The 144,179-nt window shown below is 42.4% G+C and overlaps 1 protein-coding gene across 1 annotated transcript in view; it reads right to left on the reverse strand.

Moving 5' to 3' along the window:
• Window positions 1-1,380, reverse strand: part of LOC139367560 (transcription factor HES-4-B-like) — a 2,321-nt gene extending 941 nt beyond the window's left edge. The window contains exons 1-4 of the mRNA XM_071105812.1: window positions 938-1,380; window positions 651-746; window positions 445-532; window positions 1-329 (exon numbers count right to left, since the gene is read on the reverse strand). The exon at window positions 1-329 is cut by the window's left edge and continues 941 nt beyond it. Of these exons, the coding sequence (XP_070961913.1) occupies window positions 1-329; window positions 445-532; window positions 651-746; window positions 938-1,045 (621 nt within the window). The 5' untranslated portion in view covers window positions 1,046-1,380. The remainder of the gene's footprint in view (window positions 330-444; window positions 533-650; window positions 747-937) is intronic.
• Window positions 1,381-144,179: the final 142,799 nt, after the last annotated feature.

Raw genomic sequence — 144,179 nt, forward strand, 5'->3', positions numbered from 1 at the left:
GGTGGCGGGCACAAGCTGGAACCCGCTGAAGACTTTAGGTGACATTGCCTCGGTGGGGCTGAGTTTGGAGCCCATAGAGGCACTGTTGGGCAAGGTAGAGGGTAGCTGTACGTGAAGGGGCTGCGCGAGGTGAGCCTGTTGATTTGGGTTTGGCTGGGGGTAGTTCATGGCGATCAACTGCCCTAGGCAGCCAGACAGGTGGTTGAGAAGCCGCGACCGCACCTCCGTGTTCACCCCTTCGCTGGTTGATAAGAAGCGAGTGACCTCGTTCATGCATTCGTTGAATCCCGCCCGGTATTTACTGAGGACGGTAGTGTCTGCTGACAGCGCTGCCGAGACAAGAGAGAACATTAGAAATCGTGTATAATCGATGGAAATATGAAACTCTTATAAATAAAGTGTAGGGCAGATGTTGTCAAATTAGATATTTGCAATTTAACTTACCAGTCATCTGCACACGCTGTAAATTTCGTAAGTGCTTCACTGTCATCTCCAGAATATCGGCTTTCTCCAATTTTGAATGTCTGGAACTCTGTGGATAACAGCATAGCAAAAGGTAAAGGCTGTGCATTGACACAAAATTAAATGGCAGGAAAAATGAACACACAGTGATTTTAAATTGTTAAATCCTTTCAATTATTTAGACTTACATCTTTTTTAAGTGCATCGAGAATAAGTGTCTTGAGTTGGCCAAGGCTTTCGTTTATCCGCGCTCTCCGACGTTTCTCCATGATGGGCTTTGAGGACTGCAAAATAAATGTTTCATATTAATTGCATGTTCATGGATAAGTCCGAATGTACGCATTTATTTTATCTCACACGTACAATTTGGTTAGCCTACTAGGGTAAAGTTTAATTAGCAACAACGTTAGCCTAGGAGGCATATCAGATTCATTTTAAATCCATCGGCAGTTATAGACTTTTAGCCTAACGTTACCTTTCTATGCTCGCTGGCATTCTTAGGTTTGTCTGGAGTATGGGATCCATTTGCAGGGGCACCAGCAATAGGGGATGCCGTTTGCTTCTCCATGGTGTCGGCTGGCATTTTGGATTAAATTATAGAAAAGGTATATCCTTTTGGAGAAGTTGGAAAAGGTGGAAAAAAGTTGCAATATCACTGCGCCTCTATGCTTAGATCAAATCGTAACCCGTGCGAAGGATATCCTACGATAGTCACGCAGACGTGAGCAAGTCCCACTGATCAGCTATATCACTTGTTATCACCGAACTGTCATTGGAGTATAAGAACGTGCTTGGGTTCAGGCTCTGTCGGGCAGGTTGCGTCTGCTCTACCGCCGACACACGCCGGCGGTACTTATAGGTGGTTCGCATGCTCCCAGTTCGTGTGAAACCCTCTCTGCATTCTTTCCCACACTCGTCTCAGCCAATGGGCGTGCGGACTCACCCATTGGGCGCGGGGCAGACCGCTGATTGGACAACACCCCCGCGGGCTGTCAGTCACGCGCTGCTCAATCAGCCCTGGAGGGACAGGCAACAAAGCGGCGAGTGCAGTCGGTCTGGCTGTGAAGTGATAAGGGGAACTGGGGAAATGCGCTGGCGGTTTGCTTCCAACTTTTTCATACCCTTCAAGAATGTATGCTTTTTGTGTTCGCAAAGATTCTCGATGCTTTGAGATACTATCTAACTACAAAACCTCACCATGCTTGTAATATTATGTTGCTATAAATAGCGTGTGTTTTATTCATGTCATTCCGAGTTTTGAATATTTCATTTCAATTATTTTTTTAAATAGTCTATAACGTTTTTTTCTTAGGTGGTTGAAGGTAAGAATATTGCCTACGTTCAAAAAAGTGTGTGTGGGCTTTATTCTAAAGTACCTAATAAATACATGTTTTGCCTACTATTTTAATGTTCAAGTAACTTTTACGCAAATATGCGTAAAATGCCTTTTGTATTTTGATAAATGTAAGGGGAAATTGTAATAACTATACCTTAATACTTCAATGATATAGTTTAACATTTCAGTATGTGCCTCTAAGGAGAAAAACAGCTGTAAATGACACGCGAGACGGTTTGGAGCAGCACGCAGTAAACCAATGGCAGGCGGCCACTTTATGCAAATCTAACTGAGCTAGGTCTTATTGGCTGTGTGAACATCCATGTGTCAATAATTCCTGCGCGGGAGCTGTGAACGGGCGGGGGATGAGCGATGCGACATCTGTCCGCGTGCCAGTCGCACTGTGTGCGCCTGCTCCATGCACTTCAGCATCCACTGAGCACGTGCCGAAACTGGCTTCCCCGAGGGACTTTTCTCTAGAACTCGTTAATTTCTCTCGAGAATGGAAGCATTTTATCCCAGTCTTCTGGCACGTAGATTATAATAACTATGGTATGTCTTATTCTCATATCTATCCATATAAACCAACAGGTCATTAGTTAGTCAAAGATAATGCAACAGAAAACATATTTGTATGGAAACATTTCAAATTAACAGGATGATAAGGCCATGTGTTATATAGTGTTATCTTCCAAAATATAGCATACTCTTAAAAGATAGGCCTATAGGCTACAAGTCCTTGGAAAATGTTTTTCACATTACAAAATGTTGCAAGTTGCAGCACTTGCAACTTGCAACATTATCGCTTGTAGCAACAATGACAGCCACAGCTGTAAAATGTTGGTAATCCGTTGAAGTGTAAATTAGTTTTGTGCCAAGGCCTGGAAGATCCTATATGAAAACTGATGAGTTGTCTGATAATTTAATTTCAGACATGTATACCTAATGTAGGTTACAACAGTAGCCTAGCCTATATTATTGCAATTTCAGTATGCCATTAGGCTACAATACAATGCAGGGCACACAACACATTGAAAGCAGAAATATAATCACGTAAAATAACGTAATGTAATAGCCTTGTTAGGTATTATTATAATAGCATAAATAATATAACTTTTGAGATTGACTAAGAGAATGGCATGAGAGAGCCTGAGTTTAGGAAAAGGACGCCATCTATTGGAAAAATTATTCTCACTTCTCACATTCAGAATGGTAAGCTATGTGCTTTGTACCAAAGGTGTTCAGCGGTTTACCTCTCAAAAGTAGTGTACTGAAATATCAATGCCTAATCATGAATGATTGTTAAAAAAATAACACATCATTCTCATGCCAAACGTTTCATAGCTGGGGAGGACAACATCTTTGAGTGCATTCGATGCATTGTGAATTCATCGAGAAGTGAAGGCAAGATGGGGGGGAAAAAAACTATTTGATGTGGACAAGTAAGCCTATCACTTGTCTCCAGTGCATGCATTTAACGCTGTATTTCTGACCATCTATACACATGATCAGAGAGGATGTATATCTGCATAAATTGGCCACAAGGTGGCACAGTGTAGCCCACCTCACTAATTGAATCATTGAAATTAAATGGTTTAAAGTTAAGAACTTTGTCTTCTGCTGCACTGGAATAGTTTTATACATGTTTTTGTTCAAAGTCAATATGACATGAATTAACATTTGAATAAAGGAAAAAGTCATGTATGCTTAATCAATGGCAGAATGAAAGCTCCACATTCAGTACAGAAACAGCCATTTATCCCCCAAAAATGTAACAATCATTGAATTTTCTCAACTATCACTTAAAATAGAAACACACACTTCAATCAAATGAAGAAACAGTTTCATATATAACAGATAATAGACCTAGATTTATGTGTGGTTTTAACATTATTTAGTTCCAGGATAGTACCTTTAGGAACATAAAAATACATGCAACAGAAAAAAAGGAAATATCTATCTATCTATCTATCTATCTATCTATCTATCTATCGAGATAGATATATCTATATATATATATATATATATATATACTATTTGGACAAAAGTATGTGGACACTTGCTCGTCGAACATCTTATTCTAAAATCATGGGCATTAATTTGGAATTGGTCCCCCTTTGCTGCTATAACAGCCTCCACTCTTCTGGGAAGGCTTTCCACTAGATGTTGGACTATTGCTGCGGGGACTTGCTTCCATTCAGCCACAAGAGCATTAGTGAGGTCAGGCACTGATGTTGGGCGATTAGGCCTGGCTCGTAGTCGGCGTTCCAATTCATCCCAAAGGTGTTTGATGGGGTTGAGATCAGGACTCTGTGCAGACCAGTCAAGTTCTTCCACATCGATCTCAACAAACCATTTCTGTATGGACCTCGCTTTGTGCACAAGGACATTGTCATGGTGAAACAGGAAAGGGCCTTCCCCAAACTGTTGCCACAAAGTTGGAAGCACAGAAGCGTCTTGAATGTCATTATATGCTGTAGCATTAAAATTTCCCTTCACTGGTACTAAGGGAGCTAGTCCAAACCATAAAAAAACAGCCACAGACCACTATTCCTCCTCCACCAAACCAAACTTTACAGTTGGCACTATGCTTTCAGGCAGTTAGTGTTCTCCTGGCATCTGCCAAACCCTGATTCGGACTGCCAGATGGTGAAGCGTGATTCATCACTCCAGAGAACACGTTTTCACTGCTCCAGAGTCCAATGGCGGCGAATTTTACACCACTCCAGCCGATGCTTGGCATTGTGTATAGTGATCATCTTATGCTTGTGTGCAGCTTGTCGGCCATGGAAACCCATTTCATGACGCTCCTGACGATCAGTTCTTGTGCCGATGTTGCTTTCAGAGGCAGTTTGCTTTTTAGTGAGTGTTGCAACCGAGGACTGACAATCTTTTTGCGCTACGCACTTCAGCACTCTGCTGTCCCGTTCTGTGAGCTTGTGTGGCATACCACTTCACGGCTGAGCCATTGTTGCTCCTAGATGTCCACTTCACAATATCAGCACTTACAGTTGACTGGGGCAGCTCTAGCAGGGCAGAAATTTGACAGTGTCACTTTGAAAGTCACTGAGCTCTTCAGTACGGGCCATTCTACTACCAATGTTTGTCTATGGAGATTGCATGTTGCATTTATATTTTTGTTCAGTATATACAAAAGAGTAATCTTAAAACCCCTGTCTGAGTTCATGGTCCAGAGTTCACCACAATGCTGTTGACAAGCACCAAATGTAATACGAGTTTGTTAAGCTTTACTCCTGCCTAGAACCTGGTGGCATATCAGTCATTATTGGCAGACCACTGCCCACTAGGCCTACTTGCATTGGCATGTTTAGGGATTTTACTGTTTGAATGTTGTTGGATGACAACCCATGTGGCTAGTCTGGATTCTGTCTCCAATCTTTTTTTTTGACTTTCTGACCATTGAAATGACCAAATGATTCAAAGGCTTTTCAATTGACTCAGGAAGGCCAACTTGAAACAAATTAACATCCGTTATTCCGTCTACATTCCAGAATTTCAAATGTGGACGTCTTTGTGGTACACAAGAAAGAAAACAGGAATCCCCCTCCAACTGGTTGAAACATTCCAAATGCCACCCATCATTATTACATCCCTGAAACACTTGTCGACACTGACAATACCAGCCGGCGGAATGCAGAGTACAGGAATCACTGTTGAGAACGGATCTAGCCTACATTCATCAAACAAGTTGAGCCAAAAGTACTTGCTGTTTGACTTAAGTTTATGAGGGGGTTAAGAGAACCGGGGAGATGAAAAGACCAACGAGTATTGGGCTGTGTTTTCAGATTAAACACAGTCCAGTAGACTGTTGTCCGAGTTTGGAGCGTGCTCAACAGCTCTTTTTCACTGGCGCCTGGTTAGTTTGTCTTTGGGTAATGAGCCACCCTCTGCTCTCCCCCATATCTGTGTGCAGAATACAGAAAATGTAGTAAATGATATCTGTATTAGCTGATGTTGATCAGCCAAGCCGCTCGCACACTCTTTAATTGCAGTGCTCGTACTTGTGTTAACAAACCTCAAGGTAATGAGCTACACCTGCACTCTCAAAGCCGATGAGTCAGCATTTCCAGCAGCAAGTACTCACTCTGTCAATCATATTCTAGAAACACAAGGGAACAGTTCATCATGTCTTTTTTCTAAAAGCGGAGAAATTGGCCCGGGAAGTTATCTAACATTAGACACCTGGAAGGTAATAATCTTAGTTTTTGTCGTTTTATAAAGTTCAGGTGCATTTTTTTTTCTCTCTCGTTCTGCCTTGTTTGGACTCTGTAAAGTAGCCACAGTAGGCAATCTGGAGGAATAACATACACAAGTCCCCTTTGCATGCATTGTTACTACAATAGTTTGAGGATTAACCTCTACGGGATTGGTGTCCCTAAACCGGGACAGTTGTTGCTCAATATGCGATAATGTGACTAGAATGACGTTGTAAACAACAGCCAATTCCGGGACATAGACATGTCTTATATGGGCAGAAAGCTTCAATTCTTGTTAATCTAACTGAACTGTCCAATTTACAGTAGCTATGATTACAAAAAAATACCATTCTATTGTTTGAGGATAGTGCACAACAACAAAACACTTTTATCACGGCAAGTGGTTTGATACATTCACCTCTGAAGGTTATAATGTTCTTACATTCAGTAATCTTGCTCTGATTTGTCGTCCTGAGGGCCCCAGAGATAAAATGTAGTGTAGTTTTGTTTGAAAAAAATCTATTTTTATATTCAAATGTAGGAACTGGGTTCTACGGTTTGACCCCACTGCTGTCTATGGCAGATTCATTTTAAGCGGAAATTGAAAAAAACTGTCCGAATGAAATAGGACTTTTTTTTAAACCGTTTTTTAAAAAATCCATAGAAAGTAAAGACAGCAGTATCTTGGTAAGTGTTTTATGCTGTGGTTAATAGGTGAGGAAATGTGCCAAAATTGGGTGCAGACAAAAGTGTCCTTTCAACAAAGCTTTGAACCATCAACAAAACAGTTCAAGACAGTAGGCTTAATTTCTTTCAACTACTAACAGAATTCTTAAACTAATATCCAAATGAACTTTTACTTTGAGTGATTATATTTTCGGTTTTAGAACCAGACAGGGGAATAACAAATGACAGCATTACTCATATACAAAGGACTTGAACCAGCCAAACTTAGCCCACTACTGCAGTGCAGCAACACATTTCTTGAGTTGGATCCTTTTCTCCAACCAGACACAGCTGAAAAAGAACTCCTGTGGTTGCTGCATTCACCCCTGAATTAAGTATTGGATTATGCAGAATATCAAAATATGCACGTCTGGAATCCTTACGAATCAAATTCAATTGAGTAAACATTTAAGAGTAAACATATTGACTGATTTGTTTTTAAAAGAAAGCCTCAGCTATTTCTCACTTAAGATATTGGCTAAAGATGTAAAGAGATTTTCTCTTGGCAGGGTAAGATATCTAATATGTATTGTTGCTAGGGATTTCTTAAGACTAGGCATAACTTGATGTATTAAAGTAGTTTTTTTTTACATCCCTCTTTGTATTGGTATTAAAAACATATTATTTCCCTGGTCTAGCTGTTCTTGTTTGATGTATTACCAGCTCTGTTGGGTGTTTTATAAGATGTAAAAATTTGAATTCATTAATAAAAAGTGGGTGATATTTCTCATAGCGTGACGGGGGGTGACTGCATTCAAAGACTTCAAAGCTGAATGTTAGCACCACAAACGTGCGAGAGAGTGGTATTTTCCGTGGACTTTCACTTTATTCTTTCTTAATCTCATTACTCCTTGTATTGTTCTCATACCTGAAAAAAAAAACTTGCCTCAATTATATTTGCTTCGCTTTTCAAGCAGTTTGTTGTCATTCTGCCATCTGCAGACCAGCATGTCCCAGAACAATGTGATGCATTCACATAGCTTCCTTGGTTTTCTGAGCAGAGAGCGACTCCTTTCTCTCGCTTCTCAGCCCAATTCATGGCTTTCTTCTCCCTTTTAAGTGGGCTGTTGATGAGGTTAGCCTAATCAGATTAAGTCAACTCACATTGGTCGCCGCAGTTTGTTTTCCTTCCAAAGGCGTCCTGACATCTCCTATACGTTTTCTTTATCCTCCATCCTGCTTTTTTTTGTGCACTTTTCATCAAGGCTTCCAACCAATTCCACCAAATCTTTTGAGCGCAGCTTCCAATGGACTCCTTTATAAACCTCAGTATCCCAATGATATAGGTTATTTAGAATGGGTCACTACACTGCAATACTTTGGGGGGAGCGCTTTAAAGTTGTGCAATGACGGATTTGGACATTTCCACTGGTGTCTGTGTAAAGAGTCTGAACAGCACACATTAGGAATATACAAAACACCAAATTCAATTCTGGAAATCGCTGGAACCTTTAATTTGATTCCCAAATAAATGTTTGAAGGATGTTGTATTAACAACAAGACTTAACACAATTTTCCCTGATTTCAAGACACAGAGATAGGGCCAACGTTTTCAATGCTGGTTGTTAACTAGTCTATTAGTGCAGTAAGCATCCATTGATTAGAGTGCATTAATAGATGTAAAAACTACACCAACTGAATTTAAACGGCTACAATTATCCACTTCATCATTTATGATTTTTTGTTGAACATTTTAAATCCTTTAGGAACTTGATGTAAGTTGTAAACTTTCACCCGGAAGAAAATAGAAAAGTATTCCTGTCAACACTTGCCAATTCTACTAATGTGAAAGAGTAAAATGAGATGCACATGTTTTTTTGTTCTTTATTCTGCAAGGAAAGGAGGATAACCAAGTTTTTTTACACAACATGGTATGTACTATATTTGTTTCTGTTCATCGAAGTCATGTTACCATTACAGTAAACTTTCTTCAATATGTTTTTACAATATTTTGTTATAGGCCTACATGACAAAGATATACCACTTAAATAGGCACGTAGGCTATTGTTGTGGACTGGACAACCTGGACACTAAACAAGTATCTTGATTAAGGTCAGCAAAATGCAATAATGTGTGTTAAAATAAAACAAAATAATGTACTTGTTATCTATTATTTTCCCTTATTACACCCTTTATTACACCAATGTCAATTTTATAAATAAAACAATTCTTGGCAAAAGCAGTGTGAATCTCCTCAGTCCAATATGCCTCTAAAATCTGAATCTTTCTTTAGGAGAATACATTGCAATATATGTATTTTCAACAATTTAACTCAACGTTGATAATTATTCGAAGAGGTATTCCTGGTATTTGAACCCTGAGCAGAGATGCCCGTTTGTACCTATAACTGAACAATCTCTGCAGTTCTCATCGGTGGTGTGCCGTAACTTGATTCTCCCCCTAATAACAGGCTTACAAAGACAATGAGCACAATGAGTACAGAAGAGGCCTTTTCATGTGACTTAAGAGGCCTCCTTTGAGAAAAGACATGGCAGCACACTGACTGAATGGGGGCTGTCGAACCATTTAAAGTTAATGGATCTGAGAGTCTGTCGCCATAATTGCATTATAGGGTTTCAGCAGGCCTTTGAGTTCCACACTTACAACTTGGGCACACTAGTGCCCTTCATTCATATCAGCGCTCGGCACTGGAATTCACTATGACAGATATGGCCCTCTCAAGCACTGTTGAACAAGGTCCCCCTCTCCCTCCCACCTGCAAATTCCTAGGCTTAAAACAGAGTGTAGGCACGGCACAGACAATGTATCAAAATCAGAGGGAAAAGCACATCTGAAATTGAATCATTATAAAGGCCAGCTACAGTACATGGACTGCCTTTACACAATGCTGTTTCTACACATGTTACTGGGCAATACGTTTCAGGATACTATTGTTAAAATGTTTATTTTGATGATAAAGTTTACTACTGCCATTACAATGTCTATCAAAACCATATGTGCAGTGGTCTATACGATAATATGTGTACAGTACCTTCAGAAAGGTTTCATACCTGGACATATTCCACATTTTCTTGTGTTAGAGCCTGAATTCAAAATGGATGACATTTATTTTTCCCCTCACCCATCTACACACAATACCCCATAACGACAAAATGAAAACATGTTTTTTTGATTTTTTTGAAGATTTATTGAAAATGAAATACACAAAATCTCACATTTACATAACTATTCATTCCCCTTTGCTCTGACACTCTAAATTGAGCTCAGGTGCATCCAATTTCCTTAGATCATCCTTGAGACGATCCACCTGTGGCCAATTCAATTGTTTGGACATGATTTGGAAAGAAACAACTGTCTATATAAGGTCAATGTCAGAGCAGAAACTATACCAGGAACTGGTATACTTTGAACTGTCTATAGATCTCCGAGTCAAAATTGTGAGGAGGCATATATAGTGCACTCAGTAATTATTGGGACAGTGAAGCATTTTTTCTTCTTTTGGCTCTATACTCCCAAAGTTTGGATTTAAAATCAAACAAAGACTATGAAGCTAAAGTGAAGATTGTCAGCTTTAATCTGAGTGTATTTTCATCCATTCCAGGTGAACCGTTTAGAAATTACAGCACTTTTTGTACATAGTACCACCCATTTTAGGGGAGCAAAATATTGGCTACAAATTCGCTTATATGTGTATTAAAGTAGTACAAAGTGTAGTATTTGGTTCCATATTCCTAGCACACAATGACTACGTAAAGCTTGTGAGGTTACACATTTGTTGGATGCATTTCCAGTCTGTTTTGGTTGTGTTTCAGATTATTTTGTGCCAAGTACAAATGAATGGTAAATAACGTATTGTGTCACTTTGGAGTCACTTTAATTGTAAATAACAATATACACTGTAGTATGTTTCTAAACATGTCTACATTCATGTGGATACTACTATTACAGAGTGAGAAAGTAACAGATGCACAAATATCATACCCCCAAGACATGCTAACCTCTCACCATTACAATAACAGTTGAGGTTAGCATTTTTGGGGGGGTATGATATTTGTGCAACTTTCTCACTCATCATTATTCATGCTTCATTCAGGATTGTCCATTAAAAACATCTTTACCGTTATTTAACTAGGCAAGTCAGTTAAGAACAAATTCTTATTGACAATGATGGCCTATCAAAAGGCAAAATGTCTTCTGTAATTTCTAATCATGGTAGTATCCACATTAATGTAGAAGTGTTTATATTGTTGGGGCCTCCTGAGTGTCGCAGCGGTCTAAAGTACTAGAGGCGTCACTACACATCTGGGTTCGATCCCGGGCAGTATCGCAGCCTGCTGTGACCGGGAGACCCATGAGGCGGCGCACAATTGGCCTAGTGTCGTCCGGGTTAGGAAAGGGTTTATTTATATCTTTCTTCCCTTTAGTGAAGAGATGGCCTCTGACGTAATTTCCAGAAATGCAGATTACACCAATTGTATTTAAGCAGGTCTCATTTGTTTATTTTAACATGCTTTCTCCATTCCTTTAGTGAAAAAGTTCATTCATTTCAAACTTGTAATGAAATGGTTGTGAATGAAATATCGGGGAAAAAAACAAGGCAGAAAATGCAAATGTTTCATAATTTGGCTTGAGTTGACCTCGTGTCGAATCCATTTGGCCAAACCAAACAGATGTAATAGACAAAACAGGACTTTTCACAGGCTGTGGCTAATAGTGTTGGTTAAGTCAGACAAATGAACACAGAGCAGAAAAAGGACATTTCTCACTGCTTTACCTGGCTGAATACCATTCCAATGCGTTTGATTTATTTAAAAAGAACTTGAGAACTTTACAAGCCAAATTATTCAAATTTAGATTGATGTTCCTCGTCTAGTTATTTTTTTTGGGGGGGGCGGGGGGGGGGGGGGGGGGGGGGGGGGGGGTGACTCCTTTTGTCAAGAGGCAAAATCAATGCAAGTGAATCCTTTATGCATTTCCCTGTGAATAATTTGAAAGTCTTTGCACTTTTTATTGGCTCCCGCCTCTAGCTAAACAAAATCATAAGAAAAGGTGGAGAATGCAAGCATTTATCGACCAGTGGAGGAGAGAGAAGACCCTGCTCTTGGGTTGACAAAGGGTCCTTTATGGCGGCCAAGGGTTTCTATGAAGCATGGGTATTCCACCCTGACTGACCAACACCACAGGAGACCCCAACACGTGCGGATGGTGCCCTCAGCAGAATCAGTTCTATTTACTCACATAAAGGGAAAGGGAAACCAACCAACCACATCTATGGCCAATATTCTCAGGGACAATCAGACAATCTGACAGGCCAGAACTAGAAGGACAGAGGACAGGATGCAGATTTGCTGGCAGACATTACTGTAATGTTGAGTGCATTCATAAAAATGGCAGCCATGAGAGATGGCTCACTAAAGGAATCGCTGTTGACAATGAGGTTAACTGAAAATGTCAAGTTTACCAAGGGACTACAGAAATAACAATCCCTGAATCCCTCTCTTCGATCTTGGTCTCTATGCTATCCCACTGAGGTAAAATATTGGCCTCTATGCTCTCCCACTGAGGTAAAACCAAGGCCATACTAACTAACAGTACAAGTTCAGGTTTTACTGCATATTTTGATAAAAATAAATATATATATATATATATATATATATATATATATGCAGCATGCAACAATTTCAAATATGTTACAGTTCATATAAGGAAATCAGTCCATTTAAATACATTAATTAGGCCCTAATCTATGGATTTCACATGACTGGGAATACAGATATGCTTCTTTTGGTTCAGAGAAACCTTATAAAATGGTAGGGAGGTATACAGGAGATAGCCTTATCTGGTGTGACCACCATTTGCCTCATGCAGTGCAACACATTTCTTTGCATAGAGTTGATCAGGCTGTTGCTTGTGGCCTGTGGAATTGTTGTCCCACTCCTCTTCAATGGCTGTGTGAAGTTGCTGGATATTGGCGGGAACAGGAACATGCTGTCGATCCAGAATGCACACCATGGAAGAACTGGGACATTTTCAGCTTCCAGGAATTGTGTACAGATCCTTGCGACATAGGGCCGTGCATTATCATTCTGAAACATGAGGTGATGGTGGTGGATGAATGACATGACAATGGGCCTCAGGATCTCGCCACAGTATCTCTGTGCATTCAAATTGCCATTGATAAAATGCAATTGTGTTCGTTGTCCGTAGCTTATGCCATCCCATACCATAACCCCACAGCCACCATGGGGCACTCGCCCACATGACATACTGACAAATTCTCTAAAACAACATTGGAGTCAGCTTATGGTAGAGAAATTAACGTTACATTATCTGGCAACAGCTCTGGTGGACATTGCTGCAGTCTACCAATTGTACACTCCCTCAAAAATTGAGACAGCTGTGGCATTGTGTTGTGAGACAAAACTGGCCATCCATTGTCCCCAGCACAAGGTGCACCTGTGTAATAATCATGCTGTTTAATCTGCTTCTTGATATGCCACACCTGTCAGGTGGATGGATTATTTTAGCAAAGGAGAAATGTTCCCTTACAGGAATGTAAACAGATTTGTGCACAATGGGAGATATTAGCTTTTTGTGCATATGGAACATTTCTGAGATCTTTTATTTCAGCTCATGAAACATGGGACCAACACTTTACACGTTGCATTTATATTTTTGTTAGTTGACAACCCAATCAGAGGCAGTCAGTAGAAGTCACCCTGGTCTGTCTCAGCTCTTCATGTATTTTAGTGTTTGCAGTCAATTCTGCGATCATATGGTCACCAAAGACACCCTCAAATAAAACGTCCCCTCCCTTACTTCCTCACTCAATCCCTCTGAAGTGAAGGTTCACACACTTCCCAGTCTGTACTGTACGTTTAATTTTGGGCCAAACACTGGAGAGGAGACGATTTGTGTCCCTACAAACACTATGTATCAATCGGATCAAAAGCCTAAGAAACAAAAGCAGAGGCTGGCAGAGTCCAACAAACGCTCTCATTAGTCACCTCTTCCCGTATACGCAAATTACAGCCCTGTTTATATGCACGGATGTTTACACTGGAAATAATGGGCCTGATTCAGCAATTGTGAGCAACACAAATGTGCGTAAATCGTTAGTCCAAAAAAACATTTATCCTTCTATGAATTCAGATTCCCAGAAGATTTAGTAGCTTGAACCAGTAAATATACAATTTTAAGAGGTATAGAAATGTTCAGAAAATCTCCCATGGGGTTTGTTTATGCCTTTTTCATAATTACAAATATGCTAATTATACATAAGAACCAGTCAAAAGATTTGGACACACCTACACATTACACAGTTTTTCTTACATTTTCTTATTTTCTACATTGTAGAATAATAGGGAAGACATCCAAACTATGAAATAACACATTTGGAATCATGTAGTAACCAAAAAAGTGTTAAACAAATCAAAATATATTTTATATATGATGTTCTTCAAAGTAGCCAACCTTTGCCTTGATGTCATCTTTGCACACTCTTGGCATTCTCTCAACCAGCTTCATGAGGTAGTCACCTGGAATGCATTTAAATTAACAGGTGTGCCTTGTTAAAAGTTAATTTGTGGAATTTCTGTCCTTCTTATTGTGTTTGAGCCAGACAGTTGGGTTGTGACAAGGTATGGTAGTATACAGAAGATAGCCTTATTTTGGCCAAAAAAAAAAAAGTCCTTATTATGGCAAGAACTCAAATAAATAAAGAACTCAAATAAGCAAAGAGAAACAACAGTCCATCATTACTTTAAGACATGAAGGTCAGTCAATCCGGAATATTTCAAGAACTTTGAAAGTTTCTTCAAGTGCAGATGCAAAAAAAGAGTTACCTCTGCTGCAGAGGATACGTTCATTAGAGTTAACTGCACCTCAGATTGCAGACAAAATAAATGCTTCACAGAGTTCAAGTAACAGACACATCTCAACATCAACTGTTCATTGGAGACCGCGTGAATCAGGCCTTCATGGTAAAATTGCTGCAAAGAAACACACCAATAAGAAGAAAAGATCTGTCCTTTGGTCTGATGAGTCCAAATTTGAGATTGTTGGTTCCAACTGTCATGTCCTTGTGAGACGCATAGTAGGTGAATGGATGATCTCCATATTTATGGTTCCCACCGTGAAGCATGGAGGAGGAGGTGTGATGGTGCTTTGTTGGTGACACTATCAGTGGTTTATTTGGAATTCAAGGCACACTTAAACAGTATGGCTTCCACAGCGTTCTGCAGCGATACACGTATGACTGTGTGAATCAGTCCTACTAAAGGACACCAATAATAAGAAGAGACTTGCTTGGGCCAAGAAACATAAGCAATGGACCGGTGAAAATGGACCGGTGAAAATGTGTCCTTTGGTCTGGAGTCCAAATTGGCGAGTTTTGGTTCCAATCACTGTGTCTTTGTGAGACGATGTGGGTGAACGGATGATCTCTGTCTATTTGTGTATTTCCCACCGTAAAGCATGGAGGACGTGGTGTTATGGTGTGGAGGTGCTTTGCTGGTGACACTGTCTGTCATTTATTTAGAATTCAAGGCACACTTAACCAGCATGGCTACCACAGCATTCTGCTGTGATACGCCATCCCTTCTTGTTTGGGCTTAGTGGGACTATCAATTATTTTTCAACAGGACAATGACCCAAAACACACCTCCAGGCTGTGTAAGGGATATTTGACCAAAAATGAGAGTGATGGAGTGCTGCATCAGATGACCTGGTGTAACAGTATAACTTTAGACCGTCCCCTCGCCCATACCCGGGCGCAAACCAGGGACCCTCTGCACACAGACAACAGTCACCCACGAAGCATCGTTACCCATCGCTCCACAAAAGCCGCGGCCCTTGCAGAGCAAGGGGAACCACTACTTCAAGGTCTCAGAGCAAGTGACGTCACCGATTAAAACGCTATTTAGCGCGCACCACCGCTAACTAGCTAGCCGTTTCACATCCGTTACACTGGCCTCCACAATCACCCGACCTCAGCCCAATTGAGTTGGTTTGGGATGAGTTGGACCATAGAGTGAAGGAAAAGCAGCCAACAAGTGCTCAGCATATGTGGGTACTCCTTCAAGACTGTTGAAATAGCATTCTTCATGAAGTTGGTTGAGAGAATGCCAAGAGTGTGCAAAGCTGTCATCAAGGGTGGCTACTTTGAAGACTCTAAAATATTAAATATATTTAGATTTGTTTAACACTTTTTTGGTTACTACATGATTCCATATGTGTTATTTCATAGTTTTGATGTCTTCGCTATTATTCTACAATGCTGAAAATAGTAAAAGGTGTGTCCAAACTTTTGACTGGTAGTGTATATGATGATAAATTAGGCCCACTGTAGACTGTAAGTGAACAAGGAATGGGAGTTTTGGTCATTCAAAAAATAGGCAAAAATAACTAGTAGGCTATAGTCACTGTAAAATAATAGGTATCCATAGACCCAAAATGTACTTCTTTTTTAATCTTGTAATAAAGCAACTCCCCCTCTCCCAGCTCCACTTTCCCACACATGCACACACTCCTACCAAAGTTCAGACTCAAATGTGTGATCCTCAATAAGCAGCGTCACAGCCATCCTCCTCTCCCTGTGATCCCTGCCTCTCCCATCTCCAGCCCCCTGCCTGCGGCTGACCCTGTGTGTACCCGGCCGTCGGGCCCCCTGTGGGTCCTCTCCCAGGCCAGGGAGGCCCACGTTGGAGTTGCGATTTGGGCTCATTAGCGTGGCCCACCTGGAGGCTTGCCGGGGGCCGGCAGAGTGCCCGGGCCCTTGATCTGTGGTCTATGAGCAGCGGTGTGACATACTGGGGCTGGCCTACCGGGCTAACATCATAGCCCAACCCAACACAGCACACATCCTGTGGAATAAAGAGCCCCCTCCAGCCTTCAGCCAACAGCGGCCAAATCACTTTAATTGTCCCTACACCCAAAACAAGCCACCCTACTCGCTCTCTCTTTTTACTCCACCCAGAGCTCCCTTTCACCCACCTCAAACACAAACTGTTAAGAGGAAATACAGGACATGAATTTTGCGTTTGTTTTTAACTGTTGTTGTTAGTGATCTCATTGTTACAGATTTGCATGACATACTGGTGAAAATTGTTGTGTTTTGTGTAATTCCTTTTCATGTTTTGGCAGCTTAGGAATGCTTATTCGGCTTTTCGGCTATACACTTTCTGTCCTCATTGACAAACGTTTTCCAAACATTGTGTTTGCTATGTGTTAGTGGAGCTCTGACTCCATGGGTAAATCTTAAATCTCTTTCCTTGATTCCTTACATCACTGATTCCTTTTTCGTTATCACATCCTTGAGTCAAATCTGTCAATCAGAGTGGGAGAGCACTTTCCATCCACAATCGGCTATAGTCTAGGAGGCAGTGTGTTTTAGTGAATATTTTAATTCTTTAAAAAAAAGATTGCAGCAGACAACCCAGTCAGTGGCAGTCAGTAGAAGTCTCCCTGGTCTGTCTGAGATCTTATGTTAGTGTAAGCAGGCAATTCTGGGACCATACTGTCACCAAAAATGCCCTCAAACCAACCCTCCCATCCCTTACTTCCTCTCTCCCTCAGAAGTGAAGGTTCACATACCTTCCAGCTGGCCGGGGGCCAGGAGAGGGTTCAGCACTTGATCTGTGGTCTATGAGCAGCGGTGTGCCATACTGTCTGGCTGGGGTTGGCCCGCTGGGCTAACACCATAGCCCAACCCAGCCCAGCAGCACCCAGCCTGTGGAATAAAGAGCCCCCTCCAGCCTTCAGCCAAATCACTTGAATTGTGCCAACAAGCCACTCTTCTCTCTCTCTCTCTCTCTCTCTCTCTCTCTCTCTCTCTCTTTACTCCACCCTCCACTCCCTTTCATCCACCCTCCACTCCATCCTCTTCGACAAACATTGTTTACTATGTGTTTGCTGTGTGTTAGTGGTGTTCTGACTCCCTGGGTGAATCTTAAGTATCTTTCCTTGATTCCTCACATCCCTGATTCCTTGGAAACAACCCTTAGCCTCTAGGGCTAGCCGCTTATGGAGATCTAAGAGGATTGGACAGTAGTAAGCAATATGGCAATAATTCCACCCAGCCTATCAGAGGGCAAAGTGGAGCTATTACCAATTACCATATTGCTTAAATCTATTAAATTCTCTCTAATCCCCTCAAGTGTTTAGGGGGTAGGTTCCTTTGCTGGACAGGGCCATCGATTCCTCATCTCATCTCAACAAGAGTGTATATTTCCTGAAGTATACTACAGGCTAATACTGATATAACCAGAAACGTATACTATTAGGTTACTGACAGCACATCACTTCTTTCACTTGGATTTTCAAAATTAGTTCACCTATCTAGGTTCCTGAAAAGAGGATAATTCCCTTTAAAATTTAAACCACCCTTTAAACCCCACAGGTGCCCTCTGGCACAGTGTTTGCAACCTAATGACAGATTTGAGTTTAAAGTAACAGCAGGGAGGACATTATGGTTTAGTCAGTTAGCAAACACAGCAGCTATGCTCCCCAGGCATCCGGTGCCCCCCAGGCTCAATGTCCTACCATGTCACAGCCTCAGGTGAGAGCCTCTGAAGTTCCACTAGACCATGTCAATACACTAGCTAAGAATGATCAGGGCAGGACAAATCTACTGTAGCTGAATGGTAAAACGTTCATGACTGACTTAAACAAAGAAAAGGTTGAATTTTGTCAACAAAATAGTTAACTGCAGTCGAGAGCAGGTTAACTTCATTAAATAGCACAATATAATATAATGACACCACTGAAGATCTCAATGACAACCAAACAAAATAGGTTTGGATTGGTTCCTGCCTAGGCCTATATATTGCAGTTCCATGTGGATATAATCATCACATCGTTCCCATCATTAATTCTAGACAAAGTCTAGGCAACACTGACGTTAAAGCAGTAGATCACATAAAACACCAAAAAGGGGGTTAGAAATCAAAATATATATATGCACAGTGAAAAAGTGTACACAAACATCCCAGTCCAGGGCTAGCATATCAATGGCTCTTTGCATTAGCATGACTCCCCAGGCTTTCTCCTTCAATAAGACCCTTCTGAAAGGCTGACTAAGCACATTCCACCTGCTGTTGAAAGGGCTCCCATGATCTCCCTCTGCTGCACCTCAGCAGTGCCCCGCAGCCGGCTGGCCATGCACCACCACCACCAGCCCTGGGGCGAACCTGGCTACAGCTAACCCATTTTCACACCGCAGGGGCCATCCTCCCCTCCACAGCCTCCACTGTCACTCCCACACACTCCCTCATACATTCAAACAATACATACACACACATGTTCGCATACCGACACAACACAAACATACACGCACACTTTTACACTCATCATTTGCTACTACTCTGCTCTTTATTTTACTCTTATTATTATCTAACTTGATGCCTGTTCACTTCACCCTGCCTTGATGTGCATATCTACCTCAAGTACCTCCTACTTCTGCACATTGTTCTGGTACTGGTACTCCCTATATTTACTGTCTGTATACTGTAACTTAGAAAGTAATACTAAGTGTATGTTGTGGGGTAAGCTGTTAGTAGCCCATGTGTCTCACCCTAAGAATTTGGTCCCTCTCCCCCACAGAACTTAGCCTATACTGTTCTGACATGGTGGTACACATGTAGCCTATAGCTAGTTTTAGAGAAATGTCATCATCGAATATTGTAAAAGCTTTCATTGTCTGCTTATATGCCCACTTTATTAATCCTACGCTTCTGACTTGGTGTACAGGGAGAATACTGTAAGAACGGCCCTTGCTCTCAATTATGTCGCTGTCCAGTTCAAAAGTTCTGAACAAATAGGTATATTGTCCGTCCGAGCTCGCTCATTAATGTCTTAATCGAAATTACAGCTTGCCTCTTATCCACCCATCGTTCCCTTAAGCCATAGTTTGTACATCTAAATTGTTTTATTGCTTATATAGGTCTCTCTCATTAGTATCTTATTCATCATTTTAGGCAATGTTGGAATGATCCATTTCTTTGTTTTGCTTACTGTGTGTGTTATAATTAGCTCATGTGCTTTTCTCCATGAGGAGAGGATACTATAATGTTGGGTCTGTAAACATGTTTGCCAGTGAAAGTTCAGTAATAGACCCGTGTAATTCCAGTTGATATTACGAGGGTTGTTTTGTTTTCTTAATGCGTTGTCTGTGAGTCTGTATAGGCCTGTTGTCTAAAAAAGTGGATCCTCGTGATTGTATTTTCCTTCCTTTTTAGACTAAGTAGGCAAAATAAAATACTTCAAATGGTCTCTCTCTCAAAAAGAGTAAAGTTAACGCCTCAACATATTGCTGAATTTATCTGAAATAACACCTATCTTAATTTCTGTCTGTATCCATTTTAAAAGTGCTGAACAAAAAGTCCTACCTCGTCGCATCTCGTTTGCTAGCACTTGCTTATACTTAGAACATAGCGCTCTGATATCAGAACAAACGTTATGAATCTACTGAACAGAAATGTAATAATGTTTCTGTATGGTTCAAAAGTCAAAACTCATCTTGGTGTTTGTTATTATTGAAGGAGAATTAATTTTTTATCGAGTTACACAAATCCACAAGGAGTCAGCAGAAACCATATTTATTTAAGTCAGCCATATCAGCTCTGGTTTTTAAAAAGGCAGTGAATGAGACTGAATGAACTTTTTCGCTGCCAGATGAGGCTCCGCTGATGGCCAGGTGTAGCGATGGTAAGGATTCACTTCAAGGTGCTGCAAAGAAAGCTCCTCTGTCGGGACAGCTTTATGTAGGCGCTAACAGTTTGTGGGCACCGTTTGGCACCGTTATAGTGCAATGAATGTACTGTTAGTGCTTTGTTGTGTAGTGGCTTTGCTGGCATGCATCTAAAAAAAATTGTTGAGTTTGCCTCACCAAGATTTATATGCTAAAATAGCCACAGGCCTTAGGTAATATTCAAATGGCCGTCACCTTAGCATTCGCATTAGCCACAGCTGGCATGCATCTAAAAAAAATTGTTGAGTTTGCCTCACCAAGATTTATATGCTAAAATAGCCACTGGCCTTAGGTAATATTCAAATGGCCGTCACCTTAGCATTCGCATTAGCCACAGCTCTGGCCTCTGACAGAGAGCACGAGGGGAGCAGTAGCATATGGTCAGCTCTGCATCAATCCCCCTACTGTTTGAAGACTCCCCAAGGCCTGGAGGGAGATTGAGATGTCACGCTCCCTCTTTACTAGATTAGAGCTAATAATCTCTAAATAACGAGACTTTACAACAGGAGTGTAAAACAGGCAGTCATCGGGGGTTGGTTCCACTGTGTTTTGGCATGCCTTTTTGTCTTGCTGACTTATTTTATGACAGCAAGTAACAGTCAATGTTCCTCCCCCAACTTTCCCCTAATCATTTGTCAGCAAATGGGTACTTTTTAAGTATATGACACATCTGTACTTGGAAGTCACTAGCTGGATTTAACAATTAATGCACAAATTAAAGAAGATATTGATTATTAGTACATTTTCAGATATACAGTCATTGATTGATGAGTGGGAATATCTCAGAGAGTCTATCCGGTATGAGTGGAGAAGAGATATTTTGGAGGTGTGTTTGTCTGCAATGCTCATCTGGTACAGTAGTTTGTTACACAACACTGTGTTGGACAGCACCAGCAGGACCCCTAGCTCCTAGCAAATCCACTTCTAATTACACTAAATGAAAGTCCTGACAAAGACTAAATTACCCAGCTAAAGGTCACCAGACGAAGGCTCAGCTCTCTGCTAGTTTGTGTCTCTCTCTCTCTTGCTTACATACAAATACAGACAGACAGACACACAGACACTTAGGGATTAGCCACAAAGTGCAGGCTAACACACATACGCAATATCCCTTTCATCTCTCCACTCATTGAGCCCTTCTGTCTCTGCTGTTTTGCCTCTATTTTGCCTCTTACACACGCACCCGAAGTAGCCAGTGAAGGAACCCAGTGACTAGCCACAAAGCGCAAGCTAACACATACAATATCTCTCTCCACTCATAGAGCCAATGGCTGTGACCTCTTTCACAGAATATAATTCTGAGCTAATGTCCCATGTCAAAGACCCACCCAGCCAACTGACTAATTTCAACCAAAAGCAGTTCAGAATTACAACAGATACATTCCTAAACAGTGATGAATCAGTACAGACTACAGTGATCTGCTTGTTAATACATTTTTACTATGTATTCAAACCAAACAGCCACTGAACTACATAAAACATAGTTAGCTAACTGTAACCAGGATACCATCTCTCTCAGCATGGGCACGTTTTGATTAAAACCAGGAAAAATGACACCATTGTTGAAGGTTGCATTTCCCCCCAACAGCATATTGTGGAGGATGCCCCTGGTTACCTTCCTGGGAAAGTAGTGCCAGGCTCATAATGAAGCAGGGACTCCTGCTGGAGCGGTGATTAGGACGAGATGCCTTGGCTATGAGACTGCTAGACCACACGTCAGCACAGTTTTCGTCCCTGCAGGGCTGAAGTCATTCACTGTAACACAACACTGACCCCGGAAAGGCTGAGATCTTGCACACTCTCCTCTCATTTATGTGGAGCTCTAGCAGCAGAAGCAGGAAGGAACCCCAGAGATGAAAGATATTACATGGTGAAGGGTGGGGGGGGGACTTTGAAGGCAGATTTTTAAGGCTAGACAGGGTTTTACCACACTGCTCTACCATTGCATGCAGCTAGCAGCATAAAAAGAAAGGAGAGTACTAACGCGTTCAGAGATGTGTTGGAAAGTGAATTTGTTGTCAGTCAGGCAGGTTTTATGTGATTGAGAAAGATGGCAATAGGCTTATATAGGCTATTGCTAGTGTTCTGCACACACTCAAATGACAAAACAGCAGCCAAAAGATTATTACCGGATCATGATTAAGCCAGAAAAGTGCCGCAATCAAGAAACACACCATACATTTCCTCAGATAGAGAAGTGAATAATACTAATATATATGTACTTATGTCAGAATTATGTAGCAACTCTGACAGTTTCTATATGCAGATAAATATTAGTTTGTTTGGGTCCTGTCCTGACCATCACACTGGGGCAACATGTTTGGGAGACAATGACATTCCAACCAGGAGACAACCACAGTCTCCATACCTGGTTAAAGGACCAAAACAACGTTCCACGGCTTGACCATGTCTCTGCCGACCTTATGCCAGACAGCCGACTGGAAATGCCAGGAATGCTAGACTGCAGCTCGATAGGATACCATGTTCCCCTGATTGGCTACTGGTGGGCAGAGCCACAGAGACAATGTACACGATGAGTTCCCACACAATAGGGACAAGACATTTATGACTCTTTGGCCATGGAAAAAATGAGAGTGGTTCACACTCGGGACACACCGGTGCTGTAACCCCGCCGACACCCCTGGAATGAGGCTGCTCTGCTTGATACCCTGACGTTTTTGAGCAGAGGAGATGAGTTTACAGGGATGGAGAAAGGGTCTCCCCACAGTGCCCAACGAGCCTGTCCCATTTGGGGTGATTTAAGTGGCCGGTTATTACCTTTCCCAGCCATTGTCTCTGCTCTTATAGGCCACTGCCTTTAATCATTAGCCTCAACACTCATTAGGTTGCAGTCAGCAGAATTTCTGTATGGCATTATTCTACTGGCATGTGGCATGTGAAAACGACAAACCGGAAACTAGGCAACCCAAATTAAAATGTCTAGGATATTCCCCTTCAAATGAATTGATAACCCCATAAAACTTTCCCACAAACATATTTCAGACTGTCTCCCTTATTGTACCCCATATGCGGCATTACTACAAACCTCGTAGGCATAGGCTTCAGGCCTACATTTCAGTAGAGCCTATGGGAAATTTACATTGTAGGACTATTTGTTCTTTGCAAGTCGTCTGCGAGAGAAAAGCAACACAGTAATTTGATGGCAAATGCAGACAAATGATAACTGTGGGTAACAATGCAGGTCATTTTGTTTACTTTGTTCGTTCTCAAAACAACAACATAACAAGAGTGCTTCTGGTTTGTCGCAATTGTAAATAGTTTATGGTGAGTGAGCATTGAGAACCATTGATTGAGTAGCCTACAATGCAACATGCACTGCTGTCTTACAACAGAAAGTATTCAGTCACTAGTAGCGATCCGTCATTCAGGGCCTTTTGCATGTTATTTTGGCAATAATACGTGTCACATATCAGTTTGCAATCAAGCAATCAATGTAAAAAAAAAATCTGTGAGTTAATAAAGCTGGATACAACTTGGTCTCTTTTTTGCTTTCTTGAGTAAGGCAGCTCCAAAATACAGGTGTTTCAGCCTTGCTCAGTGCTTTCTGTAGTGGTGGGGAAGCCAATGAAAAATACGGAGCAGAGGGGTTAGTAATGTTCTCTAGTTGCAGTTGCACCGTGATTGAGTAATGTTCTCTAGTTGCGCCGGGATTGGCTCATTGTTCTGTCACTCATTGGGACACTACCTCACCGCCTAATCTAAGGGTAGAGCTCGAAAATTCAAGCCCCTTGGGTGCTGCCATGGAGTTACATTAGAAGTGCCCATCCAAGAAGCCTCAAGGTTATTGGCCACAGATAAAATTACGTTAAATCACATTATCTACAGTAGCTTTGATTGGACTGATCATGTCAACATCATACTTTCAAAACCTTAGCTAGCAAGCTAACAGTCATCATCATGAGTCAAGTCGACAATCTATGGGCAAATGCGTTTTAATCCTTGTCATAGAAATAATGAATATAAATTATAGACAAAAAGTATTGGTGGTCATCGGCCATTGGACAAACATTATACAACCAGTTGGAAATCGCAAATTCAACAATGAGTGGTTTGGAAGGAATTAGTGGCTAACTGCAAGCATTGCAAAGCAATCACCAGCCTGCTATTCAGTGGCGTGGGCGTGTAATCCCACGTCTGGGTTAAAGGGTCTCTTTTCCAAGCTTAAAATGATAAACATTCACCATTGGCCATGCTGTTAATCCAGCATGATGTCTGCCGCAATCAAAACAACTGTTTACTCCGAAGAAAACTGTGAACTCTGGGAAAAAACTAACTACGACTGGGAAAATACGTTTTGAATGGTCATCCAACTTGGAATTGTAAGGAACTGGGGCCTCTTTCTAGACCTACGACCTGAAGATCACTGACGTTTTCATGATTAAACCTTGTTTTTTTTCAGAATTCCTAGTTGTCTTGAAAGCACCATAAATCCAGAGAATGCCAGACTTTGATGACAAAACTTGTCCACGAAGGACCACTGCGCCACCTTCCTGTTCAAGTGAGCACAGCACAACAAGGTGAGTCCAAAAATGTATTGTATGCTGCTGCATAAATATTGTTATATGCCAGGGAGATATGTATACTGTAGCTAAGAAAGTAATATGAAGTGTATGTTGTGTAGTAAGCTGTTAGTAGGCTGTGCCTCTCCCTAATAATTTGGTCCTTTTTCCCCCTCTTCATTTTGCCTACTGTTCTGACTTGGTGGTGAACATGTAGCCTATAGCCTGTTTTAGAGAAATGTAATCAACAAATATTGTAAGAGTTTTCATTGTCTGCTTAAATGCCCCCTTCATTTAACCTACGTTTCTGACTTTGTGTAGAGTCGTGGCCAAAGGATTTGAGAATGACACAAATATAAATTTTCACAAAGTCTGCTGCCTCAGTTTGTATGATGGCAATATGCATATAATGCAAATGTTATGAAGAGTGATCAGATGAATTGCAATTAATTGCAAAGTCCCTCTTCGCTATGCAAATGAACTGAACCCCCCCAAAAAACATTTCCACTGCATTTCAGCCCTGCCACAAAAGGACCAGCTGACATCATGTCAGTGATTCTCTCGTTAACACAGGTGTGAGTGTTGACGAGGACAAGGCTGTAGATCACTCTGTCATGCTGAATGTTCAAATAACAGACTGGAATAACAGACTGGAAGCTCCAAAGGAGGGTGGTGCTTGGAATCATTGTTCTTCCTCTATCAAATATGGTTACCTGCAAGGAAACACGTGCCGTCATCATTGTTTCGCACAAAAAGGGCTTCACAGGCAAGGATATTGCTGCCAGTAAGATTGCACCTAAATCAACCATTTATCAGATCATCAAGAACTTCAAGGAGAGCGGTTCAATTGTTGTGAAGAAGGCTTCAGGGTGCCCAAGAAAGTCCAGCAAGGACCAGGACCGTTTCCTAAAGTTGATTCAGCTGCGGGATCGGGGCACCACCAGTACAGAGCTTGCTCAGGAACGGCAGCAGGCAGGTGTGAGTGCATCTGCACGCACAATGGGGTGAAGACTTTTGGAGGATGGCCTGGTGTCAAGAAGGGCAGCAAAGAAGCCACTTCTCTCCAGGAAAAACATCAGGGACATACTGATATTCTGCAAAAGGTACAGGGATTGGACTGCTGAGGACTGGGGTAAAGTCATTTTCTCTGATGAATCCACTTTCCGATTGTTTGGGGCATCCGTTAAACCACATGTCCGGAGAAGACAAGGTGAGCGCTACCATCAGTCCTGTGTCATGCCAACAGTAAAGCATCCTGAGACCATTCATGTGTGGGGTTGCTTCTCAGCCAAGGCAGTGGGCTCACTCACAATGTTGCCTAAGAACACAGCCATGAATAAAGAATGGTACCAACACATCCTCCGAGAGCAACTTCTCCCAACCATCCAGTAACAGTTTGGTGACGAACAATGTGTTTTCCAGCATAATGGAGCACCTTGCAATAAGGCAAAAGTGATAACTAAGTGGCTCGGGGAACAAAACATCGATATATTGTGTCCATGGCCAGGAAACTCCCCAGACCTTAATCCCAATGAGAACTTGTGGTCAATCCTCAAGAGGCGGGTGGACAAACAAAAACCCACAAATTCTGACAAACGCCAAGCATTGATTATGCAAGAATAGGCAGCCATCAGGCCCAGAAGTTAATTGACACCATGCCAAGGTGGATTGCAGAGGACTTGAAAAAGAAGGGTCAACACAGCAAATATTGTATCAACTTCATGTAATTGCCAATAAAAGCCTTTGACACTTATGAAGTGCTTGTAGTTATACTTCAGTATTCCATAGTAACATCTGACAAAAACATCTAAAGACACTGAGGCAGCAGACTTTGTGAAATTAATATTTGTGTCATTCTCAAAACGTTTGGCCACGACTGTACAGGTAGAACATTGTAAGAACGGCCCATGTTCTGAATTCTGTCGCTGTACATTTCAAAAGTCCTGAACAAATGGTTATATTGACTACGTCCATCCAATCTCGCTCATTAGTGTCTTAATAGAAATTACCAATTGCCTCTTATCCGCTTATCGTCCCCTTATGCCATAGTTTGTACATCTCAATTGTCAGTAGAAACCACATTTGTTTATGCAACCAGCCATATTAACTACATTTTTTTTAAAGGCAGTAAATGAGGCTGAATGAACTGTTTCGCTGCCAGACAAGGCTCCCCGATAGCCAGGTGTAGCAGTGGTAAGGATTCACTTCACGGTGCTGCAAAGAAAGCTCCTCTGGGACTGCTGTTGGGACTCTGCTGTTGGGACAGCTTTATGTAACAGTTTGTGGGCACTGTTTGTCACCGTTATAGTGCAATGAATGTATTGTTTAGTGTTGGGTTGTAGCTTTGCTGGCACGCATCCCCCAATTCGCTACAAATTCGTCGCCAAACCCACTGGCTCCAGGTCCTCTATAAGTCTTTGCTAGGTAAAGCCCCGTTTTATCTCAGCTCACTGGTCTCCATAGCAACATCCACCCGGTATTTTTCACAGGTCATCCCCAAAGCCAACACCTCCTTTGGCCGCCTTTCTTTCCAGTTCTCTGCTGCCAATGATTAGAACGAATTACAAAAATCACTGAAGCTGGAGACTTATATCTCCCTCACCAACTTTAAGCATCAGCTGTCAGAGCAGCTTACCGATCACTGTACCTGTACACAGCCCATCTGTAAATAGCCCACCCAACTGCCTCATCCCCATATTGTTATTTTTTTTGTTACTCTTTTGCACCCCAGTATCTCTACTTGCACATCATCATCTGCACATTAACACACCAGTGTTATTTCAAAATTGTAATTATTCGCCACTATGGCCTATTTATTGCCTTACCTCCCAACCTTACTACATTTGCACACACTGTACATACATTTTTCTATTGTGTTATTGACTGTACGTGTGTTTATCCCATTTGTTGTTGTTTTTGTTGCACTGCTTTGCTTTATCTTGGCCAGGCCGCAGTTGTAAATGAGAACTTGTTCTCAACTGGCCTACCTGGTTAAATAAAGGTGAAAAAAAAAGAAAAGAAAAATGTGTTTTTGCTTGCCCCACCAATATTTACATGCTAAAATAGCCACTGTGTATAAGGTTTGTGTAAGTGATAATGTTCTGTCATATCTAGTAGGCTAAGTCGGAATGTCTGCAGCCACCGTTAATGTCTCTGTAATAGGTTAAGCCTACTCTAAAAATACATTTAACATTTTTCACCAATGAGAAGGCGGAAATTAGGTTGATTATTACATGAAATGCTAGCTAGTTATTAATCCTAGGAATAACCCTAACCCTCGTTCTATCAATTTAGTATTTTCTTAATATGTACACCTATCCCAATTAAATTGGTGTGCAGTGATGTTTCCGAGGGCTTCTTTTGATACCTAAGACACATTCATCTCCCAATTAGGACCATGCCCGAACAAGCACCTTTCATCCACTGAGTCTCCCGCTCTTCTACTGATAGCCATTGTGTGCTTCAGCTGGTCTGCTGCTATTTGAACCGCACATTCTAACCTTTCCCCAATTAGAACCATCTTCCACTTGGGGTTTACCTACTCAAAAGCCAGGGAGAAAACTGACGCTCTTTTAACAAGTGTGCTCCATTCTCTAGTTCACTGGAAGTTTACCCACATCTGCCCCAGCCCCTAACCCCTGGAAGAGAACAGGTCGCTACAAAGGTCAGGGGTCAGTACTTGTCCTATTGTGGCCTAGAGCCAACATGAACCTCAATCCAATGCTGCCGTAGGCAGGGAAGAGCACCCGGGTTGTTTCAGGTCCATCGGGATGAAAACTTAACAGGGGTTGTTGCTTTGACATGGTCTGCCGAATGGAAGGAGTTGAAAGGGATCGCTCAGATTTCCTAATTAAGGGAAGAACAAATAGTTGTGCGGCTTTGTCGTTCCTTTATGCACCGTCAATGCCGCAGCACCAAATAGAGAGGGAGGAAAAGCGGTGGCTGAGAATTTGCAGGTGTGCATAGATGCGTGTGAAGCAGCTCGGTGAGAAAGCGCTGCCATGCGAAAACCTAAAGTTTGCGTGGCTCCTGAGGGGGAGGTCTGTGTGAGAACGGATCTTGTTAGGAGCATCACAACAGGCTGGACAAAACCAGGCAGCCAGGTCAAGCTCCACTCTGTCTGTAGGTTGACCCGGAGGTATTCTAACTGTTTATTATAAACCAGCAGACTCCCTCTCTTTCCCTCCCTGTCTCTCTCTCACTTCCTTTCTTTCTTATCAGCAAGCCATCATCTATAATTGACCTGATTCTCAGGTTCCTAGTTGCCTCTGTGACCACCCTCGCTGCAACATAAAAATGGGCAGCATAGGTGACAGACTGCCTTAGCAGAAAGGAACATAAAATAATGTATTATTCTAGTGGCATTGAAAAGAAAACAGGAAAATCAACATAATGACAAACTCCTCCTCTCTCACTCACACACTCACACACACACACACACACACACACACACACACACACACACACACACACACACACACACACACACACACACACACACACACACACACACACACACACACACACACACACACACACACACACTTTCCTCCACCTCCTCCTCTATTCTCTCTTCCTCATCCAAATACTGATTAACCTCCTCTCATACACCCCCTTTCCCTCCCACACACATTCACACACACACACACACACACAATGTGCCTTGGGGGCCCCCTGACAGATGGGGAGAGAGGGGGTTCTTGGGGGGTTTCTTGGGACAAATGGCAGCCTGGTTTAGTGTGGTGTTGTCAGGATTTGAATTGATCCCTGGGACCACAGAGGCTTCTCCCTGCCAGTGTGTCACAATGGCAACAAGTGTGTGGAGCTGGGAGCAAGCTTGTGCAGGCATGGGACCCTAGCTCATGAATGATAGCTTAGCAAATGTCCCTCCTTTCATTGGCTTTCATTGGGAGCCATCACTCGTTTTTCTTTCACACTCCCAAAACATAGCAAAGCATTGTGTTATTTTATTGGATTTGATTGGTTAGAGATTCTGAAATGTTACTTTTTGTCTGATTTTTCAGCTTTTTTGTGTGGTAAATTTCTGTGTGTTAAGTGGGTGAGCTCAGTATTCTCACGGTAGGGTCTGTGGGATGGTGTAAAGCTATCTGTCATCGACTAAGGGACTGAATGTGATGGGGTTCCATCTGAGAGGGCCTTCCTGGGAGGTCTTGATGTTTTTCATCCCAGTGAGATAAATACCATGTGTGACATTCCATAAATTCTACCAGATGCTGCAATAACAACCTCACCAACCATAAAATAGGTTTGATGTGGCTGCTATGTTCATGGCAATATGTTAGACCTGGGTTCAAATAGTATTGTTTTCTTCCAAATATGTAAGTTGTGTTTGATTGGGCTTACCTGGCACAATGGAACCAATGGAATAGTGACAAAGGTTTAAGCCCCGCCCCTTCACCCCTCAAGACAGGCCCAATCACGTGCTCAAATGAGTTGAAAGAAAGACCAGCACTAAACTCAGCAAAAAAAGAAACGTTCCTTTTTCAGGACCCTGTCTTTCAAAGATAATTCGTAAAAATCTAAATAACTCCACAAATCTTCACTGTAAAGGGTTTAAACACTGTTTCTCATGCTTGTTCAATGAACCACAAACAATTAATGCACATGCACCTGCGGAACGGTCGTTAGACACTAACAGCTTACAGACGGTAGGCAATTAAGGTCACAGTTATGAAAACTTAGAACACTAAAGAGGCCTTTCTACTGACTCTGAAAAACACCAAAAGAAAGATGCCCAGGGTCCCTGCTCATCTGTGTGAACGTGCGTTAGGCATGCTGCAAGGAAGCATGAGGACTGCAGATGTGGCCAGGGCAATAAATTGCAATGTCCTTACTGTGAGACGCCTAAGACAGCGCTACAGGGAGACAGGACAGACAGCTGATCGTCCTCGCAGTGGCAGAGCACGTGTAACAACACCTGCACAGGATCGGTACATCTGAACATCACACCTGCGGGACAGATACAAGATGGCAACAACAACTGCCTGAGTTACACCAGGAACGCACAATCCCTCCATCAGTGCTCAGACTGTCCGCAATAGGCTGAGAGAGGCTGGACTGAGGGCTTGTAGGCCTGTTGTAAGGCATTCGTGTTTATCGTCGAAGCAATAAGCGTTACACTGAGGCCTGTACTTTGGAGTGGGATCGATTTGGAGGTGGAGGGTCCGTCATGGTCTGGGGCGGTGTGTCACAGCATCATGGGACTGAGCTTGTTGTCATTGCAGGCAATCTCAACACTGTGCATTACAGGGAAGACATCCTCCTCCCTCATGTGGTACCCTTCCTGCAGGCTCATTCTGACATGACCCTCCAGCAGGAGCTATAGGAGAATGGGCTCATTGTAATGGCTGGTATGGAATTAATGGAATAGTATCAAACAGATCAATATATGGAAACCACATTTACTACGTTCCATTTATTCCATTCCAGCCATTACAATGAGCCCATCCTCCAATAGCTACTCACACCAGCCCCCTCTGTCTTAGACACTTTTTTGTGCAGGCCCGGCAAAATATCTCTATAATATGGTCTCATAAATGTGAGTAATGCCCCCCACATCTATCCCTGGATGCCCACTCTGATCCTCACAGTGACTTGCCAGAGCAGTTACAGTGACAGGAACAATCGTCCCATTGGCATCACCCTCTAGCCTCACTACATCAGCGTCACCTGAGCCCAGCCCTCCATTTTGGGGGGAGAAGAAAAGGAGGAGTGGTTTGGTTTTCACGAGAAAAAAAAATAGAAAATGAAAGGTGTTGGATTGATTTGTAAACAAACAGGATGGACAATACGGCAGAGCAGAAGGGACTGGAGGGAAGAGTTGGGGAGTTGAGAGGGGAGGTTGTACTTCTGCTCTAGTACCTGAGACACAACAATTGGTCACAGCTCATTGCTCTAGTCCAGGGATGGGCCCTTCTGAAGGTCCTTGGATCAATATCCACAACAACAACAAAAATATGTATTTTTGGAGGGGGGGGGGGGGGGCTCTCAGTCGGGGTCTCAACTTACTGTTGCAAGTTAGAGTAATAGAATACTCAGGGTTCAAATTTCGGAATTTGGTTGTGCATCAGCAGTTTTTCTTTTTGTTATGTGAGTCACTCATAGTCAGTCAATTGGCCCATGTCAGCTAACATGTTTTTAATATAGTTTAGCAGCTAGCTATCTAAACTTGTTTTCATGGTCGAATTACCAACCGGGGGCCCGCATTGATTCTGTTAGTCAATCTCACTCAGATATCATATTAAAGACTGAAAACAAACTATTTGTTATATCATTGCAAAATCTTTCTCTACACCCGATGGCAAAGTGTGTAGAATTGCACAATATTCATTCTAAAACATAGGTTTTTGTCTTCACTGTCAAGAGGGCAGCTACACATATGTGTGTATGTGTGTGTGTGTGTGTAGGGGGGGGGGGGGGGGGGGGGGGGGCAACTGCGGTCCCTCATGAGCAACTGCGGTCCCTCATGAGGAGTTCAGATTTTGGCCCCCACCCTCATATCAAAGTTGCCCATCTCTGTATTACAGTGTAATGAATGGTTCTCAGAATGGAATTTGGCTCCTTAGGCTTTGATCAACATTTGGGCCAATATCTAGGTTATTTTTATTATGTGCAATAATTTAATTAGTCAATATGATTTATACATAGAGAAAGGTGACTGCATGTCTGCATGATTAATGGTCTAGAGATCTGCATCATCGGAAGTCTACACCTGTGAAGGGTCAAAGAGTCAATGTACAGTACCGGTCAAATAAATAATAGTGAAGACATCAAAACTATGAAATAACACATATGGAATCATGTAGTAATCAAAAAAGTGTTAAACAAATCCAGATATATTTTATATTTGAGATTTTTCAAAGTAGCCACCCTTTGCCTTGATGACATCTTTGCACACTCTTGGCATTCTCTCAACCTGCTTCATGAGCAATTATTATCCAACAGTCTTGAAGGAGTTCCCACATATCCTGAGCACTTGTAGGCTGCTCTGCTCTGCGGTCCGACTCATCCCGAACCATCTCAATTGGGTTGAGGTCAGGTGATTGTGGAGGCCAGTTCATCTGATGCAGCACTCCATCACTCTCCTTCTTGATCAAATAGCCCTTACACAGCCTGGAAGTGTGTTGGGCCATTGTCCTGTTGAAAAACAAATGATAGTCCCACTAAGCGCAAACCAGATGGGATGGCGTATCGATGCAGAATACTGTGGTAGCCATGCTGGTTAAGTGTGCCTTGGATTCTAAATAAATGACAGACAGTGTCACCAGCAAAGCACCCCATACCATCACACCTCCTCCTCCATGTTTCAAGGTGGGAGCCACATATCCGGAGATCATCCGTTCACCTACTGTACGTCTCACAAAGACACGGCGGTTAGAACCAAAAATCACAAAATTGCACTCCAGACCAAAGGACAGATTTCCACCGGTCTAATGTTCATTGCTCGTGTTTCTCGTGTTTCTCGGCCCAAGCAAGTCTCTTCTTCCTATTGGTGTCCATTAGTAGTGGTTTGCAGAAATTTGATCATGAAGGCCTGATTCACACAGTCTCCTCTTGACAGTTGATGTTGAGATGTGTCTGTTACTTGAACTCTGTGAAGCATTTATTTGGGCTGCATTTTCTGAAGCTGGTAACTTGAATGAACTTATCCTCTGCAGCAGAGGTAACTCTGGGTCTTCCATTCCAGTGGCGGTCCTCATGAGAGCCAGTTTTATCATTGCGCTTGATGTTTATTATTTGAGCTGGTCTTGCCATAATATGGACTTGGTCTTTTACCAAATAGGGCTATCTTCTGTATACCAACCCTACCTTGTCACAACCCAACTGATTGGCTAAAACAGATTAAGAAGGAAAGAAATTGCACAAGTTAACTTTTAACAAGGCATACCTATTAATTGAAATGCATTCCATGTGACCACCTCATGAAGCTAGTTGAGATAATGCCAAGGCAAAGGGTGGCTACTTTGAAGAATCTCAAATATAAAATATATTTGTTTAACACTTTTTTGGTTACTACATGATTCCATATATGTTATTTCATAGTTTTGATGTATTTTCTATTATTCTACAATGTAGCAAATAGTACAAATAAAGAAAAACCCTGGAATGAGTAGGTATGTCCAAACTCTTGACTGGTACTGTACATACATCTCATACATACCTAGGTGTCAAGACGCTACATTCTCTCTCTCTCTTTTGTGCCATTCAGCCCGCCTAGCAATGGCAAGTACATTTCCACGTGTTTTAATTGGGGAGGTGTTAGCGCCAGTGGCTGCTGAGGGGAGGACGGCTCATAATAATGGCTTGAACAGAGCAAATGGAATGACATCAAACACATAGAAACCATGTGTTTAAAACCATTCCACTCCAGCCATTACCACGACCCCGTCCTCCCCAATTAAGGTGCCACCAACCTCCTGTGGTTAGCACTTATCGTTCAACAGCCAAGGTTTGCATATTAATAAAACACATGGGCAGAGAACAGCAAACTGACAATGAGCCTGAATCAATTAATTTGCATTCACCACCATTATCACAGGGCTTCAGATTTGTATTTGTATACCTCATACCAAATTGGCAGAGGCCTTTAAGTGGGGAGAGAGGAGTACACATTAAGATAATGATGGTGGGAGAGAGGGAGACAAAAGAGAGGGAATGGTCTGGCTGTCCTCTCCTCTCATTAGTACCATAGTGCCCTCCCTTTGCTAGCTAGCGTCACACACCTCACTGGCTAATGATTAACCACCACTATCAGTGGTGTGCTAAAGGCTGAGGCAGGACGCTAATGACTGCTAATGGGCAAAAGGCTCATCCTAAAACCGAATTGGCTCATGCCAAAGAGTTCAGACCCAATCTGGACTGTAGCCTTTTTCCACACTACTGAGACAAGTTCAGCCGATCAGCCTGGTGTGATGGTGTATCCACCTAAGTAGCTGGAACCATGCTGGAAAGGACGATGTGAAGAAAAAACTTCTAAGCTATCAGAGTACGGTTCGGGTCGGCATTATTAGACAGAGTGACAAAGGTATATGAGCAAACACTCATTGGTATTACTACTCTACCCTACATTCATAGCACATTGTCACCATCTATAGCCATCTAGTATTTAGAGCTTGTTCTTTTGTGGCCATCTGGGAATGGTATCCCTCCAAGTATAACCTTGGACCTGCTGCAACAGTGGATTGTCTGCGGGGCAACTGCATATCAAAATGATGCTTATGCAAATGTTGTTAGAAATGTTGATTACAGTTTGCTGGCAGCATTAGCAGCCAACTTAGGTTTGCACTAGTGAACAAAGCTATAGGTAGTAAGTGAGCAAGTACTCTGTACTAAGTGACGAAAAAGAGAAGACTGTAAACCTACATGAGAGAAAAGAAGGCAGGTCAGTGGAGTAAAACTAACAGTTACATAACCCTCTCTCTCTGTATCTCTCTGTATCTCTTTCTCACTCTCTCTCTCTCTCTGCAACTCTCTCTCTCTCTGCAACTCTCTCTCTCTGTATCTCTTTCTCACTCTCTCCCTCTCTCTCTCTCTCTCTCTGTATCTCTCTCTCTCTGTCTCTCTCTCTGTATCTCTTTCTCACTCTCTCTCTCTGCATCTCTCTTTCTCACTCTCTCTCTGCATCTCTCTCTCTCTCTCTCTCTCTCTCTGCATCTCTCTCTCTCTCTCTGTGTGTGTGTCTCTCTCTCTCTCTGTGTGTGTGTATCTCTCTCTCTCTGTGTGTGTGTATCTCTCTCTCTCTCTCTGTGTGTGTATCTCTCTCTCTCTCTCTCTCTGTGTGTGTGTATCTCTCTCTCTCTCTCTCTCTCTCTCTCTCTCTCTTTGTGAAAAAGAAGCCAAATTAAAACAGGATTAGATGCGAGGAGCTGGGGGGTGCTTTATCGCCCAAGGTCGGGGGTGGGAGCAGGATGCTGTTCCTAGAGTCCACCATGTGTAGACCGGGATCCAGACAGTATGAAATGGGGCGGAAGGTATGGGCAAACTAAAGAGGATGAAAGCCCAAATGAGGGTAGGGTCCAGACAGGGTCACAGCTGTGACATTACCAAGACAATAGGGGAGACTGGGTAAAAGTGTGTAGACAACCCATCTTGGCCAAAGCTGTCTCCCAGCTGGTTTGATCACCTGTCTATTAAAGGGGAACGTATTTCTCTGCGCACACAGAAGGAGAGACAGCTTTATAGGGCCGACAAGGGAGATGGGCCTTTAAGTGATTGGATTATAACACTTTTTCCTTTCGATTTGGATGCCCGGACTGGACAAGCTTGTTAGACCTGGAGATAGGGATAGATATCTACAATATTGATTGGACGGTTTTGTGAAAACTGGAAGCATACATGTGTCACAAATACAGTACATATGACATATGCACAGTGCATAGGAGAGACACAGATAACTGCCAAAATAAAGGAACCACCAACATGAAGCGTCTTAATAGGGCGTGGGGCCACCACGAGCCGCCAAAACAGCTTCTATAGTGTCTGGAACTCTATTGGAGGGATGCGACACCATTAAAAAAATATATATATTGTACCTTTATTTAACTAGGCAAGTCAGTTGAGAACAAATTCTTATTTGCAATGACAGCCTACCACGGACGAATCCAATAATAAGGAAAATGTCTTTCTTCAACCTCATGCAGGAAAGAAAATGTATATCAGGGGTAAAATGTATTGTAATTGAAATTTGCTGTCTATTTCCATAAGTGTCAATGTCATTATTATTATGTTGGAAAGTCTAAGAGAGTCATATTACAGAACTAAATATGGGTGGGTGTCTATTGTTCTCCAAACGCTGGCGAAGGCTGCTAACAAAAGCGTTCATTTGTTCTGACCACTGCTAAAAGAAAATACATTCAAATGTACAGAATATCTCAGTGAGGGATTTTCCTTTCTTGAAGTAGTAGAACTCCAGAATCTCCCTTAAAAAGTGTTCAATTGGGTTGAGATCTGGTGACTGACACACACACACACACACACACACACACACACACACACACACACACACACACACACACACACACACACACACACACACATACAAAATGTAAACATATCACTAAGAGGACAGAGGATTCTAGCATTTCTCTTTAAGCGGACCATGAGCCCCACGAGCTGTGCATGATTTAAGGCCCCTAGACAGATCCCACTGGAAACGTCAGACGTCAGTCAGTTCAACGTCTAGTTTCGATTAACATTTTGTTGAGTTGTCAACTAACGTGAATTCAACATGAAATCAACAAACAAATGTCACCGTGTCACTGGATTTATGAAAAGAAAAATCAAAAATAAAATGCCCTTACGTTGATGATTTTTTACAAATCCAGTCAGTTTTCCATGTTGACTCAATGTCATAACATTTATTTTGGGGGTTGACATGACATGAAAACAACATTGATTCAACCAGTTTTTGCCCAGTGGGATATTGGACTGACCTCAAGTCTTTTCCTGTACTCGAGTGACAACACCCTAACGGGGGGAGGAATCAGATGGCTTAGTTGTTCTCTCACAATTAGCCCATCGCTCAAGAGGCACATTAAGCAATCTAGCGAAAAGTAGCAAAGCGAGGCATCGGAAGAAGAAAGAGATGAAAGAGGACGGGGCACTAAAACACCTACTGAGCTAGAGGGAAAAAGACAAGGAACAGTTGACAATACTGTACAATTATGTTCTGCACCATTAAGTGGCATGGAGGACAGGACAGGGACAATGAGGCTTATGTCCCCAGAGAGAGGGGGACAGCAGCTCCAGAGAATCTGTCCCTTTCAGCCCATATGCTTTCTGGCCGCCTTCCAGGACGCTCCTGCCGCCACGGCCGCATGTTTGGCATCTGGACACATAAGGTCTGCGGTCACCTCGGTGACAAGGGAGAGAGGAAGTGGGGCAGGGGGGCTCTCCAGTAATGGCACAGCGATACACTAGGATTCTGTTGATCAACACTCAGAGAGATTAAGGAGAGGATGCACTTCAGGAACACAATAAAGGCTAATCTACTGTAATTTTCAGATTAGATCAACTGATTTTTTGTAATTATGGTTTAGATACTTTCCCTGAAACATGAGTAAAGTGGCTGCACAAACTTCTAATGTATGACCCCTTGTAAGTGTAAGGCGATATCATGAGTATATTCAGTATATTTTATACTTACACTATATATACAAAAGTATGTCAGTACATTTTTTTGGAGTCATGCACTAAATATACAAAAGTATGTGGACACCCTTTCAAATTAGTGGATTTGCCAATTTCAGCCACACCTATGCAATCTCCATAGACAAATATTGGCAGTAGAATGGCCATACTGAAGAGCTCAGTGACTTTCAACGTTATAGGATGCCACCTTTCCAATAAGTCAGTTAGTCAAATTACTGCCCTGCTAAAAATGCCCCGGTCAACTGTAAGTGCTGTTATTGTGAAGTGGAAACGTCAAGAAGCAACAACGCCTAAGCCACGAAGTGGTTGGCCACACAAGCTCACAGAACCTGACTGCCGAAGAGCATAGTGCGTTGAAATCGTCTGTCCTCGGTTCCAACACTCAGTGTGGAAGAACTTGACTGGCTTGTACAGAGCCCAGACCTCAACCCCATCCCCATCCCCTCAACCCCTTAGTGATGAATTGGAACACTGACTGCGAGCCAGGCCCAATTGCCCAACATCAGTGCCCAACCTCACTAATGCTCATGGCTGAATGGAAGCAAGTCCCCGCAGCAATGTTCCAACATCTAGTGGAAAGCCTTCCCAGAAGAGTGGAGGCTGTAATAGCAGCAAAGGGGGGACCAACTCCATATTAAAGTCCATGATTTTGGAAGGAGATGTGTCGACAAGCAGGTGTCCACATACTTTTGATGATGTAGTGTAGTTATTCACTTTCATTAAAGAGTGATTCCACGCCAGCGGCAGCTGAAAATACTTTTTGGTATCTCAGATTGGTCTGCCAAGTCCCACATATAAACTTCACTGGAAGGAAAGATGCTTGTTATGCTTTTTAAATTTGTATTAATTCATGATGAAAGTTTAAATGTTAGGTACTTTTTAGACCTATACAGTGAGGGAAAAAAGTATTTGATCCCCTGCTGATTTTGTACATTTGCCCACGGACAAAGAAATTATCAGTCTATAATTTTAATAGTAGGTTTATTTGAAAAGTGAGAGACAGAATAACAACAAAAAAATCCTGAAAAACGCATGTCAAAAATGTTATAAATAGATTTGCATTTTAATGAGGGAAATAAGTATTTGACCCCCTCTCAATCAGAAATATTTCTGGCTCCCAGGTGTCTTTTATACAGGTAACGAGCTGAGATTAGGAGCACACTCTTAAAACTTCTTTGGGGTACCCCCCCCTTCTTCTCAATTTCCGCATAAAGACATACCCTAATCTAACTGCCTGTAGCTCAGGCCCAGAGGCAAGGATATGCATATTCTTGGTATCATTTGAAAGGAAACACTCTGAGTCCTTTAAAAACCTCTTACTTCTACCCCCTCCTTTTTTGAAAATTCTGTTAAAAATCGCGCAACTTTTCAGCGTCCTGCTACTCATGCCAGGAATATAGTATATGCATATGATTAGTATGTGTGGATAGAAAACACTCTGAAGTTTATAAAACTGGTTAAATCACGGCTGTGACTATAACAGATCGTGTGTTTCATTGAAAAACGCAAGAAAAACTGCTCTCTGAAAGCAAAAAATAATTTCCATAAGTCACTTCCACCAGTTGTTAAAAGAGAACAGAATTTAATGGGAATCTGCCTGCAATTCATACAAATTCCGCACGATGGCGCCATTGTCCTAATTTTCAATTGAATTAATTGTTGGAAAATCCTTCTGTCTGACCTCCATTTTCCCAGTCTTCACCCGGATGCAGTTGAGGGAGAGATCAGACGGCATTGTTTTTGAAGTGAATACCTATTGAAGAGACATCGCCCTGTAATCATTTTGATAGATTATAAACGTTTACTAATACCTAAAGTTGGATTACAAAAGGATTTCGAAGTGTTTTGTGAAAGTTTATCGTCGACTTTTTTAATTTTAAAAAATTACGCAGCGTTTAAAAACGATGATTTTTTCTGAATGACACAACTTCCATACAAAGCTATTTTGGGTATATATGGACCGATTTAAACGAAAAAAAGACCCAATAGTGATGTTTATGGGGCATATAGGAGTGCCAAGAAAGAAGCTCGTCTAAGGTAATGAATGTTTTATATTTTATTTCTGCGTTTTGGGTAGCGCCGGCTATCGCAAAATCTGTTGTTTACGTGTCGAGCTGGCATTTTGGGGGGTGCATGCTATCAGATAATAGCTTCTGATGCTTTCGCCGAAAAGCATTTTAAAAATCTGACTTGCTGGCTAGGTTCACAACGAGTGTAGCTTTAATTCAATACCCTGCTTGTGAATTTTGATCAAAGATTGAGTTGTAACGAGTACATTTAGCATTTAGCGTAGCGCATTTGCATTTCCAGGGGCATACTTGGGACGTCTGCGTGTCAAGTATTCTCAAGAAGTTAATGTCAGATGTATATAATGGCAAAATAGACAACCCGCAGAGAGGGCGACAAATGAATCATAGTCCTTCTGATATTTACAGAAGAGTCCCCCTTCTTAGCAGCAGAGGAGAATAGCTGGGTTAGAGTCCCCTTCTTAGCAGCAGAGGAGAATAGCTGGGTCAGCGGCGACAGACTGCTGGTCTCTCTAGGTAGGCGCGGGTCGTAGAGGACAGAGGTACCTGATCACACGTAGCATCAGATAAACAGGCAGATTCCGACAGGACGGGACAAGGGTGAAGCAAACGAGACGATAGTTTGGTTCTGGCATGAGAAACTCAAACGAGAATCTTACAAAGACAGAAGCAGGAACAGAGAGAGAAATAGAGACCTAATCAGAGGGAAAAAAGGAACAGGTGGGAAAAGGGTGAACGAGGTAGTTAGAGAAGATGAGGAACAGCTGGGGGAAGGAGAGGAAGAGAAGGTAACCTAATACGACCAGCAGAGGGAGACGGAGTGAAGAGAAAGAACAGGAACAAGACATAATATGACAATACATGACAAGGTGTCCCACACAAATGTACCCAAGTGGCCGAATTGGTACAGTGATACATTTTGAAGGAAAGAACTATATACAAAATACATAAATGCTATTCTAACACCCCCCCCCCCCCAAAAAAAAATATATATATACAAAAAATATATATAAAAAAATAAAACATAAAATAATATTAAAACAAACATATTAACAAGGGTAACTACATATTTTACATATTTTCTTTTTACAATATTGTGAAGACCCTCAGTCCTCTACACAATATTGTGCTGCTGGTGCCATGGCCCATAGCAGTCTCTTTCTGCCGTAAAGCAAAGGCTTACTGAACAGGTGGTGAAGGTGATGGGGCATTTCCTGTGACAAAGGGCACAACGACATCTCCCTACTGTGCCCTTTTTGCCCTGAGGCACATTCATGCCTGCAGAGATTAATCTGGGCAGGTGAACACCACTGGTTGGAACAGAAGGGACAGAAGGTGCTACAGTGGACTTGCTATAGCTAGCAAGCTCCTGGATGAGCAGCTCCCTGAAGGCTAGCTGTGAGATGGCTAAGAGCTGTGGACAGCCCCCCCCATTTCCTTCTGGAGGATGAAGGCATTGATCACAGCAATGTCAATTAAATGATAGAAAAATGTCTTGTACCATTTCATGGTCTTGTGGAGAACATTGTAGTATCCTATCAGCGCATCTGACAGGTCCACACCTCCCATGCTCTTGTTGTAGTCCTTCACAGCAGCTGGAATGGGGACATTTTTTTGTGGTCCATGCCCCGGCACCATCCTTCACACGCCTGACGACATGATCTCCACTGAAGGACTTGTGGATACTGGAGCACATGACCACCTCTCTGGTACCCATTCACTTCACAAAGAGCAGGCCATCTTCATGGATCCATCGCATGGTACCCCGCTCAGCCCGCTTAGGCATGTCGTTCACCTTTGTCTTTGGAAAGCCCACTCTGTTGGTCCGAATGGTGCCACAAGCCCACACATCCCACTTCCTCAGCTCTGTAAACAGGGTAGGGCTTGAGTAGAAGTTGTCCACAAACAGTTTGTAGCCCTTCCCCAGCAGTTGAAAATCCAATAACTCCATAACGGAATCATAACTCAGTCCATTACCGGTAGCAAAACTGTTTTTTCCCTCATAAACAAAAAAATTGCAAGTGTGCACAGAATCAGCCAAAACAAACAGTTTGTAACCCCATTTGGTTGGTTTGTTACGCATGTATTGTTTGAGGCTGATTCTGGCCTTTGAGGCTACCATCCTCTCATCGATGGACAGGTTCTGGGTGGGCTGAGAATAGGTCTTGCAGGCCTCAACGATGTTGGGGTATAGAGGTTTTGCACAGCCTTGGTGTGCCTCTCAAACCTTGGTGTGCCTCTCTTCTTGTCATTCTCCCCATCAACTTCTGGGTCACTGATGTGAAGCGCCCGTGAGATAGTCAGAAACCTTTTACAAGACATGACAGTCATGGGGAAAGGCAGTTGATAGAGAGCTGACGTTTTCCAGTAGTCCCTTAGAGTTTTCAACTTCAACAGCCCCATGTAAATGACCATTGAAAAGTAGCAGAAAAGGCCTGACATGGAAATGGTCTTCCATGCCTCTTTCTTTCCTGCCTGCTTCTTAGCCCCGTACTTATTGGTGTTCAACACCAGGGAATCAACAACTGACGAGGTGAAAAACAGTTGAAAAAGTTGAAGGGGGCTGTACTTTGCAGTCATGTCTAGTTGAGGTCCTGGCTGCCTTTTGGGTCTAAAAACTGGTGGATTTGGTTCCACATCATCTTCTAACACAGAGTGCCAACGACCCTCTGGCCTTCTGTCTGCAGGTTTCTCTCTTCCCCACCTCCACTTCTTTGTCACTGACTTCACATCTCTAGATGGCCAGGTAGGTGTGGAGCCGGAGACAGCGGGGGTCCGGCTGGATGAACCAGCTTCAGAGGGAGATGGACACCTAGACATTGGCGGCTCATAATCAGAATCACTGCCACTGTGAAAGATTTAAAAAAATCAGTAACAATACTTTCATGTATGAGCCCTGTATCAACACGTAAAATAAACAGATATATATAGAGTACAGGGAACATAATCACTATGGTGAAGGGCTGTTCCATGTTTCATGTTTATGTAAAATTAATTTAAAAAATGTATCACACACATACACACACACATAGTATAGCCAATGTGTACTTTACACATTTCATTACAGATTGTATTTTTTATATATTGCAAATAAAATAAGAAAATCGAAAAAAAATCTCAAATGAATAATATTTTATATTATTAATGTCAAACAATGAAATGACATTAGCATTAGAACTTACCAATCCAGCATGGCGTCCTCGCCATGCAGAAACATATTTTCCATTCTAACATTGTAACATGTAACAACAGGATGTTGGCCTGGTGGGACGTTAGCGTCTCACCTACCCTAGAGAGGTTAAAGGGAGTGCTCCTAATCTCAGCTTGTTACCTGTATAAAAGACACCTGTCCACAGAAGCAATCAATCAGATTCCAAACTTTCCACCATGGCCAAGACCAAAGAGCTCTCCAAGGATGTCAGGGACAAGATTGTAGGCCTACACAAGGCTGAAATGGGCTACAAGACCATCGCCAAGCAGCTTGGTGAGAAGGTGACAACAGTTGAGCGATTATTCGCAAATGGAAGAAACACAAAAGAACTGTCAATCTCCCTCGGCCTGGGGCTCCAGGCAAGATCTCACCTCGTGGAGTTGCAATGATCATGAGAACGGTGAGGAATCAGCCCAGAACTACACGGGAGGATCTTGTCAATGCTCACAAGGCAGCTGGGACCATAGTCACCAAGAAAAAAATTGGTAACACACTACGCCGTGAAGGACTGAAATCCTGCAGCGCCCGGAAGGTCCCCCTGCTCAAGAAAGCACATACACATGCCCGTCTGAAGTTTGCCTATGAACATCTGAATGATTCCGAGGACAACTGGGGGAAAGTGTTGTGGTCAGATGAGACCAAAATGGAGCTCTTTGGCATCAACACAACTCCGTGTTTGGAGGAGGAGGAATGCTGCTTATGGCCCTAATGTTACGGTTTTCTTGCGGTCGGACCAGAGTCGGTCCGAAATGCAGCGTGGTATTCTTGATACATGTTTAATAAAGACGACACACGATCAATACAAAAACAAGAAACGTAACGAGAAAACCTAACAGCCTATACTGTTTTTTTTTAGAAAAAATAATTTATTACATTCAATACCATTCATTCTTTACAACTCATAATTTTCATTCATACTTCAATAATGGTATTTTAATTTAACTAAACAAGAAACCCCAAACAAAACCTCAGGGGAGCATCTTCCCTCCCCGTCATCCTACAAACTACCTTTCCCTATCTCCCCGTCCCTAATCTATCCCCTTACAAATCTAAATGACACCCAGCCCTAAACCCCCCTTCCACCTCTCCCGGGCAGCATGCTGCCCCCACTTCCTCTCCTCCCTCTTCATCCTCCCCTTCAAATCTCCTTCCACCCTCCTCACTATCCCTTCCACCCCCCAATCTCTCCCTGTCTTCACCATGTTCTGCCTGGCTTCCCACAGCCCCCGTTTAAAGAGACTCATGAGAAGCCAGAGCAGAAACCTGTCCCTATCCGTCCCCTCTTACCAAACCTAACAACACCCGTGCCCTAGCCCATACTACTCCGGCAAAGGCACAGTCCCAAAAGACATGGCGCACAGTCTCCTCCCTGCCACAAGAGGATCTTGGACAGGTGGGGGATTGCACCAAACTATACCGGTACATGATGGAACGTACCGGCAAGCACTTATGGAGGCTCAACCAATTCAGGTCCTTGAGCCTGTTGTCCAGACCCCGCGCCTGCACTCCCTCCCAGACCACTTCCGAGATGCCCACTACAGGCGCCGAACCGGACGGGTGTATCACTGGATGAGCAAGCTCCGTTAACTTCTTGACCATACTTGAGACGCAGACGTCTCAAGTATGCCCCTGGAAATGCAAATGCGCTACGCTAAATGCTAAATGTACTCGTTACAACTCAATCTTTGATCAAAATTCACAAGCAGGGTATTGAATTAAAGCTACACTCGTTGTGAACCTAGCCAGCAAGTCAGATTTTTAAAATGCTTTTCGGCGAAAGCATCAGAAGCTATTATCTGATAGCATGCACCCCCCAAAATGCCAGCACGACACGTAAACAACAGATTTTGCGGTAGCCGGCGCTACCCAAAACGCAGAAATAAAATATAAAACATTCATTACCTTTGACGAGCTTCTTTCTTGGCACTCCTATATGCCCCATAAACATCACTATTGGGTCTTTTTTTCGTTTAAATCGGTCCATATATACCCAAAATAGCTTTGTATGGAAGCTGTGTCATTCAGAAAAAATCATCGTTTCTAAACGCTGCGTAATTTTTTAAAATTAAAAAAGTCGACGATAAACTTTCACAAAACACTTCGAAATCCTTTTGTAATCCAACTTTAGGTATTAGTAAACGTTTATAATCTATCAAAATGATTACAGGGCGATGTCTTTTCAATAGGTCTTCACTTGCAAAACAATGGCTTCTAATATCTTCATCAACTACATCCGGGTGAAGACTGGGAAAATGGAGGTCAGATAGATGGATTTTCCAACAATTAATTCAATTGAAAATGAGGACATTTGTATGAATTGCAGGCAGTTCGATATTAAATTCTGTTCTCTTTTAACAACTCGTGGAAGTGACTTATGGAAATTATTTTTAGCTTTCAGAGAGCAGTTTTTCTTGCGTTTTTCAATGAAACACACGATCTGTTATAGTCACAGCCGTGATTTAACCAGTTTTATAAACTTCAGAGTGTTTTCTATCCACACATACTAATCATATGCATATACTATATTCCTGGCATGAGTAGCAGGACGCTGAAAAGTTGCGCGATTTTTAACAGAATTTTCGAAAAAGGAGGGGGTAGAAGTAAGAGGTTTTAACAAGAAAGAAACAAAAATTGCGTCCAGCTTGAGGGGGAAATGTGGTACCCCCCTACCTCCCTCCCCGATGGGACAGAGCATGCGTGCCCTGGCGACCCACTCGCACCTGCCACTCCACATGAACTGAAACACAAGCCTCACTAGAGGCCTCCTCAGACTAGCCGGCAATGGGTAGATGTACGCCAAATACAAAAGAGACGGCAACACATCCACCTTTAGGACCAGGACTTTGCCCATAAAAGACAAATACCTAGCCTTCCACATTGCTAGCTTCCTCTGTACCACTGCGATACGCATGTTCCAGTTTAGCGTCGCTGAGCCGGAGGTCTCAAAATGGACCCCGAGAATCCTCAGGGCCCCCTCACAGAGAGATAACCCCCCGGGCACATCCGTTCTACCGCGCCATCTTCCGAAAAAACTTGACGGAAGACTTTGCATGGTTCAGAACTGCTCCCGACGCTCGGGTGAAATCCCCAAAGATGGCAAGGGACCTTGTCAGGCACAAGTCCTTGCACAGCAGCAAGGTAAGTGTCGTCGGCGTACTGCGTCATCTTAACACGCAGCCCACCACTTCCAGGGATCAACAAGCCTTCCACCCCTGTGTCTGCCCTAATGGCAGCCCCCAGAGGCTCCATGTACAGAACGAAGAGGAGAGCCGAGAGTGGGCACCCCAGCCTGACCCCAGACGAGAGGTCAAAAACGTCACCCAAGTGACTATTTACACTAACTCGGCACCCCGCTACGACATATAATGTACGAATCCATCCTATGAACTTCTCCCCAAATCCTAATCGACCTATGATCTATTCACGCGATCAAAGGCTTTCGCCTGATCTAGCGCTGCTACCATTAAAGGCAGTCCTCTATCTTCAACCCAAGCGATGGAGTCCCTGATTAACTGTAGGTTCCATCTAATAGAGCGGCCCTCTACCCCGCACGTCCGATCCTCATGGACGACGTAGGGAAGGGCTGTGCGCAACCGGTCTGCTAAAACCTTTGCAAGTAGCTTGTAATCTACACACAGCATGGTCAACGGCCGCCAGTTGCCAAGGTCTGTTACTTCCCCCTTCTTATATAAAAGTGACAGCACACCAACAGCCATTGATCCCCCCGGGACCCCCGTCTCAAGGATGGCCTTCAAGACTTCGAGGACCACTGGTCCAAGTATACCCCAAAACTTGAGATAAAACTCAGCCGGCAGCCCATCCATCCCAGGCACCTTCCCTTTTCCCATCCTCCTAAGAGCGCTCTCAACCTCTTCTAGTGAGATCTGGGCCTCCATCACTTCTCTAATGTCCTCCGGCAACCGCCTGGACAAGTGTTCTAAAAACACATTTCCCTGCTCTACATCTATTTCCCTTTCCTTAAATAAACCTTGGAAATGATCAGTTGTCACCCTGACCATATCCTCTGGTTCTCTAACTATACTACCATTTTCTTCCCTAACGCCATGCATTACCTTCCTACTCTGTCTGGCCCTAACCGACTTAAAGAACATAGCAGAACAAGTCTCATTGTGTTCTAGAAAGCCACTATGCGCACGCTCCAGGAAAGCTCGAGCCTTCCGCTCCTGCAACTCCCTGAGCTGCGCCTTTAGGGTTGCGGATCTCTCCCAGTCAAACGACCCGCCGAGGTTGCCTGCCTCGTACTCGAGTTCAATTAACCTTTGGATACAATCCACCTCCCTCCTCTCCTCCCTTTTTTTCCTCTTGCAATACCCTATTATAAAAGCCCTAATCCTCACCTTAACTAATTCCCACCACTCTAACACCCCCTCGCACATGGACCGGAGGCCTTCAAGCCTCCAAAAGAAAACAAAAAACCTGTCAACAAAAGCCTGCTCCTCCAGCACATCCCGATCTAACTTCCAGTACCCCCTACCAAAGAGGCAGACTGGCGACCCCACCTGCAGTAGCACCCCGTCGTGATCCGAAAAGAAAACAGGCAACAGCCGCCCAGACAACTTACTCAAAGACCTGGGTACAAAAATATAGTCGAGCCTCCGCGCAACCCCCCTGGAGTTGCGCCATGTAGGACCGGCCATTTTCGGAGTAGTGTGCAGGCCACCATCAACCAGACCATGGCAAGCCATTAGCCCGGTGATGGCGCCTGCACTGCTATCCCCCCTATTCCTAAATCTGTATTAAAATGCCCCCCTATCACTAATTTCCTATTTGTGACACACAGGGGCGCCAGACAGTCCACCATCTCCCTCCTGTCTGCCACCACCTGTGGCCCATACACCACCACTAATCTAAATTTACAATCCCTTATCGTGACATCCACCCCTATAACCCTCCCCTGCATCACCACAAAAGAACCCTCCACTTTTACGTCTCTGTGCCCACACAAAATCCCTACCCCCGATGAGTGCACCCCCCCCAATACCCCAAAACCGACTCCCCTTTGTCCCACTCCTTCTTAAACCTACTAACATCCCCTCCATCCCTCAGGTGAACCTCCTGTAAAAAACTAACATCAAACCCCACACCCTCCAAATAACTAAATACCGCCCTCCTCTTAACAAAATCACTTAAACCCCTTACATTTAAACTAACAAAAGTAAAATTAGACCCCATGAAAGAATAAAATAAAAACATGTAATACACTCAAATACTAAACCCAGACAGAAAAAAACAAAAACAGGAGACTCACCCGATGCTCCCCTGCTCCATATCTACCGGTGATAACACCATCTGTACTCCCGACGTCCCCCCCTCTTCCACCATCTCACCAACCCAGGATGCAGGAATAGTGTTTGGCTCCGGGGTGCCCTGCACCCTGGGTCTACCCCGACACTCCTCCCCCTCCCCAGCGCTGCAGCTGTTTTGGAAAAAAATAGGGGAGGCTGAGTCCCCAAACAAAAAACTCCCCACCTCCTCCTGCACCCAGTCCTGAGTCTTGTTAGGTGTGTCCCCACCCAACAGAAGTTGAAGGCCTGGGGAAACCAGCAGCAACCCAGAGGTTTCTCCCACCCCCATCACTCTCTTGGCCATCCCCTCCCTCTCACTGTCGGCCAATCGCACCCTCCTCTTCATTCTCTTCTTTGGTGATGGTGGCAGTGGAGAGATACCACCCGCCAGCTCCTCCACCATACCCCTCATCTCTTCCACCAGGGCACTTTCCCCCCACTCCACTTGCTCTTCCACCGTCTCCTTCTCCACCACTCCTCCCTCGCTTTCTTCTCTCTCATGCTCCTCCACTCGCTTGCCTTCTTCCGCCGCTTTTCCTGGTTCTCCTACTCCCGTGCCTTCCGTTTCCTTCTCTCTTCCATCCGCCACTTCTTGCTCCTCCTCCTTCCTTGCGACCCTCCCCTCTGGACCTGTACTCTGGTCATGAGGCATTCTTCCTTCCCCTCCTCTTCTTCCCCCATCCCCCGCTCCTGCTCCCCCCCCAGCCACAGACGCGTATGACCTCTGACGAGCCGGACACCCCCGCCACAGGTGTGCTAACGAGCCACACCCGTGGCACACCTTAGGCTCGTCACAATCCTTCGCCTCGTGCTCCCCAGATCCACAAAATCTGCATTTTCTTGCGCTGCACGAGGCAAAGATGTGGCCATAGGCCATACAGCGCCTGCAAAATGGAGGCTGACGTGCATAAAACAACGTCCCCCTGTCAGCCCCCAGGGAGAACATAGCAGGAGGATGGAGGTAGCCACCATGTCCCTTTGTTTCCTCCCTGAGGAGGGCCTGGAAGCCTCTCCTCCCATTCCAAAACCCAAGAGAGTCTTTGAGGTGCCTTGCTGAGGAGACGTTATCCATGTATCTCCCCAGAAAGGCCCTCACCTCTTCGTCCTTAACGTATGGGTTGTATATGTTGACAGTTACAACCCTAAAGTTGTTCCTCGCCAGGCTTGTTATTTCATAGTGGCTCATCGGCCTCTCACCTCCCACTGCTCTTGCCCTTCTCAGGATATCATCGTGTTTCTCCTCTGTATGTAGTGCCACGTCGTATGCTCCCTCCAACGAGTTGCCTTGGAAACAAAACACGTCCTTCACCGTCAGCTTTAGAATCCCCATCAATATTATCCTTCCAAAGGTTTCCCGTCCTAAAGGCTCCAACTCCTTTTCCTTCCAAGCAAACCGAATCGTGTTGGCCAGCCCAATCCCAGGGACCGACCGTGTTGATGTATTTTGCACCATCTCCGCAAGGAGAATGGCGCTCGTTCTCTTCTCTTCCAAAACAAGGAAAAAAGAAAAAACCAAAGTGACTGAGCCTATACTGGTGCAAACTAACACAGAGACAGGAACAATCACCCACGAAACACTCAAAGAATATGGCTGCCTAAATATGGTTCCCAATCAGCGACAGGTGTTTATCGTTGTCTCTGATTGGGAACCATATTTAGGCAGCCATATTCTTTGAGTGTTTCGTGGGTGATTGTTCCTGTCTCTGTGTTTGTTTTGCACCAGTATAGGCTGTTAGGTTTTCGTGTTACGTTTCTTGTTTTTGGACCCTGGGCACAGCCTGGAGAATATCGCCGCCCCAAAGAAGAACTGGAGGCGGCGAAAGCGGAGAAGCGCTGGTATGAGGAGGCAGCACGGCGACGCGGATGGAAGCCCGTGAGTCAGCCCCAAAAATGTATTGGGGGGGCTCACAGGGAGTATGGCGACGCCAGGTAGGAGACCTACGCCAACTTCCTGTGCTTACCGGGGGGCTAGAGAGACCGGGCAGGCACCGTGTTATGCTGTGGTGCGCACGGTGTCTCCAGTGCGGTTGCATAGCCGGTGCGGTACATACCAGCTCCTCGCATCGGCCGGGCTAGAGTGGGCATCGAGCCAGGTAAGGTTGGGCAGGCTCGGTGCTCAAGAGCTCCAGTGGGCGTGCACGGTCCGGTCTATCCAGTACCACCTCCACGCACCAGCCCTCCGGTGGCAGCTCCCCGCACCAGGCTTCCTGTGCGTGTTCTCGGCCCAGTACCACCAGTGCCAGCACCACGCATCAGGCCTACAGTGCGCCTCGCCTGTCCAGCGCTGCCAGAGCCTTCCTCCTCTCCAGCGCTGCTGGAGTCTCCCGCCTATCTAGCGCTGCCAGAGCCTTCCTCCTCTACAGCGCTGCCGGAGTCTCCCGCCTGTTCAGCGCAGTCAGAGCCTTCCTCCTCTCCAGCGCTGTCGGAGTCTCCCGCCTGTTTAGCGCTGCCAGATCCTTCCGCCTCTACAGCCAGAGCTGCCAGTCAGCATGGAGCAGCCAAGAGCCGCCAGTCAGCATGGAGCAGCCAGAGCCGCCAGTCAGCATGGTGCAGCCAGAGTCGCCAGTCAGCATAGAGCAGCCAGTCAGCATGGAGCAGCCAGAGCAACCAGTCAGCATGGAGCAGCCAGAGCTGCCAGTCAGCATGGAGCAGCCAGAGCTGCCAGTCAGCATGGAACAGCCAGAGCTGCCAGTCAGCATGGAGCAGCCAGAGCTGTAGTCAGCATGGAGCAACCAGAGCTGCCAGTCAGCATGGAGCAACCAGAGCTGCCAGTCAGCCAGGATCTTCCAGATCCGCCATTCAGCCAGGATCCGCCATTCAGCCAGGATCCGCCATTCAGCCAGGATCCGCCATTCAGCCAGGATCTGCTATTCAGCCAGGATCCGCCAGTCAGCCAGGATCCGCCAGAACCGCCAGTCAGCCAGGATCTGCCAGAGCCTACTACCTGCCTGAGCTTCCTCTCAGTGCTGAGCTTCCTCTCAGTGCTGAGCTTCCTCTCAGTCCCGAGCTACCCCTCAGTCCCGAGCTACCCCTCAGTCCCGAGCTACCCCTCAGTCCCGAGCTACCCCTCAGTCCCGAGCTACCCCTCAGTCCCGAGCTGCCCCTCAGTCCTGTGGGGTCCTTGGTGAGGGTTATTAGGCTAAGGTCGGCGGCGAGGGTCGCCAATCAAAGGACTCGTTACAAGGGGACTAAGACTTGGTTGGAGTGGGGTCCACGTCCCGAGCCGGAGCCGCCACCATGGACAGACGCCCACCCGGACCCTCCACTATGGGTTTAGTTGTGCGGTCGGGAGTCCGCACCTTGGGGGGTGGGTTCTGTCACGCCCTGGTCTTAGTATTTTGTGTTTTCTTTATTATTTTGGCCAGGCCAGGGTGTGACATGGGTTTATTTATGTGGTGTGTTTTGTCTTGGGGTTTTTTTGTAGGTTTTGGGATTGTGGCTTAGTGGGGTTTTCTAGCATAGTCTATGGCTGTCTGAATTGGTTCTCAATCAGAGGCAGGTGTTTATCGTTGTCTCTGATTGGGAACCATATTTAGGCAGCCATATTCTTTGAGTGTTTCGTGGGTGATTGTTCCTGTCTCTGTGTTTGTTTTGCACCAGTATAGGCTGTTAGGTTTTCGTGTTACGTTTCTTGTTTTTGTATTGTTCGTTTTTCATCATTATTAAAGATGAATCTAAATTACCACGCTGCATTTTGGTCCGACTCTCTTTCACCCGAAGAAAACCGTAACACCTAAGAACACCATTCCCACCATCAAACATGGAGGTGGAAATATTATGCTTTTGGGGTGTTTTTCTGCTAATGGGACAGGACAACTTCACCGCATCAAAGGGACGATGGACGGGGCCATGTACTGTCAAATCTTGGGTGAGAACCCAAGCCAGGGCATTGAAAATGGGTCGTGGATGGATATCCCAGCATGACAATGACCCAACACACACGGCCAAGGCAACAAAGGAGTGGCTCAAGAAGAAGCACATTAAGGTCCTGGAGTGGCCTAGCCAGTCTCCAGACCTAAATCCCATAGAAAATCTGTGGAGGGAGCTGAAGGTTCGAGTTGCCAAATGTCAGCCTCGAAACCTTAATGACTTGGAGAAGATCTGCACAGAGGAGTGGGAAAAAATCCCTCCTGAGATGTGTGCAAACCTGGTTGCCAACTACAAGAAACGTCTGACCTCTGTGATTGCCAACAAGGATTTTGCCACCAAGTACTAAGTCATGTTTTGCAGATGGGTCAAATACTTATTTCCCTCATTAAAATGCAAATCAATTAATAACATTTTTGACATGCGTGTTTCTGGATTTTGTTGTTATTCTGTCTCTCACTGTTCAAATAAACCTACCATTAAAATTATAGACTGATCATTTCTTTGTCAGTGGGCAAATAATTTCTTTGTCAGTGGGCAAATGTACAAAATCAGCAGGGGATCAAATACTTTTTTCCCTCACTGTACATACCTCCTGTAAGACCTTACGATCCGTGAACTGTACATGATATGGACAACACATTGGTGTCATTATACACATTTTTAACGGCTTTTTGAGGAGGAGCGGAAATAAACACTGGACCCCCAAAGACCTTCCGGTGCATTTGTAAACAGCTGTTCCATTGTGGCTGTAAACAGCTAGCTAGCTAAGCTAACTTAGTCTAGTTGTTTTTTTTTTACCATTGTATTCGTTGGTGGGATGGTCCTTACTTCCGGGGGAAATAAAATAAGTTTATAGCTAGATTTCGAAAGAAGCATTGCAGCGGACTACATTGCCTGCATGGATAGTAACGTTAGCAGCAGCAGGAGGTGGCAGCACCAGGATAATGTGTAGCACACGGGCAAGCTGTTTATCAAGTTAACCATCTATTCTAGGTCATGTCGGGTAGCTAGCTAGCTACATATAAATAGGATATTTGTTTATATTTGTTTATTTAATGACACAAACATTATCTTTATCTGCTAAAAACACGTTAGCTAGTAGCTAGCTAAGCATGTCCTGGTTTAATTTCTATGTTTTATAAAGTCAGATACAGAGACCTGTGAAAGCTGATAAACCCCCTCTGCGGATGGTCGCAAAGAAAGTCCCAAGTTCTGGAGAGACTGAAGGGTATATCGCCAATGGGTTATATAGGCTACTGGTTACCTACCTGTTAGAATTGGTTGTAGGACTACAAAAAAAACTGTTAAGTAACAACAAGATAACAAATGTAAAACAGAAATGTTATAGAACAGTTACAAATAGAAATCAAACTGGATGGACATCAGAAATAGAGGAAGGACTAAAAATAAACTAAATATAACTATTGTAAAATAGATTGTCTGTAAAATGTGTATAGTACATATAAACTGAAGGAAGAAGCCTAAATGCTATTGTTATTAGTTTACTCCAATTGGGGGAGGGGTAGAAAGGTTTGTGGGAAATAATAAAGGTATATTCTAAAAGTGTGTATGTGTAATGAATACTCAGGGAGAAAAAGGTGTAGATTCACGTGCAGAGCTTGGTAACAGGCAGGCAATGGTCATACACAGGTAGGCAAACAGGCAGGTGAATCAAAACTATGGCCAAACAGTTCTGTTTTTGTTTCATTAGACCAGAGGACATTTCTCCAAAAAGTACAGTCTTTGTCCCCATGTGCAGTTGCAAACCATAGTCTGGCTTTTTCTATGGCGGTTTTGGAGCAGTGGCTTCTTCCTTGCTGAGCAGCCTTTCAGGTTATGTCGATGTAGGACTCGTTTTACTGTGGATATAGATACCTTTGTACCTGTTTCCTCCAGCATCTTCACAAGGTCCTTTGCTGTTGTTCTGGGATTGATTTGCACTTTTCGCACCAAAGTACGTTCATCTCTAAGAGACAGAACGGGTCTCCTTCCTGAGCGGTATGACGGCTGCATGGTCCCATGGTGTTTATACTTGCGTACTATTGTTTGTACAGATGAACGTGGTACCTTCAGGCGTTTGGAAATAGCTCCCAAGGATGAACCAGTCTTGTGGAGGTCTACAATTATTTTCAGAGGTCTTGGCTGATTTATTTTTATTTTCCCATGATGTCAAGCAAAGAGGCACTGAGTTTGAAGGTAGGCCTTGAAATACATCCACAGGTACACCTTCAATTGACTCAAATGATTATAAAAATTATCAGAAGCTTCTAAAGCCATGAATTCTGGAATTCTCCAAGCTGTTTAAAGACACAGTCAACTTAGTGTATTTAAACTTCTGAACCATTGGAATTGTGATACAGTGAATTATAAGGGAAACAATCTGTCTGTAAACAATTGTTGGAAAAAATTTGATGTCCTACCGACTTGAAAAAACTACAGTTTGTTTACAAGAAATGTGTGGAGTGGTTAAAAAACAAGTTTTAATGACTCCAACCTGAGTGTATGTAAACTTCCGACTTCCACTGCATGTGTATATGTATGAATGTTTATGTATATATGTACAGTTGAAGTCGGAAGTTTACATACACCTTAGCCAAATACATTTAAACTCAGTTTTCACTATTCCTGACATTTAATCCATGCCTTTAAATTGTTTCACTTGGGTCAAATAATTCGGATAGCCTTCCACAAGCTTCCCACAAAAAGTTGGGTGAATTTTGGCCCATTCCTCCTGACAGAACTGGTGTATCTGAGTCAATTTCGTTGCCTCCTTGCTCGCACACGCTTTTTCAGTTCTGCCCACAAATGTTCTATAGGATTGAGGTCAGGGCTTTGTGATGGCCACTCCAATACCTTGACTTGAAAAACTGAGTTTAAATGTATTTGGCTAAGGTGTACGTAGACTTCAAATGTATATGGGTATGTGTAAGTATGTATGTATGTACAGTCTGTTGTAACAAACGTTCCCTTTACTTTATATATTGATATGTTTCTTCCAGAATTTGTTTTGTGCAGATGTGAATATCTGAATTATTTATACTGTTCAGTGTTTGTCCCTGACTAACAGTGGGTCCTATCCTGTCCCTTCTGGACTAGTGACAAAGAACTGTCACAATGATGGACTGTGGAGCTGTTGCCTGCATTTCAAACAAGGGACCTGCCTTAACTCCTGTCCATCCTTAACACACATACCCTGAAAAGAAAAGGAGAAAGAGAGAGAGAAAAGAAGGAGTCGGGGGTGCAGCCCTGGGAAGAAGAATCACCTCTTAACAAGTGTTTACCCTCATTCTGTTGCTGAGCTGTGGTGCAATAACCTACCGTAGCGAATGGATGCCCCTGATCCAGGAAGAATGCTCAGAGGCTGGGGAGGTCAGGGGTCACTAACTCTGCCATTGTCCCTGACAGGGCAAGCACACTCCAGCTTTCAAAGGCCTGTGCTGGGGGTGGAAAGATAGGCCTGAAAACACTGGGTCGGGACCAGGGCCTTTGTGGTAGTTGGGGAAGAAAGAATCAGTCCCAAAAGGTTAAATGAAGAGCGAAAGGGCCCTTCTGTCCAATTACTGAGGGGACAAATGCTCCCTTGACCCGCTGAGGTCAGAGTTCAGCTCAGCCTTTGGCAGCGGCACACTCAGTCTCTTTGTGGGCCAGATGAGATGAACCTCCGCAGTGTTTATCTAAGTGACTCCTCGGCCAATAATAAGGGTATAAATAATTTTGGGTCCTGAATGCTGCCACTTAACAGAATGAATTTATAGACCTAGACTTGTTGGGTCAAACTCTTTATCAAACCCCTTCAGCTCGTGGATGCACATGAGGACTATCCATAGAGGAGCATTCTAAAGCATTTCTCTCTTATGTTTTCTCCTCAAAAAGAGAATGGGCTTGTTATCATCAGGGTTTCAATACCAGACCAAATCACTTAGCATCGCAAGGACCACTCAGGACAGAGATGCAGAAATCCACTAGAGACTCTCTTTACATCAGATTCTCTCCCCAGTAAAGCTATTGGGACAAAGTTATTATTTTGCTTTCATCTGGGATGGAGAAATGGAAAATGTAATTCTTTCAAAGTCTCGCCTTGATGAGTGACCCCAATCTCTCCCTGCCCCCTCCACCTCCCATCCCTCCCCGCCTTTGAGTCCCGGACCTTCCCAATCTTGTGCCCACCGCTGTCTCGGTCGGCACTTGTGGTGCTAATACCTGCTCACACAAAGCCCCGGTGGAGTGGCGTGGTGAGTGGTGAGGCTTGGATTAGACTGGGGCTACTTCCCCCCTGAGCCCATGGGTCGCCAGGGATTAACTCACTGAATTAATCATCTAGTAGTTGTTAGGTTAACAAGCAAGGTGAAATCATATTACTGGATCCGTCCTGACTTCTGCCTCTTTTTCTTACCTCTGAACAGTCAACAGTCAATTCTAAATCTATCTGGGAATCTCTGGACTAGGGTGTTGAGTGGTGTAAGATGTCCAATGTGTTGGCCATGGTGATTACACCAGTGGGACCTAAATGTTATGCGTTTTTTTTATTCAGATTTCCGATAGCTCTTTCAACCTTTCAGTGAAATCTTTGATCTAAGCAGTCAACAACTCAACTCGTTAGCCAGCTTTAGTTAGCAAGAAATGATTTGCAGAAGCTTGTAGAGTATCCAGGTTAGGGCTTGTGAGTCAATCAATGGTCATGGAAGTTTTTATAAGTGAGCGTTTGTAATAAAACTTTCCAAAAGGAAACAAGGCAAGGCAACAGCCTTAGAAAAGGGTATTGTACCGAAACGTCAACTAAAATAAATGTGCAGTGGTCAAATTGTGTGTCCACATAGTAACAGCCAGGAATCATCGCTACTGAGGAAACAAAATGTGATAAAAAGTCCACAAATGGACTAGAGAACAATCCATCAAAGCCTTGTTTCTCTTAAATGCAGCGGCCTGGAACAATGTCTGTGCTATGAAAGCTTTAAATCTCTTCCTCTGTGGAATCCGTTTTGCATGCTGCCAGACTGGTCCAGAGAACGGTCCATGGTACAGGGACAACAGGAGAAGGTGTGGGTGAGTGATGGGGACGGGGGATGGAGGTTGGAACGGTTGTTGAGGATTTTGCTCTCCCTGGGAATTCTCTCGGCAAGCCTCGTCTCCATCCCTCATGAGCTGAGTTAAGCCTGTTGGACACACATCAGACCTGGTGAAGGAGACTCGTCGGGAGTGGCTGCGGCTCTCAGGGGCTTACAGGCCCTTAGAGGGAGAGGGATGACCTTTAATCAGGGATCAGGAGCCAGGCCTGCAGCTGGGGTCCCCCAGGAGCCCCGATTACACCACCGCCCCGGGTCATGCTCACAGCCACCGCCGCCAGTGAGCATCAGCACGGGTCGAAATGAAGCGGTCAGCGCAACCACGAGGTATATGACACTACGGCTGAATCTTAATCCGTAAAAGTTAGGACCTCATCCACATGCATTCATCAATTTTATATTCCAACAACATATTCCCCACTCTTCAGATCTTTACTGTCTACAGGTTTGGTCTGCTCATCATCACCAACTCGAAAAAAAATAATTCTGCAATGTGCTTCCCAAACACTGTAGTTGTCCCTAACGAATAGATATTCCCAAGTGAATTTTGTGAGTGTACATGGACAAGTACATGGATTGGATTTGGATTGGCCATGAAATACAAATGGTGTCAGAACTGGGACCCTTAAAGTACATAGGGGTTGTAGAATACTATGTGTCTTATGTCCCTGTGTCTTCTGCTAGAAAGACAAGCAGGTGATGCAAGCAGGTGATCCAATGTTAACACTTTAAAGAGCAATTGCCCCTAAAAACTCACTTCTCATTTAGAAAACAGTCTATGTGGAATCGATATGAATCAGAAACATTTATTCTACTGTCAAAATTGACATCAAAGTGTAAATAGGATCATTTTGGTCTTAAAGTCAGTCCCGTGCATTACAACATAAATTAAGATTGGGTTTGTTTCAATCCTGCCCACATGCCCACAGTTGGCAGAACACAAGTAATCATTAATTCGGAGTGCAGCTGCACGCAACCCAATTGTAATGCCTCTGGTAAATTTGTGCTGACTTTGAATATCCCTATGGGGCTAGTTACGAACAATCGGTAAATTACACAATACACATATGCTAAAATTCCAAAAGCTCCAAATTTGTTTTAAAAACCTCAAACCAAATTCATATACAAATATTGAAAGCATTTAATGAGAAAATTAAAAGGTGTGCAACATGAAAATATTGTCTCATTTACATGGTGTATTTTATTGAAGGTCCCTAACTAGCACCGGAGATAGGCTATCCAAAGTCAAACCAATTTTGCCACAAGTGCACACAAGCTGGCTTAAGCTAAATTGCTAAATGATTTCGCTAACTCTTCCCACCTTTGAACACACAAGAAACACCCACATCAAATCATATCACATTTTATTTGTGACATGCTTCGTAAACAGGCGTAGACTAACAGTGAAATGCTTACTTAAGGGTCCTTTTTCAACAATGCAGAGTTAAAGATGTTTTAAAAAATACCAAAATTGAAATAGTGACACGAGGAATAAATACACAGTGAATAACGAATAACAATGATGAGGATAAATAACATGGCTATATACAGGGAGTACCAGTACTGAGTACATGTGGTATGAGGCAATTGAGGTAGCTAGGTCCAACTCATCTCAAACCATCTCAATTTAGTTGAGGTTGGGTGATTGTGGAGGCCAGGTCATCTAATGCAGCACTCCATCACTCTCCTTCTTGGTAAAATAGCGCTTACACAGTCTGGAGGTGTTGTGGGTCATTGTCCTGAAAAACAAATGATAGTCCCACTAATGATAGTCCCACTAAGCCCAAACTGTGTTTCACAGCAGAATGCTGTGGTAGCCATGCTTTTTAAGTGTGCCTTGAATTCTAAATAAATGACAGACAGTGTCACCAGCAAAGTACCCACACACCATAACACCTCCTCCTCCATGCTTCACGGTGGGAAATACACAAATAGACAGAGATCATTCGTTCACCCACACCGTCTCACAAAGACACAGCGATTGGAACCAAAACTCGCCCATTTGGACTCCAGACCAAAGGACACATTTTCACCGGTCCATTTTCACCGGTCCATTGCTTGTTTTTCTTGGCCCAAGCAAGTCTCTTCTTATTATTGGTGTCCTTTAGTAGTGGTTTATTTGCAGCAATTCGACCATGAAGGACTGATTCACACAGTCTCCTCTGAACAGGTGATGTTGAGATGTGTCTTTTACTTGAACTCTGTGAAACAATTATTTGGGCTGCATTTTCTGAAGCTGGTAAGTCTAATGAACTTATCCTCTGCAGCAGAGGTAACTCTAGGTCTCCCATTCCCGTGGCGGTCCTCGTGAGAGCCAGCTTCATCATAGCGCTTGATGGATTTTGCAACTGCACTTGAAGAAACTTTCAAAGTTCTTGAAATTTTCCGTATTGACTTATCTTCATCACTTAAAATAATGTTGGACTGTTGCTTCTCTTTGCTTATTCGGGCTGTTCTTGACATAATATGGACTTGATCTTTAACCAAATAGGGCTATCTTCTGTATACCCCCCTACCTTGTCACAACACAACTGATTGGCTCAAACACATTAAGGAAAGAAATTCCACAAATTAACTTTTATGAAGGCACACCTGTTCATTGAAATGCATTCCAGGTGACTACCTCATGAAGCTGGTTGAGAGAATGCCACGAGTGTGAAAAGCTGTCATCAAGGCAAAGTGTGGCTATTTGAAGAATCTCAAATATAAAATATATTTTGATTTGTTTAACACTTTTTTGGTTACTACATGATTCCAAATGTGTTATTTCATAGTTTTGATGTCTTCACTGTTATTCTACAATGTGGAAAATAGTAAAACTAAAGAAAAACCCTTAAATTAGTAGGTATTCTAAAACTTTTGACCGGTAATGTATAGATAGTGTTAAAATGACTAGGCAACAGGATAGATAACAGACAGTAGCAGAAGCGGGTAGCCAGTTGATTTGCTATTTCACAGTCTTGTTTAGCATACTCGTGGCTTGGTGGTAGCTGTTCAGTGTCCTGTTGGTTCTGGACTTGGTGCACTGGTACCACTTCCCGTGAGTGTACCAGAGAGAACAGTCTATGGCTTGGGTGGTTGGAGTCTTTTACAATTCTTTGGGCCTTCCTCTGATACCACCTGGTATAGAGGTACTGAATGGCAGGGAGATCGGCCCCAGTGATGTACTGGGCCGTACTCACCACCCTCTGTAGCGTCTTGTGGTTGGGTGCCTTGCACTTGCCATTCCAAGTGTGTGGACCTTGTTAATTCCTTAGTGATGTGGACACTGAGGAACTTGAAGCTCCTAACCCACTTATCTACAGCCCCATCGATGTGGATGGGGGTGTGCTCCCAACTCCGTTTCCTGTTGTCCACGATCAGTTCCCTTGTCTTGCTGACTTTGAGGGAGAGGTTGTTGTCCTGGCACCACACGCTTCATCTGACCCCTTCCGTATTTAGCGTGTCACTGGTACTTCCTGTTTGAGTTTTTGCTTCTAAGCAGGAAGCAGGAGGATAGAGTTATGGTCTGATTTGCCAAATGGATGGCAAGGGAAAGCCTTGTATGCATGTCTGTGTGTGGAGTAAAGGTGATATAGAGCCTCTCGTTTCACAGGTTTCCCTGCATTAAAATCCAAGTGAAACACTACCTCTGAATGTGCATTTTCTTGTTTGCTTGTGGTCCTATACAGCTTGTTGAGTGCGGTCTTAGTGCCAAAATCGCTTTTTGATGGTAAATAGAAAGCTCCAAAAAATATAGATAAACTCTCTTTGTATATAGTATGGTCTGCAGGGGTATTAAAACTCGAGACTTCCTTAACATTAGAGATTCCGCACCCAGGTGTTGTAAACAAAGAGACACACACATCAAACCACACCCGAAACTAACTCACACATGAATTCAGTCAGGGCCGCTGGCATTTTCTACTCAAATAAATCTAAGACGTGGCCAAATCAGGAAGTGCAGTCGCCCTTTAATTCCAGATGTAGTCATAAGTACATGAGATTGTAGCATAAGTATGTGTGTGTGGTTTATAATCCTAGTTACATGTGGCTCCTATAAGATAAAAGGAAATAGGAATACAATTAGGAATGTACAATGGATCACCAATAGTAATGACATTGTACAATAGGAAATATGCATAAAATTGATAGTCAGAATATGCATAATAATCATATGGAATGTACACAGAATACAATGGTTAACATTATAAACAATATGCATACATAATAATATGACTGAGGTACAGTGCCTTGCGAAAGTATTCGGCCCCCTTGAACTTTGCGACCTTTTGCCACATTTCAGGCTTCAAACATAAAGATATAAAACTGTATTTTTTTGTGAAGAATCAACAACAAGTGGGACACAACCATGAAGTGGAACGACATTTATTGGATATTTCAAACTTTTTTAACAAATCAAAAACTGAAAAATTGGGCATGCAAAATTATTCAGCCCCTTTACTTTCAGTGCAGCAAACTCTCTCCAGAAGTTCAGTGAGGATCTCTGAATGATCCAATGTTGACCTAAATGACTAATGATGATAAATACAATCCACCTGTGTGTAATAAAGTCTCCGTATAAATGCACCTACACTGTGATAGTCTCAGAGGCCCGTTAAAAGCGCAGAGAGCATCATGAAGAACAAGGAACACACCAGGCAGGTCCGAGATACTGTTGTGAAGAAGTTTAAAGCCGGATTTGGATACAAAAAGATTTCCCAAGCTTTAAACATCCCAAGGAGCACTGTGCAAGCGATAATATTGAAATGGAAGGAGTATCAGACCACTGCAAATCTACCAAGACCTGGCCGTCCATCTAAACTTTCAGCTCATACAAGGAGAAGACTGATCAGAGATGCAGCCAACTGAAAAATTGGGCGTGCAAAATTATTCAGCCCCCTTAAGTTAATCCTTTGTAGCGCCACCTTTTGCTGCGATTACAGCTGTAAGTCGCTTGGGGTATGTCTCTATCAGTTTTGCACATCGAGAGACTGAATTTTTTCCCCATTCCTCCTTGCAAAACAGCTCGAGCTCAGTGAGGTTGGATGGAGAGCATTTGTGAACAGCAGTTTTCAGTTCTTTCCACAGATTCTCGATTGGATTCAGGTCTGGACTTTGACTTGGCCTTTCTAACACCTGGATACGTTTCTTTTTGAACCATTCCATTGTAGATTTTGCTTTATGTTTTGGATCATTGTCTTGTTGGAAGACAAATCTCCGTCCCAGTCTCAGGTCTTTTGCAGACTCCATCAGGTTTTCTTCCAGAATGGTCCTTGTATCTGCTCCATCCATCTTCCCATCAATTTTAACCATCTTCCCTGTCCCTGCTGAAGAAAAGCAGGCCCAAACCATGATGCTGCCACCACCATGTTTGACAGTGGGGATGGTGTGTTCAGCTGTGTTGCTTTTACGCCAAACATAACGTTTTGCATTGTTGCCAAAAAGTTCAATTTTGGTTTCATCTGACCAGAGCACCTTCTTCCACATGTTTGGTGTGTCTCCCAGGTGGCTTGTGGCAAACTTTAAACGACACTTTTTATGGATATCTTTAAGAAATGGCTTTCTTCTTGCCACTCTTCCATAAAGGCCAGATTTGTGCAATATACGACTGATTGTTGTCCTATGGACAGAGTCTCCCAACTCAGCTGTAGATCTCTGCAGTTCATCCAGAGTGATCATGGGCCTCTTGGCTGCATCTCTGATCAGTCTTCTCCTTGTATGAGCTGAAAGTTTAGAGGGACGGCCAGGTCTTGGTAGATTTGCAGTGGTCTGATACTCCTTCCATTTCAATATTATCGCTTGCACAGTGCTCCTTGGGATGTTTAAAGCTTGGGAAATCTTTTTGTATCCAAATCCGGCTTTAAACTTCTTCACAACAGTATCTCGGACCTGCCTGGTGTGTTCCTTGTTCTTCATGATGCTCTCTGCGCTTTTAACGGACCTCTGAGACTATCACAGTGCAGGTGCATTTATACAGAGACTTGATTACACACAGGTGGATTGTATTTATCATCATTGGTCATTTAGGTCAACATTGGATCATTCAGAGATCCTCACTGAACTTCTGGAGAGAGTTTGCTGCACTGAAAGTAAAGGGGCTGAATAATTTTGCATGCCCAATTTTTCAGTTTTTGATTTGTTAAAAAAGTTTGAAATATCCAATAAATGTCGTTCCACTTCATTATTGTGTCCCACTTGTTGTTGATTCTTCACAAAAATAACAGTTTTATATCTTTATGTTTGAAGCCTGAAATGTGGCAAAAGGTCGCAAAGTTCAAGGGGGCCGAATACTTTCGCAAGGCACTGTACCAATCCTTAATATGGGTGGATAGTTGATACACTGAGTGATGGGGTTTAATATGGGGTTTCATATGGGGTTTAATATGGGGTTTAATATGGGGTTTAATATGGGTTTAATATGGGGTTTAATATGGTGGATCGTTTATACACTGAGTGATGGGGTTTAATATGGGGTTTAATATGGGGTTAATATGGGGTTTAATATGGGGTTTAATATGGGTTTAGTATGGGGTTTAATATGGGTGGATAGTTTATACACTGAGTGATGGGGTTTAATATGGGGTTTAATATGGGGTTTAATATGGGTTTAATATGGTGGATAGTTTATACACTGAGTGATGTGGTTTAATATGGGTTTAATATGGGGTTTAATATGGGGTTTAATATGGGTTTAATATGGGGTTTAATATGGTGGATAGTTTATACACTGAGTGATGGGGTTTAATGTGGGGTTTAATATGGGGTTTAATATGGGGTTAATATGGGGTTTAATATGGGTTTAATATGGGGTTTAATATGGGTTTAATATGGTGGATAGTTTATACACTGAGTGATGGGGTTTAATATGGGGTTTAATATGGGGTTAATATGGGGTTTAATGCAACCGCGGTGTCAGATTTCAAAAAAACTTTACGGAAAAAGCAAACCATGCAATAATCTGAGAGGGCGCTCAGAAAAAAAATAATTATCCGCCATGTTGGAGTCAACAGAAATCAGAAATCACATTATAAATATTCCCTTACCTTTGATGATCTTCATGAGATTGCACTCCAAGAAATCGCAGTTCCACAATAAATGCTTGATTTGTTCGATAATGTCCATTATTTATGTCCAAGTAGCTACTTTTGTTAGCGCATTTAGTACACAAATTCAAACGGTCGTGCAGGTCCAGCCGAACGTCGGACGAAAACTTAAAACATTTATATTACAGGTCAAAGAAACGTGTCAAACTAAGTATAGAATCAATCTTTAGGATGTTGTTATCATAAATATTCAATAACGTTCCAACCGGAGAATTCCTATGTCTCTAGAGAAGCAATGGAACGTGCGTGACCATGCACGTGAAATGCGCTTGACCAGGACCTGGCTCTCTGCCAGACCACTGACTCAAACAGCTCCCATTCGGCTCCACAACACAGTAGAAGCCTCATTCAAGTTTGTAAAGACGGTTGACATCTACTGGAAGCCCAAGGAAGTGCAACTTGATCGATATCCCACTGTGTATTCAATAGGGGCTGGGTTGAAAATCGACCAACCTCAGATTTCCCACTTCCTGTTTGGATTTCTTCTCAGGTTTTTGCCTGCCATAGGAGTTCTGTTATACTCACATACATCATTCAAACAGTTTTAGAAACTTCAGAGTGTTTTCTATCCAATACTAATAATATGCATATATTAGCAACTGGAACTGCAGAGCAGGCAGTTTACTCTGGGCACCTCTGGGCACCTTTCATCCAAGTTACTCAATACTGCCCCTGCAGCCATAAGAAGATAACAGATCAAATCAAATCAAATGTTATTCGTCACAAAGACATGGTTAGCAGATGTTAATGCAAGTGTAGCGAAATGCTTGTGCTTCTAGTTCCGACCATGCAGTAATATCTAACAAGTAATCTAATCTAACAATTTCACAACAACTACCTTATACACAAGTGTAAAGGAATGAATAAGAATATGTACATAAAAATATATGAATGAGTGATGGCCGAACGGCATAGGCAAGATGCAGTAGATGGTATAGTGTACAATATATACATATGAGATGAGTAATGTGGGGAATGTAAACATTATCTAAAGTGCCATTGTTTAAAGTGGCTAGTGATACATTTATTGCATCAAGATGGCAAGATGCACTAGATGGTATAGAGTTCAGTATATACATATTAGATGAGTAATGTAGGGTATGTAAATATTATATAAAGTGGCATTGTTTAAAGTGGCTAGTTATACATTTATTACATCAATGTTTCCATTATTAAAACTTCTTGCTCCTACCTGAGACGCAGATGTCTCAACTAGACACCTGGAAATGCAAATGCGCTACGCTAAATGCTAAATGTACTCGTTAAAACCAAACGTTCATGAAAACACACATGCAGGGTATTGAATTAAAGCTACACTCGTTGTGAATCTAGCCAACAAGTCAGATTTTTAAAATGCTTTTCGGCGAAAGCATGAGAAGCTATTATCTGATAGCATGCAACACCCCGAAATACCTGAAGGCGACGTAAACAAAAGAATTAGCGTAGCCGGCGCTACACAAATAGCAGAAATAAAATATAAAACATTCATTACCTTTGACGAGCTTCTTTGTTGGCACTCCTATATGCCCCATAAACATCACTATTGGGTCTTTTTTTCGATTAAATCGGTCCATATATACCCAAAATATCCATCTATGGAAACTGTGTGATTCAGAAAAAAACACTGTTTCAAAACGTAGCGTCATTTTTTTAAATTAAAAAAGTCGACGATAAACTTTCACAAAACACTTCAAAATACTTTTGTAATCCAACTTTAGGTATTAGTAAACGTTAATAATCTATCAAATTGAACACGGGGCGATGTGTGTATTCAATAGCTCCAGGTCTTCAAATCATGTTTGGGAAATCTCTCTTCCAAGACGTCCTGTCGGAGACCGGATGGACCAAGAAATAACTCTCAGGAAAATGACAAGACTGGCGACATCGTGTGGAAGCTGTAGGAATTGCAATCTCGGCCCTATTTAATTTGGTGTCCCTTAAACAATACATGCAAGTGGCCATGGATATTTTTTTCAGTTTTCAGTGACCAGTTTTTCTTGCGCTTTTCGATGAAACACACGCTCTGTTATAGTCACAGCCGTGATTTAACCAGTTTCAGAGTGTTTTCTATCCACACATACTAATCATATGCATATACTATATTCCTGGCATGAGTAGCAGGACGCTGAAATGTTGCGCGATTTTTAACAGAATGTTCGAAAAAGGAGGGGGTAGACGGAAGAGGTTTTAAAGTGGTTAGAGTTGAGTCAGTATGTTGGCAGCAGCCTCTCAATGTTAGTGATGGCTGTTTAACAGTCTGATGGCCTTGAGATAGAAGCTGTTTTTCAGTCTCCCGGTCCCTGCTTTGATGTACCTGTACTGACCTTGCCTTCTGGATGATAGCGGGGTGAACAGGCAGTGGCTCGGGTGGTTGTTGTCCTTTTTGGCCTTCCTGTGACATTGGGTGGTGTAGTGTCCTGGAGGGCAGGTGATTTGCCCCCGGTGATGCATTGTGCAGACCTCACTAACCTCTGGAGAGCCTTACGGTTATGGGCGGAGCAGTTGCCGTACCAGCCCGACAGGATTCTCTCGATTGTGCATCTGTAAATGTTTGTGAGTGTTTTTGGTGACAAGCCACATTTCTTCAGCCTCCTGAGGTTGAAGAGTCGCTGCTGCACCTTCTTCAACACGCTGTCTGTGTGGGTGGACCATTTTAGTTTGTCCGTGATGTGTATGCCGAGAGAGAGAGATTTCATTATTTTATTCCACTTTCAGTTTCACTTAATTAGCTAGCAAATGCTGCTAGCTAGTTTAGCCTTCTCAAACACTGCTCAAACAAAGTGATGCTATATTAGCTAGCTGGCTATGACTATCCAACACAACACTGGAACTCTTCTAAGCTTTTGGTTCTAACTAATTTATTGCCACTGGTGTCTGCCGGTGTAAGTGCTAAACTGCTTACTGACTGTACTGCCCAGTCCAGGAACGACGTCCAACCCAGCTCCAAGGCCAAAGCCTTCCTATGCGCCGGTGCCCAGTCCGGGCATGGCGTTAAGCCCGGCTCCGTAGCCGGATCCGTGATCTGGGCGGGGGCTACGGCCCGCAGCGGAGCCGCCACCGATGCTAGTCACCCCCCCCCCCAACACTCCCCAGTTGATTTCATGTTTCCGCACCTTTTTGGGGGGGGGGGGGGGGGGGGGGGGGTAGTGTCACGCCCTGACCATAGATTGCCCTCTGAATACTCTATGGTGGTTTTAGGTCAAGGTGTGACTAGGGGGGTTATCTACTATTCATATTTCTATGTTGGTGGTTTGTATGGTTCTATGTTGGTGGTTTGTTTTGTGTGAGTGCATTCAGCAGCACGTAGTTCATGTTTCATTGTTTGTTTATTGTTTTTGTTAAAGTTTCACTTTAAATAAAGATGTGGAACTCAACTCACGCTGCGCCTTGGTCTGTCCTTTATGACGATCATGACAGGTACAGTGCTGATCATCAAAAAAAGCTAACTAGCTGATGGATTCAGTTCGTCCCCAAAAACATAGCAAAACGACATAATCTGTTTCAATAGCTATAGTTAGCTAGCTAAAATACCCCTAATTTATAAGACAGTTCTCATTTGATTAATGATGGTAAGATCCATCTATGTGAAGCTAGGTGAATCGGTCAAGCCACACTAGCCAGATGAAGCTAGCTAGCTGCTTATAAGGTTAGCATTGGGCAACAGGGTTAAGTAGCAGGCTAGCTAGGTATTTTCATGAACTGAAGTTCGATTTCAAAAGGAGAACAACAACTGGTTACCTAGCCTCTTGAAACTAGGGGGCACTATTTTTATTTTTGGAAAAATAACGTTCCCAAAGTAAACCGCCTATTTCTCAGGACCAGATGCTAGAACATGCATGTAATTGACAGCTTAGGATAGAAAACACTCTAAAGTTTCCAAAACTGTCAAAATATTGTCTGTGAGTATAACAGAACTGAAATTGCAGGCGAAAGCCTAAGAAAAATCCAATCAGGAAGTGACTCATGTTTTGAAACCGTTGTGTTCCTATGCACCCCTATTGGCCACTGAAAGGGATATCAACCAGATCCCCTTTACTACCTATTCCCTAAGGTGTCTACAGCATTTTGATGTAGTTTCACGCCTTTATGTTGAAGAATGAGCGTAAACGACTACATTGCGTAAGTGGCCAGCTGAGTGATTCTTGCGTAAAAGACAGAGGTAGTAATTTTTCCTCTCGCTCCTACTGAAAAGCCAATTGTCCCGGTTGATATATTATTGAATAGATATATTTGAAAAACACCTTGAGGATTAATTATAAAAAAGTTTGGCATGTTTCTGTCGATATTATGGATATAATTTGTAAAAAAATTCGGTGTTGTCGTGACCACTATTTCCGGTGGATTTCTGAACATAACGTGACAAACAAACGGAGGTATTTTGGGTATAAAAATAATCTTTATGGAACAAAAGGAACATTTGCTGTCTAACTGGGAGTCTCGTCAGTGAAAACATCTGAAGATCATCAAAGGTAAAGGGTTAATTTGATTGCTTTTCTGATTTTCGTGACCAAGCTTCCTGCTGCTAGCTGGACATAATGCTATGCTAGTCTATCGATAAATTTACACAAACGCTTGTCTTGCTTTGGCTGTAAAGCATAATTTCAAAATCTGAGATGACAGGGTGATTAACAGAAGGCTAAGCTGTGTTTCACTATATTTCACTTGTGATTTCATGAATATTAATATTTTCTAGTAATGTTTTATGACCGTTGCGCTATGCTAATTAGTGTAGTTGATGACAATTCTCCTGGATCCGGGATGGGTAGTTCCAAGAGGCTCTAGCTAATACTTACATGGATTCCTAAATCATTACTAAGAATATTGAAAATGACTGCAGTTTCTACAGGTCATTGTTTTCAGGCTGCTCACATTGGTGCTAGCTAGGTACCCAGCTAAAGCAAGCTAGCTACCACAGAAGTTTTGAAATAACATCTGTATCAAAGATATTATCACTTTTTTTATCCTGTTCGTTTGATCCTAATCATATTTCAAATGCTCAAACAGATGTTTTCCCATTCGGTCAAACAAATAATGAATGTTTACTAAGGCGGTATTGTAAACACATCGTGACCAGTGTGTGCTTGTTTGCAATCTTTTTTTTGTACAGCTTTGACAGTGCTTCTGATCGTAGTAATGGCGCTTGGTTTGCCCGTGCAAATTCAGCACACGCAACATTCTATAATAGAATTGTGTTATTTGACGTGTCAAATTAAAAGCTTACTTGACGCGTCTAATAGTGTTATTTGACGTGTGTCTGTTTTGACATGCAAAGACCCAAATGGCGTTCAATAGTTAGCGACTTAGGACCGCAGGGGTTGTGGAGTGGAGGCAATAGAAATACAGAAAGCCTCACTGACAGGGAGGCAGCATGGCACTAGAGTAACCTCTCCAGCTACCGCAGCAGTTAGCCTTGTGCTAGATGGCATGGATCTGCTTTTTCTGTGCTCAGGAGCATTTGCAGCCAAAACCTCCTTAATCTTATGTGGAACTCCTGTTGTGCACATGCACACACCACAAACTCCCACAGACACGCACGCACACACTCCATCCATCCATCCATCCATCCATCCATCCATCCATCCATCCATCCATCCATCCATCCATGGGAATGCAGTCCTGGTGGGGATTAGCCCCCTACCCCCACATCGCTGGGCACCAATCCTCCCACTACACCCCCCACCCCCTATTATCATATCTGATCCACAACTACCCCACCCCCACCCCCCTGCTTCACCATCCCACACACACCACCAGCAACACATGCCCTCTCTTCTCGGGCCGCTCTCAAGGAGAAGAGGAGGAGGATGAAGAGGCAGGGGCCTTTCACTGGGAACAATCTGCCAGGGAGCCCGAAGAATGAGCGGGCACTCAATTAAGGGCTGCCCATTGAGCCTGCGGAGTGAGCCTGAATGTGGGCCCCTCCAGAGGAATGAAGTCCCATGAATAGATGGCGGGCCCTCATGAAATATTAAAGAGCGGACGGATTTCCCACAATATTTGTACACCTCCCTTTGTGAGGATTTCTCCCTCCATTGAGCCCGAAACTGTTAACACATCCGCTCTGAACCGCGGCCCGTGGAACTATGCTAAAGAGTCCCGCGGTCCAGGACATCAAACGACGGGGGCCACTCCCCCCTCTTCCCTTCTCTCTCTTCAGTCGAGCCCCCTCCCTCTCTCTCTCGCTCTCTCTCTCTGCCCATGACCATGGCTCACAGAGTGAGAAAAGTCCTGAGCTATTCATGGAAGGGATTACAGCAGTTTTAATGACCACCTGCCCTTTCTCCTGCACTGTATTGTGCAGTGTAGGGCTAAGCAGCTCTAGGATCCCTCTGGTTTTAAAGGGTCATAGACTGACTACTGACCCTTGTCTCCACCATCAAAAACTTGACGGGCACTGCCTCCCAGATAGGTGGTGTGGTCATAGTTAACTTTATTATTAACAGTATTCAATCCTTTTAGCCAACCCGGTCATTGCATACTTCTCTTGTGTGATGAAGAAAGTGTGCAAATGAAACCAAGAGTTTGTCAATGTTTTAGTATTTCAAATGGGTGTGAGTAATACTGGGCTTAACATGACACAAACTGCCTTGAGATAAGAGGGACAAAATTCCTTTTGTCTTGTGCAAAGTGCAGAAATTAACATATACTGTACCTCGTAATCTGGCAGTGTGAATCAATTTGAAACTTTTATTCAACAATGTCTGCTATGAAGAGGCAATTATTTTGAAGTGAAATAATTGGCTGTAAAGCATATTTTGAAAATCTGAGATGACAGGGTGATTAACAAAAGGCTAAGCTGTGTCAAGATATTTCATTTGTGATTTTCATGAATAGGAATATTTTCTAGGGATATTTATGTCCGTTGCGTTATGCTAATTAGTGTCAGGCGATGATTACGCTCCCGCATGCGGGATGGGGAGTCAGTAGAGGTTTTAATATTATCACACATTGTTGTAGAACATTTCAAATCAAACCACACTGCAAGATTATGATGAGGTTTATGGCAATTTGTGTACTTTGCATATTTATTTTGCATTACAAAAATGTCGCCTAGGTGTCATGTTCATAGACATAAATCTAGATTCTATTTCTATGGTTATGTAACAGTTAATGGGCAGTATAATAGCAACCTTCCATTGTTTTAAATCCATTATGGTCAGCGCTAATCACAAGCAGTTTTTTGCTCAATAAATCTTAGATCCTATAATATTACATACACTTGAACATTATATGGCTTGGCATGTATCACTCTATAGTTAAGTGACATTTCAGGTCTTTGTGGATTTGACCAAACAAAACACTTTCAAGTGTAGCTAAGCCATAAGAAGTAAATAAAAACCAGTGGGCACACACTGGTTGAATCAACATTGTTTCTATGTCATTTCAGTCAGACTCACAGTTAAGTGAGACTCACAAGGAGTTGAGTCAGCAAGAGTTGAGTCAGTCTCAGTAGGAGTTAAGTCAGCCTCAGTAGGAGTTAAGTCAGCCGCAGTAGACATTTCCTCAAAGACTCTTCTTGTTCCCTTGCATCCTCTCCTTCTATCGGAACTCCCTTTCCTTTCATTGTTTTTTAGGTTCCTTTCCTACTTCCCTTTCTTCCCTAGATCCCTTTCCTTTCCTCCTATCCTAACTCTGTTTCCCTTCTTCCTTTCCTTCCATCCATTCTCTTCCCCTATTGGTTTTAGTGAGAGGCCAGTTGTTTAGTGACATGCCAGTTGGACTTGGATTGGGGGAATCTGCATGAAGCTATGGTTACATGGGGTGGCAGGGTACAATGTCCATATTCTCAGATTCAATCTAGGGGCTCAGTTTACAGAGGTGCAGACTGACAACTGCCACTGCACATTATGCCCATTTCTCCAACATGAAGGCGATAATTATCTAACATGCATGTCAAAGTGTACAACTCTTTTCAGCAAGAATAGGAGTAGCCTACATGTAACCACACCATTAGCATAATCCATCATTTAATTAATATGGTCTTCATTTTCTTAGCGAATTCAGGGGGTAGTGCTGACCGGGACTTGAACCCTAGTCCAATGACTATCAAACAAACGCCTTAGTAGTTACGCCAAGAGGTCTGAACCCCTTTAAGAGGTTGCTAGTTGGCTACATTACCCCCTTCCTTCAGGATAGCATGTTGCTACACTTCTCCATACCAAGTCTCTCACGTGTTATACACCTCTCCGATGGCCTCACAGGCACTTCTCACACCAATGTAGCGAATTCAGGGGGGTAGAACCAACTGGGACTTGAACTTTGGTCCAGCGACTGTCAAGGCAACACCTTAATGAACCGTTATGCCAAGAGGTCTGAAGATGCTGCTTGGTGTTGTTGTGCTGCTAGCATCTTTGCTTCCTCCACTGTCCCTGTCCCCCTTTTGGGCTCAAACCAGTGGTCCACTGATCGCAAACATGCGTGACCGCCCACCTGGGAAACAGACCAGGTGTAGAACAAACAAACCTCTCTGACATGCAGAATATGGAATTCCATTGGCTCTATTGGTGGCATATCTATCTGCAATGTAGGACAATGTTTGGCTACTGAACATGGACCTGTGTCAAAACAAGTAGGCTTTACTACAAGGAATGACATTGTTCTTCAGTGTCCTGTGTCATTGTGACACATCATCTGATAAGATAGATAGACAGATAGGTAGATAGAAAGACAGATAGACAGATACAGTTGAAGTCCGAAGTTCACATACAGTCGTGGCAAAAAGTTTTGAGAATGACACAAATATACATTTTCACAAAGTCTGCTGCCTCAGTGTCTGCTGCCTCAGTGATATTTTTGTCAGATGTTACTATGGAATACTGAAGTAAAATTACAAGCACTTCAATACTGTCAAAGGTTTTTATTGACAATTACATGAAGTTGATGCAAAGAGTCAATATTTGCAGTGTTGACCCTTCTTTTTCAAGACCTCTGCAATCCACCCTGACATGCTGTCAATTAATTTTTGTGCCACATCCTGACTGATGACAGCCCATTCTTGCATAATCAATGCTTGGAGTTTGTCAGAATTTGTGGGGTTTTGTTTGTCCACCTGCCTCTTGAGGATTGACCACAAGTTCTCAATGGGATTAAGGTCTGGGGAGTTTCCTGGCCATGGTCCCAAAATATCAATGTTTTGTTCCCCAAGTCACTTAGTTATCACTTGTGCCTTATGGCAAGGTGCTCCATCATGCTGGAAAAGGCATTGTTCATCACCAAACTGTTCCTGGATGGTTGGGAGAAGTTGCTCTCTGAGGATGTGTTGGTACCATTCATTATTCATGGCTGTGTTCTTAGGCAAAAATGTGAGTGAGCTGCCTTGGCTGAAAAGCAACCCCACACATGAATGGTCTCAGGATGCTTTAAGGGTGGCATGACACAGGACTGATGGTAGCGCTCACCTTGTCTTCTCCTGACATGCTTTTTCTGGACGCCCCAAACAATCGGAAAGGAGATTCATCAGAGAAAATGACATTACCACATATCAGTCTGTCCCTGAAGTTTTTCCTGGAGAGAAGTGGCTTCTTTGCTGCCCTTCTTGACACCAGGCCATCCTCCAAAAGTCTTCGCCTTACTGTGCATGCAGATGCACTCACACCTGCCTGCTGCCATTCCTGAACAAGCTCTGTACTGGTGGTGCCCCGATCCCGCAGCTGAATCAACTTTAGGAGATGGTCCTGGCGCTTGCTGGACTTTCTTGGGAGCCCTGAAGCCGCCTTCACAACAATTGAACCGCTCTCCTTGAAGTTCTTGATGATCCGATAAATGCTTGATTTAGGTGAAATCTTACTGGCAGCAATATCCTTGCCTGTGAAGCCCTTTTTGTGCAAAGCAATGATGACGACAAGTGTTTCCTTGCAGGTAACCATATTTGACAGAGGAAGAACAATGATTCCAAGCACCACCCTCCTTTTGAAGCTTCCAGTCTGTTATTCGAACTCAATCAGCATGACAGAGTGATCTCCAGCCTTGTCCTCGTCAACACTCACACCTGTGTTAACGAGATAATCACTGACATGATGTCAGCTGGTCCTTTTGTGGCAGTTCTGAAATACAGTGGAAAAGTTTTTTGGGGGATTCAGTTAATTTGCATGGCAAAGAGGTACTTTGCAATTCATCTGATCACTCTTCATAACATTCTGGAGTATTGCCATCATACAGACTGAGGCAGCAGACTTTGTGAAAATTAATATTTGTGTCATTCTCAAAACCTTTGGTCACGACTGTACACTTAGGTTGGAGTCATTAAAACTTGTTTTTCAACCACTCCACACATTTCTTGTTAAAACTATAGTTTTGGCAAGTTGATTAGGACATCTACTTTGTGCATGACATAAGTCATTTTTCCAACAATTGTTTACAGACAGATTATTTCACTTATAATCCCCTGTATCAAAATTCCAGTGGGTCAGAAGTTTACATACACTAAGCTGACTGTGCCTTTAAACAGCTTGGAGAATTCCAGAAAATTATGTCTGATAGGCTAATTGACATCATTTGAGTCAATTGCAGATGTACCTGTGGTTGTATTTCAAGGCCTACCTTCAAACTCAGTGCCTCTTTGCTTGACATCATGGGAAAATCAAAAGAAAGTAGCCAAGATCTCCAAAAAAGATTTGTAGACCTCCACAAGTCTGGTTCATCCTTGGGAGCAATTTCCAAACACCTGAAGGTACCCCTTTCATTTGTACAAACAATAGTACGCAAGTATAAACACCATGGGACCACACAGCCGTCATACCGCTCAGGAAGAAGATGCGTTCTGTCTCCTAGAGATGAACATACTTTGGTGCGAAAAGGGCAAATCAATCCCAGAACAACAGAAAAGGAACTTGTGAAGATGCTGGAAGAAACAGGTACAAAAGTATCTATCTCCACAGTAAAACAAGTCCTATATCGACATTACCTGAAAGGCAGGTCAGCAAGGAAGAATCCACTGCTCCAAAACAGCAGTAAAATGCCAGTCTACAGTTTGCAACTACACATGGGGACAAAGATCATACTTTTTGGAGAAATGTCCTCTGATCTGATGAAACAAAAATAGAACTGTTTGGCCATAATGACCATCATTATGTTTGGAGGCAAAAGGGGGAGGCTGGCAAGCCGAAGAGCATTAAGAGCATTATTCTGACATTTCACACCTTAAAAGAAAGTGGTGATCCTAACTGACCTAAGACAGGGCATTTTTACTAGGATTAAATATCGGGAATTGTGAAAAACTTAGTTTAAATGTATTTGGCTAAGGTGTATGTAAACTTCAGACTGTATTTGGAGACAGAGTGCCTTCAGAAAGTATTCACATCCCTTGAATTTTCCGACATTTTGTTGTGGGATCAACGATCTATACACAATCATCTGTAATGTCAAATAGAATAACTTTTTTTTTAATGGAAAATAAAACACAAATATCTTTATTTGGATAAGTATTCAACCCCTCAAGTGGAATCACCTTTGGCAGTGATTACAGCTGTGAGTCTTTTTAGGTAACTCTAAGAGCTTTGCACACCTGGATTGTACAATATTTGTGAATTCTTCAATCTGTCAAGTTGATTGCTGATCATTGCTAGACAGACACTTTCATTTCTTGCCATAGTTTTTCAAGCTGATTTCAGTCAACTGTAACTAGTTAACTCAGGAACATTCAATGTCGTCTTGGTAAGGAACTCGTGTATATTTGGCCTCATGTTTTAGGTTTCTTGCTGAAAGGTGGATTTATCTCCCTGTGTCAGTTGGAAAGCAAACTCAACCAGGTTTTCCTGCACGATTTTGTGTTTAGCGTTATTCTGCTTATTTTTATCAACAAAGAAACTGGTCCTAGCCGATGACAAGCATACCCATAACATGATGCAGCCAACACCATGCTTGAAAATATGAAGTGTGGTACTCAGTGACGTGTTCTGTTGGGTTAGGCCCCAACATAATGCTTTGCATTCAGTACCATAAAAGTATTTGCCACATTTTGCCACATTTTGCAGTATTACTTAATTGCCTTTTTGCAAACAGGATGCATTTTTTGAATATTTTTATTCTGTAAAGGCTTCCTTATTCACTCTGTCATTTTCTCCACGAAGAAGACGCCTCTGCCGGTTGGAGAGGAAGAGGGACTGATAAATCCAGCAGCTAGTGAGTCCCCAATGTAGGTATCCATAGCATTGGTCTCCGGTCCCGACGGAGAGAACAGACGTCCCCGGGGCGGCGTGGTGCTAGGGAGAAGGTTAATCCTGCAGTCATAAGGTCGGTCCAGCGGAAGCGACGTGGCCCGGGCCTTGCTGAACACCTCCCGGAGGTCCTGGTACTCTGCAGGAATGACGGAGAGGTCCGGGGCACCTTCATCCCGCAATACAGACTCTTTGTGTCAATCCTGTATTGCCTTTCCGCTGGTGACAGCCCAGCTCTGCCTAGTGGCATAGGCTCAGGAAGCGGTGACTTGGCCATCTTCAGCAGCCCTCAGGGCATGTCGGGAAGCCTCGGGTCCTCTTGACAACGAGACCGTCGGGAGCTTCCGGGTTGATTCGAAGGCAAGGTGCGATCCCTGGGCGTGCAAGCAAAATCTAATTTCCTCCGTCATTCCTGTTGTCACCCATCGATTCGGGGGCTCAAAGTGATGAGGGAGAGCCCTCCCGGACACCAGCGTGATGAGATAGGCTATCTTGGAGCGATCCGAGGGGAAGGAGGAGTGCGGAAGCTCGAAAATGAGCTAGAAACGCCCGACGGGTGCTTGACTCTCCATTGAAACGTTCCGGGGGGTAAACGGGGCTCCCGAGAAGGTGGAGTGACCGATGAGACGGCGCTTCTAGTAGCTGGTTTACTGCAGGGCTGTGGGGTTACTACCGTGGTAGGCTGCCTCCCAGACAACCCATGGAATTGCTCCAGCAAACCGTCCAATGCCCGGTCATGGTATTCAGCCAACATTTGGACCCTCTCCATAGGCCACGAAGCAGTTCCTCATGCCTCCCCAATGGTGGCTCCTTGGGAGGAGATGGCGTTGTGCAGCTGGCCCGGGTCTGATGGGTCCGTCATGGCCAGTTCGTACTATCAGGATAAGGTAAGACCCAGATGCAGACCGTGTCGAAGTGACAATGTTTATTACAGTAACAGAGGCAAAGGTACAGGACGGAAGGCAGGCTCAGTGTCAGGTCAGGCAGAGGTCAGAAATCCAGATAAGGGCAAAGGTATAGGACGGCAGGCAGGCTCAAGGTCAGGGGCAGGCAGAGTGGTCAGGCGGGCGGGTTCAGGACAGGCAAGGGTCAAAAACCAGGAGAGCGAGAAAAAGAGAGGCTGGGAAAAGACAGGAGCTGACAGCACAAACGCTGGTAAGCTTGACAAACAAGACGAACTGGCAACAGAGAACACAGGGGATAATGTGGAAGAGGGGCGACACCTGTAGGGGAGTGGAGACAATCACAAAGACAGGTGAAACAGATCAGGATGTGACAGGACGCCTGTATCTTTGTAGTGACTGTGTGTATTGATACACCATCCAAAGCGTAATTGATGACTTCACCATGCTCAAAGGGATATTCAGTATCTGCTTTTTCCCCTCCCATTTATCAATAGGTGCCCTTTTTTGCGAGGCATTGCAAACCTCCCTGTTCTTTGTGCTTGAATCTGTGCTTGATATTCACTACTCAACTGAGGGACCTTACAGATAATTGTATGTGTGGGGTACTGTTATTCCACAAAGAGTGAATCCATGCAACTTACTATGTGACTTGTTAAGCAACATTTAGGTGATATTATTTAGGTTTGCCATGAGAAAGGGGTTGAATACTTATTGACTCAATACATTTCAGCTTTTCATTTTTTATTAATTTCAAAAATGTTCTACATTATAGAGTATTGTATGTAGATCAGTGATACAAAATCTCAATTTAATCCATTTTAAATTCATGCTGTAACACAACAAAATGTGGAAAATGTCAAGGGGTGTCAACCAGTTTGGTTTGGTCAGGGTGTGAGTTGGGATGGGTATTCTATTATTTGTATTTCTATGTTTTGGCCGGGGAGGGTTCTCAATCAGGGACAGCTATCTATCGTTGTCTCTGATTGAGAACCATACGTAGGCAGCCCTTTTTCCCCACCTGTCTTTGTGGGAAGTTGACTTTGTTTATGGCACGTAGCCTTTAGCGTCACGGTTTATTTTTGTAGTGTTTATTGTTTTGTTCGGCGTCCTTTTCCAAATAAAGAGAAAATGTTTGCTTACCATGCTGCACCTTGGTCCTCTTCTTTTAATTAACGTCCGTGACAAGGGGTGTGAATACTTTCTGAAGGAACTGTAGATAGATGGACATGTTAATTATTTGTATATTCTAGAAACACGCTCCTAAAAATATGATTCAAATAAAATAACACTTTTTTTACTCCAGTTGATTCAACTTTAACTGACACAACTCCTGATGATTTGATTTTGATTTGATTAGGATCTCTTTTTGTCCTCATTTGGACTAACCTTCCAAGAGTCCTTAAACCTTAAAATACAAGTTATAATATGATCACATTTTCACATATAACACACTGTTACAAACAGAATAATACACTGACATATTGACCAGATAAATACAGTCTGAAATGATAAGATTGATTCCTTCATCTACTATAGTCCTGCACAACCTTCCAATTGATTATATACAGTGGGGAGAACAAGTATTTGATACACTGCCGATTTTGCAGGTTTTCCTACTTACAAAGCATGTAGAGGTCTGTCATTTTTATCATAGGTACACTTCAACTGTGAGAGACGGAATCTAAAACAAACATCCAGAAAATCACATTGTATGATTTTTAAGTAATTCATTTGCATTAACCAGAAGGCTGGTTCTAAAGTATTGTTGGAATTTATATATTGAAAAGTTTCTGGTTTGCTCAGATAAATTGTTATATTGCTCTGAATCTAAATGTTATTTGGCCTCTGATACAGCCTGGATTGAATCAGGGACTGTATTGATCCTTTCTTGCACTGAGATGCAATGCCTTAGACCGCTGCGCCACTAGGGAGTCAAAATACTGTTGTGAATGGAGTTTGGCCGTTTTAAATGGTGTACATTGTGAAATAAAATAAGCATGGTTTTTCAATTATCTTGTTGATTGATGACCGACCAAGAACATTGTGCATGACTACAACAGAAGAACCATATCTCCATCTTAAAACAATCCTTGCTGCTTTGTTCTGTGCAATCTGCAGCCTCCTAATTTCACTTGCTGATGCATTTCTCCAGACCACAGAACAGTAGTTCACCTGACACTCAATTAATGCTTGGGCTGTTTGCTTAACAATCTTTCCCGGTAAATGTTTTTTTTTTTTTTTTTTACATAGATGGATATTTGAGATGACCAACTCATTCTGACAGGTTGACTTTTGTCATTCTCAGATGGTTTAGTGTCGCTTGGACTTGGGGAAATCTGCATGCAGCTATGTTCCTGCAGCAGTGTCTTTGGTGTACCAGCCCGGCTCAAATGTGTCAACAAAGAGGAAGAGGTATCTGTTCTAAAAATTCCCAAGCAAGATCGCATGTGTTAAATTATATAATGAAGGTTGTTTTGAGAAAGGTGGCTGAAAATATATATATATATTTTCCACGTAGCATAAAAACAACTAGCTAGCTGGCCTCCACCCACATGACTCGTTAGCTAGCACAACAACTGCCTCATGTCATTTGAATTGTAGTGCTAGCAACGGCACAGCACAGCAGTGTATCAGTCTTTTTTTTTTACTCTGTTTATTAAGTTTTACACACACACACACACACAGACAAGACAACACAAAGCAATATAAATAATATACTCAACTACAAAAAAAATACAAATACAAATAAAAAAATAGCTTTAAAGATACCATACTTTAGACAAGTTAAACACACCAGGCAGAAGGCTACAAAGGTTAAAGGGCAATCTATAGTACAGGGAGAGAGCAAACACCTCACCATTGTTCCTGTAAACCGTCAAGGGATAAGGGTGGAGAAATGCAACCACTCACAGACAGTCATGGCCACAGACCGACCATCCACTGGACCAAAAATAAAGTTTACAATGCTTTAAAATAAAAAATATATAATGAATATTCATGTAGGAGTGAACAAAATAAAAAAATAACTGGGAAAAACAAGCTCACACTTCAGTCTCTGCCCGGGCAAGATGAACAAGGCATCCGCGGGTCACAATCAATAAGCACATGGACCTTAATGCTCCCCCAGCAAAAACACAGAGAGAAGCTCCTCCAACCCTTAAGTCACAGGGGGGTCAAATACAGACTTATTTTAGTTTTAATTGGAATGCCATCAGAGGATAGATTGTTTAAAGTAAGACCGGAATGGAGCCCAAGCCTCATTAAACAGTTTGGGGTTCCCACGTGAATTGAATTGAATTTTTTCTAGTTTCAGAGAGCACAACATCTCTCACCCAATATTTATAAAATGGGGGACCTGCCATCGTCCAGTTCTGTAGTATTAGCCGTCTAGCTAAAAGAGTTGTATAAGCAACAGTGTACGACTGGATTCTTGATAGGGAGGTACCCATGGGCAGTACTCCAAAAAGGGCTGTAAGGGGAGACGGATCTATAACAGTGTCATATATATCAGAGAAACATTTAAATATGAATTCCCAGAAACCTGACAGTTTATGACAGCCCCAAAACATATGCAACAGTGTGGCTGGTTCCACTTTACATCTGACACAGGTAGGATCAAAATCAGAGAATATTCTTCCAAGTTTGGCCCCCAAATGAGGCTGAATGAGGCTGTGTCTAGTGCTAAAAGAGGACGAGTGCACCCTGTGCAGCACAGATTCCCAGGCGTCTTCCCCAAGTTCCTCCCCCAAATCCTTTTCCCATCGAGTCTTTACAGGTACCAAAGAAGGGTTCTGTAAGTCATGAATGATTGCATATACAGTACATCTGAAATTGCACCCCTAGGAAGCTTGTTCAACTCCAAGATGCTCTCTATAGCTGTATTCGCAGGCCTATGGGGAAATCCAGGTGTATTAGCTCTGACAAAGTTTCTAGTCTGGAGATAGTGGAAAAAGTGCGATGGGGGAGATTTAACTTTTCCTGCAGCTGAGAAAAAGAGGCAAATGTATCATCAAAGAATAATTGGGCTAGCGAGGAGAGGCCTAGTGAGTGCCAAATGCCAAAAGCCCCATCATTCAAAGATGGAGGAAATAAAATGTTCTGATTGATTGGGCCTGATAGAGAAAAGCCTCGGAGGCTAAAGGCTAAACGGAACTGATTCCAAATTTTAAGAGACTGCTTTACAACACAGAGGAAAGTGCTGCAGGTTTACACGATTCAGACTCCATCTGGACCCAGAGTGGTCTAGGGCCAGTAGGATCAGTCTGCAGCCAGTACAGAAGGGCTCTGAAATTTGCAGCCCAGTAGTATGTCTGAAAATTTGGTAGAGTGTATCAGTCTTTTGTCATTGATATTCAGTTTCTGTTCTTTCAGTGATTGTTAGCTATTTGATTTGAGGCTACCTAGCCAGTTAGCTAGCTCATAAACTTTGATCAGGTGTTATTTAGTCAATAGCATTTCATTATTTCACACATTGTTTCACACAAGTACACTTAATAATGCCTTATTGTTTCAGACATAACTAAAGAGTTATGCAATGACGCAATGATAACTCTTTGCATTACTTAACTTATGTAGCAAAGTGCAATTACGTCTGAGCTATAGTAGATAAACCCAGTTCCCACAAAATAGTCCTTATTATTTAGTTCTAACAAAAGATTGTGAAAAAGGTTCTGATGGAGGTGGTCCTGGCTGAGGGAGACACTGTTTAACAACCTTTCTCTGGTGTGCAAGGTCTTCAGAGACATCCTAAGCATGTCTGAGTCCCGGGAGGAGGTCCACTTACTATGGCTGGATGGTAAGTTTGTTTCCACCCATACAATAAGAAAGTGTATCCATATTTGGCATTGTGATGCCAACTTAACTTACCCATTTGTGTCTTTGTTGATTTAGGCAATACTAATCACATGTTCATAGATGCTTTAGACGGGTTGGTTGTTTAGAAAAACAAATGCTTGAGTAACTATGGGGCAAAACAGACAGGGTTGGCTTAGATTGTTGATATCATGTAAACTATACTTAATCTCCAATGTTTATTGAAAACATAAAGTTGCACAATGAGCATTTGTCCCTCAAATACATCGTTACTGTTTTTGGTTAGCGAGCTCTCTAGCAAATTTGAGCCATATTAGCATAGATGTGACATCAGTCAAAACACCAAAAATGTTCAATTGGTTTAAGATAGGCAAACAATCCAGAGTATGACCATTTTATTTTGAATTGTTGGACCCCTTTAGGTGTAATTTTTTGGGGATAAAAATAATGATTTTAGCCTTTACTACTAAAGCCCATAGAAATGCATAAATGGCAAAAAGTACAGTCAAAAAAGAAATCATTAGAAACAAGGTCTGTCCTAAATCGAGGAGATATAAAAAAAAATAATCAGGAAGGTACAGTGCCTTGCGAAAGTATTCGGCCCCCTTGAACTTTGCGACCTTTTGCCACATTTCAGGCTTCAAACATAAATATATAAAACTGTATTATTTTGTGAAGAATCAACAACAAGTGGGACACAATCATGAAGTGGAACAACATTTATTGGATATTTCAAACTTTTTTAACAATCAAAAACTGAAAAATTGGGCGTGCAAAATTATTCAGCCCCCTTAAGTTAATACTTTGTAGCGCCACCTTTTGCTGCGATTACAGCTGTAAGTTGCTTGGGGTATGTCTCTATCAGTTTTGCACATCGAGAGACTGAAATGTTTTCCCATTCCTCCTTGTAAAACAGCTCGAGCTCAGTGAGGTTGGATGGAGAGCATTTGTGAACAGCAGTTTTCAGTTCTTTCCACAGATTCTCGATTGGATTCAGGTCTGGACTTTGACTTGGCCATTCTAACACCTGGATATGTTTATTTTTGAACCATTCCATTGTAGATTTTGCTTTATGTTTTGGATCATTGTCTTGTTGGAAGACAAATCTCCGTCCCAGTCTCAGGTCTTTTGCAGACTCCATCAGGTTTTCTTCCAGAATGGTCCTGTATTTGGCTCCATCCATCTTCCCATCAATTTTAACCATCTTCCCTGTCCCTGCTGAAGAAAAGCAGGCCCAAACCATGATGCTGCAAACCATGTTTGACAGTGGGGATGGTGTGTTCAGTGTGATGAGCTGTGTTGCTTTTACGCCAAACATAACGTTTTGCATTGTTGCCAAAAAGTTCAATTTTGGTTTCATCTGACCAGAGCACCTTCTTCCACATGTTTGGTGTGTCTCCCAGGTGGCTTGTGGCAAACTTTAAACAACACTTTTTATGGATATCTTTAAGAAATGGCTTTCTTCTTGCCACTCTTCCATAAAGGCCAGATTTGTGCAATATACGACTGATTGTTGTCCTATGGACAGAGTCTCCCACCTCAGCTGTAGATCTCTGCAGTTCATCCAGAGTGATCATGGGCCTCTTGGCTGCATCTCTGATCAGTCTTCTCCTTGTATGAGCTGAAAGTTTAGAGGGACGGCCAGGTCTTGGTAGATTTGCAAATGGTCTGATACTCCTTCCATTTCAATATTATCGCTTGCACAGTGCTCCTTGGGATGTTTAAAGCTTGGGAAATCTTTTTGTATCCAAATCCGGCTTTAAACTTCTTCACAACAGTATCTCGGACCTGCCTGGTGTGTTCCTTGTTCTTCATGATGCTCTCTGCGCTTTTGACGGACCTCTGAGACTATCACAGTGCAGGTGCATTTATACGGAGACTTGATTACACACAGGTGGATTATATTTATCATCATTAGTCATTTAGGTCAACATTGGATCATTCAGAGATCCTCACTGAACTTCTGGAGAGAGTTTGCTGCACTGAAAGTAAAGGGGCAGAATCATTTTGCACGCCCAATTTTTCAGTTCATGATTGTGTCCCACTTGTTGTTGATTCTTCACAAAAAAATACAGTCAGTTTTATATCTTTATGTTTGAAGCCTGAAATGTGGCAAAAGGTCGCAAAGTTCAAGGGGGCTGAATACTTTCGCAAGGCACTGTATATATACAGTGGGGCAAAAAAGTATTTAGTCATCCACCAATTGTGCACGTTCTCCCACTTAAAAGATGAGAGAGGCCTGTAATTTTCATCATAGGTACACTTCAACTATGACAGACAAAATATATTCCTGATTTTTTGTGCACATTTATATATATAAAATGTGCACATACTGTAGTTAACCCCGTTTATCGGGTAGGCACAAAACTACCTTCATACTTAAATGTTTTGTATTTTTAAAAAAAATCAGGTACAGGTTAAGGTCAGACGAGTACCGTTACACTTGTGAAAGTCATAGAGCAAAACGGAGAACACCACCGTGTTCGTGAGATGATACCGACTTCAGACAAGTATCCTGACACTTGTGTGGGTCATAGAGCAAAACGTAGAACACCATCGTGTCAAACCGTTCGGACACTACATACGTTTTCGTGAGAAGACCAATTTTTGGCATGTCTCATGGTCTGACAAACATCAGTCTAGCTCTGCCACCTTTCATCGCAGATGCGGTGGATTGAGACCCATCCAATATCTCTAGCTTAAACTGACAGATTTTGATGGCCATTTTTTAAATGATGTTGCTTAGATTGGGGCACCGGTGCGTCATTCGACTCTAGGGGGTTAAATAAAATGTTTGTTCAGCTATAGTGTATCACGTCTCATCAATGAATCTGCCTGTTGTAATGCTGCTGCTTGTAACAAATATTTAACAAAAGTATTGGTTAAGTTCATTTTTAGTTTGACCGGTCAAATTTAGACTGTTTACCCTTCCAGTCTCAGGGTTAAGATGTTGTTTTTTGGGTACTACTATCTATTGTATCACCTATGATCTCACAGGACAACTAATGCATTCCCACTTGTAGAACTGGGAGGTCTGATACAGCCATTGTCATATAATTTACCCCAAAAGGGGGGTATGGCTAAGGTGTCAATTAGGGTTTGGGATAGAAAATAAAGAACAACATACCCAATACAGCTAGCTAATATCATTGACTGTCCATTTTAGTCTTTCAGATAATCACCACTGAACACTTGCCTACAGCCTCATTTATTTTTGTATCTTCCTCTGAAAACAATGAAATGAGAGCATAATATGGAGTGTCAAAATATGGAGGTTGATTTGGAAATATAATTTATTCTGTACATTCCTCCATTTAGTTGCTGACAAAGGGAACTACGATAATGTATTAGCACAACAATATAGTTTTCTTAAGTACATTTCTGTGACAAAAACACAAACCAAACTTAATTACTACAATTACAATTAATAAATAAAGTCATTGCCATTAAACTGCAAGCTACACTCTTCTGCTGCCCCAATAGGAAAACCCTTTTTGGTTCCAGGAAGAACTAACTTCCCTTATCTTAGAAAAAAAGATGTTATCAAGAACCTAAAAGGGTTCTTTGTATGTCCCTATAGGAGAACCATTTGAAGAACCCCTTTCGGTTCCATGTAGAACCCTATGTAGAAAGGGCTCTACATGGAAACCAAAAGGGTTCTACCAAACAGTGGAGGCTCCTAAGAGGAGGAAGGGGAGGACCATTCTCCTCAGTGATGTTCAGAAAAATAAAGATAGTGAAACATTAAAAAAGCTATCCTTTTAGATAAAGTATACTAAAGTTATGAAAAAAAACGAACGGAATAGAGCTAAGCACAGGCAAAATCCTATAGAAAAACCTGGTTCAGTCTGCTTTCCAAGAGACACTGGTAGAGAAATTCACCCTTCAGCAGGACAATAGCCTAAATGACAAGGCCAAATATACACTGGAGTTGCTTACCAAGATGACATTGAAGGTTCCTGAGTTGCCCAGTTATAGTTTTGACTTAAATCGTCTTGAAGATCTATGGAAAGACCTGAAAATGGCTGTCTAGCAAGGATCAACCACCAACTTGACAGAGCTTGAAGAATTTTAAAAAGAATAATGTGCAAATGTTGTACAATCCAGGTGTGCAAAGCTCTTAAGACTTACCCAGAAAGACTCACAGCTGTAATCCATGCCAAAAAAAACACTTGAAATTACAGAGTATTCTGTGTGGATCGTTGCCAAAAGAAGACAACTAAATCAATTTGAATCCCATTTGAAACACAATAAAATTGGGAAAGGGAGTGTGAATACTTTGTGAAGGCACTGTATACAGCAATATGTACGCAGCTAACAGTACTACTACTGCTTATTGAGAAAGCTAATAGCAGCTGGCATGAAGGAGAGTTTAGACCTGTTAGTTTTAATCTTAAGGAGCCTGTCACGCCCTGGCCTTAGAGATCCTTTTTATGTCTCTATTTTGGTTTGGTCAGGGCGTGAGTTGGGGTGGGCATTCTATGTTTTTGTGTTCTATGTTTTCTATTTCTGTGTGTTTGGCCGGGTGTGGTTCTCAATCAGAGGCAGCTGTCTATCGTTGTCTCTGATTGAGAACCATACTTAGGTAGCCTTTTCCCACCTGTGTCTTGTGGGTAGTTGTTTTCTGTTTTTTGTGTCTGCACCAGACAGGACTGTTTCGGTTTCGTTCGTTCTCTTTGTTATTTCAGTGTTCAGTTCAAATAAACATATGAACACGTACCACGCTGCACCTTGGTCCTCTCCTTCCAACAGCCGTGACAGAGCCTGTATCTGCACTCTCAAGCAAGCAACATAAATTCATCAAACAAGGGATCAAATTGTATTTTATTTTATTTGTCACGTTTCGTAAACAACAGGTATGCACTAACAGTGAAATGCGTACCTACTGGCCCTTTCCTAGAGAAATAAGAAAATTAAAACAAGTAATAATGAAAGTACTAATAGATACAGAGTGAGTAACGATAGCTTGGCAGTATACAGCTATATACAGAATGTAGTGCAAAAAGGATCAATGCAGATAGTTAAACAGTTAACTAAATTGCTACCCAACTATGTCGCAGTCTTATGGCTTGTGGGTAGAAGCTGTTCAGGGTCCTGTTAGTTCAAGACTTGATGCATCATATCACTTGTCGTGTGGTAGCAGAGAGAAGAGTCTATGACTTGCATGGCTGGAATCTTTTAAAATTTGTAGAGCCTTCTGCTGACACCGCCTGTTATAGAGGTCCTGGATGGCAGGGAGTTTGGCCCCAGTGATGTACTGGGCCGTACACACTACCCTCTGTAGCTTTTGATACAGTGTGCAATTGTCATGATGACTGCAAGAATGTCAACCAGAGCTGTTGCCAGAGAATTCAATGTTCATTTCTCTACATAAGCCACCTCCAATGTAGTTTTAGAGAATTTGGCAGTACGTCCAACCAGCCTCACAACCGCAGACCAGGTTTAACCACGCCAGCCCAGGACCTCCACATCCAACTTTGGTGAGGATGGGCTGTAGCCGGCTGTTGAAAACATGAACAGAGGCAGTTGGTGCACTGATCTAGGAGAGTGTCTAAGCTGGTAAGACTAGGGGCCGAACCGTCGCAGGACCGGGAACAGAGGTGAAGAGAGGTCGTCACTGGCAGAGAGTGGGGGTGAGCCGCCGCCGGACCGTCGAATAGGTGTCGAAGGCAAACCAGGTCATTGGAGCATAGGGGACGACGGTCGAAGGTGGCAGAGCGGAGCAGCAAGCAAAGGCAATGCAGTGGGTGTAATAGTGGCCGTTAGCGTTGGGAGATTACAGTACAGCCGTCAAGAGTGCCCCAGTATGTGCTGACATTCCACTGTAGGAGCCTGGAGGCAGTAAAAAAGCTGAAAACAGGCAAGGGCAGTCGAGGATTGTTGCACCACCAAAACAAAATGGCCTGATCCATAACAATGGCGTGCTAGACAACCAACTCTTATCGGCGAGAAGGGCGAGCCGAGCAGATTACGTCTATATAGTATGAGAAGGCTAGCGGGACCTGAGGTGCGGAGAGGGGCCACCGGGACCTTGTAGGATTTGCTGGCAAAGCGAGGAAGAGACTGGAAGTGGAGTGTGTTGAGTGGATGAAGAGCCAGGGCGGCTGTCGAGAGGGAATGGTGAGCCGGAGGGCGGGGCTGAGCTGCGGACAGCAGTGAAAACTGGAACATCAAGGCAATCTGCTCATTGAACTGAGAGAAGGTCACAGTTGTGAGGAACAGGGGCCGAGCCAAAGCTGGAGCAGCAGCCAAAGATTGAGGTCGTCACTGGTGGAGAAGGAGGGTGTGTCACCATGGGAGCAGCGGTCACAGGCCGGCGGGCCTGAGGTGGGGAGGATGTCACTGGCAGAGAGAGGGGATGAGCTGCTGCACGGGGCCAGAGGGACCTGTGGTGAGGAGAGATTGTAACTGGCAGAGATAGGGGGAGCTGCGGTCACGGGGCCAGCGGGACCTGAAAGGGGGAGAGCTGCTAGAGGCTGTGAAGATAGCGCTGGCTAGGAGGCCGGGAGGCCAGAGTGACCGGTAGTGAAGATTAGAACAGAGAGGAAGTCGGGTTCACTGAACTGTAACAGGGTCGCACCTATTGCCTTGTACAGCTATATACAGAATGTAGTGCAAAAAGGGTCCATGCAGATATGGCGGGCACGGAACTGCCTGAGTGAGGCCAGACCGCTGCGGGGAATGGCGGGCAGGGAACTGCCTGAGTGGGGCCAGACCGCTGCGGGGAATGGCGGGCACGGAACTGCCTGAGTGGGGCCAGACCGCTGCGGGGAATGGCGGGCACGGAACTGGCTGAGTGGGGCCAGACCGCTGCGGGGAATGGCGGGCACGTAACTGGCTGAGTGGGGCCAGACCGCTGCTGGGAATGGCGGGCACGGAACTGGCTGAGTGGGGCCAGATCGCTGCGGGGAATGGCGGGCACGGAACTGCCTGAGTGGGGTGGGGATGTGAGAGGTTGTCGCGGGCAGAGAGAGGGGAGATGCTGCAGTGGTGGCAGCGGGACCTGAGGGAAAGAGGGGTCGATACTGGCATAGAGAGGGTGAGCCAGGGTCCTGTGGGGCCGGAATGAAAAGTAGTAGCAAGAGGCAAGGGAGCTGGAGGGCCGGGGGGCCAGAGCTGTTGGCTGCAGGGACATAGGCTGTGTCTGATGCAAAGTCGTAATCTGAGGCTGGGAGAGAAGCCAGGTCGAGCTGGTTTGGGGGCCTGGGTCGAAGTCTTGAAGGTCTGAGGTTTGAAGGCTGAGTTGGTGGTGTTGGAATGAGTGTGCGGCAGTGGAGGCAGCAGAGGATGTCGTCATGGTGGCCCTCTTTGTGCATGGTGTCATCATGCGGTAGGCAACATAGGTGGAGGTAGATGGTGGGAGGGGCAGCACTAGTCAATCGACCAGAGAGCGGGAGGAGTAGTTTAGTGGAAGAAAAGGGGTACGAGGGAGAGAGCAAAATAACAAGTGAGAGAACAATCATGGTAAATTTGGTAAACAAACTTGGTAAGCAACTCCAGTGTATATTTGGCCTTGTGTTTTAGGTTATTGTCCTGCTGAAAGGTACATTTGTTTCCCAGTGTCCATTGAAAACCAGACATAACAGGTTCCCTAAAAAACTTCCTAGTCCATGCCGATGACAAACATACCTATAACATAATGCAGCCACCACCATGCTTGAAAATATGAAGAGTGGTACTCAGTGATGTGTTATGTTGGTTTTGCCCCAAACATAACGCTTTGTATTCAGGACATAAAGTTAATTTCTTTGCCACATTTTTTGCAGTTTTACTTTAGTTCCAAATGTTTACTAATGAACTTATTTAGGCTCACCATAACAAAGGGGTTGGATACTTATTGACTCAAGACATTTCAACTTCTCATTTTGAATGAATTTATTAAAAATTATCTAATAACATAATTCCACTTTGACATTGTGTGTCTACAAAATGTAGAAAAAGGCAAGGGTGTGAATACTTTCTGAAGGCACAGTATATGTGTGTTTGACAGAGAGAGAGAGAGGAGAGTGAGATAGAGAGAGAGGGGGGGGGTGTCTCTGTACTATACTGCCCCATCCACCGGACCTCCAGCTGGGGTCCACAGAGGAGAGGAGCCCCCTTGGTCTTGCCTCCATATGCTGGGACTCTGGATCCAGGCTGTCAGTGTTAGCCCCAGCACATGGAGGGCAGTCGGGGGGCATGGGGGGAGTCACTGCCCCACCAGCATTGTGCGGAGGGGACAGGAGCCGAGTGGGGCCCAGCAGGAGAGGAGAGGCCTTTTCTAAAGATTGAGCCAACTTGAGCTCTCTTTCTCACACCCTGCTTTCTCTCTCCCTCCACATCTCTCGCTCTCTCGCTCTCTCTCTCCCTCTCATTTACCCACACCACCTTCTCTCGTTCTTCTCAGGGATGGCAGATTGATACACTCGCTGAAACGTGATTGTTTGTTTCAGAGTTCTCTGTGAATTGACTTTTTTTTTATGAAACCGCACCCCTGGCCCCTCCTCCTTCCCACTAACCTATTCTACACTTAATTAAATCGAGCCACGCTGCTCTGTTTTTCAATCATTTTGTCCACATCAAAGTCACTCCTGAGAAGATGTAAAAAAGGAGGAAGGGGCCAGGGACCAGACAAATCTCTCCAGTCTTTCTCCACACAATGCCTCTCATTTGAATTCCCACATATATTGCTGATCACCAGTCTGAATGGTGGTTCTGATTAAGTGTTGTTATTGTGGTCCCCACACTTGAGTTCCAAAGCCCAAGGGATACATTTTCCCCTTTGTCTTTGACATCAAAGTTATTTGGGATGGAATGTGTCGCAGTGACTGAGGAATCATGGGGTCATCAAGTCCAATATGTGTTTACCAACCAAACAGCCCACCAATCATGGACTACAACACTATGGAATCACCATGGGGCATAACATGTATTCTTCAAGTGTTTTGTGTTGGGGGTGGTAGTGATTGCCATAGAGATCCTATATGTATTAAAAAGAAGGCCTTGTGTTTAGATGATCCCCTTAATTTATGAGTTATTTAAATCATGAAATTCAAAAATGTAAAACATGTAGTATATTTAAGGGTTTAAAAAGACTTCTTAAGTTTGTAATTTCCCGTTTGAAATTGTATTGACCCCTAAAAAAATGGCCATTCATTATAATACACATAATAATTCACATTTCCTGTTGCTCCTGTAGAAAACTGGCTAAAAAACGGGCTACATCTGTACAGCTACCAAACGGTTGTAAATTGGCCTGTTTTGTTTTTGTTTTTGTTTAGTTTGATCCCTTCCCCATTAACTTTTGCTGAAACAGGAGCTACTCTTCCTGGGGTCCCCAAAAAAAATCCACAATCATGATAGACAAGGACAGCCATGCAAATGTTAAATGCAACGATATGCAAACAATACAACAACAAACAATACAACTAAAAAAGTATGTGTGTGTGTGTTAGTGTTTCTGTGTGTTTGTGTGTGTCCCCTCAAACACTGTAAATGTAATTTTGCTGCTTGCTTGAGTAGTTGGAGATGGAAGGGAGTTCCCTGCAGTCGTCTTGTATAATACTGTGCATTGTAGTGAATCTGTTTCAGTCTTGGGGACTGTGAAGAGACCCCTGGTGGCATGTCTTGTGGGGTGTGTATGGGTGTCTGAAGAGACCCCTGGTGACATGTCTTGTGGGGTGTGTATGGGTGTCTGAAGAGACCCCTGGTGACATGTCTTGTGGGGTGTGTATGGGTGTCTGAAGAGACCCCTGGTGACATGTCTTGTGAGGTATGTATGGGTGTCTGAAGAGACCCCTGGTGACATGTCTTGTGGGGTGTGTATGGGTGTCTGAAGAGACCCCTGGTGGCATGTATTGTGGGGTATGTATGGGTGTCTGAGCTGAATGTTATTTGATTATGCAGACAATCTGGAATGTTCATCACAGTAATATTACTCATAAAAACTAGAAGAGAAGAAGTGAATCTCTCGTCAACCCTCAGCCAGGAGCGATTGGCATGTATGATGTTGATGTTAGTTCTGTATGTGCAGTTAGTTCTGTATGTGCAGTTAAGGGCTAGTCGTGCCGCTCTGTTTTGAGCTCCAATGGATACAGTCCAGTTCAGCAGGTTTTTCCCAAACTCTTTCCTGGAGCCCCCTTGGGTGCGCGTTTTGGTTTTTGCCCTAGCACTACACAGCTGATTCAAACAACCAGCTCATCATCAGGCTTCAATTATTTGAATCAGCTGTCCAGTGCTAGGGGGGAAAAAAAACGTTCACCCAGGGGGGCCCCTGAACCGAGTTATGTAACCCCTGTAGTACAGGACAGACCATGTATACATGTAGGCTGTGGAGAGTCATTACCTTAATAAAACAGTGGATTAACATTTTACGTATACAAGAGTATACCATTGACTCCAGCAAGGTTACGGTGGATTTAATTGTATACTATTATAAGTTGTGTATTAATGCTATGTTATTATATTATTGTACATACCTATATAATATCATAAATTATCAAATTGCTTGGCTGTAACAGTACTATAACAATGTGTAACTACGCTGTACACTGTAGCTGCTAACATCATCATCATGTAAATACAGTTTTAGCAACACCTAATGAAAAGGGACACCCTTAATTATTGATTTTACAGTGGAGAGTTTCCAGAGGGATGTTTTTCTCACTGTCTCTATAGGACAGAGTCTGTAGGCTTAAATTATAATATTTTACGATAGACATTTGCATCAGAAATGTACATCTGACTATGACAGTGATGGCGTGGTAATATGAAATGAATGGCACAGTTTTAAATATACATTTGTTTTAATAAAGCTGTTGAATGGGGAGTTGTGAGCTCGGAAGGTTCATTCATTTTCAAGTCTGCTCTGGCCATGTTCCTCTGCTGCCTTCTACTGTTGTTGTTCTGAACTACAAGTAGAGTGACTGACAACTTAAGGGCCCATCTCAATACGTATGTCTGCAATTCCTTGCATCATATCCCCTCTCCTAAGGCCTTCTCCTCAAATGTGTTTTGTGAAGGTGAGGAGAGATTGAGATAAATCAAGGTGAAAATGAATTGAGCCAAGGTCTTGCATGGAAAGTTTTATTTTTTCTTCCACATGATATATATTTTTTTTCCCCCGCCCCACGAACCCTCCTTACCTACACAACGCATCTCATTTTCAGCCTATTTGCACCATGTCTTTTACTTTATCCACTAGGTGGCAATGGAGGGTCATGGATAAGTGTATTTGTACCATGGTATTCTTCATTGGCCAAGGCCGTGCAACCGAATCGAACTGCCACATTCTACCCCTGAATTAAGTTTTACATTTAACATGACATGAATTTTTTTATCTAGAGCTATTTACAGTAGTTTATTATTTTTTTATTTAACTAGAAAGTTTAACTAGTAGTGAGCGCATACACTTTATATTTTTTGTATTTGTTATTTTGTTAATTTGTCATCTTACTTTCTTATCACTTTCATGTAACTTTTTGGGGTAACACTTTACTTGACACCCAGCATCATAACACATTATGACAAGGTCATAACCATGTCATAACAGCTGACGTAACCTGTCACAATATGGTCATAACACTGTCATGACACATATTTAGACCTGTTGTGAAATATATTGCATTATTTTATGGCTGGTTATGACACCTATAGTGCCTTCAGAAGGCAATCCAACCCCTTGACCTTTTTCACACTTTGTTGCGTTACTGCCTGAATTTTAGATTTTTTTGTTATTGGCCTAAACACAATACCCCATAATGTCAATGTGGAATTAGGTTTTTTGAAATTTTTACGAATTAATAAAAAAATTAAAAGCTGAAATGTCTTGAGTCAATAAATATTCAACCCCTTTGTTATGACAAAATTGTGTTTAACATGATTTTTGAACGACTACCTCATCCCTGTACCCCAGACATACAATTATGGTCCCTCATTCGAACAATGAATTTCAAACACAGATTCATCCACAAAAAACAGGGAGGTTTTCCAATGCCACACAAAGTAGGGCACCTATTGGTCAATGGGAAGAAAAATAAAAGACATTGAATATCCCATTGAGCAAGGTGAAGATTTTATTTACACTTTGGATGGTCTATCATTACACCCAGTCACTACAAAGATACAGGTGTCCTTCCTAACTCAGTTGCCAAAGAGGAAAGAAACCGATCAGGGATTTCACCATGAGACCAATGTTGACTTTAAAACAGTTACAGAGTTGAATGGCTGTAACAGGAGAAAACTGAGGATGGCTCAACAACATCATAGTTACTCTGCAATACTAACCTAATTGACAGAGTGAAAAGGAAGCCTATACAGAAGATACATATTACAAAACATGCATCCTGATTGCAATAAGACACTAAAGTAATACTGCTAAAAATGGTTGTCCACTATCGGCATATCTATTTTGTATGGCCATCGGAATGTTAGCTGTTAAAATCAGATCCAACAATAATATCAAGAGCCTAACAATAAAGGTATCATTGTACTCTGGTCATTGTACGCTGGTGATTCATGTTCTTTTAAATCCACAATGTCAATCTAGATAATTGTTCTGACCTCTCTGGATTACAACCAAACTGTGATAAATTTACTATATTACGAATTGGATCCCAAAAATATATACCTTTTACATTACTGTGTGTAGTTTACCAATAAAATGGTCTGACGGTGAAGTGGAAAAACTCCATATTCATATCCGAAAGAAAGAAATGATCTCACTACAATACATTTTAATAGAAAGTTGGCAAAAATACATAAGATCTTGCTTCTGTGGAAAATAAAATAACTGTCTATGTCACGGATCCCCCCGGTACTGCTGCTCATTCCGTTCACCAGCTCTGGAGTTCTACGTCACTGTCCTTCTAGGCGTCACTGAACTGGATTCACTACACAACCCCAGACTGTCTTGTCTCATTACGCACACCTGGTTCCCATTCCCCCTGTTTAGTATGTGTATTTAAATGTGCCCTCTGTTCCCCATTGTTTATGGATTCCGAGAACAGATATGATTAAATATTAAAGCATTAGACCTCTCACTAAAACTGGTTGTCTAGCAGATTTCTAAGAATGTCTCACCCCATGTTCAGGAATGGCCTTTTTCCCTTTATTCAGATTACAATTAGGCCAGTCGCTGCCGATTGCCTCAGTGATGGCAAAGAAGTTTACTGGCCCGTTCTCCATATTCAAAGTGGTTTTGTCTGGATTTTAAGTGGAAGTCCTCTGCTTAAACCAGTCAAAGTAATATCAAATTCAGTCTGTGATTCTCTCCTTATAGAGGTCTGTAGATAGCGTGGTTGAGTGTGTCTGATCAATGTTGTTTATAAGGGTTAGTAAGTTCTGTAAGACGCGCTGACCTCTTCTTATTCACGCCGGAATTATATTATATGATCTGGCCACGTAGGTATGCTTTCAGAAATTCCCATAGGATGCACACTGGTAGTCTCTGGTAGCCGATTGACCTCTAGGAAAAAATCTATTTGGGTCGATATACGTGTTCAATTCTTCATCTGAGAAGAGATGTGAACTGAGTTGCCAAGTGCGTTGTGGGGGAACGTTGTCAGGATAACACAGTACCATTACTACTGGGCTGAGATGACAATACCCTCATAGTCAGTGGACTTTAGTAGCGGGAGCAACTTGTTGTCTCTGAGAAAATGATGAATTCTGGGTTATGTCTGATGGACTGGGGAAAATAAAGTAGATGTAGGATCTCCAGGGGTCTGTTACACCATATGCATGGTTAAAAGAATAAATAACACATGCTGATTTAGAAAGGGACTCTGATAATGCTTTAGAGCGGTCTAATGTGGGGTGAAGAACACAGTTAGAATTCCCTGCTAGTATAAATTGGTGTGAGTGAGAAAAACTCACAGAAAAACTGGTCATTGTCCCAACTAGGAGCATAAATACTGGCTAATACAACTGGCATGTTGAATAGTTTGCCCGGCACAATAACAAAACGGCCATTTTTGTCCGATATCTCCTTTGACTCTACGAACTGAACATCTCTATAATCAAAATAGCAGAGCCATGGCATTTAGCATGACATTTGGAATGGAATATCTGTGAGAAGCCTCCCTGTTTGATTCTAGAATGATCTGTCATACGTAGATGTGTTTTCTGGAGATACACTATATCCGCCTTTGATTTCTTTAAATGGGAAAATACCTTACCACATTTGACTGGGTGGTTCAAGCCATGCGTGTTCCAACTGACAAATTTAGTTGCTGCCCTGCATAGCCTATAGTTAAGAGTAAGCCTATTTAAAACCTTTGAAAACCTCTGCAAGGGGGACAGGGAGGTGGGGAAGATTTTTACTAAGAAATAATAGTAGTTAAAATTGAAATTGTATTTTTTTTAAATAACATACATTCACATTGAGGAGAACTAGTATGAACAACAACACTCCAGTGCTGGCCTCGCCCCGAATGGGAGGCTGCACTAATCCCTAGTACACACTTACAGTACACCGCATACGAATAACAGCTTACCTAGAGAGACTGAGCCTCACCAGAACGTATCCATATATATATATATATATATATATATATATATATATATATATATATATATATATATATATGGATACGTTCAATTATATATATATATATATATATATATATATATATATATATATATATATATGATTACAAATTATGTCATAAAGAAAAACCATTGAATCACTAGGTGGTCTAAAGGGTTTTTATTTTGACTATTTTCTACATTGTAGAATAACAGGGAAGACATCAAAACTATGAAATAACACATATGGAATCATGTAGTAACCAAAAAAGTGTTAAACAAATCAAAATATATTTTGCATTTGAGATTCTTCAAATAGCCACTGTCATGACGTTGGCCTGAGTGGAGCAGGTTTATGACCCCCATAAATGTTTTTCCCCTTTTTCCTCTCTCTACTCTACCGATGTGACTATTGAAAATCCCTTGGTTAACGTTGAGAGAGAGTCTGGTGACATCAAAAATGGGAAAAGGTAACCATATTTCGGTAATCCAACCAGTTGAAAATATGTGTTGGGACTTAATGAATATGAATCAGATTCACATGGAATTGTTGCGCAATTTAAATGTTTAAATATGAAACTATTTGTGAAAAGATTAAATGTAATTTAGCTTCTTAATGAGAGAACGGTTTGTCATAAAGTAAACTATGCTCAACTCAGTGGCCCTGCCCATGTGAACAGACATTGGTTATAAACTATGAAACACGCCCTTCTCTCTCCTCCTATATAAAGCCCTTGACGAAAATGTAACTTTCTGTTCCGGGGACGTTAGGGCGACAGTCCTACGTTAAAAGGGCTCAGATAATAAGCTGTTTGAAGGAAGTGTGGACTTGAGGTCCCCATGTTGAAAGGACAAAGACCACCTACAGAACTAAGCCAACCTTTGAGAACGAAATTAGCATCGGATTTCAATGTGAAGGTGACAACCTACACCCCGGAAGGATGCATTTCAACTACACCAGCCAGAATATAGCATGAGCTTAAAAGTATGGCAACTTGGTATGAACTTTGAACTCTTATTCACTCCAGAAGTGATACCTTCCTCAACCTAGCCGTTGAGTTAGCAGCAGTCACTAAACGTGGGCTAGGAGAGGACGGACAGAGTATCCATTCTACCACGCTCCAGTTCACCACTAGACATTCTTCAGTGGACCAGAGATCCATAAAGGACAAACCAGCCTTTCATTGACGACCAATCTACCGAAGCTCAGCTCAGAGTAAATATTTATTGCATTCTCCTTTTTGAAATGGGCTGTTATTTAGAATGCATAAGATTCTGTATTTACGATAGCTTCTCCCTTTGTTACTCAGTCTTCCCGCTCTTTCACTCAAACCCAACCCCCTCTCTTTGTGCGACCAGCCGTCGTATCTGTTCCGTCCACCAGGGACGTTTTCTTTATGACATAATTTGTAATCAATGTATGATCCTTTCTGTGTGATTATTTAGGTACTTAGTAAATAAGTAATTAAACCAAATGTTGTATTGCTGATTCAACTTGTTAGACAGGGTTCGTGAAGATTTTAGAGACTAAACAAGGTGACGATTAAATATTGACTGCTATTGATGTAAAAGATTACCAGGTCTTTAAGAGTTTATTCGGAAGATAACAGCTCTATAAACATTATTTCGTGGTGCCCCGAGTTTCTAGTTAATGATCTACCGGATTAGCTTAATCAGGTAATATTAATTACAGATAAATGATTTTATAGAATAGCATGTCATATCACTTAATCAGGCATAGCCAAAGACACGACACCACCCTTTGCCTTGATGACAGCTTTGCACACTCTTGGTATTCGCTCAACCAGCTCCATGAGTTAATCACCTGGAATGCATTTCAATTAACAGTTGTGGCTTCTTAAAAGTTCATTTGTGGAATTTATTTTGTTGTTAATGCATTTCAGCCAGAAGATAGCCCTATTTGGTAAAATGTCCATATTATGGCAAGAACAGCTCAAAAAAGCAAAGAGAAACAACAGTCCATCATTACTTAAAGACATGAAGGTCAGTCAATACTGAACATTTCAAAAACGTTGAAAGTTTCTTCAAGTGCAATCGCAAAAACCATCAAGCACTATGATGAAACTGGCTCTCATGAGCACCACCACAGGAATGGAAGACCCAGAGTTACCTCTGCTGTAAAAGGATGAGTTCATTAGAGTTACCAGCCTCAGAAATTGCAGCCCAAATATATGCTTCACAGAGTTCAAGTAACAGACACATATCAACATCAACTGTTCAGAGGAGACTGAGTGAATCAGACCTTCGTGGTCGAATTGCTGCAAAGAAACCACCCACTACTAAGGGGCACCAATAAGAAGAAGAGACTTGCTCGGGCCAAGAAACACGAGCAATGGACATTAGACCGGTGGAAATTTGTCCTTTGGTCTGGGGTCCAAATTGGACATTTTTGGATCCAACCGCCATGTGTTTGTGAGACGCAGTGTGGGTGAACGGATGATCTCTGCATGTGTATTTCCCACCGTGAAGCATGTAGGAGGTGGTGTTATGGTGTGGGGGTGCTTTGCTGGTGACACTGTCTATGATTTATTTCTGCATTCTGCAGCAAAACGCCTCCCATCTGGTTTGGGCTTAGTGGGACAATCATTTATTTTTCAACAGGACAATGACCCAACACACCTCCAGGCTGTGTAAGGGCTCTTTTACCAAGAAGGAGAGTGATGGGAGTGCTGCATCAGATGACCTGGCCTCCACAATCACCCGACCTCAACCAAATTGAGATGGTTTGGGATGAGTTGGACCGCAGAGTGAAGGAAAAACAGCCAACAAGTGCTCAGCATATGTGGGAACTCCATCAAAACTGTTGGAAAATCATTCCAGGTCTAACTGGTTGAGAGAATGCCAAGAGTGTGCAAAGCTGTCATCAAGGCAAAGGGTGGTTATTTGAAGAATCTCAAATATAAAACACATCTGGATTTGTTTGACACTTTTTTGGTTACTACACAATTCCATATCTGTTATTTCATAGTTTTGATGTCTTTATTATTATTCTACAATGTAGAAATAAGTAAAAATAAAGAAAAACCCTTGAATCAGTAGGTGTTTAAAAACTTTTATTTGTGGTGTGTGTGCATATATACACACATACACACACATACATACATACATATGCAGTGATTAGTGAATTCCTTGCCATATGGCATTACATGTACATTTTTATGTAACTTATAGCATCTGAGCCTGAGAGTAAATATCTGTGTGGTTACCCTGCTACTTTAATGTGCTGTAACATAATTATGTTTGTTAATTTAGGATAACCTCAAATTACTCCGTCAGTAGACTATTAAAAGGAGAGGAAACAAAACCCCCTTTTAAAAATTGACATTAACTAACAGATCTGTGCATAGTGTAATGGGCCGCAACACACAATAGCCCCTTTCAAATTACCCAGTTCAACCCGCTCTTATTGCTAAAATAGCAAGGCTTTGCAGGTCAATAATCATCCCGTTAACTAGTATGCCCTCTACTGGATTTAGTTGGTATGACATGTAATGACGTAGATTTTATAAACGTCCCATGGTTTACGGGCTGTCGCTACGTAATAATGGAGGGGAATAAGAACTCGAACTATACCAATGAAAGGAGAGATCCCACGATGTACAATAATAGTTCAGATGTATAACCCCAAACTATGAGGGGAAAGATAACAGCTATGTCTGCGTTGTGCTTGTACCATCGATTAACGACATGGGTTAGCTCAAACAGAAGCAAAAGATGAGAATTAAACCAACACAGGGAATCCCGTTGCTGTAAATCGGAAGTAAACTAATAGTACATTTAGAGCTAAACAAAATGAGTGAAATCCTTAAATCGTTAGATGTACATCATTTGCAATATATGTTATACACTTTTGGTCTAAGCATCATGAATATTAATGCAGATGCGCTCTAATCTGAATTAGCAGAGATTGAGAACGAATGATGTCAGCTAACGTTAGCTAAAGAGGTCTGATCTGTAACGTAAATGTTAGCTAACTATCTAATCTGGCATTAACATAATAAAAAATGCTGATTAGTGGAAAAATGCACATAATGCTATAGCTAGTTACCATCAACTCCTGGTGGAGTTACAGTCCCTTGCAGCACAGGTAACCAGTCCGTTAACAGATCAACAACAGTAACGTCCATGCAGCTGGATGGCACGGTTCAGTCCTTAAACTGGCTAGCATAACTAGCCTCCAGATAGCCCGTTGCTTCTTCTTGGTTTGTTAGGCTAGAATTTCACCCAACATTGGAAAGAGAGAACTGGGTTACTGTTTTGTTCCATCTTCACTTGCGTGTCAAATTCTTCAGAATGAAATCCTTAGGTAGTGCTGGTTCTGATAAGCTTTTCCGAACGCTATCTGGGGTTGTTATCCTCAAATCTGCAGGGTACCACAGGCCATAACGGATTCCCTCACAGCCCCTGAGCATCGCCCTCACCTTCTTGACGGCAGCCCTCTGCTTGGTAACCGCCTGAGTGTAGTCAGGGTCGATTTGGATCTGGTCTCCATGTGTGGATGTCACTTGTTTGACCTCAGCTGATTTGTGAAGGATTGCTTCTTTCTCTTGGTAGAAGTGGCAATTTATCATGAATGCTGGTGATGGCTGGTCATCCATCCCCCGGTCTCTCTCGTAGAGTGCGATGTGCGCAGTCTAGCAGTGGGGGTTTGTCCAGGCCAAGTGCCTGTTGTAGCGTCTCTGCGATTAACTCTGTAGGGCGCGTGTCATCCTCCTGTCTCTCTCACACCTAGGGTTGCCAACTTTCTCACTACCAAATAAAGGACAAAAAGTGGCGTGCCAGTGCACGGTGCCACGGCGGTGTGGGTATGGTGTTGTGTGCATTAATATACACTGTATATTCATACTCTTTTCAATTGGAAAGGCAAAACATGTGTCACGTTCGTCATAATGTGGAGACCAAGGCTCAGCGTGATAAGCGTACATAACTCTTTTAATGAAAAGAACGAACACTGAACAAAACAAAACGTGAAGCTATATGACTAGTGCAAACAGGCAACTAAACATAGAATAACAACCCATAAACTATCCAAGGAATATGGCTACCTAAATATGGTCCCCAATCAGAGACAACGATAAACAGCTGCCTCTGATTGAGAACCAATCTAGGCAACCATAGACATATAAACACCTAGACTGGGTAAATAATGAAGAAAACAAAGATAAGGTCAGGGTGTGACAACATGATTATTTTCCATTTACTCTATAGCTTTACTAAAACTGTATCATCATGTAAACATATGTGAAAAAAACGTCTAAATAAATGACCAAAGAAATCACAATTTGGACCTTTACAGCTAAAAAAACAAAAAAACATTTAAAATGTAAAAGAGGAAAAGAGGGGCATGAGTCACTCACCAAGTCTACTTTTCCATGGATATTTTTTGCTGCTCTTGACTGATTCAAGCAGTCCTTTGTCCTTTTGCATAGCCAGAGAGAACACCTTGCATGACAAGTCACAGTTCACAGATATTTGAAGTTAATTTTTGATCAGCTCTGTGCTGCATCTGTTTCTTGAGTCTGACCATTTAATGGTCACCGGAGAGACGAATGAGACAATCTTGAACATGTTGATCAAGTTGGCTTTCCCTAGGTCTTGGAAAACTGCCGCCCACTTCTCACTGGTGGATTTTGTGGTATCCTGTCTGTCTTTCTGTATTTCCTCCCGGCACAACACTCTTCATAGAGTTGGTCCATACTGACTGTGTCTGTCATTTTGAGGGCAACCACCACCTGCTCCAGGTCAGTGGAGGAAAGCTCCTCATAGAGGCTGGTCAGTTTTAGTTTCACCATTACATGTTCTGGTGAGAGGTTATGCCACTTGTCAATGTATGTAATGGCAGTGTCATAGAACTTCACAAAGTCCTGGACCTTTGTGCTGACAATTGTTTGTCCATCAGCTGCTTGGTCTGGTATCCAAAAAAGCTGTCCTGTTTCCGCTGAAGCATCTTCATTTTGAACTTTTGGACTTCCTCGTCAACATCTGTGATGCAGAGTCTTGTTTCCTACAGCTTTTTTATGAGTTGGACAAAAACACACCCCATGTTGTGGAAAAAGCACAGATAAATCCCAGCAGCTTCCGTTTTTTTCTTCACACTCAAAAATACTCTTCAGTGCCACAGGACAGGTCTCCCAAGGGACCTGAAATATGAAGTAAGAGCTGGCCAGCTTTGCAAGAGACGATCGACAGCTGGATGAGGAGAGAGCCATCGAGTGCAAACATGTCGCAGAATTGCACACCACTCAATGTCAACGGACGCAAAAAATGCACGCAGTTCCTGAAAAGTGGCTGTAGATCTTTAAAACAATTGTCTCAATATCCACTGACAGCTGATCGCAGGCGTTATGAGCTATGTTAGCTGTGCAAATAGCTTTCAGAATGGATTGTTGGCACTGCTCAATAACTGGTAAATGGAATGGTGTTTTCCAAAGTTGACATTGTCATTATCTGCTGCATATGCTGTGATGTGTCTAATATCCAGTTCATGCTTTTCCAGACAGTTCATCAGAGCTTGATGCATGCTGTTACGTTCCCCCAGTTCCTGTGTTGTGGTTATGTTTGTACGTGTGTTTCAGGATGGCTTCCTGAAATTCCCCCAAGCAGCTGATTGGTCGGCCCCATTGATGATTGGCGAGCTGTCCCCGCCCCCTCGTCAGGATACAGCTGTATCCCATTACAGACTCCTTCTCCAGCTATATAAGCCAGTGTTCTGTTGCTCAGAAATGAGGGTTATATCATATGTTGGTTGTGTCTCAGAAAGAAATTTGGTATGTACTATGTTAGTTGTTGCTGAGAGCGCTGATGGTTATGTTCTGTGTTAGTTTGTTGCTCGGTCAGCTAGAGCTTATTTGATGACCTGTGTTTCTCAGAGTTTTGATTATTGAAAATATTTGTTATTATTTCATTTGTTCCCAGGGGGGAAGGGGAAGGCACCTAGGGAGTGCTTAGGCAAGAGGCCTGCGGGCATACATAACCCGTACTATGTACTGTCTACACACTAGGTAAGACCTGGGCGGACCACCCCCTGTATTTTGGTTAGAGCACCAAGTGGTAAGTTAGGTAAGTAGTGGCTAGGCAGGTAAGGTAGGAGATGTGGCTTTGATATTTACTCTGGTTCTGTCCAGCCCCTATTACCCATAATTATTGTGTGACGGAATACATTCCCTGTAAACGGTACCATTCTCTGCTTTTGTCATCTTTACTCGCACATACAGTCCCATACCACTTTCCATCCACGGGGAGTTGAGATGTAGCAGGGTGTTGCGTTCCCTCTTCCTAGAGGCGTACATAACATACGCCATTGGCAGCTTCATCACTGTCTTCATAAAAGTCAAGTAACTTGCACTGCACTCCATCCAACACAGAGAAATATCTCACGCACACTGGAAACATTTTCCTATTTCCCTTGTTTGAGGCATCACTGGCAACTGAGAAATACACAGGCTCGCCTTCGGTTGGGGACAGATCATCCAAAATATCCCGCACAGTCTTTGGTCCTAAAATATTCAATGTAATCATCTCAGCGTTCGTTCTTCCCAAGTGCATCTTCCTCACAACATTTGAGTCGTGAAACAAAGCACCGTTGACCTTAAGACAGTCGTTGCTGTTGTATCTGAGTTCGTGTTAAACCGTGTGGTACACATACGAGGCTTCACTCGCTGCCATTTTGTCATTTTCTGCAGTACACGTCACGAAGAATGCACCGATATTGCTAGCACTTTGAGCTAGCGTGGCCTTGTGCATTTCTGTGGATACATGCTGAGTTAGGTCATTCTCCCCTCCATGGCCAATTGAGAATTCCCGACGGCATAAAGTACAGAAAGTTTTCGGCGAATCACCACTGACGGGGCTTAACCCACTTCTTTTTTTTGCTTCCCATTGTTGAGGCTGCACAGTCTTTTCTTTTCCAGGTTTATCCATATTTCCTTGATATGCCAAACCGACCGAACAACAACAGAAATGACTTTGCAGGAATTGTCGCGTTTACGCTATACTGCTATAAGGGACATTCCGGCTAATACGGGACAGTTGGCAACCCTACTCACAGCCGTCACACAAATTCGAACAACAGGATCTTTTCTCTAAGTTCCTTGATTTCCTTTTTCATTTGGAGAGCGTTCCTTTCCAGCGTGGTGATCAAGTCAGAGTAGCCATTAGCCGCGGTCTCCGGGCTGGTCATGCGGATGTCTAGTAACTGGTGGTTGGATCTAGCCTGTTCAGTGGCAATTTTCAGCTCCTCTCTCAGCTGGCTAACCTGGTTTTGTAGCTCTGCCGACTGCATCTCTGCCTTTTCGTCCATTTTTGGCAATTAATTCCTGCTTCTTTTCAGCTTTTGCTTGTAGAATAGCTTCTTGACCAGTCACTTCAGCTGTGGATTGTTCAGCCGTTGGTGTAGCCTCATGGTCCTTGGCTAGGCTAGCTGGTCTGTTAGCATTACCCTCGGGCTGATTCTTGCAGTTAGTGCCTGACATCATAGACCAAAATGACATTCTTCCCATTAAGCAACGAGCCAGAGACCGAGCCTTCTCTGGTCTCTCTTCCACCCGTTACGGGGTCTGAGATGCCGAAGCCTCCCACCATTAGCACTGACAAATTGAAAACCCTAGTCATTGGCGACTCCATTACCCGAAGTATTAGACTTAAAAATAATCATCCAGCGATCATACACTGTTTATCAAGGGGCAGGGCTACCGATGTTAAGGCTAATCTAAAGATGGTGCTGGCTAAAGCTAAAACTGGCGAGTGTAGAGACTATAGGGATGTTATCCACATCGGCACAAACGATGTTAGGATGAAACGGAAACAGTCAGATCACCAAGTGCAACATAGCTTCAGCGTGTAAATCAGCTAGAAAGATGTGTCAGCATCAAGTGATTGAGCTCTACAGCAGAGTCTCACAACTCATTCACTGGTTGAAAACTTTTCTGCCCCTCCCAAAAGATAGAATTTGTAGATAATTCGTCCTCTTTCTGGGACTCACCCACAAACAGGACCTGTTGTGGAGTGACAGACTCCATCCTAGCTAGAGGGACGCTCATCTTATTTATGAACATAGACGGGGCTCCAAAATCCTCTTGCTCCACAATGAGATATGCTGCTGCCTGGCCTGCACCCTGTTAGCCAGCCTGCCAGCTTAGTGGAGTCTGCCACTAGCACAGTCAGTGTAGTCAGCTCAGCTATCCCCATTGAGACCGTGTCTGTGCCTCAATCTGGGTTGGGCAAAACTAAACATGGCGGTGTTCACTTCAGCAATCTCACTGGAATAAAGACCACCTCCATTCCTGCCATTATTGAAAGAGATTGTGATATCTCAAAATAGGGCTACTTAATATTAGATCCCTCACTTCCAAGGCAGTTGTAGTCAATGAACTAATCACTGATCATAATCTTGATGTGGTTGGCCTGACTGAAACATCTAATACAGTTTTCAAATAAAATGTTATTAGTCATGTGCTCCGAATACAACAGGTATTACAGCGATTACAACCTTACAGCAAAATGCTTACTTACCCCCTAACCAACAATGCCCCTAACCAACAATGCAGTTTAAAAAATATATAGCTAAGAAGAAGAAATAAAAGTAACAAGTTATTAAAGAGCAGCAGTACAATAACAATAGCGAGACTATATACAGGGGGGTACCGGTACAGAGTCAATGTGCAAGGGCACTGGTTAGTTGAAGTAATATGTACATGAAGGTAGAGTTATTAATAAAGTGACTATATATAGATGATAACAGAGAGTAGCAGCGGTGTAAAAGAGGCGGGGGGCAATGCAAATAGTCTGGGTAGCCATTTGATTAGGTGTTCAGGAGTTATGGCTTGGGGGTAGAAGCTGTTTAGAAGCCTCTTGGACCTAGATTTGGCGCTCCGGTACGTCTTGCCTTGCGGTAGCAGAGAGAACAGTCTATGACTAGGGTGGCTGGAGGGCCTTCCTCTGACACCGCCTGGTATAGAGGTCCTGGATAGCAGGAAGCTTGGCACCAGTGATGTACTGGGCCGTTCGCACTACCCTCTGTAGTGCCTTGCGGTCGGAGGCCGAGCAGTTGCAATACTGGGCAGTGATGCAACCAATCACCATGCTCTCGATGGTGCAGCTGTAGAACCTTTTGAGGACCCATGCAAAATCTTTTCAGTCTCCTGAGGGGGAATAGGTTTTGTCGTGCCCTCTTCACGACTGTCTTTGTGTGCTTGGTCCATGTTAGTTTATTGGTGATGTGGACACCAAGGAACTTGAAGCTCCCAACTGCAGCCTCGTTGATGAGAATGGGGGCGTGCTCAGTCCTCTTTTTCCTGTATTTGACAATCATCTCCTTTATCTTGATCACGTTGAGGTGAGGTTGTTGTCCTGGCACCACACGACCAGGTCGCTGACCTCCTCCCTATAGGCTTAAACATGGCTTAAGCCTGATGAATTGACTGTGTTAAATGAGGCCTCTCCTCCTGGTTACACTAGTGACCATATACCCTGCGCATCCCGAAATGGCGGAGGTGTTGCTAACATTTACAATACCAAATTTCAATTTACAAAAAAGATTACTGCGTTTTTGTCTTTTCAGCTTCTAGTCATGAAATCAATACAACCTACTCAATCACTTTTTATAGCTACTGTTTACAGGCCTCCTGGGTCGTATACAGCGTTCCTGGCTGAGTACCCTGAATTCCTATCGGACCTTGAAGTCATGGCAGATAATACTCAAATTTTTGCTGACTTTAATTTTCACATGAAAAAGTCCACAGACCTGCTGCAAATGGCTTTCGGAGCCATCATCGACTCAGTGGGTTTTGTCCAACATGTCTCCGGACTTACTCACTGCCATGGTCATACTCTGGACCTAGTTCTTTCCTGTGGAATAAATATTGTGGATCTTAATGTTTTTCCTCATAATCCTGGACTGTCGGACCATTTTATTACGTTTGCAATCGCAACAAATAATCTGCTCAGACCCCAACCAAGGATCATCAAAAGCTGTGCTATACATTCTCGGACAACCCAAAGATTCCTAGATTCCCTTCCAGACTCCTTCCACCTACCCAAGGACGTCAGAGTACAATAATCGGTTAACCACCTAACTGAGGAACAAAACTTAACCTTGCATAATACCATAGATGCAGCCGCACACCTAAAAACATTTGTCATAAGAAACTAGCTCCCTGGTATACAGAAAATACCCGAGCCTTGAAGCAAGCTTCCAGAACATTGGAACAGAAATGGAGCTACACCAAACTGGAAGTCTTCCAACTAGTTTGGAAAGCTGTGCCTATTTCTCCAACTTAATTGAGGAGAATAAGAACAATCCAAAATGTATTTTTGATACTGTCGCAAGGCTAACTAAAAAAAAAAAGCAGGACTCCCTAAGAGGATGGCTTTCACTTCAGCAATGATAAATTCATGAACTTCTTTGAGGAAAATAACATGATCATTAGAAAGCAAATGACGGACTCCTCTTTAAATCTGCGTATTTCTCCAAAGCTCAGTTGTCCTGAGTCTGTACAACACTGCCAGGACCAAGGATCAAGGGAGGCGCTCAAGTTTTTTTTAGTACTATATCTCGACACATTGATGAAAATAGTCCTGGCCTTTAAAACTTCAAGCTGCATACTGGACCCTAATTCCAACTAAACAACGTGTCACGGTTGTCGTAGGTGGAAGAAGGAGAGGACCAAGGTGCAGCGTGGTACGTATTCATAATAACTTTAAGCAAGATGAATACGGAACAAAAAAACAACAAACCGACAAACGAACAGTTCTGTAAGGTGCAACAAAACACTAAACAGAAAATAATCACCCACAACACAAAATGGACAAACAGGCTCCCTAAGTATGGTTCTCAATCAGAGACAACGATAGACAGCTGCCTCTGATTGGGAACCATACCAGGCCAAACACATAGACATACAAACATGGAACAAAACATCACACCCTGACCAAACTAAAAATGGAAACATACAAAGCAATCTACGGTCAGGGCGTGACAGTGACTATTTTTCCGTGTGTGTTTTGTGTGCACCTCGGTTGCGTCACGTTCTTTTGCTGTTTACCCGTTTGTTTTTTGGTTGTTTCGGTTTCACTTTCATTAAAAGATGTGGAACGACATGCACGCTGTGTCTTGGTTGATTTATGACAGGGAGTTTGAGGATAGCGAGCTTGAAACTACAGAAAGAGCTGCTTCCTGTGCTTGGCCCTCCTATGTTGAACATAATAAACTGCTCCCTGTCCACCAGATGTGTACCAAAGTCACTAACAGTGGCAGTAATAAAGCCTCTCTTGAAAAAGCCAAACCTTGCCTCAGAAAATATAAAAAACTATCGGCCTATACCGAATCTTCCATTCCTCTCAATTATTTTAGAAAAGCTGTTGCGCAGCAACTCACTGCCTTCCTGAAGACAAACAATGTACACGAAATGCTTCAGTCTGGTTTTAGACCCCATCATAGCACTGAGACTGCACTTGTGAAGGTGGTAAATTACATTTTAATGGCGTCAGACAACGCTCTGCATCTGTCCTCGTGCTCTTAGACCTTAGAGCTGCTTTTGATACCATCGATCACCACGTTCTTTTGGAGAGATTGGAAACTCAAAATGGTCTACACGGACAAGTTCTGGCCTGGTTTAGATCTTATCTGTCGGAAAGATATTAGTTTGTCTCTGTGGGTTGTTTGTCCTCTGACAAATCAACTGTAAATTTCGTTGTTCCGTTTTAGGACCACTATTGTTTTCACAATAGAAATTTTACCTCTTGGCGATGTCATTCGAAAACATAATGTTAACTTTCCCTGCTATGCAGATGACACAGCTGTACATTTCAATGAAACATGGTGAAGCCCCAAAATTGCCCTGGCTAGAAGCCTGTGTTTCAGACATAAGGAAGTGGATGGCTGCAAACGTTCTACTTATAAACTCGGACAATGCTAGTTCTAGGTCCCAAGAAACAAAGAGATCTTCTGTTGGCTCTGGCAATTAATCTTGATAGTTGTACAGTCGTCTCAAATAAAACTGTGAAGGACCTCGGCGTTACTCTGGACCCTGATCTCTCTTTTGACGAACGTATCAAGACTATTTCAAGGACAGCTTTTTTCCATCTACGTAACATTGTAAAAATCAAAAACATTCTGTCCAAAAAAGATGCAGAAAAAAAAGATGTCACTTCTAGATTAACCTACTGCAATGCTCTACCTTCCGGCTACCTGGATAAAGCACTAAATAAACTTCAGTTAGTGCTAAACACGGCTGCTAGAATCTTGACTAGAACCAAACAATCATATATTACTCCAGTGCTAGCCTCTCTACACTGGCTTCCTGTTATGTCTAGGGCTGATTTCAAGGTTTTACTGCTAACCTACAAAGCATTACATGTGCTTGCTCCTACCTATCGTTCCGGCCTTACATATCTACACACACTACGGTCACAAGACGCAGGCCTCCTTATTGTCCCTAGAATTTCTAAGCAAACAGCTGGAGGCAGTGCTTTCTCCTATAGAGCTCAATTTTTATGGAATTGTCTGCCTATCCATGTGAGAGACGCAGACTCGGTCTCAACCTTTAAGTCTTTATTGAAGACTCACCTCTTCAGTGGGTCCTATGATTGAGTGTAGTCTGCCCCAGGGGTGTGAAAGTGAACGGAAAGGCACTGGAGCGACTAACCGCCCTTGCTGTCTGTGCATGGCTGGTTCCCCTCCACTGGGATTCTCTGCCTCTAACCCTATTACATGGGCTGAGTCACTGTCTTACTGGTGCTTTACCATGCCATCCCTAGGAGGGGTGCGTCACTTTAGTGGGTTGAGTCACTGACGTGATCTTCCTGTCCGGGTTGCCACCTCCCCTTGGGTTCGTGCCGTGGAGGAGTTCTTTGTGGGCTATACTCGGCCTTGTCTCAGGATGGTAAGTTTGTGGTTGAAGATATCCCTCTAGTGGTGTGGGGGCTGTGCTTTGGCAAAGTGGGTGGGGTTATATCCTGCCTGGTTGGCCCTGTCGGGGGTATAGTCAGACGGGGCCACAGTGTCTCCCGACCCCTCCTGTCTCAGCCTCCAGTAATTATGCTGACATAGTTTTTGTCAGGGGGCTAGGGTCAGTCTGTTATATTTGGAGTATTTCATCTGTCTTATCTGGTGACCTGTGTGAATTTAAGTATGCTCCCTCTAATTATCTCTCTCTCTTTCTCTTTCTCAGAGGACAAGAGCCCTAGGACCATGCCTCAGGACTACCTGGCCTGATGACTCCTTGCTGTCCCCAGTCCACCTGGTCGTGCTGCTGCTCCAGTTTCAACTGTTCCGCCTACGGCTATGGAACCCTGACCTATTCACCGGACGTGCTATCTTGTCCCGGACCTGCTGTTTTCAACTCTCTCTCTCTCTACCGCACCTGCTGTCTAACTCTGAATGATCGGCCATGAAAAGCCAACTGACATTTACTCCTGAGGTGCTGACCTGTTGCACCCTCTACAACCACTGTGATTATTATTATTTGACCCTGCTGGTCATCTATGAACGTTTGAACATATTGGCCATGTACTGTTATAATCTCCACCTGACACAGCCTGAGGAGGACTGGCCACCCCTCAGCCTGGTTCCGCTCTAGGTTTCTTCCTAGTTTCCTGCCTTTCTAGGGAGTTTTTCCTAGCCACCGTGCTTCTACATCTGCATTGCTTGCTGTTTGGGATTTTAGGCTGGGTTTCTGTATAGGGTGACATAAACCTAAATAGAAACTGATAATTGTGCACGACTTCAGTATTACTAAAACTGTATTTATTTTGCTGTTACTGTAGCCCACTCACGACCGGTCATGTTCTACAGTGCCTGAGTGGCGCAACAGTCTAAGATAGTGCAAGATGTGTTGCTACAGATGGTTCAATACCTGTGCTGGCCTCGACTGGGAGACCCATGAGGTGACTATGTTTTTGGTGTCTCTCCCTCTAAAAACAGATTCTAAATAACAAACTGGCTTTATTTACAAATTAGTAACAATGTCTCACCCCATGTTCAAGAATTGCCTTTTTCTTGCTTATTTTACATAATTAGAAGATGAAACTCAGTTATTTTTTTAAACAAAGCGATTTAATTTAGAATTATATAAAAGCCCCTTGGATATTCTCACAGATTATTAACCCTGTTATTAGCAGGACAATATGTATTGGTCATATTTGTCATGGCTCCCGAGTAGTGCACAATGGGATTGCCTTGCAGTCCTCCAGCTGTATTCACTGAAACTGTGGTGGGCTAGCGAGGTTCAAGGCACGAGGGCAGGGGGCATGGGATGGGCCGCAGAGCCATGAGCGGACATAGCCCATGGGAGAGGAGGAAGGGGGAGGGGTGGACTTCCACCCCGCCCCACTGGGTAGCACAGAGGAACACTTTAAGGGGCATTGCACTAATAATGGTGCTGACTAGGGAAACGTTCCTGCTGTTCTTTGTTTTAGTTTGAACGTGCAGACTGAAACTATGTAACTAATGGCGTGAAAAAAGCCAGGCAGCACCAAAAATACGTATGGTTGCCAAGAAAGTGATTAGTTTTGCTAGATTCTTAATGTGTACGCAACATTTGTGTTTGAGTCACTTTTAATTCTTAATTGATCTACCGTTTATATCATAGGCCACTGTAATCGATGGGGGCTCTGGGCGTTACCATTCTGCTCATCTAATGAAGGTGCACTTGGATCAGATTCAAACTTTGAAGACCGAGATTGAGTCATTGAAGGCAGACCAGCAGAAAGACAAACATTATCGGAGGGCAGAGATACGGGCGACAGCTGATGCATTGGTCCAGAGCCCGGCGACATTGGCCGGAGAGACAGGCGGAGAATAACGCATTGAGGGCGAGGAACGAGATGGAGGCACAATCCATGCCAAGCACACCTGTGAGCTCTGGAACTCCACCTCCTACAGGCAGAGTCAACATACCTGGCGTGTTCATCGGGTCATCGGTTTACCCTGACATTTCCATTCCTATTCTGATGTTTTTTTTATCCAAATGTAAAAGCATATACTGTACAGTACTGTATTCCTTCATCTTTATGCTTTCGTTAATGAAATAATGATAAATACTCTTTCAAAATGACAATGTTTAATTAGTTATAGATCCATAACTAATTACTATGTGAATAAATATCACTGAATTACAGAGATATTGGAACAAAGTTGTCTAATGAAGGTAAACAAATTGCTGCTTACTGGAAAATACTCTTTCAAACACACACGGTCACGTTGTACAGCGCCATTATGGCTATTAGCAAGGCCTTTAATTTTGGCCTTAATGGGCGGCGCACAATTGTCCCAGCGTTTCTCTCCCTCTAAAAACAGAAATAAATGTTTTGGCCTTTACAAATATTATTTTGGCCTTTATTCAGATTACAATCGTTCACCTTCATTTTTTTGAAAATGAAATAATCTCCAAAATATTGTTATATATTATCAAGTTGATGGTATAGTCATATAACCGGCACCTACATAAAGTTGAGTGACTCACTCATTCATGGCTTTGGATCAAAATAAATACCAACATTCTTTCTGATAGTCTTTAATAAATAAATAGTTTGGTACAGTATTATAATAGCCCATTATGGACTATTAGCAGGACAATATACCTTTACCAACACCTCTCTGTATTTTGATACTTTGTGGATGGGGGCTTCCGCAGTGCAAAATGCGTTGCTACAGATGCAGGTTCGATACCCGTGCCAGCTGCCCCCGGGAGACCCATGAGGCAGCTTTTGGTTTTAATTTATTATCCTCCAATCTTTTATATGTTATTATTGGCAGAGTGTCACATATTTTGCTATATACTGTTTGCCTACAGTAGGCGACATGAGTCTCACTAGTGTTGAGTAATGTGCTGTTAAAAGTGGTGTAGGTCTTATTTGTTAAAGAGTATATTCAAGTTAGAAGCAATAGGATTTGAAGCAATAGCCTACAACTATAAAGCAATGTGATTTTTATTTTCACTGAATCTCTGATTGGGTATTGGTTAAACTACAATTATACAATTAGGGTTCAGAAATGTTATGCTCTTAGTGTAACCTTTAACTATGCAAGACAGTTAAGAACAAATTCTTATTTACAAGGACAGCCTACTCCTTCCTCCCCATTGGGGAAATGAACCCCTGTCTCCCGTGTGCCTGTACGACACAGGGATTCTTTAGCTAAATAGCCCAGTACTGTAGCCTACTCCCGACCGTCACATTGTACAGCGCCATATTTTCCATTCCATCCTAACGGAAACCCAGAGGGTTTTTAGTTTTTCTTGGAATAGAAACACCATAATATTAATCAATTGAATTAAACAAAATGTCTTAAAATCAGTCCCATACACAATGTTCTTACAAAAAAAGGTTTTAAATTCTCTAGTACAGCCACTATTGAAGGCTATCAAATGCTTCTCAAAGATGCCCTCTGGTGGTCAAACTAGCACTAACTAGCATTAATGGTACCAGTGGTTGGCACTTAAATAACGTGCCACAGAATTCTGTGGCATCATGCAAGCTGTTCCGTAGTACGCTGCAACTTTTAAAAGATGAAGCACTGTAGACAATATTCAGATCTCAGGAGCCCAAAAGGCAAGTACTCAACATCTATACAAGATCTCAACCAAATCAGACATGAAATGAGGCAACCTTACACACACAGGGTGGTTTTTCATTCTGTCCAAAAAGTTCACCATGTGATTTTACCAATTACTTCCTCGTCTCTGGCTAAAGCTGATGTAATCAGTATAATCACATGATTAAGTATTTTGATTTAGTTAAAACCTGCATACCCTCGGCACGTTTGCCTACCATATGTATAGAGAATTATGCTCATGCAATTGTCATAACAGGGGCATAAAAAGTATTTTATAAGCATAGGTCTACCCATTTTAATACAAACCTTTGACATGGCCACCATGAGATGTCTAATTTTTCTTCCAGCCGCTCCACCTTTGCATCGAAGGATCTCCATCATGCGTGGAGAGTACCGGTCGAGATCAGCAAATAATGTAGGTAGCAGAGGTACAGTTGTTATGAGCATATGCACAACTCCTTATCGATCTGAAAAACATTAACAATGCACCTGTTACTCACCCTATCAGAACATCACAACAATATACAGGAAGGATGAACAATGAATTACTAATTGTTTGATCACTATATTATATCAATATCAGTGAGGTGAGAAACAACTGGTGAACACTATATTTGATTTGTCATTATCTTCCTGTTCTTGTGTGTGTGCACACTGGGGGCATATATAAAACCTGAGCACATATAGGACATGCACCTCTTCCTCAGTGAACAGAGCTGGCTATCTGGTTTTGAAGTCTGCAACCAAGGGCTGTCCTTGAAGAACTTCTTGTCTTCTGTGTTTTCACTGTCACTATATGGTCATTGTTTCTCTTCTTAATCTCTGAAAGCAGTGCAATTCTCTCTTTTTACAGACTCAGTGGTTTCTCCTTTGGGATGATGCAGACAGTAATTGACTTCTGGGATTTTTCACATTCAACACTGGCAGACATTTGTTTTGGGCCTTGATCTTTAGTGAATTTATCATCACCTCAGCACATCTCAGGCCTCTTAGTTTGGTCCGGAAGTTGGCCATTTTATACTTAAGGCTAATCTTCTACCCGTAACAGCCATTGAAGGATACCTGCTCCCTCAGACAAGGATGCTTTTTTTCACAAGGGTTTCTGCAACATCATCCAGATCATTGTTAGTTGGGTAGGCTTTGAAATGAAATTGATTTAGTTGCACTGCAGGTTTCAGGTTTATTTTACCGCGTTCAGTGGCAGGAGTTTTACATGGAGCACAAAAAAGCAATTTTGAGAAATAATGTATCCAGGGTATAAATAAATACAACCTAGCCATAGCAAAGTTGAGCTAGCATTAACTGTGAGAAACACAAGTGATAAAATGTATGTTTTAGAGAAAACTATCCAACTGAGAAATGTGTCTCAAATGTCTAATAACTATTTATCACTCACCCTATTGAACTAAATAAATGAATGTAGATATATCTGAATTACTTACCCGTAATATCAAGGATGCCACACAATTAGGTGAGAGAACTCTTGCACGTGTTGGTTAATCTTCCATGAAACGTCCCACTCCTGCTTCTACAAACTTTTTCTGCCTCCGGTGGGTGTGGAGCATGTGCAATAGCTAACCATATCAGTCATTGTTTTAAAGGGCCTCCTTCTCATTGGATTGACATTAATTAATTTAATTCATCAGAATTTTATTTGAGTCATGTACAACAAACAAGAATTAATCATTTAATGAACATAAACACGATTAATGAATTTAATGCAAACATATTTCTAGTTGCTAATCAATAGATTTTTAAAAACTTTTTTACAGTGTAGTCCCCACAAGTATAGTTAAATCTCCTTAAGGATTGGGGTCCCGCTAGCGGGACAACTTCCGGTGAAACTGGAGGGTGCGTAATTCAAATAAATAATCATAAATATTATGGATTTTAAACATTTAGGTACATATAAGTGTCTTATATCGGTTGGAAACTTAAATTCTTGTTAATCTAACTGCACTGTCTGATTTACAGTAGCTATTACAGTGAAAACATGTCATGCGATTGTTTGAGGATGGCACCCCACATTAAAATATTTTTCCACCGGCACAGGTTTCATACATTCACATATAAAGATTAAATATTCACTTACTTTTTCAAAATCTTCCTCTGATTTGTCATCCAAAGGGTCCCAGCTATAACATGTAGTGTGGTTTTGTTAAATAAAACCCTTCTTTATATCCCAAAAAGTCTGTTTAGTTGGCACCATCGATTTGAGTAATCCACTCGTTCAACTTGCAGAGAAAGGAATCTGAAAATCTATCCCTTAACTTTGTTTCAACAAGTCAAAATAAGTTTATATTTCCTCCTAAGATACCCTAAAATGTAATAAAACTCAAAATATTTATTTCGGAGGATTGGATTTTCTCCTACTATATCTATTGTGTTATACTCTCCTACATTATTTAAATTGCTTTCTTTCCAATGGTACCAATTATATGCATATCCTGGCTTCAGGGCCTGAGCTACAGGCAGTTTACTTTGGGCAAGTCATTCAGGTGGAAATTGAGAAAAAAGGGGCCTAGCCCTAATTAAACATGTCCACATGTGTTAATACTACCTACTGGGGACACCTGTTCTGGCATCACATTCTGGGGACACCAATTTCCTGGCAACCTAGAGACAAGACGAAAAATAAATAATAAATAGATAATTTCACCCTTCAAATGTAAATAATTAATTTAATTAAGGGTAGATGACATTGTGGGGACTGGGCAGGTGATCAATGTGGGGACCCAAGAGGAAACTCATTTTGCATCAACAGGAAGTCCCATCTGGGGACCAAGTTCCAATAAACTAGTGCCATCTAGGGACAAGTGTAGGCTATTGTTTAGGGCACAAGGGGAAGATGGATTCTGATCTCTGTCTGTATTGGTAGAACCGTCTGGCCATTCAGCATATAAATAAAGGGAAGGGAAAGGGGATACCTAGTTAGTTGTACAACTGAATGCATTCAACTGAAATGTGTCTTCCGCATTTAACCCAACGCCTCTGAATCAGAACGGTGCGGGGGGCTGCCTTAATCGACATCCACAGACCGTTGCCGGGCATCCTCTTTAGCATATGCATCAGATACATATCAATATGCAAGGTGTGCAATGTGCTTGATAAGTAAATGATTGATAAATAGTGCATACATTATTGTAAATGATTAACTGCATGAAGAAATATTCATGGAAATATATCAATAAAAAAATAACAATAGTTATTTGTTCAAAGAGTGAAGGATATGTTTTGTACAATTCTACAAAGTCCTAGAAAAAAATAGATTTTGTTTACAATAAAACACTACATTGTAATCCATTTGATCAACGTTATTTGTAGATTTAATTAGTAATAGAGTTATAGTAATTAATAAAGTCCAGTTACAGTTCTTACAGAAACTAAAAAATATAATAATAATAATACTATAACCAGCCAGGTGTGCAGGTGAATTTCTTTGCTGTATTTCTGGATAAAAGCACCAGTGCATGAACAATTGTAAAGGATTAATTGCATAAACAAATATTTCTGAAAATATATGCATGACAAGATATAAAAACAGTCATGTTGATTGTATCTGACACTGTTTTGCCATTATACCTGTGCCTTCACACAAAGCCATCACGTCTTCTCCTTATGGTTCTGTTCCACACCTACATGACATTGTATCTTATTTTTCCCAAGTGGGAGCTGTGGTGCTTGGGGAAGAGGGAGATCAGGACCTGCTGCCCGCTTGGAGCTGTGGTGCTTGGGGAAGAGGGAGTGCAGGACCTGCTGCCTGCTTGGAGCTGTGGTGCTTGGGGAAGAGGGAGAGCAGGACCTGCTGCCTGCTTGGAGCTGTGGTGCTTGGGGAAGAGGGAGAGCAGGACCTGCTGCCTGCTTGGAGCTGTGGTGCTTGGGGAAGAGGGAGAGCAGGACCTGCTTCCTGCTTGGAGCTGTGGTGCTTGGGGAAGAGGGAGAGCAGGACCTGCTGCCTGCTTGGTGCTGTGGTGCTTGGGGAAGAGGGAGAGCAGAACCTGCTGCCTGCTTGGAGCTGTGGTGCTTGGGGAAGAGGGAGAGCAGGACCTGCTGCCTGCTTGGAGCTGTGGTGCTTGGGGAAGAGGGAGATCAGGACCTGCTGCCCGCTTGGAGCTGTGGTGCTTGGGGAAGAGGGAGAGCAGGACCTGCTGCCTGCTTGGAGCTGTGGTGCTTGGGGAAGAGGGAGAGCAGGACCTGCTTCCTGCTTGGAGCTGTGGTGCTTGGGGAAGAGGGAGAGCAGGACCTGCTGCCTGCTTGGTGCTGTGGTGCTTGGGGAAGAGGGAGAGCAGGACCTGCTGCCTGCTTGGAGCTGTGGTGCTTGGGGAAGAGGGAGAGCAGGACCTGCTGCCTGCTTGGAGCTGTGGTGCTTGGGGAAGAGGGAGAGCAGGACCTGCTGCCTGCTTGGAGCTGTGGTGCTTGGGGAAGAGGGAGAGCAGGACCTTGGTGGCTGTAGCTTTTTTCTTGGCGTTCATGTGGTTCTCACGAAGCTCACATGCCAGATCCAGTGGGATGCATGGCGCTGAGGATGGAAACACTGTTATTTAATGTACACCTGTACTCTGTGAGTACAATTCACTACAAAAGCCAAAGCACACTGGGAAATGATTTAGGAGGCATGGCTTAGTTGGAGAAAGGCTTTCACATTACCCCATAGTGGGAGATGTACTGTACTACAGACAAGCCCCCTTTATGAGAGTCACAAGTACGCATCAGGCACTGAAGGAAGCAGTGTCGTGGTGCGTTTGTTACCAAGTGGGAATTTACTATATGAGGCTGGAAAAAATCCACTTGAATGGCCCTCCAACTAGTAATTACTAGTGGGAAACTAATCTAACATCCTGAGCTCACTTCTCCCACATGGTGACCTCTGACGTAACAGCATTTTTTGCAGTTAAATGCAACAGCAAAACATTATTAATTGGGGTACAATTATGTATCTATAACTAGATGGTAACTTTAAGTAAAGATGTGCGGCTTGCTAAAGCTCTTTAAATGTTTTTTTTGTAGTAATGAAAGAAGTGTAAGAAATTGCACTTCACATTATGAAAACATTTTAAATTCCCATCGATGGTAAGTAGATTTCATCAAAAGTAGTGGTCAGTAGTTATGTGGTTCAATAGTTGTGGTCAGTAGTTGTGTGGTTGTGGTCATAAGTTGTGTGGATATGGTCAGTAGTTCAATAGTTGTGGTCAGAAGTTGTGTGGTTGTTGTCAGTAGTTGTGTGGTTGTGGTCACTAGATGTGGTCAGAAGTTGTGTGGTTGTGCTCAATAGTTGTGTGGTTGCGGTCAAAAGTTAGGTCAGTAGTTATGTGGTTCAGTAGTTGTGGTCAGTGGTAGTGTGGATATGGTCAGTAGTTAAATGTGTGATCAGAAGTTGTGTTGTGTGGTTGTGGTATGTCATTGTTTGGTTGTGATCACTAGATATGGTAAGCAGTTGAGTGGTTGCTGTCAGAAGTTGTGCAGTTGAGGTCAAAAGATGTGGTTGTAGTCACTCTCTTCTGTCTCCTCATGATTTTGTCCCTCAGTGTCAGTGAGTATCCTAGCAACGGTTCTGTTTTGGAATCTCAATAATGACACAGAGAGCTGTTAGAATAGAGCAGGTGAGGGGTTACTTAAATTGCTCTACCTAGAGATTGCTACTCGAGATTTTGAATCCGATTGCACATTTGACAAGCTGAGAAGTAGGGGAAATATTTTCTCTAACTTGTTGCATTAGTGGTCAAAACGTCAGTTGTTTGGGAAAAGTTGGAAGAACACTTGGTAATGCAGTTAGAATAACCACTGTACTGTAAACTCCGTAGTGAATATTTTGATTCCGCAAATTGATATGAGTAGCAGAGAAGTATAAGTAGGTGAAAATCCCATACGCTCTAACTTTTTGTCTAACTTGTTGCGATAGTGGTCAAAATGGAAGTTGCTTGCAAAGATTTGACTCAAAATGTTGTTGATGGGGTTACTTAACCTTTTGCTCCGAATATAATTGGTTGTCCAATCGCCAGATTTAAGTAGCAGAGAAGTCGACGAAGCTGGTAATTTCTTGTCTAACTAGTTGCAAAGTGGAATTATTAGCTGATTTGAGTAAAAATTTGCATGATTTCACTTACAGAGAATTGCCGTTGGCAGTGAGGATGTTACAATGGGGAGCTTCAGAATCTGCAGAAATCACATGAAAACGGATGGAAGAGAAAAAGAGGACAAAGTGAATAACGGAAAAAGTATAACAGATATCAAAAAGTTACATGCATGCAACTCGATGGAGACCGTTGGAACAGCGTTTCTAGCTTAAATGGTGTAGGAGGAGTAGCTTGCGAGTTGTAGTCACTCTTCTGTCTCCTCATTATTTTGTCCCTAAGTGTCAGTAAGTATCCTAGCAACGGTTCCGTTTTGGAATCTCAATCATGACAGAGAGCTGTTGTTAGAATAGAGCAGGTGAGGGGTTACTTAAATTGCTCTACCTCAAGATTGTTAGACATGATTTCTAAACCCGCTTTCAGGTTTGACAAGCAGAGAAATATTTTTGTCAAACTTGTTGGGTTAGTGGTTGGCTCTGTGACTCAAACGCACAACATTTTGTTTACTGGCCCAATGCTTTAATCGCTAGGCTACTTGCCGCCCTTTTTGTTCTGCCGCCCCCACCTCCAACCCAGCCTCCATCTGCTTTGTGTCTGTTCTATCTCTATGGGGAATGTAGATTATTACATTCCCTACCCATTGTTTTGTTTAATTGTGTATTTTGTTATTATGCTTTTTGGTTCGGGATTATTCCGAAAGGAATATTATTTAATAAAATTGTTAAATGGCCAAATCTTCTCTGTGAATTATCCTTACAAACCATTAAGTTTCAGACCATTTAGAGAGTTATAGAGATTTCAGAATAGGAGAGACTAAAGAGGCAAGTGGAGACCGGAACAAACTCATCAATAAGATTTATCTGGGCAGATTCCTTACCTGATCTTCCTGCCATGGGCTCCTGTACCATCTCTGGTATCCTATGACATGTTGTTTGCATATACCGGATCTATTTAAAAGTCTAGTCAAATTTCTTCCCTGCAGAACCATTGTCTGTGTTGTCTGTTGTGTTGTTCTCCACTCTTGAAGCCCCTGAAACACATGTCCATATGTAACCGATGTGAAATGGCTAGCTAGTTAGCGGTGGTGCGCACTAATAGCGTTTCAATCGGTGACGTCACTCGCTCTGAGACCTTGAAGTAGTTGGCTTTTGTGGAGCGATGGGTAATGATGCTTCGTGAGTGACTGTGGTTGATGTGTGCAGAGGGTCCCTGGTTTGAGTCCAGGTTGGGGCGAGGAGTGTGACAGAAGCTATACTGTTACACATACATGTTCTATAAATGTATTCTTGTTGCTAAACTAAGGTCATGTGTTATAACTGGATACTAAGTGATTTTTACATTTTTAGTAGAAACTCATTCAGAGCAACTAGGGTTAGTGCTTGCTCAAGGAACAAACACATCAATAAGATTTATCTGGGCAGGTTTATTTACTGATCTTCCTGCCATGGCCTCATCTCTGGTGAGCCAATGGAAATACATTTATATACAATTACACTGATCAGTACTAAAATCCTACGACGTGCTGTTTGCATATATAGTATCTATTAAACTGTCTGTTCAAAAGGTATTTGTGTGTCATTCATTAATATGTTATGGCTGAAAATTACAATTGAACAGGTTCCTAAATCAGCTGTGCCTTAAATTCTTTCATTCCACATTTACATTTTTACCTTGTGGCTCACATGACTTTCCAGGAGTCTGTATCACTCTCTTCATCTGGCTCAACAAACTCTGAAATACAAGCAAGCAAGAATGTCTGTTAGCAGGGAGGGAGAAATAGGCAGGTTGCTCAGATTAAGTCACCATGATGTGGTTGAGGTACCAGATTCAACTTGATTTACAGATTCTCACATACCCGCTGGACTGATGTTGATCTGGTCAAGACCTTTCCCCTTGAATTTGTTTAGCCTTCCCTGCTCCATCACCATCAGTATCAGTATAACATGTCCCAGGAAATCTGCTAGCTGGTCCATGTCAGTGTCATTTAAGTTGAGCACTGTGGACATGGTGGTGATGTGTTTACGCAACTTGGTGGATGAGAGGGATTCATTTGGCACCACACTTCTTGGCAAAGAGACGCAGGCAGTCTGATCCGCAGAATGATGTTGGATAGAGTAGAATGGCGAACATGTAGATGTTCTCCTTCAGAACGCTGCAACGTTCACAACTCTCCACAAGCACCTCCATTGATTTGATCACTGTAGGTGCTAGAAGCACTGCAACTTTTCATGATCGCTTTCCATGTATTTCTATTTCTATGCTTGGTCTAAAGTGGAGGAGTCCTACCCTCACATCACAACCATCGGCTGTGCTGCTCATGCATTGAATCTGCTCCTCAAGGACATCATGGCACTGAAAACAATGGATACACTCTACAAGAGAGCCAAGGAAATGGTTAGGTATGTGAAGGGTCATCAAGTTATAGCAGCAATATACAGTGCCTTGCGAAAGTATTCGGCCCCCTTGAACTTTGCGACCTTTTGCCACATTTCAGGCTTCAAACATAAAGATATAAAACTGTATTTTTTGTGAAGAATCAACTACAAGTGGGACACAATCATGAAGTGGAACGACATTTATTGGATATTTCAAACGTTTTTAACAATTCAAAAACTGAAAAATTGGGCGTGCAAAATTATTCTTCACAAAATTCTATATCTTTATGTTTGAAGCCTGAAATGTGGCAAAAGGTCGCAAAGTTCAAGGGGGCCGAATACTTTCGCAAGGCACTGTACCTCACCAAGCAAAGTGAGAAGAATAAGAGCACCACATTGAAGCTGCTCCAGTCTCCTGGAGGGGAAGGAGTCTCCAAGAAATGGCCATTTCACAGTCTGCCGATATGGACAGCCCCATCAAGAAGATCCTCCTGGATGATGTATTTTGGGAGAGAGTGGTAAGCAGCCTGAAACTCCTGAAACCTATAGCATTAGCCATTGCACGGATTGAGGGAGATAATGCCATCCTGTCTGATGTTCAGACTCTGCTTGCAGATGTAAGAGAAGAAATCCGTACTGCCCTGCAATTCTCAAATACATCAAAAGCGTGAAGACTTCAGCCTGAAGTCCATACACGCCGCAACGTACATTTTGGACCTCAAGTATACAGGTAAGAAAGAGCATCATGTCTGGTGCAGAGATCAACAAGGACTATGGTGTCATCCCTACTGTGTCTCTCCAGGTCCAGGGAGAAGACATGGATGCCTGGGAGGTAGACAACCAAAGCTTTAGTTTCTAGACTATCATTTTACAGATGTATGTTGAAAACATTTTTGGGAGATGCGATGGATCATTGGAGGTCATTCAATATTCCCTTTATTTTGTTGTTCAGTGAAATCATCCCATGTGAAGAGTCAACTCATTTAATTAAAGTTAAATTCGTAACAATTTTTTAATTTTTTCAAATTTATTTTGGAAGGATTTAAACATTTGCAAGTATGTCTACTTATGATAAGGTAAAAGGTTTGTATGTCTGTCTCCATATGATATGGTTAATATATCCAATTCAAAAAACATCTACATTTAAATGGTATTAATATTAATGTGCATATATTTCTGTAAATTCCCATATATTCCCGTTAATTCCCACAGAAAGTTTCCACCTCTGAATATTCACCAAAATGTGCAACCCTACCCATGAGGCTTCTATTTATATTTCTGTTACACCCTGATCAGTTTCACCTGTCCTCTTTGCTGTCTCTTTACTGCCCCTCCAGGTGTTGCTTGTTTTCCCCAGTGTATTTATCCCTGTGTTTCCTGTCTCTCTGTGCCAGTTCGTCTTGTATATATTCCAAGTCAACCAGCTGTTTTCCCGTTCTCCTGCTTTTTGCATTCTCCTTTTTCTAGTCCTCTCGGTTTTGACCCTTGCCTGTTTCTGGACTTTGTACCCACCTGCCTGACCTTTGTGCCTGCCTTGACCACGAGCTTGTCTGCCACTCTGTACCTCCTGGACTCTGATCTGGTTGACCTTTTTGCCTGTCCAAGACCATTCTCTTGCCTACCCCTTTGGATTAATTAAGACTCCAACCTTCTGCCCCCTGTGTCTGCATTTGGGTCTCGCCTTGTGCCTTGATCATTTCAGAATCAATGGCTATGTATCGTTAATGCCCCAAAATGGATGTATCAGAGGATGGATGTTTTGACAATTGAGAAAGATCCCTGGCCTGGTATTCATATGAGGTAGAATTCTGGCCCGAGTTAAGCATGAGAAAATGGAACATAATTCCCTTTTAATGCACTTTTCTCTACCTGTATTCTGACCTTGAACTTAAGCATGAGAATAGCATGCTATTCACCATATTTTTGGGAGGTGGAGCTCAAAGAAATGAAGGTGTGGCAGAAGTGTATTCTGACCTACACCCTATTCTGACCTTCACTTAATTCCACCACCTTTACACTCAATGACAGGATTAATAAGGTTGAGCAACGTGTCGGTTCCAAGTGGAACAAACATCTTTCTTTTCCCGATAGAAATAAAACCATTCTCTCCATGCACTGAAATATGTTTTTTTCATAAGAGCTATTCATAAGAGCTAGTTAAATGAGCAAGCCGTTTGCATAGAATGTTTTAATTATATGCCCAGACTCTTTACTGTTTATTTTTTATTACAATTTGTATTGTGTTAATTATTACCCATTATTTTACTCACATACATTTAAAACTGTCACTGACTTCGGTGTTAGTTTCCGTACATTTTGCATCTGTCTCAGCTGTTAAAAGAAGAGGACCAAGGTGCAGCGTGGCGAGTGTACATTTTTTCTTTATTTGGAAAATGACACCGAACAAAACAATGAACACTACAAAAACAAACCCTGACTCTAAAGGCTACGTACCCTAAAAAAAAGTTAACTACCCACAAAGACAGGTGGGAAAAAGTTTTTTATATATTCATTAAAGAAAAGTCACGCTTTGGGAGTTTTATTGAAGACTTAGTTGTTAGCTATCTGTCTAGTTTTGCATGGGAACGCAACTCAAGGGCAGAATATTATGTTTCCCAATCACAGACAACGGCAGACAGCTGTCCCTGATTGAGAACCATACCTGGCCAAAACAAAGAAATACAAAAACATAGAAAAAAGAACATAGAATGCCCACCCAAATCACACCCTGACCAAACCAAAATAGAGACATAAAAAGCTCTAAGATCAGGGCGTGACAGCATCATCCCATTAAATCGTTAGTTTGCCTTTCTTTCCTCTGTCACGTTCGTGTGGTTGTTCCTGTGGATCCCTAGAAATAGTGTATCATATTACGTTAACGTATTACAAGTTGTGCAATAACTTGGGACAGGTAGCCTGTTTGAATCCATATGGAACGCAGACCATACATAGCAGTTTAAACCTGGAGCCTGGCGCACGGTTCACGACGACTGGACCGTTGTCATCACAGTTCCATGATTAGTGAACATTATTATGGTAGATTTATAGGACTACTGTTCTATTATACACTTTTCTCACATTCCTATATTTCATGGTTTGAACAATTGAATATGGCAACTTTCAGGTTGAATCAAACCACTGTATTTTCGATTCACCAATATATTTAGTGCGAAAAGGCTCTCCAAACCTGTTTTTGTGTTATTCTTAAATTCTTCACTAACCGTAAAAACTGACAAGATCAGAGTATTTTAAAATCTACCAACTGAAAAAGAGACGAATATGTATGTATTTATATGGCTTTCTTTCATTGATCCCTAATATTCCGAACCGTTCTCCCCATATATTTGAGTCTGTCAAGAACATTCTAACTAAAGTTACACCAAATTTAAAGGGATGGCTTTAGATACATGTACTGAAAACCCTATTGAATGAAAACTGGCCAGCAAGTGGGAGGGTTTTCAGCAGTTGAATTACATTTATTCAGCACACACAAGGGAACCATGCCTGCAAAGCCCGTTGCCCACTTGCATAAGGTTAGTCTGAATACCAACAACACCTAGAAATGTGTAGGAAAGGCGTAGATTTCCTTAGTCTGAATGGGGCACAAAGACTGCCATCTTGGGGTAAATTCTGGTGCTGCTATAACTTTCCTGATAAGAAATAGTTTAAATCTATTTAAACTATACCAATTTACAACCTAAGGGAAACACTGGAGTTCCTATTAGTACATTAGTAGTAGTACAGCATTTAATCACATTTTATAGATTTATTTAATAAGTACAATGAACACATGGTATACAGTACACAACAGAATGGAAGCAGAAATAGACAATTGCTGTCATTTTAAAATGTATTAATAACTGTAAAAACGTAAATTAAACTTGAAGGAAAACAGTATGACTTGTAAGTGATCTCCAATTGTTCGTAACAAATATAGATATTTAGTGAGCCTATTACACCACAGTTCCACTCCCTGGGCCTGATGAACGGTGGACAAAATGTGGTCTCTTCAGACATCAACTACATACACTGAATGCACAAAACATCATGAACACTTTCCTAATATTGAGTTGCACCCCCTTTTGCCTTCAGAGGGGCTTAAATTATTTTGGGCCATGGACTCTATAAGGTCTTGAAAGCTTTGCACAGGGATGCTGGCCCATGTTGACTCCAATGCTTCCCACAGTTGTGTCAAGTTGGCTGGATGTCCTTTGGGTGGTTTACCATTCTTGACACGAACTGTTGGGTGTGGGGAAAAAAACAGCAGGGTTGCAGTTCTTGACACAAACCGGCGCGCCTGGCACCTACTACCATGCCCTGTTCAAAGGCACTTAAATATGTTTGTCTTGCCCATTCACCCTCTGAATGGCACACATTCACAATCCATGTCTCAAGGCTTAAAAATAGTTATTTAACCAGTCTCCTCCCCTTCATCTACATTGATTTGAGTGGGTTTAACAAGTGACATCAATAAGGGATCATAGCTTTCACCTGGATTCACCTGGTCAGTCTATGTCATGGAAAGAGGAGGTGTTATTATTTTGTACACACAGTGTATTTATTAGATTTACAAATATAAACAAAAACAGCTTAAGACTAACACAGGAATAACCAGGTGAACTCCACAAGTAAGGGACTTACAGAGTGGATATTATACACAATGGTGTAAAGTACTTAAGTAAAATACTTTAAAGTACTACTTAAGTAGTTTACTATTACTTAACTATTTATATTTTTGACTACTTTTACTCCACTACATTCCTAAAGAAAATAATGTACTTTTTCTCCATACATTTTCCCTGACATCCAAAAGTACTTGTTACAATTTGAATGCTTAGCAGTACAGCAAAAAGGTCAAATTCACACAGAGAACGTCCTGGGTCATCCCTACTGCCTCTGATCTGGTGGACTCACTAAACATAAATGCATCCTTTGCAAATTATGTCTGAGTGTTGGAGTGTGCCCCTGGCTGTCAAAAAAGTTATACAAATATAAATTGTGCCATCTGGTTTGATAAATATAAGGAATTAGATGCATAGACTTTTATTTTACTTTGTACTTTTCCTTAAGTATGACAATTTTGTACTTTTTCCCTCGCTGTACTTAAGTACATTTAAAATCTGATACTTTTAGACTTTTACTCAAGTAGTATTTTACTGGATTACTGTCACTTTGACTTGAGTCATTTTATATTAAGCTATCTCCACCTCTAAAAGACGTATTTTCCAAATGCTGAAATTGCGTTAAATTTGGGTTCTGGATGAAACGGTATTTTCCGTATATTTAAAATACATATTTTCCAGAACGTTGAAAAGGCATATTTTCTGGAGTTACATTTTTTTGTATTTTCCGGACATTGACCATGTGTTTGTTGTATTTGATACCATTCCACTGATTCCGCTCCGGTCATTACCACAAGCCCATTCTCCCAAATGAAGGTGCCACCAACCTCCTGTTATGTCAGTGGATTTCGAAATTATTATTAAGGCTGGTTCGTAACTGCACCAAAAAAAGACCTCCAAATGGCGTCGGTCTGTGCTTACTGAGGTGTACTGTAGCCTACAGTGTTACCTGAAATATAATTTTATAAATGCCCATCTATGTGGTAAGTCTACCGTTTGTAAACCCCCAAAAAACGACATCCGGACAGGAACAAAAAAAGATGTCAAAAAGACGTTGGCTCGTGCTTACTGGGGTGTAACCTACCATGTCTGAATTTTATGTATGCTCATCCATGTGGTAGGCCCACCATTTGTAAAAACATGCCATTACATTGGCTTTATTAGTCCTGATTCCTGTGACTAATCAATTTGGCTATTTAAGCTCTAAATATCAGCTACCCAACTTTATCAGGAGTTATCGCGAGCCTATTTGCAATGTGGTTACACAGCGGGAAATGCAGAAATATTGTTTTTCACTATGATCAGCCTGTCAAAATAATGGGGTGAAACTCCGACAACTGTTGTGATTGTCCATTCCATATTGTCAATTTTACTTTTACCTGTCCTGTTTTTAGGATGTGTTCTTTGTTATCTGGACAGCGCATTTTTTTATTTGATTTAGCGAATTTAGGTTAGGCTAAACCTCCGTTTCTCCGAGTGTCCGTCTCATTACATTGTCATACATTTTATCTCCAGTCTGAGGCTACAAAAAAGGCCACATACTCTTTCTACCATGTCCAATATCTGCTACCTGATTTATGTTAGATTGTTGTTTTGACGTTGGTGGAGCGCTGCAGAGATGCGTTTCTCCAACAGCACCCTGGAGAGGCGAGATGGGAATGGACAAGCAAAGTATTTTGCGCCCCTGCCTTTGACAAAGGCGGCACTGCTTTTCAAAGAGCGACCTCAGCGCTCACCTAAAATCACATGCCACTGGTTGAGAGAAATTGTCATTGTTTTGGGGCAGAATTATGTGAGGTTTTATGTGGAGTTGTTGGAGGTCCGTCTTGGTCAGTTTAGCTCAGAAAATGCCGCCTTTGTCAATCTGCCTAATGAGCGGGTCGGCGGTTGTGTGTGTTACATGAAGGTTGAGCAACAACTCCATCTCTTGGAGTGGGTTTAAAGGGTTTTACGTTGGCATATAATGTGCCATCAATGTCCGTGTTCATTTCATTAGGATCGTCATTCATATCCATCTAAGTTTCCATAGATTTCTTCCGACATCTTGACACAGTTGTGCTCAAACTGTCTGTACCTCAGTATCTGTGTCTGCTCCCTGTGACTTACTCTAAATGACACTGTTGAAACTGTTAAACCAATATGTCACTTGCCACCACGTGACGTCCACCAGCCTAATTCAGAGGGGTTGGGTTCAATGAGGAAGACACATTTCAGTTGAATGCATTCAGTTGTACAACTGACTAGTTATCCCCCTTTCCCTTTCCTTTCCTTAGTTGCTAATCGAAACATGTGTGTTAGTTCCAAACAGTACATATCAGAGGAGTTAGGGATCCCTTTTGGGAACATCCCCTCCCACGTTCAGCTGGAACGTGGCGCATGGAACGCAAAAATATTCTTAGAAATACAGTACCTTGCGAAAGTATTCGGCCCCCTTGAACTTTGCGACCTTTTGCCACATTTCAGGCTTCAAACATAAAGATATAAAACTGTATTTTTTTTGTGAAGAATCAACAACAAGTGGGACACAATCATGAAGTGGAACGACATTTATTGGATATTTCAAACTTTTTTAACAAATCAAAAACTGAAAAATTGGGCGTGCAAAATTATTCAGCCCCTTTAAGTTAATACTTTGTAGCGCCACCTTTTGCTGCGATTACAGCTGTAAGTCGCTTGGGGTATGTCTCTATCAGTTTTGCACATCGAGAGACTGAAATTTTTTCCCATTCCTCCTTGCAAAACAGCTCGAGCTCAGTGAGGTTGGATGGAGAGCATTTGTGAACAGCAGTTTTCAGTTCTTTCCACAGATTCTCGATTGGATTCAGGTCTGGACTTTGACTTGGCCATTCTAACACCAGGATATGTTTATTTTTTCAACCATTCCATTGTAGATTTTGCTTTATGTTTTGTATCATTGTCTTGTTGGAAGACAAATCTCCGTCCCAGTCTCAGGTCTTTTGCAGACTCCATCAGGTTTTCTTCCAGAATGGTCCTGTATTTGGCTCCATCCAGCTTCCCATCAATTTTTTTTTCTTCCCTGTCCCTGCTGAAGAAAAGCAGGCCCAAACCATGATGCTGCCACCACCATGTTTGACAGTGGGGATGGTGTGTTCAGCTGTGTTGCTTTTACGCCAAACATAACGTTTTGCATTGTTGCCAAAAAGTTCAATTTTGGTTTCATCTGACCAGAGCACCTTCTTCCACATGTTTGGTGTGTCTCCCAGGTGGCTTGTGGCAAACTTTAAACAACACTTTTTATGGATATCTATAAGAAATGGCTTTCTTGCCACTCTTCCATAAAGGCCAGATTTGTGCAATATACGACTGATTGTTGTCCTATGGACAGAGTCTCCCACCTCAGCTGTAGATCTCTGCAGTTCATCCAGAGTGATCATGGGCCTCTTGGCTGCATCTCTGATCAGTCTTCTCCTTGTATGAGCTGAAAGTTTAGAGGGACGGCCAGGTCTTGGTAGATTTGCAGTGGTCTGATACTCCTTCCATTTCAATATTATCGCTTGCACAGTGCTCCTTGGGATGTTTAAAGCTTTGGAAATCTTTTTGTATCCAAATCCGGCTTTAAACTTCTTCACAACAGTATCTCGGACCTGCCTGGTGTGTTCCTTGTTCTTCATGATGCTCTCTGCGCTTTTAACGGACCTCTGAGACTATCACAGTGCAGGTGCATTTATACGGAGACTTGATTACACACAGGTGGATTGTATTTATCATCATTAGTCATTTAGGTCAACATTGGATCATTCAGAGATCCTCACTGAACTTCTGGAGAGAGTTTGCTGCACTGAAAGTAAAGGGGGCTGAATAATTTTGCACGCCCAATTTTTCAGTTTTTGATTTGTTAAAAAAGTTTGAAATATCCAATAAATGTCGTTCCACTTCATGATTGTGTCCCACTTGTTGTTGATTCTTCACAAAAAAATACAGTTTTATATCTTTATGTTTGAAGCCTGAAATGTGGCAAAAGGTCGCAAAGTTCAAGGGGGCCGAAAACTTTCGCAAGGCACTGTATTTAACCTCCACACATTAACAAGTCCAATACCTCAAATGAAAGATAAACACCTTGTTCATCTACCCAGCATGTCAGATTTTTTAAATGTTTTACGGCGAAAACACACCACATATTTATATTAGACCACCACCGAAACGAAGACAAGAGGCAGCCATTTTGTCCCAGAAAATATAAAATTATAAAAGCAGGATTAAAAAATAAATCATTCACTAACCTTTTGAAAATCTTCATCAGATGACAGTAATAGGACATGTTACACAGTACATTTTTTATTCTTCTCAATAATATGCCATTTATATCCATAAATGTCCATTTACATTGAATTCATGTTCAGAAAATACTCAAAAATGTCCGCAGAAAATATTGGTAGCGCTGCAAGATAACGTAAATAGACATCATAAACTTTGACTAAATATACATGTTCTACATTTAGTTAGAAAGATACACTGCTTCTTAATGCAATCGCTTTGTTACATTTCTTTTTAACGTTACAGAAATCGCTCACTATTCAATATTCTGAGACGGCGCTCAGATATAAGCTATATTTCTCCGCTATGTTGGAGTCAACAGAAACACAGATTTCAGCATAAATATTCCCTTACCTTTGATGGTCTTCGTTCAGAATGTACTGGAAGGGTTCATACTTACCCAAAACATCGTTTGGTTTCAAGTCTTGTGTCTTTGTATTAGCTACTGCTAACAATATCAGCTGAAATGAAAAGTTGCGCATCAAAACTTCAAAATTACATATTATATGTTGACTAAACAGGTCAAACTAAGTGCAGAATCAAGCTTTAGGATGTTGTAAACATACAAAACAATTTTCAATTCAACCGGTCATTGTTTGTCCTCCTCCGGAGTGCTGGAACAAAGGAATTGCTGGGACCAATTCGCGCCCTAACGCACAGGTATTTTCTCGCGGCACTCACTCAATTCACTCCCATAGGGCCAATTCTCGCGGGATTTGAACGATTAAACGCTCTACTGAATGAGGACATCTAGTGGAAGACATAGAAAGTGTCCCCAGATCCATAGCTGGTTGGGAAGGGTGGGGGCGATCACGTCAAAGTTGCCCCAACTTTCATGACCACAAAACTAGTTTGGAAGAATGCCTGCCCTGTGAGTTCTGCTATACTTACAGACATAATTCCAACGGGTTTAGAAGCTTTAGAGTGTTTTCTATCCAATAATAATTATTATATGCATATATTAGCAATTTTTGACAGATTTTTTTTCAGTTTACTATGGGCACGCAATTCCTCCAAAGGGGGCAATATTCTGCCTAGCCTTAATTAAGAGGATTTATACATAATTGAAAACATATGATTAAAGCATTGAAGTGATAATATATTTTAGAGGAGAAAGAGGGACATTGAGAAGTCGCACATACATGCATCATGTACAACTAAAGTCAAGGCCAGATCTGTCATCTCTAGTGTGTTGTTTTCACACTTTTTTGGGATACTGAGGTTTCGACACGTTTGGCTTGCACTCTGCCATTTATACTTATCAAAAGTCCCAATGCAAAGTTACACCTCACTTTTCAAATGTTTGAGATATTACAGAAAATCCATCAGAATTGGAGGACCCAGCAAGCCAGCCTATTCCCTATAATGCAAACTCATGTTTACAAAATGTGCAGTGTGACTATTGAGCAAGACGAGAAGCAGATCACAGGGAAAATTTGTGTTGAAGACTGTAGTGGACAAATACACAAAAATATCACAACAGGATACACACATTTTTACAAAACAGAGATCAAATCATCCGGAATTAGCCATACAGCTTCCTGTCTACAATGTACTCAATGTACTCTATAACAACTTCAATATGATTTATTAAATTAGCAGAAAGTATACATTGTTTGTGTATTTTGAATTCAGTCACTCCGTTCTTCCTTTGTGTCATGACCATGTGGAAGCATTGTATCCAGTGGTGGCAGGATACATCGGAGGACAGGCTTATTGTATTGACAGGAATGGAATGGACCGGTAATGTGTTTCATATCTTTCCATTCATTCCAATAAGCACGTGCTTCGATATATCTGCCCACCACACTCCTCTGATTGCATCATCATGTGAACTGGGACTAGAACCTAAACGATAATTTTGCTATTATGCTTTCAGCCCAAGTATTGCTAAACAACTCATTTTTAGAATGGTTTATCTAGGTCTGGCAGTATCATCCATGTATCACACCGTAATACATTATTGTTTTCCTTTGTCAGAGCCCATAAATGACAATCTTCACAATGTGCCATTAGAATAGTACATACTCAGCATTACTCTATTGTTATTCACTCATTAAATACTACATCATGTCATCTGGCAGAGTTACATAATGTCATCTGGCAGAGTTACATAATGTCACCTGGCAGACGTACAACAGGTACCAAAAACAGGAAAGTTCACAGGTCCACAACTCTTATCTTTAGCCAGCAGGTGTCAGCATGAGAGATGCTGTATGGAGAAAACAAATAAATGAATGATTCAATAATTTACTAAATCTATGAATAAATAAATAGATGTGTTGATCAATAAATTAATCAATGAATGATTGATTTTTGTTATTCATCCAAATTAAATGTTTTGTTTATCAAAAAGGAAATGATTTCCACAGCTCACCACAGCCGTGTAACTGTCACATAGTATTTTTGAAAAGTAGTTCTAACAGTTTTCTGCATTTCATAAAATGACAATTTGATATTTAAAGAGCAGAACCTAACTTGAGACATTATGCAACATTTCCATATTAACTATGTAGGTTAAAGCTGCAGTCTGTGATTGGCACATACATTTGTGTACTTTTAAATGATAGAAGACTACATCTAAATTCCCCATGAGCTGAGTTCAACTGTCTAACCCCATCAGAACCCCAAAAGTTTGTTGTAAACAAACACTGTATAGCTTCAATCTCATGGATTGCATCTTTTGCATTCAAAACTCTGTCTCTTCATTTCAATTACAATTTTGGTCATTTAGCAGACACTTATCCAGTGACTTAGTCAGTGCATTCAAATAAAGTAAGTCAGACAACTACATCACAGATATTGCAAGTTCAACTTTCCCCAATAAACCAGCTATCAGCTAAATCAGTGCTAGTAAGAAAATACAAGTATGAGTGCAAAAACAAGTACTACAGTAAGCTGTTAGTATTTTTGTTTCGTTTTTTTAGGGGGTGCTAGGCAGTGCTTAATTCGAGCCGGATCCCGGATTTCCCAGATCCGGTACCTATCTCGGCATGATTTATACATTATTTCACTGTTCGCACTGTAGACATTCTAATAAAAGCAATCAGCATTAAATCAAATTGCCTCCTCGTTATTTCTCCCGACTCCAGAAAGACCATCATGTAAAAGCGCGGTGATCCTTCTATCCACACCGATTCCAGACCTGCTCTCTAATTTGTACATATAGGTTATTGGAGAGGGCCTGTGGGGTAAGTAACTGATCTTGACACAGGTTTTGGTAGAGGTGGTCAGCTAGTGAAGAGGTCTCTACGTAACCACGTCACGTAGCCTAATCTAGTAGTCTCCCTACTGAATTTGAATCGTGGGAAAGCAAAATATGAAAATTATAAGAAAAGGCAATCGAAATGGTCATTTTTCAAGACCAAAAATCCAGAGAAAGATGGTGAATCAAACCCGAAACGAGCCAGAGAACTTCAAGAGCCGGAGGAGAAGAGTGAGGGGCAAACTATTCCTGATGTCATGCTAATCCCTCCAGTTCAGCATCACAACCGGCACCTCCACTAGCTAGGAGGGGAGGCGCAGTGCATCCACCAACAAAGTACTCGGAGAAGATGCAATTTGCTCTTCAAGAACAAGCAAACGTATAACCCCTGGCTTGTCATGCAGAATTCAAAGTTGGGCTGTATAACACGCACAAATGTAGGGAGCTTGGGACTAGAAATTACTGGAGGTATTAAACTAGCAAAAGAGCGGGTGGAATGTACAGTAAATTAACATCCTATGCATTGGGCGTATAAAAACAACAACAAAGAGCCTTCAGAAAACCAAGGAGCATTTGGTGGTAGCAAGCCTTGTAGACGAGGCTAAAGGGGACATCCAAGTTAACACTCAAAATGAAGAAAATAATGGACACTACAGCCAGAGACTTCAGAACAGGCTTTGAGCAGGACGTTAACTCGCAGGAGTTAAATGGATTTGACATGGGGAGAGTCATTGTGGCAGGTTTGGAAAACTAAGGTAGGACATTTTTTCCCCTTGACCTTCACAGCACAGATCAAGTTTGTAATCTGAATATGTGCTTCATATTATCACATAGACAGGAGGCCTATATATTATCATATGTGTGTTCTGCTGTAGTCTACATTGATTTATTTTATTTGAAGTTATATTCTGATATTTGTTCTACTGCTACATTGATGTCATGAAAATGATATGAAATTCTGGTCTTGTACGCCCCACAGCTGAGTATGTGTGCATATGGCGTAGCTATACTCAAGTATGTGGCTATACTGGAGTGATGTTTAAAATTCTTAGAAAATAACTAGCACCTTGGAGAGTGGTGTCCGTTTCACCACCCATGGGGAAAAATGTACACCTTTATTTAATCTTAATTTAACCAGGCAAGTCAGTTAAGAACACATTCTTATTTTCAATGACGGCCTAGGAACGGTAGGTTAATTGCCTCGTTCAGGGACAGAAAGACAGATTTTCCCCTTGTCAGCTCAGGGGATCCAATCTTGCAACCTTACAGTTAACTAGTCCAACGCAATAACGACCTGCCTCTCTCTCGTTGCACTCCACAAGGAGACTGCCTGTTACGCAAATTGCCACTTCTTGCCACTTCTTGCCACTCTTCCATAAAGGCCAGATTTGTGCAATATACGACTGATTGTTGTCCTATGGACAGAGTCTCCCACCTCAGCTGTAGATCTCCAGAGTGATCATGGGCCTCTTGGCTGCATCTCTGATCAGTCTTCTCCTTGTATGAGCTGAAAGTTTAGAGGGACGGCCAGGTCTTGGTAGATTTGCAGTGGTCTGATACTCCTTCCATTTCAATATTATCGCTTGCACAGTGCTCCTTGGGATGTTTAAAGCTTGGGAAATCTTTTTGTATCCAAATCCGGCTTTAAACTTCTTCACAACAGTATCTCGGACCTGCCTGGTGTGTTCCTTGTTCTTCATGATGCTCTCTGCGCTTTTAACGGACCTCTGAGACTATCACAGTGCAGGTGCATTTATACGGAGACTTGATTACACACAGGTGGATTGTATTTATCATCATTAGTCATTTAGGTCAACATTGGATCATTCAGAGATCCTCACTGAACTTCTGAAGAGAGTTTGCTGCACTGAAAGTAAAGGGGCTGAATAATTTTGCACACCCAATTTTTCAGTTTTTGATTTGTTAAAAAAGTTTGAAATATCCAATAAATGTCGTTCCACTTCATGATTGTGTCCCACTTGTTGTTGATTCTTCACCAAAAAATACAGTTTTATATCTTTATGTTTGAAGCCTGAAATGTGGCAAAAGGTCGCAAAGTTCAAGGGGGCCGAATACTTTCGCAAGGCACTGTATTGCACTTTTACGTTCTTCTCCAACACTTTGTTTTTGCATTATTTAAACCAAATTGAACATGTTTCATTATCTACTTGAGGCTAAATTGATTTTATTGATGTATTATATTAAGTTAAAATAAGTGTTAATTCAGTATTGTTGTAATTGTCATTATTACAAATACATTATGAAAAATCATAATCAGTCGACCTCTAATACTGAGATAACTGTAACTATTTACATCCGCTTTTAAGAATAAACACAGCAAAAAAAGAAATGTCCTCTCACTGTCAACTGCGTTTATTTTCAGCAAAATGTGTAAATATTTGTATGAACATAAGATTCAACAACTGAGACATAAACTGAACAGGTTCCACAGAGATGTGACTAACATAAATTTAATAATGTGTCCCTGAACAAAGGGGGGTCAAAATCAAAAGTCAGTATTTGGTGTGGTCACTAGCTGCATTAAGTACTGCAGTGCATCTCCTCATCATGGACTGCACCAGATTTGCCAGTTCTTGCTGTGAGATGTTACCCCACTCTTCCACCAAGGCACCTGCAAGTTCCCAGACATTTCTGGGGGAATGGCCCTAGCCCTCACCCTCCGATCCAACAGGTCCCAGACCTGCTCAATGGGATTGAGATCCGGGCTCTTCACTGGCAATGGCAGAACAATAACATTCCTGTCTTGCAGGAAATCACACACAGAACGAGCAGTATGGCTGGTGGCATTGTCATGATGGAGGGTCATGTCAGGATGAGCCTGCAGGAAGGGTACCACATGAGGGAGGAGGATGTCTTCCCTGTAACGCACAGTGTTCAGATTGCCTGCAATGACAACAAGCTCAGTCTGATGATGCTGTGACATACCGCCCTGGACCATGACGGACCCTGCAACTCCAAATCGATCCCGCTCCAGAGTACAAGCCTCGGTGTAACGCTAATTCCTTCGACAATAAATGTGAATCCGACCATTACCCCTTGTGAGACAAATCCGCGACTCGTCCGTGAAGAGGACTTTTTGCCAGTCCTGTCTGTACAGCGACGGTGGGTTTGTGCCCAAAGGCGATGTTGTTGCCGGTGATGTCTGGTGAGGACCTGCCTTACAACAGGCCTACAAGCCTTCAGTCCAGCCTCTCTCAGCCTATTGCGGACAGTCTGAGCAATGATGGAGGGATTGTGCGTTCCTGGTGTAACTCAGGCAGTTGTTGTTGCCATCCTGTACCTGTCCCGCAGGTGTGATGTTCGGATGTACCGATCCTGTGGAGGTGTTGTTACATGTGGTCTGCCACTGCGAGGACGATCAGCTGTCCGTCTTGTCTCCCTGTTGTCTTAGGCATCTCACAATACTGACATTGCAATTTATTGCCTTGACCACATCTGCAGTCCTCATGCCTCCTTGCAGCATGCCTAAGGCACGTTCACGCAGATGAGCAGGGACCCTGGGCATCTTTCTTTTGGTGTGTTTCAGAGTCAGGTGAAAGGCATCTTTAGTGTCCTAAGTTTTCATATCTGTCATCTTAATTGCCGACCGTCTGTAAGCTGTTAGTGTCTTAACGACTGTTCCACAGTCATTAATTGTTTATGGTTGAACAAGCATGAACATTGAACAATCATGGGAAACAGTGTTTAAACACTTTACAATGAAGATCAGTGAAGTTATTTGGATTTTTATGAATTATCTTTGAAAGAAAGTGTCCTGAAAAAGGAACATTTCTTTTTTTGCTGAGTTTAGTTGTGAGTATATATTTGAGTAGTAGGAACACAATTTAAAAACATTTTGCTAACCTGATTAAATTTGGATTAAATAAAGCTTCTCAGCAATCTGCACACAATACCCCATAATGACAAAGTGGAAACGGGTTTTAAGAGTTTTTTTGTACATTTACTACTAAATTTAAAAAACAGATATGACATTTACATAAGTATTCAGACGCTTTGCAATGAGACTCGAAATTGAGCTCAGGTCCATCTTGTTTCCATTGATCATCCTTGAGATGTTTCTATAACTTGATTGGAATCCACCTGTGGTAGATTAAATTAATTGGACATGATTTGAAAAGGCACACGCCTTTCACACCTGTACACAGTACCAGTCAAATGTTTGGACACACCTACTCATTCAAGGGGTTTCTTTATTTTTACTATTTTCTACGTTAAGAATAATAGTGAAGACATTAAATAGATTTTAGATTTTAGATTCTTCAAAGTAGCCACCCTTTGCCTTAATGAAAGCTTTGCATACTCTTGGTATTCTCTCAACCAGCTTCATGAGGAATGCTTTCCCAAAAGTCTTGAAGGAGTTCCCACATATGCTGAGCACTTGTTGGCTGCTTTGCCTTCACTCTGCAGTCCAACTCATCCCAAACCCTAGCAATTGGGTTGAGGTCAGGTGATTATGGAGGCCAGTTCATCTGATGGAGCACGCCATCACTATCCTTCTTGGTCAAATAGTCTTTACACAGCCTGGAGATGTGTTGGATCATTGTCCTGTTGAAAAACAAATTATTGTCCCACTAAACACAAACCAGATGGGATGGCGTATTGCTGCAGAATGTTGTGGTAGCCATGCTGATTAAGTGTTCCTTGAATTGTAATTAAATCACTGACAGTGTCATCAGCAAAGCACCCCCACACCATCAAACCCCCTGCACCATGCTTCATGAGAGAACCACACATGCGGAGATCATCCGTTCACCTACTCTGCATCTCAGAAAGCCACAGCGGTTGGCACCAAAAATCTCAAATATGGACTCATCAGACCAAAGGACAGAATTCCACCGGTCTAATGTCCATTGTTCGTGTTTCTTGGCCCAAGCAAGTCTCTTCCTCTTATTGGTGTCCATTAGTAGTGGTTTCTTTGCAGCAATTCGACCATGAAGGCCTGATTCTCGCAGGCTCCTCTGAACATTTTATGTTGAGATGTGTCTGTTATTTGAACTCTGTAAAGCATATATTTGGGCTGCAGTTAACTCTAATGAACTTATCCTCTGCAGAAGAGGTAACTCTTCGGTCTTCCTTTCCTGTTGTTGTCCTCATGAGAGCCAGTTTCATCATAGCGCTTAGTCATTTTTGCGACTGCCCTTGAAGAACCTTTCAAAGTTCTGGAAATGTTCCGTATTGACTGACCTTCATGTCTTAAAGTAATGATGGACTGTCATTTATCTTTGCTTATTTGAGCTGTTCTTGCCATAATTTGGACTTGGTCTTTTACCAAATAGGGCTATTTTCTGTATACCACCACACCTTGTCACAACACAACTAATTGGCTCAAACAAATTAAGAAGGAAAGAAATTCCACAAAATAACTTTTAACAAGGAACACCTGTCAATTGAAATGCATTCCAGGTGACTACCTCATGACTACTTCATGGTTGAGGGAATGGTGCTCCGAAGGCACTGCATCTCAGTTAAATAGGCGTCACTACAGATCCTGGTTCGATTCTAGGCTGTATCACAACCGGCCGTGATTGGGAGTCCCATAGGGTGGCTCACAATTGGCCGGGGTAGGCCGTCATTGTAAATAAGAATTTGTTCTTAACTGACTTGCCTAGTTAAATAAAGGTTATAAAAATAAATAAATGCAAAGGGTGCCTACTTTAAAGAATATACAATATATTTGGATTTGTTTAACACTTTTTTGGTTACTGCATCATTCCATATGTGTTATTTCATAGTTTTGATGTCTTCACTATTATTCTACAATGTAGAAAATAGTAACAATAAAGAAAAACCCGGGTGTGTCCAAACTTTTGACTGGTACTGTATATAAGGTCCCACGGTTGACAGTGCATGTCAATGCAAAAACCAAGCCATGAGGTTGAAGGAATTGTCCGTAGAGCTTAGAGACAGGATTGTGTCAAGGCGCAGATCTGGGGAAGGTCCCCAAGAACACAGTGGCCTCCATCATTCTTAAATGGCAGAAGTTTGGAACCACCAAAACTCTTCCTAGAGTTGGCCGCCCAGCCAAACTGAGCAATCGGGGGAGAAGGGCCTTGGTTATGGATGTGACCAAGAACCCGATGGTCACTCTGACAGTGCTCTAGAGTTCCTCTTTTGAAATGGGAGAAACTTCCAGAAGGACAACCATCTCTGCAGAACTCCAGCAATAAGGCATTTATGATAGAGTGGCCAGATGGAAGCCACTCCTCAGTAAAAGGCACATGACAGCCCGCTTGGAAGTTTGCCAAAGGGCACCTAAAGACTGGTCTGATGAAACCAAGATGCAATTCTATGCTCTGAATGCCAAGCGTCACGTCTGGAGGAAACCTGGCACCACCCCTACGGTGAAGCATGGTAGTGGCAGCATCGTGCTGTGTTAATCTTTTTTTCAGCGGCAGGGACTGGGAGACTAGTCAGGACCTCAGACTGTGGCAAAGGTTCACCTTCGAACAGGACAACGACCCTAAGCACACAGCTAAGACAACGCAGGAGTGGCTTTGGGACAAGTCTCTGAATGTCCGTGAGATGCCCAGTCAGAGCCCGGACTTGAACACGATCGAACATCTATGGAGAGACCTAAAAATAGCTGTGTAGCAATGCTCCTCATTCAACCTGACAGAGCTTGAAAGGATCTGCAGAGAAGAATGGGAGAAACTCCCCAAATACAGGTGTGCGAAGCTTGTAGCGTCATACCCGAGAAGACTTGAGGCTTTAATTGCTGCCAAAGATGTTTCAACAAAATACTGAGTAAAGGGTCTGAATACTTATGTAAATGTAATATTTCTGTTTTTTTATTTTTAATAAATTAGCAAACATTTAAAGAAAACAGTTTTTGCTTTGTTATTATGGGGTATTGTGTGTAGATTGATGAGGTAAACATAACTATTTAACCAATTTTAAAATAAGGCTGTAACATATCAAAATGTGGAAAAAGTTAAGGGGTCTGAATACTTTCCGAAGGTACTGTAAATATGAGTAAAACCATGTGATTCTGAACAGTAAAATCAATACCCTCTTGTTCTTTGTAGTTTTATAGGTCAATATCAACCAAGTACACTGAATACACAGGAAGAGGCCAAGCGTTTGGGTTCTGTAGGCCTTTGATAACAATACAGCAACCCTTGCCAGTCGTCTGGCGAACACAGATGACCGTGTTCAACATCAGTTGGTCACATGGGTAGCTATAGCAATCACTGTCCATTGATATTTGCTTGGATAATGGTGGGGTGTGCCTATTAGCATGGTGAGCAAGGCTAGGGAAATGACTAGTCATTAGGAATCACTGATGGATTATTTAGAGCAGGGGTATGTATCTTCATTCAAAGACTCAAACATGGACACTCTTACTGACAGTTTTGGCTGATTTGTGTGATGTATTGTTTTCTCTACTGTCTTGCCCTTTGTGCTGTCTGTGCTACCATGTTGTGTTGCTGCCATGTTGTTGTCGTGTTGTGTTGCTGCCATGCTATGTTGTCTTCGGCCTCTCTTTATGTAGTGTTGTGTTGTCTCTCTTGTCATAATGTGTGTTTTTGTCCTATATTTTTATTTTTAATCCCAGCCCCTGTCACCGCAGGAGGCCTTTTGCCTTTTGGTAGGCCGTCATTGTAAATAAAAATGTGTTCTTAACTGACTTGCCTAGTTAACTAAAGGTTAAATAAAATCAAATAAATAACATTCCACAGAGGGCCGAGTGTCTGTGGGCTTTAGGTTTTTCCTTTCAATTAAGACCTTGACATCTTTTGAGGGGAGTTCCATACTAATAATGACCTTAATTAATCAATCAAGTACAAGGGTGGAGCGACAACCCGCAGACACTTGGCCCTCTGTGGAATGAGTTTGACGCATGACTTAGAGGTGAAGTTTCCCATATGTACCGACCTAGGATCAGTTTCTCCTCCCCCAATCTTAACCTTAACCATGAGTGGGGGAAATGAAAAACTGACACAAGATTAGTGTCTAGAGGCAACTTCACCTTACAGAAGCGGCAGCCATTTTGTTCCCCCTGTGGAACTGGAAAGAAGCTTTGTATTTCAGCTCTCTAGAGAGCACTGGACATTTTATTTAACCAGAAAAGTCATGTAAGAATGTAAGTCATGTAAGACATTCTTATTTACAATGACTGCCTAGGAACAGTGGGTTATCTGCCTTGTTTAGGGGCAGAACAACAGATTTTTACCTTGTCAGCTCTGGGATTCGATCTAGAAACCTTTTGCTAACTGGTCTGACACTAGGCCACCTGTCGCCCCATATAGGAGAGGCAACCACTGGACAAAAGTAGCAGTTTGTTGAGCTGGAGGTAGAGGAAGGCAGCTGGAAGAGGGACGGTGAGTCAGAAATGGCGGTGAGTAGTGTGGACAAAATGGAGGAAATTGAGAAAAAGTTGGTGAAGCAACAGCTGTGCTGGAATGCGAACAGTACGGGTGCTACTTCGAGAATACAAACTCTTGCATCTTTTACAGCAAAGAGCCAGGGAGTCCGGGGGATGACTGGAGGAGCAATGGCGGAAGTATTGTGCGATTTTCTTGGCGTGAGTACAGTTGGTGAGAATGAGTGGACGATGGTGAAAAAGAGTGGAGTAAAAAGGGCTAAAGTTGGAAATAAACAGCAGTTTGTTGGTTGGAGTGCAATTCACGAGCAAGGATGTTTTCTGGGGTGACCCATTTGCTGTCTTGAAGATCGTGAAGGACAAATTGGGTAAAGTGGAATCGGTCAGAGTGACCAGGAGCGGTATGATGCTGATTTTGTGTCAAAAGCATAGAGGTTGTGTGGTTTAAGGATAACATTCCAGGAGTGGTAGATGCACGTCACTTGAATCGAATGATAAGACGGAAAAAGAAGGAGCAAAGCCTATTGGTTTTACTGTCGTTTGATGAAGTGGTTCTCCCAACTTATGCAAAACTTGGGTATGTGAGACATGAGGTGAGATTGTATGTACAGAAACCGCTGCAGTGTTACAATTGTAA

The sequence above is a fragment of the Oncorhynchus clarkii genome, chromosome 16 (genome assembly GCF_045791955.1).
Source record: "Oncorhynchus clarkii lewisi isolate Uvic-CL-2024 chromosome 16, UVic_Ocla_1.0, whole genome shotgun sequence".
NCBI lineage: Eukaryota > Metazoa > Chordata > Actinopteri > Salmoniformes > Salmonidae > Oncorhynchus > Oncorhynchus clarkii.